The sequence below is a fragment of the Tenebrio molitor genome, chromosome X, assembly GCF_963966145.1.
Source record: "Tenebrio molitor chromosome X, icTenMoli1.1, whole genome shotgun sequence".
In the NCBI taxonomy this organism is placed as follows: Eukaryota; Metazoa; Arthropoda; class Insecta; order Coleoptera; family Tenebrionidae; genus Tenebrio; species Tenebrio molitor.
The window spans coordinates 10618416-10729385 of record NC_091055.1 but is presented as its reverse complement, the minus strand read 5'-3'; the positions used below and the strand labels follow the sequence as shown (position 1 = coordinate 10729385).

Below are 110970 nucleotides of genomic sequence, written 5' to 3'. Positions count from 1 at the left end.
CTTCGCAAACAGTTACCAAACAGTTACATAAAGTAAATTTTTTAATTATACTCCGATGAATCAATTAATAACCAGAACAACTGTTATATACAGGCTGATTCACGTAGCCCGTTCATTAGAAAATTTCTGATTTATCCAAATCATATTAATATGAAAATTGCTAGTTGACTATAATCGATTACTCCAAGTTCAAATGAAATATTTTAAAAATGGTGGCACTTCCGGAAATACCGGAAATCGACGCCATCTTTATTTTTTTAAATGGAAAGGCCTCATTTTGACTTCACATTTCGATTCTACGTTAAATTTTGAGTTTAGAACGTCTTTTTGTCAACACTTATCTTTCATCGTTTTTGACCTATGTCATCTTTTTTGCAAAAAAGCGAGGTTGCAGGGCTTCATTAACAAATTTATAACTCTTGAACCATCGAAAATAAATAATTGATTTTTTTTAGTTCAATTCCTAAAGACCTGGCCGATCTTTTAATAATAATAATAATAATAATAATAATGTTTATTTGCCCAACAGTTCTGGAAGAACCAATTACAGAGCAAAAATGATAAAAAAATGACATTAGTAATAATAATACATGAAACTAAATTAATGCTAAATGATATTCATCCTAACTTTTATCTTTTCCGCCATTAGTGATTTTTTTTTATGTTTCATACGCCTACTGAAATTTTTCAAAATTGCTAATCAAAAACTTCATTTTTTAAATGGCAAGCACCATTTGTGACACTAGATATAAATGTAAAATTTAATTCTAAGCCTACTTTTATTAACATTGTGTATGCCTATTCCCAGCCGTTTTGGCGTAATTTCCATTTTTTGAGTAAAATATTCTTTTTTATCAAATAATTGTTTTATTTGAATTTTTATTCTAAAATCACATGTAATAAACAGTAGATAACAACGAAATAATAAAAAATAAGCAATTCAACAAAAAATATTTTCAATGAAATCATTTACATTAAAATATTTTTTTGTTAATTTGCTTATTTTTTATTGTTTTGTTGTTATCGAATATTTATTGCAATGCTATTTTTGAATAAAAATTCAAATAAAAAATTGCTTATAAAAAAGAATATTTTATTCAAAAAATTGAAATTACGCCTAAACGGCTGCAAATAGGCATACATAATGTTAATAAGTGGCCTTAAAATTTAATTTTACATTTATATCTAGTATCAAAAGTGGTAGTTGAAGTTTTCGACATTTTTTGATTATCAATTTTAAAAAATTGCAGTAGGTGTATGAAACATTAAAAAAAAGTCGTTGATAGCGCAAAAAAGCGGTCAAATTTTTGGCAAGTCTGATGGTTCTGGTTCTGATGGTTCAGAAATGATAAATTTTTTAATGAAGCCCTGCAACCTCAGTTTTTTGCAAAAAAAAATGACATAGGTTAAAAACGATGACAGATAAGTATTGACAAGAAGATGTACTAAACTCAAAAATTAACGTAGAATCCAAATGTGAAGTCAAAATGGGGCCTTTCTACTTAAAAAACAAAGATGGCATCGATTTCCGGTATTTCCGGAAGTGCCGCCATTTTGAAAATATTTCATTTGAACTTGGAGTAGTCGATTATAGTCAACTACCAATTTTCATATTAATATGATTTTGGGAAATCAAAAAGTTTCTAATGAACGGGCTACGTGAATCAGCCTGTATATATAATATGATAACCAGAACAACTGTTATATTGCAATCTCTTTTCAACATAATGTAAAACAAGCTTTTAAACTATTGTGCGTATTGTATTAAGCCCGTCCCACTATGCATCTCGCTTTGGCATATGCGATTAGAGCAAGACGCGATTTGCACGTTTATTACATTCGCGACGTCAAATTTTTAGGTTAGGTTTTAACCAGATTTGTGATAATTTTGTTAAATTTTGCTTGAAATTTCCGCTGTATGATGGCAACGAAAAGCTACGCAGCAAGTGGACAGATTTATTTGCAGAATTTGTAATTCCAAAAATAATATTGCAATTGCGCAGAGTTCTGAAAAGAACTGTTTTGTGAAAAACAAAATGGAAACGGAGGAACGGATTTGCAGAAAAACCAAGAAAGCATGAAAGAACACGACTCAAAATCTCAAAAATTGAAATCTGTAATTGTATCTTCCTTAAATTTGACTTCGTGGCCACAACAGTTTTTCTTAACAAATCGAACATTTACCTTGTGGAACGGACTCTCTCCTGAAACTGTCAATGTACTCGTATCTACTGTCCACGCTTTTAAGAGAATGTTGGACAGAAATACATATGAATATAGTATTTAATACATACACATTTTCTTAGTTTCTTCTTAATGTTCTTTGTAAGTTGCAAAATAAATTACTTTTTGGACCTAAAGATGTCCCCGAATTCCAAACATTTTTTTTACTTTTCTCTTAAAAGCGGATACGTCTGCATAGCGGACAATGTTTTCCCAATTTTCCCCGTGTCCGTTGTAGGGAAGTTTCACTGTATAAAAATATTTGTGCGTAAACTATTTTCTACAGTATTTTTTATAGTTTTTGAAATAAAGATTAAAGAATACATTTTATTAAAACTAAAACTTATCGTAACATTTAGTCGTTTTAAAGATGTTTTTTAAAGATGGATTTAAAGATCAATATTTCATGAAATTGAGAAACACCACATCGCTAATAGTAGCGATTCCAAATCTAATTTGACTTTTTTTATAATTTAGTTAACCAATTTTTTGTAGACTTTTCATTAGTGGAAAATTATTACATTGTCGGAAAAATGTATTTAAGCATAGTACTTTGTGACAATATTTTTGTTAACGTTAAATTAAAAAATGTCCAAACATGTACATATAATAAAAGAAAAATAATTTATATTTCTGTTTAATTTGCAACATTTTTTCCAAATAAACTTTTGAAATTATGTATTATGCCTGCGTACATTGTTTTGCTTTAAATGTTTTTTTTTTTTAATACAGAGTTGACCTTAAAAACAGAATAATTTCTGTAAACGTTTCAACTGAATTTAGCCTGGAGTAAATTGTTAATTACATTTTTTTATATTTAAGTAAGTAGTTATTTTGATAAGTAGGTGTACCTACGTTTTTTTTTTATTTTACATTCTATTTATCACTATCGTTGGAGCTTACAAATATCAAAATGTCAGTAATGAATCATTTTAATACTTATAATGAACAATAACAATTGTGGATTAGTATTCGATTCGTGGGAAGATAAATTCGTATGGGGAGAATAGGGAGTGAGAGTAAAAAAATAGATGGTAAGTTATTATAGAGTCATATGTATTAAGTGTCGCTTAAAACAAGGTAGTGATTGCTTCGTAAGAGTTTCGTAAAAGTTTCTGATGATTTTCTTTTCCATTACATTAGCTTCAGCATGTTCAGGTGAGAAGATTGATTTTATTATGTTTTCAGGGAAAATTTGGATTTCGGTTGTCCCACTCTAATGGAAGCGGAATGGAGATTGGCAACACATTCACTAGGTGTGGTAGTTTTATATATGGGTGAGGAATTACATTTTAGGGTTTTTTCCCTCAACTGAAAATTAAATTTCACAAAGGGCTCCCTTGTCTGAACCGTCGTCCTCGAAGATGGGTCGCTCTTCCCGTTTGTGTTCCGCCGTGATGAGCGTCATATCTGTAATTCCTGTATAATGATCGAGGAGAAGAATATGATTTTATAAAACTGCAATTCGTCTCGAGAATTTGCGATTCATAAAGTGAGGAAATGCAGTCCGGGGAGAAGTTAATGATATTAAAATTTCGTCGAGCCCTTGAAATAAATGCACCATCGCGCCACCCCTAATCCCGACACGGGCACGACAAGACATTGCAAGCGAGCAGGATAACGATATAATCTTCCATTCATTTTGGTTTATGACTCGCCGAAATCATACCCCGCACCGGTGTGTTATTAATTATTTCTGAATTCATACTAAAATTAATAAATTATTGCCTCAAGAGTCCGGGGAGTAACAATATTTTTTTTTCCGACAACGGGACGACATTCTCCACTAGACATATACGTTATGGCGTTCATCGCGGAAGTAATCATACGTTAATAGACGGAAGGGTTGTTCTATTTTCGTTCAGCTGCAACCAATTGGCTCTGTTGTCACTGATTGGCGTATTCCCTTTAGTGAAAACGTTCGTAAACTACAATAAATCAGAACGGTATATATCACCATTATAATTTAGCGAGCCATTGATTTGAATAACGAAAGCTGGAGACTGTGCTCATTATGGAATAGACTATTTCTTAAATCAGATTGCTGTTCAACTCTAGATTATCTTGGCTCTTTTAAATATCAATTTCAACTGTTCACACCTCATTAAGTTTCAATTTTACAGCTATTGTCCCATCTAGGTTACAGCCTGGGGTAGCATGCATCGGAAATCCAAGCACGACACGCGTATTCCGCCGCCTGTCTACCAATTATCTTCTGCGACCTTCCCACCGTCAAAGAATCTTCTCGTTCTGCAGACCCCAGAAGATGATTAATAGTTCCTCTTGTTTCAACGTCTGTCCCAAACTTACCCTAATTGTTTTCCTGTTTAACATTTCTAAGGTGTAATTGTTCCAATAAACATTTTCCATTTGTTATCATCAAAGGATTACCTTAACCTACTCACGTTTACCCCAATATTAACACCAGTTCACTCATTACTCACACCCATCACCTCTACTTAAACCTTGTCAACCGAACACGATTACCGCACAACAAATTAAACCCAATAAATGGATCGTATTAACTAAACCACTAGCATATTAAAATAATCACATCGCTCATTTATACCCCTACATCAGTGGCGTCTCGTCTCTTAAACTATCAGTTCAGATAAAAACCATTTTCGTTAACAATAACAAAATGATAATCACAACAAAAACAACTTGACATTTCATTTACTCGTAATAGGTTCAAACCTTTAAATAATGAAAATACGAGTGACCTTCACGTCATTAATAATTTTATATTAGTAATTAATTATTAATATTTCAAAAAAAAAAAATTGTGCTAGTATAGAAATTTATTTTACGGAAAACCTTGAAATATAAAATGTTTTCAATAAAACACATATGTAATTGGAAAATTCCTATAAATGATAGAATTCACAATTTTTGGAGTAAAAAATTTAAATACATATACACATATAGCACATTCTTCAACGAACGTATAATGATGAACTAAAAATTCTGGAAATTTGAAGGTTCTCTTACAAAACCGTTTAAATGATAAAGAATATTTTTTCTCCACCACTATTGTAGAATGAATGCATTCTTGTTGGATATTCAATGAAAGCATGATATCAATTCCACACCCAGTGATAAAATATACAGAAATCCACGGTTATCCGCCAATCACATCCCTCGTATTTTCATTCTATCAGGGGCAGATCGTCAATCGGATGTGTTTCTAAAAAATAAGTCGCGCATCGTGCAGCAACCGCTAAACGAGACACATTTTAATTGTCAAATTTTCAAAGATTGTTTCTTCTTGGTATAGTCTTGGAGAAAGTATAGTCTTCAACTCGCGTATAATGGCTATTAGTCACTCGGATAATTTCACCACTCGCCTACGGCTCGTGTTGGGATTTTCATCCTCTTGAATATTCTAATACGAGCCGTAGGCGAGTGGTGGAATCATCCGAGTGACTAATAGCCATTATACGCGAGTTGAAGACTATAGGTATTTTCTCCAAGACTATACCAAGAAGAAACAATCTTTGAAAATTGCATTAATTTGATTTTTAATATTTGACAATTAATATTGTGTCTCGTTTAGCGGTTGCTGCGCGATGCGCGATTTATTTTTTAGAAACACATCCGATTGACGATCTGCCCGTGATGAAAATACGAGGGATGTGATTGTGATTGTTTTATCGAAACGTTTGTCTACTTGAAATCGTGCCAAAATTATACTTGCTACCCCGAATGACAGAAAAACTTGACATTTTAGGTTGCTCGTACCTCAAAACTGCCTGCCAAATTTGAAAATTTTCAGCGTTTCGCATATCTACTCTGGTTATTTTTTTGTGGTTTAAAATTACATAGGTATCGTGATTTCCTTTTTTTTGTGAATAAAGCCAAATATGATACCTTCGTCTTTTTGTCCTCCTCACTCTCGGATGTAACTAGAGTTTCATATGTAATAATTATTGTACTCATGATTGGTGTAAATTTCTAGACAAGAACATTCGTTGTGTAGCTGTAGATGCTCCCAAAGGAGATAACAAGTGACTTGGAAATATATTAGGAGTGCAGGATTGCATTCTCTGGTGTCTGTTATGCACTTTCTCCTCTGCTGAGATATTTGTACAAATACAAGTTTTATTAAATATATGTATTCTTGGTCTACGAAACTTGAAGTGTAACTCGAAGGCTACAATTGGAGCCAAATGACCCCAGCGTAAAACCCCCTAGTACCATCCACAAATTGCATCCTTCAAATTCGTGGCCCGAGCAATGCAGAACTGCGTTTGTCAACGTCTAGTTTTGCTTACTTTGTAATAAAAACACTCTTGTTCGATACTTCCCTAGAAAGTGAGTCTATATCCATAGTTACCAGTGGGTGAAGGTTTCTCTTTCGTTCACTTCACTTTCGCTCATCGTTTTTCCCTTTATTGACGTTTCTTTGTTTATTTTGTATTTTATTTTTTTCCATAGCAACACATTCTTCCGAACATGTGATTTATTTTTATTTAACATTTTGAATACAAAGTTACGGACTCACTTTCTAAGGAGGTATTGAATAAAACCAAGTACAGCATTCGAGAGTAAGGCCGCTTTCTTTCACTCAGCTCCGCTTCGTGGATGAACAGGGAATTCGCGTGGACGAAACGCAATTCGCGTGAACGAAACCTTTGCCTTCCTCACTCTTGCTGTAAATAACTATTGATCGAGGGCATGCACACCATTAATTACTCAAACATTAAATCAAAACCTAAATAAACAATTTTTTACACATACGGTCTAGTAAATTCTAACAGAGATCAATTATATCCCTGTCGGGCAAAAACTGAAATTGTAGTTTTCGTTTATTTTTTCCTAGTATGTACCTACGTAATTCAATCAGTTTTTTTTTTGTTCTTTCAACTGTGATCCTAAAGAAAATGTAAAATATTGCTAACAACATACCTCAATCATTCTTTTTTCATATCAAGACAGATTAAATATAATTTGAATGATGGCTTATCTACCGGCAGGATAAAATGTAGCTATATTTTATTTTCTAAAGAAAACTGCTCCTCACTTGATTATAAGCAGATATTTTACACATCATAAAAGATGGTACATGCAACCAATACTCTAAAATGTACACATCGTAGTATTTATAGATTCTCAATAGGTGATTTTGAACAAGTTCTTCAAGACTAGCCAGACATTGCAATCCACTGGAACCAGGATGGTGGCGATTCTGTCCTAGGTACAGAAGAGGTTACGAAAATGATCTTTAGACCACTCTTGTGTTGATTTATGTCCTGGGGCAGAATCTTACTGAAAACTTTATTCTCTGTTGCAAAATTTCTCGTGACTCCAAGAACACATCTCCTAAACCTTGAGACACGTAGTACAATACATTAGTGCCTTAAAATTTTGTCGATGGATAACCAGTTCTCTGACGTAAAGTGTTTCAGTCAATGAGCTTTTCATGAACAAGAATAAAATTTTGTTCTGCTTAGCTGACGAAACTCCGAGGATCAAAATGTTTTTAAGTTAACTGACTGGTAAAAAATTGCTATTTAAAATAAATACCAGAAAAAAATAAATCTAAAATTTAAATTAAATAATACATTTTTTTTAAATAAATTACTAAACAAAAATGAAACAACTAAAATTATGTATTTACAAGTCAAGAAAAAATTAATTAAGTTTTCTATAAATAAAAATATTTTCCAATCTAACACTAAGCATCAAAAAAAAAAATAATTAAATCTCTTTGAAGATACTCGTACTTCTTGGCACATTTTTCTCCGTCACTTCTTTCTGCAAGCGATCAACAAAATTTTACTTAAACTTACTCTTTTTATGAACGCAATACCTCAAATTCGCTATAGACAGTAGTCCAAGACCCCTCACTATCGTCTTCATGGACCAGTTTCAAACTAACTCTGGACGGCTTCCAGTCCAGCGACTTCTTCGGCGAAGAATTAGTTCTAGTTTCGTTCAGTTTAAATTTAGGCAAAGTAATAGTTTCTGCAACAAATACTTGATTCGATTTGAAGTACTAAAGCGCATTTACAATGGATACTTTTGTTTGCAGGCGTTTTCCTTGGTTTTGTTCTCTCAATAGGTTGAGTTCTTACCATTTTCTTGTTGCTTCGTACACCGGGAGTGGGAGTAGTGCAGGTAGATCCAGATTTAGGTGGTTTAGAGGTGGGAGTTCTGGGACTCCTTTCTGAAAAATACTAAACAAAAAATCTTGTTTTTTTTTATCTTGATGTTTATACAGACCCTCTTCTTGTATTGTTTATTCAAATATTCTACCATCGTTTGGTCGAAAATTAACAATGGTTGGCCATTTTGCTCCAAATAATCGTCTGCCATTTCCATTAAATTATCTTCGATTTTCTTGATGCGTGCTTTTAATACGTCTGTTTTTCTAGCTACTTTGAGCAATTCACCTCCACGATTTTTATAGAGCTGATCTCGATCCACGTTCACCTCCATTTCCATAAGATTGTCTTTTAATTTCGTATGTTCATTTAGTTTTTCCATTACAGCTCTAAAACGGAATGAAATACATTTGTGTAAAGAAATTATTCAAAGATTCATACTTATGCTCTTCGTAGAAATTTTTCCATTTGGTTATTTCTTCATCAAACCAACCCACTACTTCTGTGCTGTATGTAAAAGTATTAATCAGAGGAAAACCATTTTTTATTGTAGCACCGCAATAGCAGTTTTCCCATAATTTTTCCAATTCGGTCTTTTTTCTCTCTATTATTTCTTTTAAATTGTCCCTTTTCAAAATCTCTAACCTGAAGATCTGATGACATAAAAAACGTTTTCACAGCTGCTTTCACTCACTTTTCAATTTTTGATTTCAATAGTTCGGTCGTTTCGAGTAATGACAATTTTTTGGAAATTTTGGGAGATGATTCAATTCCTAATTCTGTCTCCAACTTTGATAATTTTTTTGTGTAGGTGTCGTAAATTTCGAGATATTTTTCGTACAATATTGTTATGTCGAGAATCAAATCGTCGAACTTCTCTTCGACAGTTTGAAAAAAAATTTTAATATTTGTTTTATTACCCTTTTCCGTTCCATCTATTTTTGTTGCAGTTTCCAACCACAAAAGGGCAGCGTTTTTCACCATTTTTTGTAAATTTTCAATAAATTCTTCTTTCCACCTTTGACTGCTTATGCTGTAAACAAAGATACAACGTGTAACAGAAATAAGTACATTAATTTTAACTGGTAATAGAACTCGTCAAAAGGAACAACTTTTCTATCTACCATTTTGCCGAAAAACGATGTTTAATTCCAAAAAAAAAATTGGAGAGATTTTTCACTAAAATAACCCTACGCCACTAAATACTGCAATGGCTAATTGAGATCAGCGCTAATATGAAAAAAACGTCCATTTTCACCCAGAAAACGTGTTTTAACGCAGAAATTGAAATTCAAAGAAATCTCCCCGTATAGCAAAAAATCCACTTCGTAAGAATCTGGTTGTTTCAGGTTTTTAGGTAGCTTAGTTTTGGAGATATGAACGGTTTTAGGAAAATATTTCCTATTTTTTTAAGCCACTACGCAACGTTCTTCGCCAAAATGGCAGAGAGAAAAGTAGTTCCTTTTGATGAGTTTTATTACCAGTTAAAATTAATGTACTTATTTCAGAAAAACCCTGTATATTAAAAAAAAACATTATCGTTAAAAACCAAGTGAGTTCCTCAAACAACAAAAATAAGCAAAAGTCAATCATTGTCGCTTACACAGGTTCTATTTCACTTTGACACTTAGCCATGTCTGTCAGCACTAACGTGGAAGAATTTTATTGAAAGTAAACTTCTTCACTAACCGATAATTTGGTAGGAAGAGTTTTTACAGTTCAAAAGAACACACATTAAAAACAACTGAACATCACTGATAACGCGAAATTCTCATTGTCATGATCAAAAAAAAATTTTTTGTTCTAAAACCAAAATTAATATTGGATGCGAAGACGTAATATTTTTTACATTAAGTCGTACAATCTTCGTAAATTAGTGTGATGAAAAATGATATTTGGTAATTTTATAGACTTAAATGTATGTGAACATAAACATTATATTATTTTGCACACTTGCCCCAGTTCCGCCGGTGATTCTATGCAGTTGAGAAGGTGCGAAGAAGAATATTTTTGGCAATAACACAATTAGGATTGTTTCTACGATAAAAACTGTTTATACCAATTTTATAGATTATTAAATTTTAAACAAAACCTCTTCCACAAAAATTTCTGTATGAGCAATAATTTCCGAGATATCCCCGCTAATATGTTGGTTTGTTAATGATGTAAATCAACCGAATCTGTGCGAACATGATTACCTATTTAAGGTAGATGTACTTAAGCTGAAGGCAATAAAAAATTACTTTAATTTATGTATACAAATTAAGAAATGCTACTGTTGATCTGAAAGATTTTTTTTTGGCACCCTTAATGAAAAAGTAATTTTACGTACTCCCATGCGGACGAGAAGTAATTCTTTTTCGTACGCACTTTTTCGTACGCGCTTTTTCGAACGCACTTTTTCCGCTGGACTTTTCTGACCATGGACCGTGGCGCCATCTGTTGGTCTGTTCAATAAGTTAACAACGAAACCGACAAAACCGAGTAAACCGACTGAAAACAAACGAATGACAGTTAAATTTAACCAAAGTAATTTATTTACCCGAAAAAGTGTTATGTATATCGTTTATTTCTGGTGTTTATTTGGTGCATAATAAGAAAATGAACATTCATTCATATAATCGATAGCAACAGCGTGATGAAGAAATGTCTAATACAACAGTGAAAGTGAGGAATAAATGTGTAATACGCCGCCGTACATCGCAAATGATAATCGCAATAATTGTCCTGTCACCATCAATTATGTAAATAAGTAATTGTATTGTAAATAGTAAATTTCTCATTTTATTGGAAAGCTGATAAAAATACTATTAAAAAATTGTTACTATGTATTAATAAATGTATCTATTTGAAAAAAGTAGATACAAAATAAATTTGTAGTTTTTCCAATGATGTCTTTTGTTTTGTAGTTCGTGTGGTCGCCTTGTAATGCAAAGCTCAATGTGTAAACCATTTTCATTGAGACAGTCAACAGTGTTGTTGTTATTGTTATCTACTATTTATTGCAATTCGATTTTTGAATAAATATTTAAATAAAACAATTCCTTGATAAAAAAAAAAGAATATTTTATTCAAAAAATAGAAATTACACCAAAACGGCTGGAAATAGGGATACATAATGTTAATAAAAGTAGCCTTAAAATTAAATTTTACATTTATATCTAGTGTCAGACATGGTAGTTGCCATTTAAAAAAATGAAGTTTTGGACATTTTTTATTATTAATTTTGAAAAATTGTAGTAGGCGTATGAAACAAAAAAATATCACTAATGGCCCAAAGGATCGATCAAACCTTTAGGGATTCAATTTTAAAAAAATTCATTGTTTTTTTCCAATGATTCAGGAGTTATACATTTTTAAATAAAGCCCTACAACTCCGCTTTTTGTGAAAAACAAGACATAGGTCAAAAACGATGACATATAAGTGTTGACAAGAGGACGTGGTAAACTCAAAATTTAACGTAAAATCCAAATCTGAAATCAAAATGGGGCCTTTTCATTTAATAAACAAAGATGGCGTCGATTGCCCGTCTTTTCGGAAGTGTCAGCATTTTGAAAATATTTTATTTGATTTCGAGCAGTCGATTATAGTCGGCTACCAATTTTTATATTAATACCATTTTGGGAAATCAGAAGGTTTCTAACGAATGTGCTACGTGAATCACCCTGTATTTGCAATAATTTAACGTTTAAGTGTATTTCAGTTAAATTTTAATTTTCATAAATTAGTAAGTATGCTATCATTTAAAAAAAAAAATAATAACAAAATTACATGGGGATCGGGAAAGTGATAAATGGAAACGAAACAAAAAAGTGAAGTGAAGAAATGTTAAGAAAGATGCAAATCAATTAATTTTTACTTGATTTATAAACATTTACTACTTACATTTATTACATTACATTACATTTATTCGCACTTTTTACACATTTTCCTTTGTAACATCCAAGACCCTTTCCACACTAAAGTAAAAGTAAATCATTTTCTTTGGGAATTCGATTATAACAAAAAATGATCTTCAAAATCTTTCATTTAATTTGCTTTAAATGAATCCTGAAGTAAGTATATGATTCTTCTGCATTTTTAACACTTGGGAAAACGCTTCCTCGCCAAGAAAACCATTCACTGTTGGTTCCTTGGAGCTCTCGTGGTCGGGGAGGCTCCTCCAATGTCCATTGTTCTGAATTAGGTGTGATCCGGCGCAGTGTGTGAAATGAAGCCAAGCCACCCATTAATCGGGATATGGATATGGATATAAATCTGATTACACCTTTCCTTTTGACGATTACCGATATTATTCCAGTGAACGTTTTCATCGCATCGCGTCATTTCAAAGTTGAGTATCACAGAATTGAAGTATGATTCATTGATTCTTTGGCTCAAAAGGAGCATCTCGAAAAGAGCAACCCAACGGTGTTAAATTCAATGCAATACCATGGCAATTGGCTAATAAGGGAAGGATTGTCGACTGAATTAGTATATTTGAAGAAAAATTAAAATCCATTTTTTTTAGTTTTAGTATTAGTCTAGTTAATAATACCCCCATGCTTTTGACTGATGGAGGTTTGCTTCAGTGTTCACCGGTAAGCCATACCGATGTCATCGACTTGTAACTAAATAATTACTTAAGTAGAACTCGCATAGTATCAAAATAAGTGAATCATCTCTTAAGAAAAATTAAAATTTGATGTGGATTCATAATTTTTATGAAAACAGTTTAAAGAAATATCATCTGTTTGTTTTTATTCTAAGCAGATTTCTGAGTTAGTGTATATTAGGCACATAAAGTAAAAGTGTTGCTCTTGTAAACCTTGTAAATGTAAACTACGTACAGAGAAAATCCTCTGGCTTTTGAATAATTGTTTTTATAATTCAGAACGTTTCAGCGCTTTATACACACTTCCAAGATGAGCTTTTTGAAGTTTGAGCATTCTTGGTAGTGCTTTCCTGGAAGATGATATTGTAAGAGGCAGAGCATGTATTTAATATTCCCCTCTGTAGAATTAAACAAATGTTTTAAAAATAGGAACGTGCGTGGAGACACACATGAAAGGATCCTAATTTTACAATGAATAATTTGGCGAGCCGATAAAAATATGTTTACAGTGCGTGCACGTATTATTTATAAATCACCGCGACGTGTGGTACGTATTAAATTAATTAATCGAATTAAATCCGGATAAGTATACTGGTATTTTTCAATTATACTAATTATGTCTGTGAATTTTGCGCTAGCTCGCTACTGTGAAAGCTATTGCACTTTAAAACACTTTTGTTTCCAATTTCTTTCGAGTTCTCGCCGTCTACTCATTCATTTACGCTAGATTAGTTTTCATTGTTTCTTAATTTTTCCACCACAAAACCAAATTTCATTTAATTTGCATAGTTTACGCAGCTCATCAGTGCTCACGTTTGGACAAGCCCAATAAATTAATCATCCTAAAAATAATATCATCGTCACTTTTTGTTCCCTCGTTCCTAATAACATAAATAGATAAATATTGATTAACCTTTTTTCGTCCACTGAAACACACACACACACACACACGCTTAATATTCTTGCAGTGTCTAATTCCAGGAATTATAACAGAGATAGATTTTTGTGATTGTTTTTTTTTTCTTTATTACCTGGTTCAGATTTATACAAGTTTTTTTTCACTTGTCCCATCAATATTTCTCTCTCGTTTGTTTAAATTTAAAAACATAACATAAATAGGACAAATTGTGTTTGCAATCTAACAAAAGTGCCGAACCGTAGTTACTTAGGTGTCTGAGTAGTTTGTTATCTGAAAGTCGGAAATTTGCGACAATAAAATGTCTGGGGCTTTCCGTTACTTTATTCTCCCATAAACTATATAAATAAACTCAAAGCTATTCTCTAAATTTCTTTTGAAACGGTCGGAAATTTCATAAGAACCTTTAAACATTCTCGGCTTCTACTTTGTTTGTGCAGTAAAAACTACCAAAGTGATACGGTTGAATTTTAAATATGTCTAGATTGGTGGTTTCTAAGAGGGTGAACCCACCTAAAGCTCAACTCAGGGGTGCCGATGTCTCGTATAATATGACACTAACCGTTGGAGTAGGTATGCACTGCGAGCCACCTAATTAACTACATTATAAACTCCCAAAATATCTTCCTCATAAACACAACTCCTCGCACAAATAATTAAATATTGTTGTAAATTAAAATAAGTAATTAATAGTTGTGCAAGTCTAAAAAGCAACTTTTGCTCGAAATAATTACTTTAATGGGGTTCTAAACAATAGTATTGTGGTGTAATCAGGCGATTGCGTCGCTGTTTGCAAATAGTCCTTTCAGTATTTGTACACGGTCGCACTTTGCCACCAGAAACAATACGGCCATACTTAATCAATTAAACATTTTCAGGTGGAATCGATAGTAAGTTCGTGAAAGAGTCAACTCCAAAGTCAATATTTGTCCCGGAATGTCCATCAATAGGCTCTCGATTTAAATAGTTGTTGTTTTAGTTGAAGTTTCGGCCAAAAAGTTAAGTGTGTAACGTTTCACGAGATAACTACCTCCTAAAATATGCTCCGTGTTTTGGCACAACATTATACGTTTAGAACGAGAACACGCACATGCTTTTATCTTGTTCTGTGATATTCATTTGAACATATTAATAATTCTATTTGTACAATTTACTTTAAAGAGCTCTAGTATTAGGGCTGTTTTACTCATCTTTTGAAACGAAAGTTACGGCACATCGTCGGACCTAAAACAAACAAAGTTACATTTATGCGGTATTTTTGATTTAAATATGGACAACCCAACTTTGAAGTGTCTAATTACACCGCATTTCATCTCCAGAGTAAATCATTTCATTCCCTCCAATTACAGAGACTCTATATGTTATTTCAGAAATTTTCTTTTCTTCTGGCGACTCACCAAGTAGTTACACCTTCGATTACAACATTCAGGTAGGTGGCGCTCTCCACAAGATTTACAAGAAAAATATAAAAGAAAACTTCTTCGTTTGTACATTTCAGACACAGAAATCTCGTTTCGCAGAATACTGTAACGTGTCGTGTCAGTTTGATTTGGACTCTCGCGTCGAGATGGCGCAGTGCTGCAGTGTTTTGATCGAGGTTCGCGATGCTGCCACTGTCGAGTGGCGCCATCTATGTACGAGTTTGCATTAATTTAGTTAAACTGCTGGTAATGGCATTATTTAAAGTGATACGAGTTCCAGAATTAGAGATTTGTAATGAAGCCACCGACTAATTATATAAATGATTTATTGAATTATATTATTGTCATCAATGTACAAGTTTTACTTGTATGAGGTGAGGTATATATGTATTTATTTATACATTACACCAAGTAAATACATAATAACAAATTCTCATAACAGTTCATTCTTTATATACTCTATTCTAGACAAACAATATTATGATTGTTCTTTTTATTTATTTTAATTACAAAATTACTCTGTGGTAATTCGGTTAAAAAAAATAAAAGTAACCTAGTAATAACAGCCCACGATAAATAAAATATATTTTCTAGAGAAATAAATAACACAGTAACGTACATGTTGTAAGTTTACAACAAGAATAAAATTAATTTGGTTATTTTATTATTTGTTACATTTGTATACAATATGTAAATATGACTTTATATGCCACCAAATGTGTATAAAAAATGATAAATCACAAATATGTATAGTTTCTCATTCGGAAGACATGAAGGATTTTATTACTAAACGTTAAAACGATCGTTGTATCGTCAAAAAAAAAAAAATATACAAAAGCCGGTCGTAGGTATATTTATTGTGTATATATTAAAAAGGCTATTGTCCTTCATATTGAAATATGTTGGATATTGTCATTTAAATTCCATGTGTGATGCTAAGCGAAAAGAGATAGGGTAGCCACTAGCGGATATGGTTCGAGTTTGTCTTTATTGAATTCAGTTAAATGAGTGAGGAAATCATTTCCACTAACAATCGCAAATGGGAAGACATGGTGATATGAAACTCAGAATGAGTTCAAAATGTACAAGGAAGACGTTCGCCGGATAAAATTCTTTACTAATTTGGGAGTACTGAAACTTATGCGGCGTAAAACATTGAATCAACATCGTAATAGGTCAGGTGTCCCCTTTGTTTCCTCCGAATAACGTATCTAATGATAAATAAAAATTAAACAATTTCCCTATATACAGTGTACAGTTGAAACATAACAAATCCAATAAAAGTATAACAACAAGATGTTTCGAAGGGCAAACCCACTGCCGCGTTTCGATGAAAGTGGTTCCAAGGAGGTGATCGACTAGCACTTGGTACCGACATCTGCGAAGGCGTTTGAGTTTTTAGTTCTGGTAACAACAGCGTAGTCATCTCGTGATCCTCTTCGCTCTTGCTGTCACCGCTTTCCTTCTTCTTCTGCTGTTTGTACTTCTTCGGTTTGTCTTTGTTGGGTGGTTTCCGCGGTTTTGTCTCTACGTAGCGCGGCGTACTCGCGGTACTCGTCGACTTCACGATCACTTGGCGCTCTGAAACGGAACGATAAGTCGAAAGTTGTGAGTCGACACTCTAGGTCTGTGGAGGTGGTACCTTGGAGACGTACCGTTCCTTCGGCTTTACCCAAAGCGTTGGACGAGCTGCAGGTGTACCCCCCGAAATCCCGCTTCTCTAGATTACGTATTGTCAGGTTCATAAGCAGAGAGTACTCGTTAATTGGGACTTCTTCGATAACGTATTTTTCGCTAGGAATGAGTTTTTCTCCTGGAAGAGTTACGATTGTAGTAATGTGGTGAGGACAGAGAGTTAAATTATGAGGAGGAGAACGTCGTGAATTAGGTTTAAGGTGTGATATATGAAGTGCCTAAAAGAAATGGACTGGGGAGTATAATTTGAAATGTGTAGGTATCGAGCTATGTCCGGTAATACACTATATATGACTTTGTGCCGGTTAAGCTAGACCCGAGGGAGTCGCGCTTACCGGTGCTCCGCATCCAGTGGTTCATAGCTTTGGGGGATGCTTCAACGTAGCACTGGATGAGAACGTCGCGTGCAACGGGGGCGGCGACCAACTGATTCGACACCCTGATCAGCGGATGAACTGCAAAATATGGGGTTAATGCGGACAAATCTGGTGATCCGTGGGGTCACTTACAGTGAACTTTCACAATGAATCGTTTACTGACAGTAGGGGGTACGCCGTTAGAGGCGATGCACAAGTAAGGCCCCATGTCTGTGCGCTGCACATTCGTCAGCTTCAGCGTCTCCCCTTCGAAAGATTGCAAAACTGCAAATGAGCAGATCAATTGTTATATCGAGATAAATACATAGTCAATATATTTGGCGCAGTCAAACACAGACTTATACACGTATATGAAATGTACGCCCCATACGTCGCGATATTTCAAAATGCCAAGAAATAATGTCGAGCTAGGGCAGCGTGAGCCATTGCGACTGCGAATCGTCGCGGTCACCATCCAACCAATTGGAAGAATAAAGACAAATGTTTAGTTGGGTTCTCAAGCGCTAGCGGATATAAATGCCACTCGCAATGCTTGTTCTGTTTGATGAAACGTACTCGCTCCGCACAACCATCATTCTACAAATTAATAATACCAAAGGAAAACTCCTAGAACGGACGGAGTTGATGTTTGGACACGCGCTGGATCTCAATACACCTGGATCGTTTTAGCGAGACGCGAGATAATGGATAATTTGAAATTTAAATCAGAAGAGATTTATCGGCTAAATGCACTCAGCTAAGACTTGTCCCAACTACAAATGCTACGACTCGCCTGAATTTTTTATTACGTACACTTTATTATATGACTGGATTAATTAAGCTTGCAAAATTACTTATTTTACAACTTCACATCAAGACGTACTTTAGGAGGATGTGTACTATTGATACTATCTATACACAGCAGATTTTCCAAAGCCATTCTTTATCCTTTCCGATGCACAAATATTTACTACCGGTGAAAAGTTCCTGAACATACGCAAATACGGGAAAAAAGAGGGAAATACCGTGTTGGCAGTTGTACTCTGATAATTTCCACGCACATGAATATTTTCATTCGATAATGCCAAGGTGTTTATAAGTCATAAAAACTAAATATATTAGCTGTTAATGTCAATTTATTTTCACCTCTAGTATTACTGTGGTGAAGCTAATTAATGTAGACTTTGGTGATTGTAGGATTTCGTGTTGGCAAGCGGAAAAGCAATGTGGAAAGAAAACGTGCGTAAACATGAATTCTTGTACAAGAAAGTCATCCTGCGAGCGGAGAAATTAATTATGTTACAATAAAAAAAACCTTTCTGTGGCAATGGATTGTTAAAAAAAAAATAATATGGAGCGCACAATATACAAAATTAATGACAAAGCAGTCGAAATACTATTTACAAATAAGTAAACGAGGTTTCAAAATACAGAGATCGTCCATTACTTTTCTAATGGAATTTAATCTTACAATGAGAATGTATTTTCAAGAATTCGACTTGCAGGAAAAGAAGAAAATAAGTTTGAAATTATTGTTAAATGGAAAAATCAAAACCACCAGTCTTCAGATTTGTCACCCATGGAAATTTTTTGGAGTTGACTTGATCGAAAGGTTGCTCCTAGCAATGGAATCATTTGTGGAAAATTTTTCAACACTATCAGAACTGAATTTTACAATAAACATCTAAAAGTAATATCTTTTTGGAAAGCGGATGCCAAAACTAAGGAACGATATTTTAATTAAAATAATATTTAGGTTAATATTTGCGTTTTGATTTTCTGCAGATTTTTTTCGGTTGCAAATTTTGAACAACAGAAAATATAATGTGATTAAGACAATAAATCACATGCCCCCATATTCTAATTTCTAATCTGATAATTAAATTAGTATTAATGCAACGAAGCAATTTGCCTTTAAGTATACAGGGTATTTTACGAATGATAATAAAGAGCCCGGCGGAATTGAAAATGCAACCCACAATACATTTCCAACGTTAACCTGGCTATTTTAAATATCGTATTGTTTTAAAATGAAATTATCAATCCATGATGGCTTTGCTTCCAATAATTTTATTTGTCACAACTGACATTTACGAAAAAATTAAAATACGACGATTAAAATGTATTCGAACGACGAGAAAACAGCTGCCGTTGCGCGTTTATGAAAACAATAAAGATTTTCCTAAAAACTCTTCGTTTTTTCACAATTTTATTTATCCAAGCGAATGACGTTTATGTCAAAATTTACGAAACTGCACAGCTAACTATGTTTTGTGTTTTTTTTATATAAAAAAATATACATCTACGTTAACTTTGCAAATGTATTGTGGGTTGCAATTTCAATTCCGTCGCACTCATTATCACTCGTGAAATACCCTGCATATAGTTTATAGATAATGTACAATAACAGCGGGTCGATTACAGAGCTCTGAGGGACGACCAGAAAATTCAAATTACATAATTATTTCAATTTTTCATTCATTCATGGACTACGAGCCTCGAAGCGTTGGAAAAGTCAGTTCTATGGTTGACTCAAGTTGCAAAAAACCACTTTGCCTTTGCAACAGCATTTTTATCGGCATTAGTCATTTGAAATTACTTTAAAACTGTACTTATATGGAAAATATTCAATCCAAATTATGATTTTCTGGTCTCTTTGTGCCTTTATCTGGTTCAAAAACATTGAAAAAATGCTGTTGCAAATGACAAGTGGTTTTTTGCAACTTGAGTCAACTATAGATGCTGTATTAAAACAATCCTGCTGTTGCTGATTGATTGTATTCTTGACAGTCTACACGGAAAAAAAAAACGAACCGAGTACAGAGCTATGAGGAACTCCTGTATTTAAGGTTTTCAAATTTTATTATGTCAAAGATTTGATTATGAGTTATGACATAAAATTGAAACAGTTAAAGAAATTACCACAAAATCCAAGTTGTGCTAATATTTACTGCAAATATCTCTGGTGTATTCGATGGAAAGTTTTGGGTCATAATTTGTTAACACATAGATACAGTCTGTTACCGCAATTTACACCCAAAATAGAGCTGGCAACATTGTAGATTTTTGACCTAGGGTGAAAAATCTCATCATATAATAATTGAAGCATTTTTAATAACACGTTCAAATTTTAAATACGAGTTTGCGTACTTTTAAGGACATTAAAAATGACAGGCGTTGGCTGGTATAGCCAATAGATATCATTAAATTCCCTGAATTTTAGATTTGCAAACCTAAATCAACAGGTCGTGGTTCTTTGATTAAAAAACAGACTCTGTAATAGCAGGTTTGTAAATATCTTTTATTATGTCATTTAAAAACTCATCAATTTTTGTTATAAACAATACAAAGTAATAAAAAAGAAAACAAAACAGAGCAGGCGTTGCAAATTATCGGTCATGTCGTAGCGGAACCTACAGAAATAAGCGTTCAATGCATGGGCGTAGACAATTTGCGGTCTAAAACGCTTTTTTATAATAAATAATAGTTCATGAATTTTAGACGTTGTGCATTTTATTATTATTATCTGATAACGGAGAACATTTATAAAATAAAGAAGAATAACATTTTATATTCGTAAGGATGGATAATTTACCAGCTTTATTCACAAACGCAACGCCACTGGTAAGCAGATTTTGCGGTGAACTGTCAAACAAACGATCATTTTAAAGCAACGGTGTTGTCGTTAACTTTGAAAAAAGTTTTCGATTTCGACAAAGTTTACGGACGTTTCCTGTAATTGGAAGCAACAATTATCCGAGAATAAGTGGTAAAATGTGTTTTACTATTGAAGATAAAGCATTAATTATTAAAAATTAATTAATTAATAGTAGATTTTTCCGATAGGTAGACAACCAATAAAACGACTGTGTATAGCAAATATACATGTGTGTCCGATCAAGCTAAGAAAGACGTTTCGATCAAACAAAAGATAAGGTAGTACTTTTGATTTGTTTTCTTGTTGATTACTTTGTATAAGCCATAAATATTGAAAAATATTTATTTATCACACAATAGATTTGATCTAATGATTGCTCCGCCTAATATGGAGCTTACGTAATTAATTACCATTGTCGAAAGATGGACATATTAAATTATTTTGAAAATAATCTGCAAGTATAATGATCGTCTATCTCGAACGTACAAAACAAACTTTGAAGTCTTTAGTCCTTTCACGATTTTACCTTACATGTGTTGTAGAAGAAATTTTCTTATTAAAACTTTTTGAGCAAAGTTTAGTTAATCGAACATCAACAATACGATCGTCTCCGTACACAAAGAATCAAATACCTCAAACGTAATGTTTGTAAATCTTTTACAACAATAATTGGTCTAGCAAGTCAGGAAATCAATTTATATTATGTCAAATTTTGTGGTGTGACTGACAGATGATTCCAGGATTTGGAGTATTATTTGGAGTAAGTGGAGTACGATCTTAGCTGTCCAAAATGGTCGTAATTTTTGTGGGATTCTTGTGTGTCAATATTGGTAAAAATCCCAGGCAGATCGAATATCTATTTAACCCGAGTAAAACTAAGAATAGGTTGAGTTGATGTTAGGACACGCGCTGGATCTCAATACACCTGGATCATTTCAGCGCGACTGGAAGATAATGGACAATTTGAAATTTAAATGAGACGAGATTTATCGGGAGTAAAATGCAGTCGTGCGAGACTTGTCAGAACTACCGATAGTATAAGTTAGTTGAATTTTTCATTGCACATGTTCGGGAAGCAATGCAAATTGGGATTTGGGAGAGAGCCGGATTAGGTCCGAGACGCACCATCTGCTCCTCCCAATGAGATATTATGTCTCGAATATGAACAAAGATTTTTCAATTGGGTATTGATCTCGTTCACATTACCTTGTCTCTCGCGGTCCACGTCCTCCCGCAACACTATGTTCCCTCCGTCTTCTCGCCTCCAGAGCACCTTCGGTTCTGGTACTCCCGTCGCGTAGCACCGCAACGTGATGGTACCGCTTTCGACAGCAACCCCCGAACTCTGCGTCGATTCGTTGTCGTTGAGAATATCCGGGGGAATAACAACCGCTAAGTATCCCATCTGCAAGGAGTGTTGATTAGCTTCGCTTCTGAAATGTTCTCTTGGAGTAATCGTCGCGGGAGCGTCCGGGTCCTACCTGACTCCGCATGGGATCCGTGTTGATCTGACACATGTAACTCCCCGAATCGTTCTTTTGAACGTTGTAAACACGCAACATCCACGTGTTGTGTCCGTTGTGTGTGACAGAAAGCCTCGGGTTTTGGGCTACCATGTGAGTATGAATAGCCAGGATCGCTTTGGTATCCGACTTGATCCATGCCACCTGAAAGTCGACGAACTTTTGTATTTAGGCACGGATATTTGCCTTTAAACGCGTCTGATCGGATAAATTCGTCGCGGACTTTTCTATATAATTCCATTTACGGTATTTGGCGAACGCGCTGAATGCTTGAGGCTTCGGGAAGGTATACTCACTGATTTTATTACGAAGAGAGTTGGTTTTGAAAGTAGTACGTAGCAAACTCAATAAGTGTGAGTTGCACATCTGATTGGACGTCTTTGTGTTACCTCCGGGAGTAGTAACACAATGCAATCAACGCGTATATGTCCTGGTGGTGAGCGAAATGGGAAGTTTGACGAAATCATTTTTCGAGTGATTTTCGGTCGGATCGAAATTATCGGGAGGAAAGTGGTCGAGGGTTTTTTGTCCGTAGGGTGAAAGAAGGAGAAGACAATTTGACAGTTAAATATTTAGTGTATGGGCCAGAGCGCCGTCAGTGTCAGTTCCGATCGCGCGTAATATGTTAACCGGTAGCGCACGCTGCTGTTCGTTTTGCCATCGTAAAAAGGAAGAAAGATGTGTTCGAGTCAGCAACAAACGACACGACTTTTTTACCTTGTAAGAAGACAGGTGATTAACAACGCACGTGAAATGGACGTCGCGGCCTTGCGTCACGGTGTGGTTCTCCAAGGGGGCCAAGAACTCGGGCTCGGGCTGCTCGGCCATCTGACCTGTAACAAAACGAAAGATAACTGCACAGACTTGCCAACGCGATAAGTGAACTGAAACTAAAGATATTCAAGAGAATATTCCGCTGAAAGCGAGCCGCGGACGTGTTCGGGGTGCAGAGTAGTCGCGCAACATAAGAATTCAAATACTCTAAATGTCACATTCTCTAAATGAGACTGATTTACATCGGAATGCTGCTTATTAAATATTTAACTGGAAGCGCGGTGGGATCCCGCAGGTGGAGGACCCGGACGTCTGCGGAGGAAGCGGCGCTAGTGAATGGCCGCCGCTATCGCCGGCTGTGCAACTAACTTCGCAGATGTGGTTTAAACAACAAGGTCTGATACCATTCAAGCTATGCCGCCTCCTGTATCGCTTCGCATACACCCTTGTCGTCCCGTCACTCACGGAAAACGTCACTTCTGGCACAGTAAATCGCAAAATCATTCAACTGAGTAGTCTGTGAAAAGCTCTGGTTATACAGTCTCGTTTAGCGTTTGTCATGCTCGAACGAGATGCCGAATTTGTTGCTGGCAGTGTTGCTCGATTCCGCACTTTCCATTGTTTTCGTCGAAATTGCCAAACAAATAAATTCTCTTTTCGTGAAAGAACGTCGCGCGGACCTCCAAACATTTCTATAAATAATAGCGTTGCACTCGCCACATTTCCCCAAAAGAAATGCACATTTACTTTTAAAGCTATATTGATTTCAGAATTGGACGAAGAGGCAAATCCCTATTATTTCTTTAACTCTATCATCATTCCCAGCGAATGGCGCAGCACTCAAGCCTTCCATTCTCTAGAGCCGACAAGCTGAAAATCTGCAATGAATTTGGATACAGTGTCAGCCGCGCGCGTGAGTAGAACCGAGAGGAGGCCAGGTCAGCAACCACAACCGTACGAATTTGAAAATTCTCCGTCATTTTAATATCCACCAACCAACCAGCTTCCTGTCCGACCCAAAACTAAAATTAATAGAAGCCCTCGAGAGGAACAACCCTCGCAAACCCCCACGCTCTAATCACACTCCGTTACCGTTACCTACACACGACAAATCCCCACTCGCAACACGTACAGCCACATCCACATGGAAATCCATCCCGATACTCCCATTGCTAGCTCCTCGTCACGGCGACCGACAAAATTCAAGAACTCGCCATCCGACAATAAATAATAACATGTTGGAGTTTGCAAATGACGACGCTCCGGGGGTCATACCCGATACCGGAACGTCAAGACAAACAAAAAGAGAGCGACGTAGAACAAGCAAACAAAAGTTACAAAACGATAAATTTACACATAAAGGAGACAACTACTAGGCGGTTGGAAGTTGGGCGGCAATGTTTGCCACCAAATTCGGTCAAATACGTCAATAATGTCCCTAACGTGACACATTTTCAACTAGCTGTTTTGCACAAGATGAAAGAAATCACTTTACGTGACTTTTATTCACAATTCAAAACGATACAGTTTGTTAAGTAATGGAATGTCGATGGAATAGACAGAAAATTGCACATTTTTCGGTGAATTTCATTTAAAAGTTACATTTCGTAAAAGATACTCTTTAAGAAGATATGTGTAAAGGTGTCTTTTAAATTTGTCGTCGAAGTTGGCGTTGAAGAGTCGATTGTGAATGAACCAGTCGTCTTAAAAACACTGATTTTTTAAATTCTAGATTAAAAATATAAAGAACGCAAAAGTGGGGTTACATTTAAATAGATGATCGACCACTCGTCTTGAAAAAGACTGATTTTTCAAAAAGCATATTAAAAACACGCAAAAAGTGAGATTAGATTTACACAGCTGAACATATTTGTAATCCGGTGGTGCGTTCAACGTCAAAAATCACCCCTACATGTCCAATATGTAATATGACTTTGTGATCGGATGTGTTAAGAACCGAGCTTTAAAAATTTATTAATCAAAAATATAGTCAGAAATTATTTTTGAAAACTTCATTGCATAGCACTTAGAATAATTTGAAGATAGATAGACTTGAATTTAGACCATTTATAAACAACACATAAATGGAAGTGAGTCGAAGATAACCCCCTGAGGAACTCCTAAATTCGATTTGAATTTTTTAGTTTATATTTATTTTATCGAATATTGTAATGTTGTCGACTTAACCGTTAGGAATATAAAAATATTAGCAAAAATTCGAAAATATTTGTATTTTTTCGATAATATTTTTATTATTAAACTAAAACTGTAATTAGAAGCTGTAGTAAAGTAAAACAATAAAGTGTACTTGGTGGAAGGAAATTAATTTACTTTACTGATGCTTCTAATTACACTTTTAGTTTAATAATGAAGTGTATTTGGTGTAAGGAAATTAATGAAATGTTATAACGGGTGTTCAAATAAAAAGTTCATCAAGTTGGCTATGACTTTTTGATGAAACAACATAGAGCGAAAAAATAATGATGTCTTCTTTGACAGATGTCAGTTGTGTTTTGCGTCTTTTTTGAGTTGAGTTTCATTTTTTGCCGAACTATTATAAATCAAATGCCTTCACAAGAACCTAAAAATTGTATTTTTCAAACACCTGTTGCAAATTTGGTCGACCTACAGCAAAGAATTCGATATAAAATAATGGAAATGAACAATAATCCGATAACGTTGGAAAATGTGATGAGAAATTTTCATCGTAGAGTTTTAAAATGTATTGATGAAGGTGGTTAAATTTTGAACATGTTCTACGATTTTAAAATTATCTTGGTGTGCATTTAATGCTCTCAACATAAAAAAAACACACATCTAACCCAAGATTTTACAGATTACACATCGCTGCGACTTTCGTCAAATTAAGAGGTTTTGTATTCAATGTTACCAAACATGTAGCTAGAGACATGTCCTGTTCTAATTATAAACCTTTTTGATAGCACGTACACTCGGCTCAATTGGAAATGTCACATAGTTCGAGTACAGGAAAGGAGTATATATAGAGTGTATCTGAAATACGTATGTTAATTTTAACCAGTGGAAGAACTTACCAATTTCTGAAACTTTTCTACAGTGTGTCCCCGGATAGGTGAAACGACTTTTGTAAAAAATAAAAAATTCTCGATTTAAATTTTCTGGGGTTCAACCCTGCTTGGTTAAAGCCTAATTTCTAACATAATTTTAGTTTTGAAAAATCAAGTATGCCTTAGAAATTTTCAAAAAAACCCATTTTTCAGTAGAATAAGGTGCCTTTTGTGTGACAAATACGACAAACAGTTATTAAGAAATGTTGTTTAGAATCAAGATCTAGGGGGGCCTAGATCTTGATTTCAAATTTCAAAATCATCGGCCAACTATGATTTTTGATTTTTCATTTTTTTAATGTTTTTTTCACAAATCAAAGAATTTTATTTTTAACAGTTCTTTTATTATGAGTAAAAAAAATAACACTTAGATTATTACTACAAGTTACTGGGTTAACACTAAATAAGTTATAATTAAATAAAAGTAAATTAGAACCTCAAATAAAATGGAAACAAATTAAAAACCATAGTTGGCCGATAATTTTGAAATTTTGTCTAGAGGCCTAGATGTTGATTCTAAAAAACTTTTCTTAATAACTTTTTGTCGTATTTACCACATAAAAAGCACTTTACTCTACAGAAAAATTGGTGTTTTGAAAATTTCCAAGGCACACTTGACTTTTCAAAACTGTTAAAAATTCGTCTTTAATCAAGCAACGAGTCATTTTGTGTGATTAACTAATCTCAATTTTTCTTGTAACCAGGAAAATTTTAATTTTAATTATTTAATTTTTTGACAAGGCTTTGTTTCTATCACAACAGAACATTTTTACTCTTACCCATAGGCAGGTATACACTTTGATGGCTAATTTATTCCAAATTTTAAATCAATTTCTTTTTCGTAAAAATATTATAGAGAAAAGTTTCATAAATTGGCGAGTTCTTCCACTGGTTAAAATTGACACACGTATTTAAGCTACACTCTGTATATCAAATAATAGTACACACTAATAGCTGTAGCCGACGAACACTTTATAATGCTAAATGAAAATAGCAAACATTTGCAAATCTTGCATAATTTAAAATTTCATTTGAACAATGAAAAATAATTTTGTAAATTATTTTCGTGTCAAAAATTACTTTATTTGTCACAAAGTAAAATATTCATCTGAAATGTTGTCAATTCACAATTTCACTAAAGTATAATCTTCATTGTTCCAGATGGCAACAATTTTCTAATACGTTCCTACAGTCCTATAATAGTAAGTGTATTAACGGATAGCAGCGAGTAAAAAAAATTAAGTTCATTTAAAAATAAAAGGTCAAACTTGCATAAAAGTTTATGATGAAACTATTAAAAAAAAAGTTTGATAAAAAAAAGTAGGTAATGCCTGTTAGTATAAGTAATATAGTTGTTTCTTAAGTGTATTTTAATGATTTTGAAAAGTCATCGAACTGGCTGATATTTTGTTGTTGTTAAAATAGACTATTTTGGCATTTCTGTTGCGAAAATGAAATTATCCGGACCAATCCCATACGTGTTTAGACGAGTGACAATCAAATTTATAAATTTCCGTGAATTATGATTAATCTGAACATTTAGGATGACCACAAATTTTTCTAAAAATGTTCTTATATCTGTCTAAAAATGATTTATATATAATTTGACTTGATCTTTAAACATTTTACCCGATTATGATAACATTTGAAGGTATTTTTGTACTTCAGTCATAATAACTTAGATATTTCTATTTAAACGAAAAATAATACTCAACCGACTTAACGGGAAAGCTTCCACGAAACGTTCATTTCATGAGAACGTAATATAAATAATTTTAGATATAATGTAAAATTTATGTAGAATTTAAAACGTGATAATAATATTTTTGGTGAAAGTTAGTGGACCCCAAAGCTTGTCCCGACCAAAATTTGGTTAAAATGTGTTTGAATAATCAACCCTGTTGATAATTAGCAGTTGCCAGAAAGCAAGGAGCTATTAATTTAATTCTTAAGGAAGTTGAGCGAATTAACCCCTTGTTCCAGCAATTCGCGGATCAAGTCCGGATTTTGTTATTTACATAATTTGGCAACGTCGGCCTTAATTATATTTAATAACCGTCCCTCAGATCGTGTCCTTCGTGGGATTTTTCCCAATTTATCGGTGATTTGTGTCTGGCGCTCCAGTAATTACTTCTGAAACACAAATATTGACAAGAAATTTGTATCGACGACATGTTTTGTTAGATAATATTAAATTCCTAAAATATCGTCGCCGGGCCTGCGGCAGTTTCATGGTTTTTTGTTTATTTCAGGACCTTAAGAATGCGTATAGGTGCAGTTTAGGTTTAGGACATCGGTGATCAATGGCTGTGTACGATTTTGGTGGCGTCATAAGGGCAGGGGTGAAGGTTTACGAGTTGCCGTCCACAATACATTCAGCGTTCAGCGTGGTATGCTGTCTAGTAGCACATGTGAGCGCTCCCAATAATAATTCACTGTCGCCGTAGTAGAATCAACAAATTAGTATTGCAGCTACTCCAACATTGCTAATCCGGGATTAGCCGGGACTTTAACGCAGAGCCACAGTCATGGCGGCCGATCGTATTCGGTACACTCCCCACCGTGGCCACCGATTTTTCTCTCATTTTGAGAGCACGCTTGCCTCATTACGGACAAAAACGACTAGGTACCAAAAGACACTCATTTTCGTTAAACACTCCAACCACATTTTATTCATTATTTTTCATCTTGCACTTCTACCTGGCTCATAAAGACCGTTTGAGAGTCCTTCGTCGAAACAGCAGAACACTTCATTATTTGCAAGATTGATAGAAAACTGAGTGGGTTCATGACCGGTGCAAGTGGATACAGAGTGTAACGGACTGGTTCAATATTAAATTCCATTTTTCAATTTTACTTTTATTTCTTGTCACGACAATGACACGTTCATTGTGTAGAAGTACGGTCCATTTTTTAATTCTAGTCCGATGAGGTTAGTCCGAATCAAGAAGTCGACATGACCTGCGTCTACTTTTGACATTTGACAGCAGTGTATGGTACTACGAATATTTGAAAATTTATTTAGGCAATATGAAACAGATGTCACTACAAATTTCAGTTTTTGAGATTTTGAATTGTTTTTTCGTGCTTTCTTGGTTTTTCTGCAAATTCATTCCTCCGTTTTCATTTTGTCTTTGAAAAAGCAGTTCTTTTCAGAACTCTTTTGATAACTATATATTTGTCAACTAATAGGTAATTTCAAGCAAAATTAAACAGAATGATCACATGTGGTTAAAACCTAACCTAAAAATTTTACGTCGCTAATAAACGTACAACTCGCGTCTTGCTCTAATCGCACAAGCCAAAGCGAGATGCATAGTGGGACGCGCTTAATACAATACGTACAAGAGTTCAATAGCTTGTTTTATATTATGTTGAAAAGCGGACTATAATTAAAAAATGAACTTTAGATCTAGTTTAGGTAAGCATCAATTACACTGTTAGAGGTCTTGGATTTTCTCATGGGCTATGAGTCATATCTGCACAAGCGAGGAATATCGGTCTCAAGTAGGCGCTACAAACCGATCGAAAAAAACATCGACATTCTGTAGGTTAATGTCATCTCTCTCTCGTCTATTTGCATGTAAAGTAGTCGACATTTTCAGTTTTTTTTACGGATTTTTCACTGCCTTCACGCAGATATTTCCAAGGTGACAGCCCATGAGAGAATGCAACACCTCTACATGTGTAGTATTAAATGTTTCATTCATCATTTTACTACACTCTCTTCTGTCATAAGGGAACAAATTTTCATAAAAAAAAGTTTAGAATTTGATCTACATCAAAAGAAATTGCGTTAGGGATTTGACGAAAATGCCAGCATGGAAAAATCTTCAAGCAAGACTGTCATAAAAAGGAGAAAAATATGAAAATATATTTGGATTGAGATTTTATTGACTAAATCTTAATATTTCCAGTCATTATGGCCAACGAAACAACACAGCAAATTTCAAAAATAAAATTATATAAAAACGTCAGTTCTAAAAACGGTAAAAAAATTTTGACGCAGACACAAAAACTGTCATTTGATATGATGTAGGCGTTGTAATATGTATACAGGGCGTTTCCGAAATACGTGTGTTAATTTTAACCAGTGAAAGAACTTGTCAATTCATGAAACATTTCTCTATATCATTTTGTAAAATTCGTAAAAGTATTCCAAAATTTTTTGCCCCACAATTTTTACCAAACGAGTCGTTTTGTATGATTAACTAGTTTCTATTTTTTGTAACCATAAGAATCTAAATTTTGATTATTCATTTTTTTCTATAACAATGGAACTTTTTAAAAAAGCTCTGTTTCTATCACAACAGAAAATTTTCGCCCTTACCCATTTTTCCAAATTTTAAATCAATTTGTATTGCTTTTTCGTAAAAATGTTATAGAGAAAAGTTCCATGATTTGGTGCGTTCTTCGACTGGTTAAAATTAACACACGTATTTCAGAAACACCTTGTATATTTTTAGAATTTGCGTCTCTAATAGGTCTATTATTGTCTTCAATTTGGAGTCGTTTATGGCTATCTATTAAAGCACTCGTGGTTTAATAGATCTCTAAGAAAATTTTATTAATATTTCAGTGTATTATTGTCATTTACACAAAAAAACTTCCGATATTAATGTTCAAACTTTACTTTTTAACATCTGTTGCAGATGTAGTTGCATCCGTTACCTTGAATTATCAATTAATACAAAATTCCCTAGAATTTGAAAATTTAATTTTTTTATTTAAAAATTAAAACAAGGGTGCAAATTCGAAAAAATAACAAAAAACTCGTTTTATAAGGGCATTGGCGCACTCGTCCCATAGAAAACTCACCTAACGCTCGTTTTGTACACTTGGGACCCTTGCGCCAAATCAACCCTTATAAAACTCGTTCTTTAATATACAATTTTTTAAATTAGCGATATTGTAGTCTTCAGTATATCACTGTCGTGAAACGATTGTAACTCTACTATTAGCGATTATTAGAGAAAGACACTATATAATTAATGTTTTGTAAAAATGGTGGAGGCGCCGGTATAGTATTACATTAATTGACGATATCTCTTTAGTGCTTAAACTAGGCCAAATCTAATAACTGTATGTTATAGATTCACTTATGACGAATCAATTGCAATAAACTGCATCTTTAGCACTAGTTAAATAGACAACAAATTTAATTTTGTAGAAACGATGCGAAATCATTCTTTTTCTGAAAAATACGATATTTCTGTCACTTGTTGAGCTAGATTAAATATAAGAATATGTTTTGTGGATCTAATTAAGACAAATTGAATGACAGCAACGGCACAACTTTATTTCTAGCAGTTGTTAAATAATTGTTAAATAATTTTTTTGTACAAATGATAGAGACGCAAGAATATTGTTTCAGTAAAAGTAACAATTCCTTTATGGGCAAATTAAACATGAAATATGAAATTGTGTTTTGTATATTAAACGGTGATGAAACGACTCTATCTACAGCATTACGCAATAAAACTGCATATTTATATTTTGAACATGGAGGCACTGGGATATTGTTAATTTAAAAACTAGCTGTATTTTCGTTACCAATCGAAAGAATTGTTTTATTGATTTAACTGTGACAAATCGAATGCTGTTTGACTCCATCTGCAACATTAGTTAGGGAATTAAGAAAAAACTGTTTTGAAAATGGTGGAGGCGCCGGGTATTTATTTTTTTTGAAGATACATAGGATTATTTTCTTACCAATTGAGTTATACCAAATCCTAAAACTGTATTGGATTTGTTTGTGGCGAATCGAATGCAAAGATCTGCTTAATTCTTGCATTAATTATAAATTTAGAAGTATGGCTCATTAGAGACCATTTTGGAATAATTAGTTTTAATTTGTATTATTTATATGTATGTGTATGTCTGTATAAATGCATTAAATAATATGACAAATGTACTTGATGGAAACTAATTATGCTGACACTCTGAAGACTAAAATATAAAACAATGCTTTATATATGAATCTCTGAATAAATTATTTAGAAAAATGCATAATGAATTCTTTGTTTTCTTTTCAGTCTTTGGAGAGTTAACAGTTTTGCTGATATTTTTTAGTGTGACTCCATTCTCTCGAATAATCGAATAAAATGTTGTACTTGTAGTTTGTTGTAAACAAGATGTCTCAATATTTTTTCTTTTTCAATTCACAAGAGCGTCTGACAGGTGAGCGACGGCTCTGTATGTCTCTGTAAGTAATTCCGTGTGATGTTAGAATGGTTGCATAGTGCATCATGTGGTGAACAAAGGGGCGATGTTTTGTTAGTGGTGTGCCTGCAACCTGCACCCGACACGGCCCATTTCTGAGGCGGCGCACCGAGTATGGAGGCGGCTGATAGCACCCCGCATTCTACGTTTGACTAATTTGATGTTATTCAGTAGCTCACGCTACAGAGGTCATGCAGATAAGTGGACCTGGGGTGATAACTAAGCTCCTTAACTCCCATTTTGCAGTTGGTGGCGCATATGTTGCAGAAGATTAGCAGGAAGAGTCCGCAATCAGCGCCGCTCCGACCTTCTTCGGCGGCTCTTTTTAATACGACGTAAACCTGTTCGGCGTTTATATCTGACATTTATGGGCCAGTGCGCGCTCAAATTGAGCTTCCAGACGTGTGTACAATACACTTCCATGAGCCCCACATACACTGTTCGAGTCGCTAGCCGGAACTTAACCGAGACTCAATTTACTGGCGGATTAAGACACTCGTAGCTATTCACTAACCCCCCTCGAACAAGCGGTGTTACGGTTCTTAATAAACGAAGACTATGTCATTGTCTCGCGTCATTAAACTCGAAATGCTCGATGCCGGGACTACAGAGCTTAGGTAGTCGCTGTTTTTGAATTAAATACTATTGTTCGACAAATATCTAATGTCTTGCTTACAAAAAATGTACGCGCTTTCATCACCGATAACGCCACCAAGTTTCCGATGCAAGAAGCTTCCATCTCCATCATCGCACAATTAGATTCCTGCCTAGTTCCAGACGTTTTTCCAGACGCGACTTCATCATTTTATTCCATGAGACTGACACGTTCCAACAGCTCAATAGATCACTATATATCTTCGTGTTTTAAGTAATCCCATCTAATTATTTAATAAGCTGCCCAAGCCACTGGAGCCGGTTGAAGCACTTCATAACTTACTAAATAACTTTTCCAACAACAAAAAACTTCAAAAATGGATTTAGATCGGATTATACAAAGCACACTGAGTAGATGTATTGAGCGGTAAAAGTAATGAAGCGTAAAATTTTAAATCATTGAGATATGGAAATTCCAAGGTTTTCCCCTGCAGGGTGAAATATATACAATGATAACTCCTAATGGGGGTACGAGAGGAGTATTGTTTTCACACCAAAAATGTCACGCTTCACTTTTTCACAATGAAAGACAATTTATACCAATTCTAATTCACTAAAAGGTGTCGATAATATGTTAGAATGATTTTACATAATTTTGTGATGTACTCAAAGGATTTTCATAATCATAATCCTAACATGTTAAACGTAATCTTGAAATTCATCGGCTTGGCGTTAGTGTTTCTAAACTTCTAATAGATTATCCAGCAAATACATCAAAGCATCAGTGTACGAAGTGAAATCTCAAATATGTAATTTATGACAGGAGTGTTCTAAAAATTATCTTGACATTTCCTCAATTCCTTGTTATTAAAATTATTAAAATAAACTGTATTTAAATCAAACATAATGTATGCATAATTTGACTTAATTTTTGTCCTGTCAGGACAATGATATTTACTTTATCGCTTTAATTAAATTTTGGTGTTTTAATTTTTTTGATAGGAATGAACCAACGAAACCGCAATGTGATCAAGAAGGATTGTTTGAGTTGGCAATACAATTAAGAACATTTTTTTTATTCGGCTATTGGCAACACTGCAACCAGATATGTTTTGTTGGTTTATTTGACAGATATCTAACGTAACATTAAGAGCGACAAAATGGTAGGTTAGTGGTAGAGAGGTAGAGAGTAAAAATTAACGATAGAGAGAAATTAAATTTGAAATACAGAACAATAATTTTCAGTGTCAAGCCGTTGACAACTGGAGGTTACTCCTCCAGTTGTACCATTTAAAAATTAAATTCAGTATTACCAACTTAAACAGTCCTTCTTGATCACCCCGTATAAGCGTTGCATCAAAAAAAAAAAAAAAATTAAATGCCTCATATAGGTGTTTTTCCGTGCGTCATGCGTCAAAATTTTTCTTCAAATATCTCTCCCGAAAAAAATATTGCTTATAAGCAGATGCAATTTTGAAAGAAAGCACAGCAGTGACATTTGACAGCAAAATACACGTGTTTATTCTGATCGTGACATAAAACTATTGACAACTGTCAGTGCTAAAAAGTCTACCAACTGTTAATAGACAAAATATATAAATCACAGTCAATTCTAATTCCGAATTTATTTGAAGGCACGGTAGTATCAGATGTTCATTTAAATATATCCTCAAAGTTGAAGAGTCGCTTGTGAACGCACCACTCGCAGTGTGCAGAGTAAAAACACAAACAACGCAAAAAGTGAGGTTAGATTGAACAGCTGATCCGTGATCCATAATCCGTGGTACGTTCACAATCGATTGTTCAACGCCTACTTTGACGATAAATTTAAATGAACACCCGATATAAGTATACAAATTTTCTATGAGCGTATTTGTAAAATTTGTTTTTGTAGTTCAGAAGGCATTGGAGGACTGCGGGGAACAGGGCGGTTCGGGAGGTTGATTGAGGTTTATATTTCGAATGGTTTAGAGGTTTTGTTGCTACGTTAGCTTCTTAATCATAACTTAATTATTATTATTCCCCTAAAATTATAATAATAAATACCATTGCAATCAAAGAATATCCGTTTTCAATTTCTCAAGAATAGGTTTTGTCGATTTGAGGCCCAGTTTGTGAGCAATGGAGTGAGAAACGTAAAAACACGGCAAAAGTAACTCATTTTGGCGAGCGTCGAAGAGATACGGACACTTGAAGTTTGTCTTTTCCATAAGACACATTGCTATTTCGAAAATAGTTTATTTCTTTACAGCCAAACGGCTACCAAGAATATAATAAATTTTTTATCAAAAGAATTTTTGGACAACTTTTGTTGTGATATTAAAACTAAGAAGGTCAAGATATCGTTCAAAAGAAGCGCCTTGAAGAGAGAAATCCAACAGTGTAAAAATTGTCTGCCAGACAAGAAAATGGCGTCTATGGCCCGAATTTTTCTTATATACCTGAATTCAACTAGTCCAATACACAATACACAAGTTAACTACGATTTAGTTCGAGTTTGCGACAAAAATTTCTCTAAAAAAACATATACAAACTTCCTCCTTTTCTATATTTTTCGCATAAGAAAAATTTTTAAACGGCGATAGCTCCTTCATTAAGGAACATATAGCCATGAATCATGTACCGTTGGAATTATCTCGTCAAGATGCTTCTCCTGAACCGGAAAAAATGTACCTTGTTTGTTTCGATTTCAAGCTTGCGTCAATAGGACACTCTTGGGAAGTTCTACCGTATGTTTCAAAAAATTTGTGGTCAAGTATGTTATGAAAAACAAACGCATTAAAAACGTATGGCGTAACTTGAATAATTTAGGCGTGAATGTGATTATCACTATAATTGTTTTGAACCAACTGTCATAAAATGACAATTTCAGGAAAAGCATGAGAACGGTTATTTTCCTACGATTCTACATGAATTGGAAGATTTAATACTGCCGCGGCGGAAGGATCCCGCCATTCTATGAATTCCGCCGTTCAAACGTAGCAGGTTAAAGTTAGGTTATGTATCCAGATCAACAAAAATAAATAAATCAGCGCAATATGTGTAAACAAGTAATGTAATAACAGTAAATTAAATAAACAATAATTAACAATAATGTGTTTTTTAGAATTTGCGTCTCTAATAGGTCTATTATTGTATTCAATTTGGAGTCGTTTATGGTTATCTGTTAAAGCACTCGTGGTTTAACAGATCTCTAAGAAAATTTTAATCAATATTTCAGTGTATTATTGTCATTTACACCAACAAACTCATCCGTTACCTTGAATTACAAATTAATACAAAATTCCCTAGAATTTGAAATTTTTTTTTTTTTTCAAATCATCAATTATGTGGAAAGGTTCCTTGAAAATGGTGTTTTTAAATGTGGAAACAGGTAATAATCAAGCGGCCTAAGTGTAGCACAGAGATCGCGATTGATGAGCCTATCGTCAAAAAATTGCCACAAATAATGAAGTTCCGCGTGCTGCAGCCTCGTCTTGTTGAAAATACCTCTGAGCCAATTCGTCCACGTGGAGTTGATTGATGAAAACATCAAGAACGTTGTTCCGGTACTTTTTAGCTGTTACTGAATCTTCAAGATCTTTCGAACAATTCTTTGACAAGTTGATACTGATAAATCAGTCTGCTGCGACAGTTACATGAGAGATAATTTGGGTTCGTAGTAAAGCCTCAATATTTTCCTTAGTACGAACCTTAGGTCGTACACTTCAAGGCTTTTGCTGAACGCACTGCCACTTTCTCGAAATGTGTGAACTGTGTGACCATTGCGCAAACAAGATTCAGTCATTTGTTCAGGAGTGAAAATCATTTTCATAGATAAAATTTTGCGAACAAAATTATTATGGCGATTAAATACGTTTCTGACTTACTTAACCAGAAATTTTTTGAAACATACGGTATTACGTAGACCACTTTTGGCTCGGTCTCATTCGCATTTTAGATTATTGAAAATTTTTGAATTTTGTACCGGCCAAATTAGCTTCGGTTTACACAAGATACCTCGCTTATTATACAGCGTGTAACAGAAATAAGTACATTCATTTTAACTGGTAATAAAACTCATCAAGAGCAACAACTTTTCAAAATAATTTTTTTGTAAACGTTCTCGTTAATGAGTTAAAATTGTTTAAATTTTTCACAAATTTTGCTACCCGCCACTGGAGACCACGCTACCTGGTCGACAGGGATAACCGATTACACAAAAACAGTTAAAAGCCTATTGCGAGTATTTGACAAATATCTGTGACGACCGTTTCTAAGCATTTTTACGAAAACAAAATTATACTGTCCATTATTAGAACCTGTGCTTAGAAGATTTACACAAACGACTCGTTAATTTATGGGGGGAAAATCCTAAAAAAATTTGCCGATTTAGAAAAAATGGTATATAGAAAAATTGTTTATCATGACGAGTTCTGTTACTGGTTAAAATTAATGTACTTATTTCTGTTACACGTTGTATATTACTGAAGATATTGAAGATTCCTCTCGTTCTCCTGATAAATTTTCTAAACTAATCCAGTCTAGAACCTATAGTTGCCGAGTAAAATTATATTGAAGTAAATTTTGAGGTACTTTTTTTGGCTCTCAGACAACGAAATGGCTTCTATGGACGAAATGTTCTTTATACTTGAATTCGACTCGTCCAATACATTAAGTTAACCCCGATTCGCGACGAACACTTTTTCGAAAAAACCAAAAATTGTAGGTATCTTCTTCTTTGAGAAAATCGCAAAAAAACTAAAAAAAAAATCTAGTTTTTGCATATAATTTTCGGCTTCGGTTTACACAGGATCTCGCTTATTGTACGCCAATGATTCTTACACCGTTAGATTCTTCTCGTTCTTCTAATTAATTTTCTGTGAACTAATTAATGTATTCTTTTATTTTCAAATTATAAATAGGTACTGAGTGATCAAGAAGGACGGTTGGATTTGGCAATACAGTTAACAACATTTTTTATTCGGCTATTTGCAACACTGCAACCGGACATGTTTTGTTCGTTTATTTGACAGATATCTGATGTAGTATTTAACAGTGAAAAAATGGTAGATTATGAGAGTAAAATTTAACGATAAAAAGAAATTAAATTTGAAATACAGAACAATTAACTAAGAATGAATTAAAAAAAATGCTCGAAGTGTCCTCATTTTTCTCTAAACATAAATTATAAGTCCTTTTTTAAAATTATTAATTTTAGATAAATTAATTTGAAATATTCAGCCCTATAGTTTGAAATGTGAAATGTTACTTGTTTATGATGCGGCTGTTAACCTCTACAAACGTCAAACTCTAACAGTACTTGTTAATCACCTTGTAGACATCTCGATATTCCCCAAAAATGGTGGAGGCGCCGGAATATTTTCTCATTAAAAATTAAGATATCTTTGTTATTGTTTTGTTTGCTTAGCTAGGTCAAAGCTAAACACCGTATCTTATGTACTCAACTGGGCTAAATTGAATCCACTAAACTGCATTTCTCTATCGCCAACTTTGGCCAAGAAATAAGCGAACAGATTATTCTGCAAAATGGTGGAGGCGCCAGGATAATATTTGTTTTAATTTATTATATTTATTTATTTTATTTATTATATTTTTAATTATTAGAAAATTTACATTACTGCCTCAAGTATTATATTTATTTATTTTATTTATTATATTTTTAATTATTAGAAAATTTACATTACTGCCTCAAGTATTAATTAAAATGTAATCGATTGTTATTAACTCTTTTGGACTCTTAGTACTTGTACAAGTTAAAAAAAAACACATTTCACGAATAGCATGCTGCTGACTTAAATCTTTGTTTCCTTTGGCATAAAGAGCGTTTGTTTTTGATATTTACTCATTGTTACCTTACCTAGACTGGAGTTTTCTGTTAAAAAATATATGACATAAAATAAATGAAAACAACCAGAAAAGTTGAGACCAAGCATTTTGATAAAAACGTGTAATTTATAAACGTATTACCAGTTCTAAAAGAAAATAATTCATGACTGAACAGGTTAAGAAATATATTGAAAGTGTCAGGTCATGAAAGTGCATTAAGTTATTAAATAAAAACGATATCTAAATTAAAAATACACCTAATTATGTTTATCTGAAAGAGTCTAATAACATTTTATTTGCTCAGCTCATTAATTCACTAATTCAGAAATTCCGTAAATGTGGGTATAATGTAATAAACTCACTCACGCAAGCACCGAACGGATCATTAATTAGGATTCTAGAACAAATGTTATTAAAAATATTTGCTTACATTACATGTTTCCCTTAATTTTCTTTGTTTCGAATTAGAACTGTAAAAACTCGAGTCAATTACTTTCAAGAGATGTTATATTTGTTTTGCTTTATCAAGTCAGAACAAAAGGTAAAGTTTATTGAATCAAAAGTTTGAAAAAAACATTTCAACCTCGTTATCCATTAATTACTCAAAAATATTTTTCGACAAGCTCTTAGAGATTTATTTCGTTATACGTTAAAATGTAACAGGAATTGACGTTGAAATGAATACGAGTGTAAAAAATATTTTCAGGAATTATGTAAATAAGCGTCGGGTACACGGGTACACCTAACTCAACTCCTAATGTCACAACGATTTGTGACATTCAAAGTTTTAGTTAACGCAACCTAAACAATAGACAGTAGTAGGTAACTAGAGAAATGAAAAATTTTAATTAACGATCAATATTCAACCAAGTTAACGTTTTTAACAATTTAATGACTTTAAAATGATTGGTTAAACTCGTCACGAGAACACAAAGTTTATGTTTCGTATTTGCATAGAAAATCAGATTTTGAAGTAAATTTTGAGCGAAGTGAATTCATTTAGACCTCGGATGAGTGTACCTTTGTGTGTAAACTGGTTTTTCGCAATTATGGCTTTGGATAGGGTAACAATTTTCCTGCTGAACCGAGTTGATCGCTTTCGGTATTAATTATTTCAGCAGCAAGACTTTATAGCGGGCTGAAGAAAGGCTTTTGTGTAAGGAATGTGCAAGTTAATGGCAAACTGTTGAATTTTAGTTGGATATGACAATATTTTCCTATTGTCAACATGGGAGGGGACATCATTAAAGTTAGTGTATCTGTGGTGGGAATACAAAGGCGACCCAAGCACTGATCTCATAACAAACGAGGGCTGAACGCTACTACCGATTAGTGTGATAATTGACTGTATAAGATTGCTAGTTCAACCGTTTCACTTGACATCATCAGATTTTTTCGTAGTTTATTGTGCCGATCGACGCTACACTTGCATCAATCGTATCGATTGACTGCTGTTTGTTTTTTTCTTTGACGACCGTCTGGTATCTTTTTCGAGGGTAATTGAGGGGAGCTCGCTCGTGTAGTATGACTTGGAATCTAGTAATCCATTGTGTTAATTATATTAACAGTTTCCCAGATGAAACTATACTATCTAACTGAGACAATTGACATTGTGAACATATCATGTGCGAGACCTAGAGTACCTGACTAAGAAGTGTTGTACAGGAGAAACGTGTTTGTCGAAAGATAAGCTCCAAATTAACTTCCTTTAATTTGCCATGTTTAGAAAATCATCCGACATTGGGTGTACCGCTCCCGCTGGAGCACTAATCCGATTTAACTAAAAACGCGTTCGTACTTATTTCAACACTAGACGGCGTCTCCACGGGTTAAGAAAGCGACATCGGCGACGGTAACAGATGTCTCATACTCATTTTCATGCCGTTTTACATATTCGCTCATGTAAACTAGGCGTTTAAGTCGAGCTTTTAAAAAAGTCCAAGTCGAGAAGTGTTCACCTGTGTCAAGTGTTCTGTCTAATGTGCCCAGAAAATCGAATACATTCAGACATATGTCCAGACCGCTTCAAAGTATAATCTATGTTATAAAAAGCTCCAAGTTGCCAGGTTTGCTCACAAAAAATAAATCACAGATTTTCCCATTTTGTATAAATTATATTTGCGAATGAATTTAATATTGTGATTCGCCAATTTATGACATGATTGTGTTCTAATTAATTTAAAGAGTGCAGCATAAAATGAGTATTTTTGTGTTGTATTATGTAGCCTCATGTTTTGTATTTAGTAGCAGTAAATTAGTCGATGTAATAATGGTAAACATTAACCTGAAGTTTTTGATGACCAGTTTTATTGATGTCGTCATTAAATTAATGCGCAGTCGCCTAGTCAAGCTTGCTATATTTTATTATTTAGTATAAATTACAATTTTTGATGGCAGAAAAAATCGTAACTTTTACACCTGTTCAAATATTTAACCGGTCCTTGTTTTTTGTGGTGAAGTTTGTGTGTTGAGGACGTGGTATTTACGGAATTCTTGTGACTTCACAACACCAAAATAAAATTAATTGGAGTTGGAACGTCAGCGACAATTCACAATTTTGACAAACTTCCTAGTTACATAATAATAGTTGGCCAAAATAATAAGCACTTTAATGTACATTAGTAATAAAATAAATAAATTCTTGCGATTTAATGACAAAATATTAATTACAAAGATATTGTCAGTTTTGTTAAAACAAAAGCAGGGGATGCACCAAGCAAATATTTTTTTTGCACCTGCAATACTTTGCACAGCACCAAACTGTATCATGCATTTCAAGATTAAAATAAAGTTAAAAGTAATTTTTTCGACTTTACCAAAAACAAATTTAAAATATGATAACAAGATTAGCTTGGTTGTAAATCAGCAAATATTGATTTCGCTGCTTTCTGTATCGACTTGTGTTCCGTAATATGTAATAAATTACAGAATTACAGACGAAACTAAAATATAACACAAAGGCGGAAAAATGGCGGATGCCTTGGGAAATCTTTCAAGGATCATCCACGACACTGTATAATGTAGCACAAAGTATATATTTAAAAATAAAAATATCATTGCAACGAAGAAAATTCACTGTTTTTAAAAAATAATGTTCTCAAGAAACATACGCATTATTATAAAAAAAAAAATTTCTTGTGAATTATTAGAAGCTCAGTTGGAAGTTTTATATACAGGCTGTCTTAAAAAAACGGTTCGAAAAATACTACAAACCTGAGTGTGCATTCAAATGGTAATCTATATTTTTTTTTATTGATTTTGTTAGTTTTTTTTCTGATTGTAATTATTTAAATTAACAAAATTGATAACAAAATTTTCGAGAAAAAAGGAAAATATGTTACATCAAAATTAGATTTATCCTTATTTCATAAATGAAAATGGGTAAATGGGATTAATTAGAAAAATATAGAAGGAATAAAGAAAAGGCAACGTTTTAGTGAATGGTGGATGCGCCGGGAAAACAATAAATTATTTGAATTGACAAAAGCACTTTGTAAAGTAGTATTTAGTATTAGGTGATTGAAAATGATTGTGGATAAGTATGGCAACTATGTACGAAAATTTATGTGGCAGCTGTGTGCGTAGGAAAGAGTTGACATTTCTTTGACAGTTCATAGTCGCGCAATAGTAGTGTTTTTTAACTTTTTTTTTGTATTTTTGGTATGTAAGTGTATACTTGTGATACACTGTTGTTTTCAGAATAAAAATCTCTATCAGAATTACTAAAAAAAATATGTGTTCGAATTCGAAACAAAATATTTTGACAGTTTAGCATTTAAGCCTTTGGGACTATAGGTGAGTTTATAGGCCGTTTTGTAGCCTATTTACAACCATTTAATTCGATGTATGGATAATTGAAATTATCCGATAAATAAGGGAGCTATGGACTCGTCTTTTTATTGAGGACACCTGTATATAAAAATTTGTATTGAAATTAATTTTTAATTATTTTCATTGTGAGCAATTGACTTTTCAGAAAGTGGTAATTCTGTGAAGAATTAAAGAGTAAAGTAAAGAAAATTTATTGATGATCAAAATGGAAACAGGTATCAAGCGTTCAAATGAAAACCTGGGCTGAGTAGGCGTTGAAAAAGTAAACCACTTGGAACAGTGTAAAGTTTGAATTTCTTGTCGTTTGACACGAATAACATTTATTTATGTTTGAAAAAACAGAAAGAACTTTAGCTTATAAATTTTAGGTTACCTGTCAACATGCTCTAATTACAACTGTCAATTTGCATTTTAAAAAAGCAAAACAATTGACGGTTTCCAACTCCTTCCCAGCCCAGGATTTCGTTTGAACGCCCGATATAATTAGTTGGAGAGTAAATTGATGAGTAATAATCAGGTGTTTATTGTTGTTAAATGATTTGAGGGTGACCTGCCACTTGTCATTTCGTCCCGGTAGATTTTCAATATGAAAAACAGTAAAAAGGCAATTCTGCAGTTTAGCAGAAAATAAGATTAAATTTGAATAACAAATTTATTACATTTATCTGGTACTTTTTTAATTTTCAGACGGTCTGTAGAATTTGCGTCATAAATTTCGTCTTCACAAAGCTGTCGCTTATATTTTCTGGTTAAAATTCAGAAATGTGAGCTTCGAATGGATGGGCCAGTGTTCGAAGGGACTGATTTTGATTTGCATTCGTGGCTTGTACCCTATTTTAATATAATAACAAAGTCTTGTCTGGTTTAATAAGTCCGCATGTTCGAGCCGGGCCGGGGTTATCTGTCAATAATGTTTCTCAATAACGGTAAGGGCAATATTCCGATAACGTGTGAATGTCGAAATAATGGGACATGTAGAAATCCGGTTAAATGAATTGGTATGAAGCTAATTTGTGAAAATATCAAATTGGAGGAGCGCCGAGAGAGAAACGTTAAGGTTTGAGGGTGATTGGGGAAGTTGTAATCTAGCAATTGGTGTAAAAAGTGTGGATGAAGTCGGTGCGAGGGTTGATCATAGAATCGTCTGGTTGTTAATTTAGCAAAACCAATATTGGGAAATGGAGGAAAATGAAAGAGCCAAATCGGTGTAGTTATGAGTTTTACCTTCTGTAAGAATGGCCTGCAAGAGAGTGCAAAAAAGGAAAGTTGCTTGCGTGGCTGTCATATTGTGAAGCTGACGCGCACACTGCCTATTTAAGACTCGCATCTTCGATTCCGTCCAACGTTGCACCGATCTCCACCATTCTGGGACCTGCGAACAAATCTCTGGGTGAATATAAGCATTTTTACTCGTATAATAAATTCCTTATAGTAAACGCCTTGCTTTATGACGTCTCAGGAATGGGATTTAGATTTTAAACCCCGGCCAAGAGAGCGTAGGGTGCATGGGTTAACTATAACAATAAAGGGATGGCTTCAATTGTTCGGCAGTAACCGAGTGCCGCAGGTGTTGGGGTGGTTCCAATCTACCGTCTACAGTCTCGACGTGACGTAGCGCCTTATGCTGTCAGATATACGCCATGCACATTATAAACTTTGTTGGGTACATTCTAAATAATTTACGCAATATGAATACGAATATGTGGGGTTTATTAAAATGAGCGCGTTCTGAATTGCAGTCGCAGTAAATTTGCAGAGCGTATCAGGAATTACTGGTATTTTATGGCTTTGCACTCCGTGGCAAATTTCATATGCGTATGCGTGAATGTTCACCGAGCTCGTCATAGCGGCTATTTCCCTAAGAATTATATCACTGCCGTTATATTTTACCATAATATTCCTCCGAAAATACACGCTTTCTCCACCATAACTTTATTCCTTAAGTAAAATACACTTTCACCGAACCAACACAACAAATATCAAATTCCACTCGCTGATTGATTCGTACAGTTATACACCTGTCACTCTCAAAATCACTGTTCATTTTTTTTTTCAAAATCACATCAAAATTAAAGAGAAAGTGATCAAAGAGGAAAATATTTCTGTTGACAATTGAAGTTGTCCCGTGAAAACTTTCAGCTCAAAACGGTAATAAATACAGTGAAATGGTAACTCTCAATTTTAATTTTTGTAGAAGTTGAAATTGATTGAGAAGGTAAACCTGAATTAAAAATTGCAAATTTATTTCTATTACTAAGTCACAATTTTGAAAATAAAAATAAAATTCTAGAAAATATTTGTCTATGCAAAATGGTGGATGCGCCGGGAAAATTTGGAACGACACGACATTTAGTGACGCTTTTTAAAATATTTTAATATTTGTAGGCATCACACAATTAATATTTTCATTATCTGCAAAGTATGTAGTCGAATTCTAATAATTACATTTAATTTTTCAGTGCTTGCTGGGTTCGATGTGTTGGTTCTGAACACACCAGGTTGTTTGCTGACTGGAGTTGTGTTATCCAAAAATAATTCAAAAATCTTATGAACAATATATTCGGTTGTCTTCACATTATTTTACGTATTTTATAATGTACGAGCGTTAAAGCGATTTTTAGGTTTCGCATGTTTCATAAATGCGTAGAGAGGTTTATTTTAATTGGAATTGGGGCTGGTCGCTAAACAAGGATGTCCGGAATAGGGGAGAGGCCAAATTAAAAATCTGTTGAAAGAGCGACTCCTAATTGACATATTCTTCTAATAAAGTATTTTAAAACAAAACTTTTTAATATTTTATTTTTTTATAAAACAATCCACTTCGAAGAAAAACTAAATCTTTTCCACCGACTGAGATAATTTTGTTATGATATCGTTAAAATACAAGTCAAATCTTTTTAATTTTGCAAATTCGCCACTTGCTTCATTTTTATAATAATTCGATTATGATTATGAAAAAACATCTAAAACATCATAAGCAAACATTTTGAAGACGCAGATTCTATAGTCTCGAGTGAAAAATCACACTTTTCATTCGAGACATTCTTAAAACAACTTTACTAAAAGTTTATCATACTTAGCGAATGCATAAACAGAAACGAAGCTAAGACCGCTTCGAAGGGAGAAACAGCCGAGTTCACTGCTTTGATTTCGTATTTAAATAATGCGATGAAAGTGAAACGTTTTCACAGATTTTTCTGTTACTTTATAATATCCAAATATTTAAAATTCCGCTGTGGGTGGTGTGCAAAAGGGTTGAGCAAAAGCAGAGAGTTATTCATTTAAAAATTTCAAGCACAAACTTGTTTACTTTTCGTAATTTGTTGTTCCAGGTTAGGAATTCAGAGTTTTATTTTTCCGCCAACAGATTAAACGAGGATTTGTTCATAATCCGTTATTAACACAAATAGCACCCGATAGGACTCGAGAAACAAACAAACTGTCTTGTCTTAGCACAATTTAATCAATTTACTCTAAAATATCATAGTTGCTACAAAATGATCAAAAAGAAAACAAATCAGAGTAGGCGTTGCAAATTATCGGTCATGTCGTAGCGGAATTCTATGCAATAAGTGTTCAATGCATGGGAGTAGACAATTTGTGGTTTCAAACGCTACTTTATAATAAACCATATGAATTTTAGACGTTGGAATTATAATTGTGCATTTTATTATTATTATCTGGTAATAGAGAAAATTTACAGAATAAACAAGAGTATTCGTAAGAATGGGTAATTTACCAGCTTTATTGTCAAACGCGACGCCACTGGTAAACAGATTTTGCAGTGAACTGTCAAAGAAACGTCAATTTTGAAGCAACGGTGTTATCGTTAACCTTGAAAAAAGTTTTCCATTTTGGCAAAGTTTACGGGCGTTTCCTGTAATTTTAAGCAACAATTTTCCCAGAATAAGTGGTAAAGTGAGTTTTGCCATTGAAGATAAAGCATTAATCATTAACAATCAATTAATTAATAATATATTTTTGGAGAGGTGGGCAACCAATAAAACGACTGTGTATAGCAAGTATACATATGTGTACGATCAAGCTAAGAAAGACGTTTCGATAAAACAAAAGATGAGATAACACCCTTGATTTGTTTTCTTGTTGATCACCTTGTATACGTAAGCAGGAAACGTAGAGTACTGTATTTGTTTATTACGTCTCGTACAATTTCTCTTCTTCTCTCGACTAGAATTAAACCGACTTCAAATTTCACCGAAATTGCAATTTTATTGTCAATAAAGAAATTATGTATGAGTTTGAAATTTTTTATCACGCACAAAATAAATATCATAAAAACGAAATGTTCTTTGTTACGAGTGAAATTTTATTATTTTTGGAGGTCACAGTATTTTAATTAGTATTTTTGAAGCTTTGATGTCAGATTGGTACCAATATCGACAAGCTGTACAAACAGAGTCAAACACACGATTGTGAATATTCGTTTTCGGTTTTTCGACGAACAATTAGTCAAGGAATACTGTATACAACATTTTCACCAACTTTTGTTATAACTTAATGGATAACGTGAAGAATGATGGATTAGTCGCTGAGTGAGTTTTCAATGTACGATGAGATTAACAAAATTAAAAAGAAAACCTGTTTCGTATTTCGTCCGTTTTCACTCAACTTATAGACAATTACTATTATTCGTGGTGCAAGTTAGGGAAGAGGAGATAACCTAAATCGTAATGGTTATAGGTCTTCCAGCTAAGTGTCCCCGGAAATCAGATCCGAGCAAGTCAGGCGAAGGGGTTGTATGCTAATTACCTAGACATACGAGCTAGCGTTCTCTCATATTTGTTACAAAACCAGCTTTCGTTGAGAATGTAATCAATTTATCAAATATTTGATGTTCTAAATGCATTAGTTTATTGCAAATATTCTGGTTATTTGATAAACGAATAGTTTCCTAAATAGGTTTGCATATTTAATGTAAACTGACTACTAGAGAATGTTTTGTAATTAATTACTTGCATAGAAAATTCTCTCGTATCCACTTGATAATAATTTTACCAAATTACTGATGCAACAATAGGATGTCTAGATTTCACAGAAAATTCATTTTATCCGGTGTAAGGCTGATATGTTTAGCTACAATTTGAGATAAGGGCTAGACTTTTAAGCTTTTCTTAAGATCAATCATTGTGTCATCAATCACTGAAATGTTAGATAACGAAGGAGTAACCTTTCTGCGCTCTCTTTTAACCAAGCACCAATCCGGTCTTTGTGAAGCTTATTCCCAAAATAAGTTAAAACCAACTTCGGCGAATTTTCTAAAGCATCGATGAATCTAAGTTATTTGAATAAAAAATTTGAAAAATCCTACTTATTCTATTTAATTTAATATTTCTGGAGTCCGAAGATTACAAGAATAATTTGCTACAACATAATTACCTTAGAATTAAATTTTAGCTGACTTTTCTAAATCGCTGGCATACATTTTTAAATTTGTTTATTGAAAAATAAATAGCAATGCCAATAGGCAATTCGTGAGTTCCTAGGTATTTTAAAATTTCGATCTTAATTTTTTTAAAGCTTTCAATGTTTAAAAAATCTAAATATCACAAAAATACCAAAAGTAAGTCATATAAATTTAATGTTGTAATTGAAATAATACGTTTCCTGTCAAAATATACATACTTTATGTTTTTAAATTCCCTCATTGAGCATATACACTTTATTACCAAACTAAACAAGAAACGAGCTTTGCTGTCGAAACGCGCGTCAACTTTAGTTTAGCAATAAAGTGTACAATGTGATCAAAAAGAAAACAAATCAGAGCAGGCGTTGAAAATTATCGGTCATGTCGTAGCGAAATTCTATGCAAATAAGCGGTCAAAACATGGGCGTAGACAATTTATGGTCTCAAACACTATTTTATAATAAATCATAACTCATCAATTTAGAAGTTGGAATTATAATGGTGCATTTTATTATTATTATCTGATAATCAAGAAAATTTATAAAATACACAAAAGCAACATTTTATATTTGTAATAATAGGTAATTTTTCGCTGAAATGTCAAAGAAACGTCAACGATGTGCTGTTGTTAACCTAGACAACAACTTTTCGATGTCGGCAAAGTTTGCAGACATTTACTGTAATTGTAAGCAACAATTATCCCAAAATAAGTAGCAAAATGGGTTTTACTATTGAATAAGGCATTAATTTATCAATAATTAATTAATAATAGATTATTCGAGATGTAGGACTGTGTATAGCAAGTATACATGTGCGTACGATCAAGCTAAGACAAACGTTTCGATAAAACAAAAGATGAGGCGGCACTCTTGATTTGTTTTCTTTTTAATCACTCGGTATCTGGTCTACGAGAATCAATAAAGTGTTCTAGTTGCGTACATCAGGTGGTCCATTAAATTTTACTTGAAAGTCTCGATTAAATTTAAGTGAAGTGTCCAATTGAGAAAGGAAAAATGATTTGAGTATACTCCCAATCTATTCTTCTCTCTTTTTCATCCTACTTCACATCTACAATCTTTTTAAAATAAAAGTACGCAATAGTCCAGGTCTAAGCTTGTCTCGATCTGTCGTTAAAGTCTCCAATGAGTCACACAAATTTTTAAAAAGCAATAAACTTTCTGAGTTTCTATGGCAATATAAATTACTCTAGTGTTTATACTTTTTTTTTCACACCATTTACAATTATCTGTGGCCACTCTAGTTTTCAAGATAACTTGGTTGAAATTTTTAAAGAAATCGTTCTACTTTGAAAAATGTCGCTTATAATCTCCACATCTGACTTTGAACAGTTGGGAGCAAAATCTTGTAAGCTCGACAAAATAAAGATCAGAATATTTAATCCAAAAATTCCTGAAAAACGCTTTACCGTAGCGATCTGTGCATTGGGACCAAAGTTTTGTTCCCTTGAGCGTCCACACTATAAAGCTTTCGCCGTATTCGTGAGGTATTATATGACACAAAGACAACTGCAACAAAGTACTCCAGTGCAAAATATTTTGTCAATAATTAATTCGCACGAGCGGTGTCTGCTGATTATTATCCTACGTTTCCTGAAGTTTACACATGTGAAGTAGCTATTGTATAGTTCATTCGCATGTAAACTCCTGCTTTGTATTAAAACATCACTTCATCTTAAATTATAGAAACAGGCAAATTATGCAGAAAATTGTTCGTGTCGGAGATCGTCCGTAAAATGCGAGCGCGCTGAGAACGTTTCCGTGTACATCTACCGTTCTAAATTCGAAATTGAATTTTTGACAAATCTTCCCGCTCGTATTTTTCTAATTGATAGAAGCGATTCGATCGATCGGATCGAAAAATATATTTTCGATTTGATTCGGGTGACGTGTCGAGAGCGTCAGCGCGAACTTTTGTTCCTACACGGTTATGCATCAACGTCAATTTAAGCCGAGTTTTACAATCTAGTGAGCATTTAATTTAATTTATCAATAATTTCACATCGCCACAATTTTTCACATGAAATAACAATAAATGTCCGTAGCTCGGCACAGTTGATTGGAGTTCTTCAAGTGCTCAGTTTCCTAACGAAACTACGGACTATTCCGGCGCAACTACGCCGAAGTAAAATTAGAAATAACCAATTAGGAAAATATTCTAGCCTTCTAGGTATAATACAGCACAGGACATTTAACAATTTTGTATTCAGCTTGCAATTTTAATGCTACAACTTTAGGAACACGAATTTCACGAATTTCATTTTCTCAAGCAACCATGCATCCGAACGTGCTTATTAACTTATTAATTAAATTTAATATTATTTACCACTCACACGATAACGGCTCGATCCCTTCGGTTGTTATCCTTTCACTATCGATTTCGGATCAGCGACAAATGTAATTTGTCAATTGCCACAACCACAACTCAGTGTGTATGTTTGTCGAAATTTAATTTAATCCAATTAAGCGGAATTAATAAGAGAGTCGGTTATTATACGCGATACTCGAGGTGTATTTGCTCAAGAAATTTATTGTTTTGACGAAAATACGAGACAACAAAAGTGGAAATTAAAAAAACTTTCTGGCGCAATATCTCGCTTAATAATTGCCATGTCGAAGCAACTTTTGCATTGTTTCCGTTCCCTTTAGCACATCTGTCACTGTAGTCACCAGTTCGGATTCATAGAGGCAAACTTTAAAGAATAGACCAGCGAAAAACACAAACTGCGATCGAATGTGTGTATTTTGTCGAATATTATTTTGTAAAAAAAAAAAATAATAAATACGACGGACGGATGTGGGGCGTCAATTTTGTGACGATAAAATTTGTTCGGTGTTGAAAATCGCGTCGCGACACTCTTTTGCAATGTCGATTAAAAACAGCCGAGATTTGAATTTTAACAAAACCACAAATTTTTCCAGCAGGAAATTAGTGTTTTATTAAAAATTGCCTAAACATTCGAACGATTTTAACGGTGGTGCCTTTTATAACAGCTCTAAATTAAATCGATGGGCGATCTGAAGCGGCCAAATGTTTTGTATTTAATTTGTAAAAAATTAAGTCGCAATTAATGCGTTTTCATATTACTAATTGGTTTCCATTAAAGGGGTCTCGCGATTTTATCAGTTTAAAACGCAGCGCGCAACTATATAATTCCGTCTGAAATGTATCGTAAATGTTGCAAAATTTATGGCGTTTTGATGGTTTTTGTTATTTGATCATATATAACCGCGCTTTTCCAACCACTAAATGTTCATTGTTATCCTGTTAGCCAATCGTATTTTCAGGAGGCAATTCCAGCGGCTGCAGTTAATCTTGAAGTAATACAACTTTCGGACTCAAATGAAAATCGGTAGAGAGCTTTCGACATATTTTCTTAGTTTTATACAAAAGCACACGTGCGCTGGAAATTAAAACAAATAAAAAGGAGTGCGCGGAACGTAGCCCCGAAATTGCTACGTATGCAGTGTTTCAGTTTGCTCTAAAATTTGCTTCCTGGTTTTAAGCTTTTAATGACCAATAGTCGAGTACGTGAATAAAGAATTTAATTAAGCTTCCGCCATTTTCATTAAAATTTTTACTCGTCATTACAAGATAATCGTCATTTAATAAAATCGTTATGCAAATTACCGAATTCTTGAAAGCTGCTCAAAAGTTTTTTGTAATGTTTAGTTAATTTCGTCAGTGGCGAATTCCACTTTAATACTGCAATCAATTTCCATTTATCACGGCGGTTTAAGTAAGAAGTCGGAGATTATTACACACGGGAGTGTCCGATTAAAAGCTAGTTTCAAAAATTCATTTATGGTTTGTTCGTTCGTGGTAAATTTAATTAGACGGAATTTGAACGCAGCTTTGTAGACACAAATCGACTAGTCTAACGCGTTCGAAAACATTTGTTCGGATTGTTCGGTTTTGATGTGTTATGATGTCTGTTTTATAAATAAAAATTTATTGGACATCTGATGCCCGGAAAAACGCGTCGCGATTAAAGCTTTGAAGGTAGTAATTGTGGCGGCGATAATTAATTGTCGAATCGAACAGGTCTATTTGAAAGTGATTGAACGAAAGACGCACATGTCACAGTGGGGATTCATCTTATCGAATAAAATTTCCACAATGACTGTCGGCGGTTTTGCAAAGAAAAGTGAATTATCTTTTCGATAAGTGTTGAAGTCGCGATTTTTCCGACGGGATTTGGGGCGACCTATCGACTGGCAGCCATTAATAATACAGTCATGATCATTTGGTGCTTAGTCAGAAAAATAAGAATTTTGCATGCGGAGGAGCCGATCTAGAAATACTTATTTAGAACGGCGTGTCGAATTAAGTGAGAAAGTGGAGTGTGGTGTGGCATCAGAATTGAATTATTATTTAGTAAAGGAATATTTAAGAGAGGGTGAGTGACTTATCTATCGGTTTTGATAAAAGCGGCACCGGTTACGAGTCAGTTAAAAACGGTGAAAGGCTCGAGGGTGAGACTAATGAACATCCCCGTATTGAATAACGCGCGTTTCTTGCATAATTCGAATTTTTTTACGATGGCGTTTTGGTCTAGTTTTAGGGCATGATTACGGTGAGTTCTGAGGGAAAAAAGTGTCCGGTTGATGTTTAGTTTTAAAGAAGATCTTCAATTGAATAGAACGGCAGCGTGCGATGCAAGAACATCGTTTCTAAACCTACCCCGTGACATAGATAAATTGGCGCCGCAGAACAATTTCCGTCTTTTAATCACACTACATTCCCGCAGAAGCCATGGAAGAGAATGCATCTTTTCGAGAAATCAACAGCGGTTTGTAAATAGAGATAGAACGGGGAAGGAATAAAAGAAGAGAAGTTCAAGGGGCTATTTCAATATTGCATACGATGCAATTGAACGTGTTTGTATGGTCTATAGGGTGGTATCCGACAGCGGTATAAAGGAGCACAATAAGCCGATAGGATCTTATGGTCATGACTTATAACGGAGACACAATGCACGAGCAAACACTGATAAGGGTATTGATCAATGTTGTAAATAATGAAGAGGAGAAGGGTCGATTATTCAAATGAAACCCCAGTATAAGACAGTAAACAATAAAAACGTTTAGGAACGAGTCGTAAATTGCAGTTTGGGTGTCGAGTAAGTGGTAGTAAGTGGAAAGTGGTAAGAAGCAGTGTCTGGAGAGTATAGTTCGCGTTCCGCGTTTCGTATTTCGTATTTCGTATTTCGCGTTTCGCGTTCACCGGTCAGCCAGCCGTACCGCACTCTCATCCATTTTCACTGTGTCGTGTTCTATCACAGTGCCATCTCCAGACAACAGTCAGCAGTACACCACAAAAACACCCCAATATGTAGCTTTTAAATTAATGATCCTGGCAATTGCTTCCTGCCCGTCCTGCTTTCTCTGCAGACTACTAATATTTAGCGCACCGCCGCCATTTCTATTTGTTTTCAAATTTGCTTTCGGAGTGACCGTTGCGCGATAAAATACCGCTAATATGTCAAGCGGCCGTTGGTGGTGCCATCATTTACTCGTTTGTTGACTGTTGCTTTTTCACCCGGCTGCATCGTGTTTTCGCGCCTGTTTTTATCCGATAATAATTGATATCGAACCGGGACGGTCGGTTAAAATGCGACGTGAAGAAATGAAGTGTGGTCCCTTTGATGGCGTCCACTTAGGGAGTCGGCTAGTTAGAACCAGCCGAGTAATTCCATTACGCCACTCCGTTGACTACGAATGTTTGCTATCGACGGCACTATTCGAATAAATCGCTAAGCCACCGCACTATCGCCGCTTTGAACTCGTCCTCTACTTTCCCAAAACATTGTGGCGCATTTTTCTCAATCGACAAACGCGGTGCACTGACCCCGTTGACCCAAACTTAATGCTGATTTATTGAAAGTGCTAGTTGGATCCGATGAGGTTTTCTCGATATTAGCCAGTCTTGTCACGCGGCCGTCATGCGCAGCGCACTTTGATTGATGATTAGGCTTCACCCGCCACGCTCATCAATTAGCGAATGTGTCTTAAAGGTAGAACCGACGAGGTGGCTCCCGCTGCCTCACCCGCGACGTTCGTGTCCCCACTCCGACACCCTGGACCGGTTCTCTCTCGCCGAAACCTGTCGCTCGAACCGGTTCTCGCTGCGAACCGGTTCTCGCACTCTCGCAGCTGGACCGGTTCTCCTCCGGTGGACGGGCTCTTGACGCGTTCGGCTCGCGTTTTGTCGCGTTGGCTGCATCTGACGGGGCTGTTTATGGCAGCTTTTCATACATGTTTCCGAAGTAACATGTTCATCTACGCAAGTAATTGATTATAGTGGGCAGGAAGTGACGTGGGCTTGTAGGTGATACATCACCAGCATGTGTGTGTGGCCGGCGCATGCATATTCATGCGGTGAACGCGGTACGAGGCTCAGGTGCTGAACCGCAGCGTTCGCTATCCCACAGTCAATGCAGTGACACGGCGTGCGGTGATTGATCACCTCTATTTAGCTAAATCCTATTGCCATATCAGCCTGAATCTCATTATTACGTCAAGCCAAGATGCTACTTGAGTTAATGTATGAACAATAGGCTTCCTGGCTTGCTCCGCCTGTTGCTATAATTTATTAATAGCCTAATAAAAGTACGCTTTGGCAGCCAGTTGTGCCCTATAGCGCCCGGGTAGCCCGCATTTAATACGACTACGACATTCGAAGAAAATAGCCTTCCTTATTGTCGAGCAAAAACAACACACTTTGGGAATTCTAAAATCGCGCTACTGAATAACGACACTTAAAACTTTCAAACAAATTACCACCCAGATCGAGTTTACATAAAGTAGAACCTAATTTAATAAATAAATACGGCCACTCCGTTATCTAATTATCAAAAAAGAAAATTTACGACCGGATGATACTTTGGAAAATAAACTATTATTAAATTCGTTTCTATTCGAATCAAGCACGCACACACACACACACAGTACGTTATCGTAAATAACAAAGAACCCGAATGATGGTCGCTTTGTTTTAGAAAATCACGTACAGACTTGCGAACAATTAAAAACCCGCATTAATCGCGAGTTGAAGACTTTCGTGATGATGGAATGTGCATATGGAATTTCCGGTTCGCTGAATCAAGAATGTAGAAAACGCTTAATTCGACAAATGTTTCGTGTCGGCCCTAAACGAGATTGCATTTTTGCGGTATTAAGTACGAAAGCACAAATAATAATTCTTGAATATTTATCCACGTATCGCGTTGGATCGCATCGCATCGTCGATGATTCTTCCGAATAAGAAAAAAATCAGCGTCGCGACTCAAACAATGCGGATAAACCACAAACTATGCAATACAGGATTTATTCGCGAGTTCTTTTGTTGTCGGTAATTATTCCGCTCGCTCCTTTTGTCTGCGGGAAAGTAATGTTCATGTGCGCAATTTAAAAAAATAAATTTTGTTTACGCTTTCGGCAGAGTCCCATATATCCGGCGCGTAATCCCGAAAAAAGTCTAATTTATTCGTACCGGCGGATTTAAATTGTAATTGTAAGTTGCACCGAAGAAGAAGTCGGTTGGGTCGCGTGTGCTCAAATGAAATGTACACGCTGGGAGGGTTCGGTGTGCGCGTTAAAGAATACAGCCAGCCGGTTGGAGTGAGATAAGAGCTTACCTAAAAGCACAACACAATTCACCGAAAGCTCCGCACCGAGGCACAGGTTCGCTCTTCGGGAGCTTGCCTGCAAATGTGGCCGTAACCCGCCGCACAGTCGCGTGCTGCTGGTAGCAGGCGTGCGCCAACTTGTGACCCCCTCGACCCGCGGCTCCTGTTGCTTCTTTCAGTTAGCTGTTCATCTGGATGTGCTCGATGAAAAATATTCGAAATAGTCCCACGAGGTCATTAGGATGAGTCAAACGGTGGTGTGGTGTGGCCGAGGGGCGAAAAATACGGGGACGGGACGGAACGGAATATTTTAAACGGTACTGCCTCCGAATACTGTTTGCGGTTTGGCGGTAGGTTTGCGGTATGAAGTTAAATATCAGGAGAAGTAAACGGAGACAAAGCGACCCATACAGCCTAAAGCAGTCGCGTAAACTAAATAGAAACTCTCTAGTGTGCGGTCGGGTTATGTCATAGCGGCATCAAATGAAAATATCAAGAGTAAAAAATGTTCATTAGATGGAACATTGGATCCGGGCTTCGAATGGGTCAGTCAAATTTGGCGAAGCCGCAGGCTACTTTCATATCCGCACCGACGCCGACTCGCCACAGAAAATAAAATTATTACCCCTCGATTCGTACGTTATTCTTCCCCCTTTTTTTGAGTTCAACTCTATTATATCGTGATGTTTATCGACTGCGTGATGTGCGGATTTATGGAATGGGTTCCGTTTGGCAAATGATTTATCTGGCCGTTATTATAAGTGCAAAGTACAACTAAAAAGTTAGGGTATTGAGCCCGTCCGATATTCACTTCGTTCATAATGTATGACCGCTCTTGATTGATGTATTAAACGGATCAGAGTTTCCTTCGTCCTTGTATCCACGGCAAACAAAATTTGCACAGCAAATATTGGCCGTCAAAAGTGCGAACAAGTTAATATGCATGCGTAAATCTTGTATATTACGGCCGAATCTCCAGAGGTCCTGGCATCCGACAATTCGAAGTCTACATTTACGGACTTCATCAATCACCGTTCGGGCTTCCCAGTTGTCTGTTAAGTACAGAGAGGCTCATTACTCGTGAAATAACACCGGCACGTATCCGATATAAATCCGTTTGGCTCATATACATCGAATCATCTGGTGATTTTTTCGGGGGAATCGGACCGAACTGATTCCTTTAAGAAAAATTGCTTGTCATTCTAAGTGAAAAATGCACGCAGTTTAATTAAGTTTTCGAAAGACCACCTGCAACACGATACACACTATCCTGTCGGGGTGGGGGGAGTGAACCAAAAAATTATTACTACTCGTACAAATTTAATTTTAAAATTGTACACTTTCGTCCCCATCAAGAATTCTGGTCGGTTGTTTTTGGAGCGTAAAAATCTTTGCAAGAGATTTATTGTTTTATTCGAAATATCAGTTGAAAAATGGTCGGTTTGTTATGAGTAAGCTTTTTGCAAGTTTCAATTCGATTCTGTATCACTTTACATGTGCGCGTGAAGTGTACGTGATGTATTCTGGAGTGTGAGCGTTGGTGATGGGGCGGAGATTTTGGCCGGTTACATGTATTTTATCGGAGTTTTGTTCTCCCAAGAGTGGATATATTTGTTTATCTGTTGGATCCGGTCGGAATGTACAGATTCCAGTTAGCCGATCTAATATGGAACATAACAGAATATATTTGACAGGCGAATGTATTGATTCGAGTTTAGTGGTGTTTCGTAAACGAGTGGATGGACCATTTGCGTGATAGTGGTGATGTGAATAAGGAAAACACTCATATGTAGAAAATTGAGTCCTTATAGGCGCGAACCGGGCCGATATCGAGTGTAGCGAGCACAACACCGAGATAGGAATGGTGAAGTTGGTGACGGTCGCGTGTTTCCCCTCCTCGAAAGAAGCAATAAAAGCTGAAATCGGCAGATAAATTCGAAAGGATTTCATTGCGCAAGGTTCTGATGCTACTCTATTACGGCTAATGTACAGATCCAATAACTCCTTTGTTATTAATAGCAGTTCCTGTCAGCCTATCGGCCGCCACACCACTAACTCATCAGATCAATATCGCCGAGCAATTATCCAACTTAATAGCATATTCTCATTAACCCAAACCAAAACTTTACAATGCCCTTTGCTTGCCAATTTGTGCCCTGCGTTCTGTGCCGGCAATAGCCGATGCTATCGCCATCACCATCACCCTTCATGGTTCGAGTAGTTCGTCACGGCGCGGTCGACATTCTAAACTAGTTAGTTATTCAGAATAATGGTGATCGAATTAAGAAACGAGGTACAAGTTGCGGTTATAACTACTCATTTTGCAATTAGCATTAAAAGCCGGTCATTAAAGGCAATTAGCATCTAGGCGTAACCGGACACAAACAGCGGTTGAAAGCCATCGTTACTGTTCAATGAAGTGATGTAATCATTTTATTATACGGCGCACTGGCGGACTGTGGGATTTCGCGTCTAGCGAAGGGATCAGAGAACGTCTACCAGGGGTGTCCCTCTTTCCTTTGTTGTCGCGGTCGGATTTTGCTCCGATCGTATCTCAAGAATCTTTACTTCAAAAGCATTCTGCTGTTTAGATTTCAATACGAGCACTGCAAGTCTTTTTCTATTTAAGAGAAAAAGTGTCACTCAAAAACGGAAGATAGCAAGTGTTACACCCCTGGTTACGGGCATCAAGTGAACTTGATTGAAAACTCGGCGTAGCGGACAAATACGACTAGAGTAGGATTTCCAGCTTCTGAGTCCTCTCCGCCGCATTACGGCCAACGCCTCTTTCCTTCTTCTGCCTCAACTGTAATTATTACAGACGTTCAAAAAAGTGATAGCTACAAGTAACTCGCCTCTACCTTTTAAAGCACGCTTTAAAGCATTCTTGCCCATATTAAGGCACCTCCGCCAAAGCGGATTATTCCAAAACTTTTTACTCAACCGTAAACTAAATTAAACCTCTCCCATACTGGCACCGATCCAGTCTTCTACTCTTCCTCTAATTTATTTCCAAAAATAACCCTTCTCTTACACGTATTTATAATTCTTTCCCGACAACCACCCCTCGCGCCATTACCCGACCAAAATCCCGAACACCGCCAAAAACCTGAAGCGTTTTTTCTCTTTCCCTCTGCTCAAATCTTTATCCATCAATAACCGTCAGCAAAAATTTACTTCTTTATTATTTCTTTACTTTTTTCACGACAACCACCTGCAAAACACTACCTGACACTAACACTTCATGTTTAATAACAACCTAAACTATATAAAACATTTAATTCTAATTGTTTTATACACTCGTGATTCTTATAAATATCGAAATAATATTTTGTTATACGAGTTGCACAAGACAGTCTATTGTCGAACGAGAAGGTTTAGAGCACGACAAACGTAGTGAGGAGTGCTTTAAAGGAACAAGTTTGACAACATGTCTTGTGAAACGAGTGTAACATGCTATTTTTTCTACTTCGGCTTCATTAATTTAATTTTTTTAATCATAAAATAATTATCTAGTGACTTTTTTTTATGGAATTGGGTTGGTATTGACGAAGCAATGTCATTTCATTGAAAATTAAAATTCAAGTTGTCTCCCAAATGTTGTTACAATAATAATCTACACCCTTAATAATTTATTTTGATCCAAAACAAGGGTTCAGGTTCAAATGACATCACATTTAACACTGAAATTTATTATGAATACCAACCTCACATTCAATAATTACTAAGAAACGATGCTATAAAATCGATCTTTGTGAAACTGTTTTCGGTGTCACAAAATGCTCGTTGTGACACCGAAGTAGAAAAAATACATATTGGTATTTCGTCAGAATTCGTGAATCTTCTGATAATTCCTTTTTTGAACTCACTACCTTCAAAATGACATTTCGCGACCGCGACCGCGGTCACATGCCATTTTGAAGCACTAGTGCGTGAACGTCGATTTCGCGCACTAGCGCTTCAAAATCATCAAAAAAAAAGCATTCGCTTTTTTGAGCATTCTGAAAATAATTTGACTTAATAATAATAAATAAGAGTGAAAATAAATCGTTATTAATTCGATTGACACCTTGGCATCGAATGGACAAGCGCCATCCTATTCACAAAGGGTTTACGACAAATCAGACATAATGTTCGTTTCAAAAAATATTGTACGAACTTCGATCCGAGAAGACGTCGTCGGCACATTCGCGCAAATGAAGCACTCACTTCTTCGTCGCTCGTGCCTCAAATAATGCGTTCATGCGCGAAAAATGTCTCATTTCGTAAATAACTATTTTACGCATCCAATTTTTAATTAATAATCCAGGTGAGGGAGTCACATTCAAAATATGTAAAGAAGCCAAAGAAAAGATGTAATAAAATAAGGAAATTAAAATAATATGTAGAATAAAGGGAAGGAAACGGAAGGAGAAACGTAACAATATACGAATAGAGTAGATTTCGTCTCGGTCTTCAATCTCTGGGCTTGACACAAAAAGACTCTACTCTTAATGATATAATTTACTATTAATAAAATAGAGTTATGTGACACTTTACATTACCTTCACGGTAAGATTTTTGAAAATAAATTGAGGAAGAAACATGTTTAAGATGACTGAAAGCTTAATATTTGTGACATATTATTTTGCGAAAAAATGTGTTTTACGAGAAATAACTATGAACTGAACAATAAATCTGAAAAGTTAAAACAGCTGAAATGGGAAAGCTGTAAAGCTCTGAAAGCATTATATTTTGTAATCACTTGTTTTGGTATACGCCTACTTATTACCTGACCTGACAACGGCCGATATTGCTTGGCTTCACTGATTGAATGATGATAGTGTTTTGACAGTAGTTGCGCCACCGTAAAAAAATACATCAGAAAAAAAAGGAGGTAACGGTATCGAGGCCGGATTTATTTTATCATCACGCATATTTATATCGAGTAATGATAAAATTCCTTGAAAGTTCTTTATATATTATCATTTATTTTGGTATAAGCTCTCATTTTAGACGTCCGAGTTTGTTACGACATTACGAATTACAAACAAAACCGAAAGCTAGGAATTTCACCGGCGGATGCCCATCCAAAAACTGACCACGCCCGATATTACTCAATTTCATTGATCGATTGATGAAATGTGTAATGTGATAACTGATAATAGTTAAGTGTTATTTATTTTATCATTACTAAAGTTGATCGAAATAAAGCAGTGTGGCTTTCTTTAACATACTTAATGTTAGTTGGTAGACTGCAAATGCTGTAAGAACAACACACCAATAAAGTTGCGCACTAGAAGGACCTACGTTAGTCGAATTCATTTTCAAACTTTGGGGGTAGGAAGGATTGAACCGTTGACTGGCCATGCTGCCTCAGCGGCGTACTTTAGTGAGATTTTGTTTTCTATTACATTAAAATTAGTTCTCTTGTTCTTCTCCAACGCTAAATGTATCATAATAATTCAAATAAAAGCCTACTTATTTAAAATGCCCCCATTTCAGAACGCAAATGGTACGCTACTGAACAAAACATCAGTAAGAGATTTTGATGACATGTTGTTCTTAAAGTGTTTGCACTCTACATGAGGACTAAGATTTTTTTCAATTATGTATAAGAAAAGTCTATGATTCATAAAAATAAAACTGAATCTGAAATCCGAAATATTACTCCTATTGTGAATATGTTAAAAACTAGTCGATTAATGTTGTACACTCAGTTTTAAAAAATCTAGGCCAAATACTGTAAAATATTGTTGTGTAATTATAAACTACGATAAATGAAAGCTGTTAGAGGTATTGGATTCTCTCATGGGCTGTGACCCTGCGCGAAGGCCGAGCGATAAACCAGTGAAAAATCTGTAAATAAAGACTGAAAACGTCGACTATTTTACATACAAATAGATGAGAGAGAAACCACACTAACGTAACGAATGATGATGTTTTCAGGTGGGTTTGTAGCGCTTACTTGAGACCGATATTCGTCGTTTGCGCAGATATGACTCATAGCCCATGAGAAAATCCAACACCTCTACACGTAAATCGACATGTTTTGACCAGATTTTCAAAAATCAGTTATAAACTAGAATAAAAATAGCTTCTCATGCATGGCTTAAGAAATCAAATATTCACCCTGAGACTGAGGGTTTTATATTTGCAATACAAGATCGTGTTATAAATACAAGAAATTATAAAAAACACATATGCGGTTTACAATCGATAGTTGATAAATGTAGGATTTGCGGAACTGAAGGGGAAACCATTGAACACATCATTTCTTCTTGCACCGTTTTGGCTCAAAGCGAATATAAGAAACGTCATGATATATTCGCAAAAATTATACACATGAATTTAGCTGTTAAATTCAATTTATAAAAGGATACAAAACCACATTACATTTATAAACCAGAAAGTTGTTTAGAAAATGACAATTACAAATTATATTTTGATCGCACAGTTTTAACTGGCATTCACATTCAGCATAACAGACCAGACATTATTATTTTAAATAAACAACAAAAGCAAGCATATCTTTTAGATATAGCTGTTCCAAATTCCCATAATATAACACAGACATATAACACAAAAATTAATAAATATTTAGAGCTCTCCGTTACTATGAGAAATATTTGGAGTTTAGAAAAAATTTCTATTTTACCACTTATAATTTCAGCAACGGGAATAGTACCGCAATCTCTTTTTAAAAAATTAAAAGTTCTGAATTTAGGGAACACATTGGTAGTTGAAATTCAAAAAGGTGTATTATTATACTCATGTCATATCGTGAGGAAATTCCTTAACATTGACACAGAACATAATACACAACAAAGTCAAAATGCGGAGGCGAGACGCCGGTAATTATGTTGATAAGCACTGCACTATTACTTGATAGTAATATCCGTAATAGTGCATGTACTCCGGCAAAATTGCCGTCCCGCCGGGTGGCGGAGGGATAGTATAGAAGTATTTAAAGTTGTGGGAATGGTTTCTTGAAATACAAATTACTTGACCCAGAGCTGTTATTCAAGTAAACGTATTATTATTATTTATCAGATATCAAAAAAGAAAAAGGTGATAAAACCAAGTCTGTGATTGTGAGATTGAAGAACGCCGAGGGTTTTCGCGATAAAAATATTTGAATTGTTGTACTTTAAGGAAGACGCAGTCGATTTGAAAGACACCTGATGAGCTGGCGCGTGGAGTGTGCATCCCTCATGAGTGGTTTATTGTTTTGTAAAAATAGGAACAAAATTGTCTCACGAAAAAACTTTTTGCTCGTTACTGGTCGAGTACACAAGCAATTAAGAATCAGTGAATTTGACAAGAATAGCTTGTCAGTGGCATGTTGCGCTGGCAGCGACGTTTGAAAGCGCTCCAAACAACGCCCTACACTCTTTCTGCCAGTGGACTAACAGTTTATCTCATGCGTGCCAATTCATGAAAATATAAATAAGTCCGCGACCGGTCAAATTGGCGGTTTATCGACATCCCCATATTGACGACCGGAGACATTATGACACTAAGCCAGCTCGTATATGTTTTAGCGAGTGGTGAAAGGCAGCAGAAGAACAGGATTACCGGTATATAGACCGAGGATCTTTTCTTGATGTTTATAACGAAAGGCCGTCAGCAGTTGGTGGATGACGGGTTGCGATTTCTCACTGTCAGCCCACCTTATCCAAATTGCGCTAGTCCACTACAATTCACGGCAACTCTAAATGATGCCGCGTGACCGGAATGCGTTTCCCCATTTCTGCTCCCTCTAAATAACATTCATTACAATAATACGACACAAACGAACAATTTGCTCCGAATCTCTTTGAAGACGCGCATTTTCTACATATCTCACTTCATAATCCTCCCCCGAACTGCATACCTGCAAGCTCACACGCGAAACTTCCCCCTTCGCAAAAAATCCCACAGTAGATCGATCCTGAGCGATGCCTCTAACGTGACGTGCATTATGGGCTGCATAATCGCCTAATAAAAAAAGAAAAACAAACCCTTTGACGTTATGCAGATCTAAACTGATTGTCCTCAAAGCGCACACCCAACTATTTCACTTGGAATTGCGTGGAACAGAAAATTCTTTGGGGCGAGAATGATTAAAAGAATAATTAAGTGGAGTATATTGTCCCTTTTAAAAGTGTCATTGTCCCAAAGGTTTGTTGTGCTTTTCAGCTTTGCTCTTCAGATTATCTTGGTTCTTTTTCCACCCTTAGTGAATTTGTGACACTGAATAAATCTCAACTCGCGCGCTACAAAAATACTGATTGCGTTTCAATAAAACTAAGTTAATTAGAGGGACAATGTTGATTGCTCGTTTATCCAAAGTAAAATTTGAATTTGTATTTTTTACGCGTCGTTATTAATATGCGTCACAAATTAGCGTCACCTGTTACATTGCCTTCGATTGATCAAAGCACGTTACTATTGTAAACGGAGCCAATAATTGACGACAGATTATTCCTATATTGAGCGTTTACAAATTGCAATTTATCGCTAGTTTAGACACAAGTTGAATAATAATTAAATTAATGCGGGTCATTGTAGATAATTCGATTCAGTCCGAACTAACGGCTTTCGTTATTGACAATCTCCACTTTGCGATATTTTTCTAGTTTTAATAAAGTTTCTATATCCAGTTAATTACAAAGTTTTATATGAGTTAATCGATAAAGGATGGGAAAATTAGGTTTTGAAAGAGCTGCTTAAAATAACCGAGAAGTGACAACCCTTTTATCGTATTAAAAAAGATAGGGTTGATCACGAAACTTATCGAAGATATCTTATCTAAATACCAGGTGTTACATTTCCCGTTGGTGAATCCTTCGATCAACTTATTAATAATTGTTAGGTATTCTACAAGTTATTCAAATATATCACACAAAACTCCGGTGCTTAAGCAGACAAAGGCTAGCACGCATGATTTATTGTATTCATTTCGTCTTACAACAGTTATTTCACTTAATTTATTAGAGGTGAAACTCAACAGCGATCAATATTTATTGAGTTAATATCGTTACTTTGAAGCCGAATTAAAATACAAAAAGCCGACGTCAAGACGTAGTTACAAATTGAATAACCGCTGTTAGGGGAATATTTTAACGCCGTAAGCCTTCTTAAAAAAGTTTAGGTGCTAAATATTGACGCCAATAAAGACACTTTAAGTACTTCTGGTGTAAAATCTGAGACATACACTATCGGGGGGAAGAACAACAGTAATAAAAGAGAAGATTAAAAAATTGAGAGGAAGAGATCTACAAAATGAGATTAAGTATTATATTTTGTTCAAGTGTCTCATAGTCGTCGGATTCGTGAGGAATCTTTATTACTCTAGTGGGAAGATGGAGAAGTTTGTACAGCTGCTTTAATTTTTCTTTGCTTAAATTTTAATTTTTCATTTCTTGTCCAAATTTAATAAAGTCTACCTGGTCGTCTTGGTGCAAATTCAGCCGGAATTAGTGTACTGCCCTGATGCAGCCCCAACCTAAATTTCATCAACATTAAAGCTGGCCGGCGCCTCCACTATAAATCGTAAACTCAAATGAAATTGTTATATTTTATGAAGCCTTAAAGTTTATTGTAGAACAGCTTGTTAAAAACACTATTTTATGACCATTACGAACTTTTCATACCGTCCTCAACTACGTATACGCAATAGTATAACAATGTCCTGCTAATACCGAATGAAATTTCTATAAATTTCTTTTTAAGCACTTTCCGCACTTTACGACGATGGCGGTGTTTCGGCGACACTTTTTATACGTATTTTGATTATACAACAGCTTTACAAAAAGAAAGATGGGTGTAAGATACGTTTTTTATGGCCGAAGCTGATCTATGTGGCGACATTGTTTTTATTCAGGAGCTCGATCTGGGGATAAAGTTTGATTCGTCTTTATGCAACCGGAAATAGATGCGATAAAACGCTCCGAATTGATGTGTTTGACCAACAAGATCGCTAACTCATCGATGGTTTCTTGCTCGTGTCTCGATATCGCGTAAGGTGAATTGTTGTTCGACGAGACGCGAATCGAGGGTTCGAAGTTTCGTTGAATTCTCAGTTGATGTGTGTCTATAAGACGTTCTTTACTAAAATTGAATCATTCCCGAGGCGACGATTGTATTGTTTTGATAGATGGCTTGATTGTCTGTTAAAGAAAAATCTATCAGCAAAGTTATTTCTTTTCTTTTTTAAATAAACGTACTCATAAATTCGCCTGATTCAACTTGCACGACCAATTCAATCTTCAACCCGAAGTAATATCTCCAAATAACTCTTTTACAGCTTTTCCTTTTCAAAACTTAAAATTAATAATTTACTATTTTATAGAATTGCGAAGCTATATTGATCAATTATTTCCTTCTTCTATTAAACTCGAAGTCGAATTCAATATAAATGTACTTTTAAATCTCACAATGCGTTCTGCAGTTATTACTTGAGAGTTTAATTAGTGAACATTCCGTATTTTTAAGCGAATATACTGAATTTTGTTAACACTGAAAAATCAAAGCGAGTCTTAGACTCACTCGGAGGTATCTGTGCAATTGTTAAAATTAAACTACTCTACAATGCGATCAAAAAGAAAACAAATCAGAGCAGGCGCTGCAAATTATTGGTCATATCGCAGCGGATTCTATGCAAATAAAGTCCATTTTTTTTATTATAGTCCGATGAGCTTAGTCCGAATCAAGAAGTCGACATGACCTGCGTCTGCTTTCGACATTTGACAGCAGTGCATGGTTCTACTAATATTTGAAAATTTCTTTAGGCAACATGAGACAGATATCATTACAAATTTCAATTTTTAAGATTTTGAGTTGTGTTCTTTCGTGCTTTGTTGGTTTTTCTGCAAATTCATTCGTCCGTTTTAATTTTGTCTTTCAAAAAACCGCTCCCTTCAGAACTCTTTTGATAACTATTTACATACTTATCAACTAATAGATCAGATATATTAAAAATTGTTGAAAACAGCACTAAACAACCACGTTTAGACTGTCTTTCTTTCTTCCTAGATTTTGTTTCGGCAACGCCATGAATTTTACCCACTTACCTGTTAACTTCCAGTCTTGCAAGTTTCCGCGTAATTCCAATATTATTTTTGCAATTTACAAATTCTGTAAATGAATCTGTCCACATGCTTTTCGTTGGCATCATACGGAGGACATTTCAAGCAAAATTAAACAAAACTAGCACAAATAATTTGGTTAAAACGTAACCTAAAATTTTGACGTCGCTAATGTGATAAACGTACAACTCGTGTCTTGCTCGAATCACACATGCTAAAGCGAGATGCATAGTGCGACACGCTTAATACAATACGTACAAGAATTCAATAGTTTGTTTACATTATGTTGAAAAGAGATAGCAATATGACAGTTGTTCTGCTTTTTAATTGATACATCGGACTATAATTAAAAAATGGACTATAAGCGTTCAATGCATGAGCGTAGACAATTTGTGGTCTCAAAGGCTACTTTATAATACATCATACTTCATGAATTTTGGACGTTGGAGTGCATTTTATTATTATTTGCTAATGGAGAGAATTTATAAAATAATCAAGAGCAACATTTTACATTCTTAAGAATGGGTGATTTAGCAGCTTTATTGCCAAACGGGACGCCACTGGTAAGGAGATTTTTCGCTGAAAGGTCAAAGAAACGTCAACGGTGTGCTATTGTTAACCTAGAAAACAACTTTTCCATTTTGGAAAAGTTACGGACTTTTACTGTAATTGTAAGCAAAAATTATCCCAGAATAAGTAGAAAAATGCGTTTTATCACTGAAGAAAGAGCATTTTTAACTATTAATAATCAATTTATTAATAAATAATAAATTTTTGGACAGGTAGGTAACCAATAAAACGACTGTGTATAGCAAGTATACATTTGTGTACGATCAAGCTAAGATAAACACAAAAAATGAGGTGTCACTCTTGATTTGTTTTCTTTTGGAACACTAACTTGATATACAACTGTCACCAATAGTTAATTAAAATCAGCAACTTAGTATTTTACAAACAGCCATAATAACTCGCGAATTTTCCTTGCGCATCCACCATTTTTGCAGCAACAAATTTCTGCCTGTATTTTATAAATAAATCAATAGTTGACTTTGTTACTTAATGAGACACATTTTTACTAAAGCTATTTATAATTCCAATTAATTAAGTAATAAGATCATAGGTATCACAAAATTATAATTATTATTTATATGATACAGACTGATTCACATAACTTTCCGACCCTAACGAAATTTAAATGCAGCCAGTAATCCGTTATTCAGTTATAACTTGATACCTTTATTTACTATGAAATCTGGACACTCCTGGCATTATTGACAATCACTTGACAATTCCTTTTTCTATAATTCTGAAATATTTTTTGTTAATTAAAATGTGTTTCAATGTCGAAAGGGTCGACATGATATTGGTCTATGATGAGTCAGTTTCTTAAATTAAAAAAATATTGTCGATTGGTGCCATTTTAAATTTTTTATAATTGAGACTTTTATAAGGGATGTCCAAACCATACAGAACTTAAAAATAATAATTCATGTTTTTGGATTAAGTTATGAATGAAAAACCTATTGCTGGCTGCATTTAAATTTCGTCGGAATCGGAAAGTTATGTAAAACAGTCTGTAAAACCATGTAAAATTTTTAGTAAAATGTATCTTTTCTTCTCATTAAAAATTCAACTTATTGCTTAAAAAATATTTAATTAGTTGAAAACCATACAAACAAATAATATTAGCGTAAGAGCTTCTCATTTTGAAGTCTGATGAGTTCAAATTACCTTCCTTTGTGACCGTTAAACAGATTTTTTATTATGCACTATTCCAAACAAAACAAATTTATCTGTCGCATGATATCAAAGCACTGCAGCATCAAACACATTATTCCAATTATTTTAAAAGGCAAAAGGAGTTGAGGATTAATGTTTTCCTGGCAGAACTTTTTTAAATCATTTTTACTTTGTAATGTTAGACGAATGGTTGAAATTTCGAAATTCAATTCAAAATACATATACCGGATGACTGACGAAAAACCTTTGACGATATCTTACTTATTTTTTATCCAATTTGAATAAATGACACATCAAATTAAATAATTTTCAAAACTCTTCAATGCTAAGTAAATTAAACTTTTTTCTTGCGTCCAGTTTTTGACAGATGAACATAAACTTGTTATTTTCAAATGGCACTGTACATTTTTTTTATTCAGTGTTACAGATATTTTTTTCCTGAATATAAAAATTCAAAAAACTATACCCATACATTAAACAAAAGTCAAAAAATTAAGGAGTTAATGTTAAACATTTAAAAATCAAGTTAATAAAGTAAAAAGGAGAAAAGTGTATTCTAAATCCTCAAAATGACTAAGTGAGCTCTTGATCAGTTGTCGAAGAAAATTTCCAAAGACGATTTAGTATTGAAATATGGTGTGACATTTTTGGAGATAGATTGGACTAGTAGGTCCTTTTTTATTAATGGCAGTCTTAATCAAGCAAAATATCATGGTCTATTATCAAGGGACACAAGCAACTTTCTGGGTGAAATGTCATTGTACCGTGCGATAAAAAAAATCTGGAAGACCGTGATTAATACGCTTCAGTTGGCAACAAGTAAAAATTTAATTCAAATGTCATCAGATGTCATTATAATAGTAACTGTCATTATTTATTATTGACTATTAAAATTTGCTATTACAATAATGTTCACTTTAGAGCAAAACATTTTCATTGTGCAGTGTTACTTCAGAAATGGAGAATAACTTGAGAACGGCGAATGGTTCTATTCGACACCTCGAGTTTTTGAGGAATTTCAACAAAATTTAGAGCATAATTTCAGGGCAAAAATGTTACTGCTTGAATATATTTCAAATTTTACGTGCGATGGGTACTACTTTCTTCTACGTAGTGATTTTTATGTCAACCAATCTCTCGCTGGACAAACTATACCTGCAATTTAATTGTTGTCCCAACTTTGCAAAGGTCATTTGAAAACATGAAGCGAAGAGTAACATTATGTTTGGAAGCTGAAGGCAGACATTTCGAACATTTACTCTAGTTTTTGTGAAGAAAACGATTGGAGCTCCTCATGAAAGACCCTTTCCTTTTCCACAATGTTTGAGTTAGTAATAAAGATAATCTTCCTCCTGGAAACAATATTTGTTCTATGATGTCATTGATCAATTTTATATTTACCAAAATTCGATCGTATTGAAGTCATTTACGGCGTAGCGTTTTGTCTTTTTGACTTCAGAAAGGGACAGTAGAAAGTCCCAAAAACATAACCTCGTTAGATTTGTAAACAAGCGATGTGCTCACCGTTGAATAAAGGCGCGGAAGTTTTAAAACTCATTGTTTCATTCTGTGGTTTGCACTAGGTGAGGAAATTCTTTTACAACCGACAGGTCACACATAATTCACTGCTTTATGAAAATCAAGATTTCAATGTTCTCAAAATTATTAACCTAACTTTTAAGACTGACATCTGATAATTAAAATCTTGCCAACTGAAATTTTTGGTCACAGCTAACTCTAATTTTTTTTTCGATCTCACGGTATTAGCAATATTGAACAGAGTCGTGTTTCATCAGGACGACGCCACACTACATAATCCACGCATTTTATTTTTTAAATACCTAATCATTTTGGTGATCGATGGATGGGTACTTATGGACCTATTCTATGACCCCCTAGATCCCCAAATTTGAATCCATTGGATTTCGTTCTATGGGGTTACATTCGAGACAATGTTTATTTGACCCCAGGTATTCGTAACTTTTCTCACCCGATAAGAGTTAAGAAGAAGGATAGTGTAAGTCTGTGAGGAAATATGTGCCCCCAAATTTTTTACTGAATACAATGATGGGTGTTTGTAGAAGATGTCGACAGTGTCTGGAACAGTATGGAGGCAATTTTGAGCAACTAGAATAAATTTTGTTTTGTTTATAAATTTGGTTAGTTGATTTTTGATTTTTTTTTTCAATTAATATAAATTTGTTGTTTGTTCTTTTAATGTACGGATATTCAGAAGAAAGTTCTCTATAAGAACGAATAGAAAAATATATAAAAAAAGTTGACTAGCGTCTGTCAAAAAATAAATACTGAAAAAACAATCGAATTAGATAATGTTGAAGTATTTTTTGAACTATTTAATTTGATGTATCATTTGTTCAAATCGGATAAAAAATAAGCTAGTTACAGCAGTTACAAAGATTTTTCGTCAGTCACCCGGTATAAATCCATAGTTTGGGGATATTTACACTTCGTACAGTGAATTGGGAGATTTTAAATTGTGTTTAATTAACCCAACACTAAAAAATGCAGTAGAATACATTAATTAGAGCATAATTTCAGGGCAAAAATGTTACTGCTTGAAGGATATATTTCAAATTTTACGTGCGCTAGGTACTACTTACTCTACGTAGAATTTAGTGATTTTTATGTCAACCAATCTCTCGCCGGACAAACTATATTAGAATTTAGAACGATTTTCTTATTGGTCTAAGTTATGTTTGAAAAGCTTCGAACCAACTTTAGCTGTTTTACCTTTAATGAAATTTGCATTTCTCCTAAGATTGTAAATTCGGTAAACTTGTTAAGCAATAACCGCCTATTGTAAAATATATTTGACCGAGTTAAAATTAAAACAAATATAATTTATGTAAAAAAAAAATATTTTTTGAACGTTCAGCTCAACTTTTTTGACATTAAAAATCGAGTTAGCTGTGCATAAAGTCACGTGCGACCAAATTCAACTCTGAAATATTTTAGGAATGAATCATGATGTTGTAGAATGACACAACACTTTGGAGAAATCAAATCTGGTTCAATATTACTCGCGATTAATTTAAATGGAGTGAGCGTTACTAACGGATATAACCCAACTTTTATCTGCTAAGTGATAACAAATGACAATTAAAAGAATTGTAAGAATAAATTTACGACTTTTATTCTTTACGACACAGTAATATCTCAATTCAATATATTTGAATATACAGGTCGTTATAAATGATTGTAGCCCAAGAGGCGTAAAAACCGAATGTAAAATTTATGGTTGCCGCTCCATACGAAAATGATCAATATTATGTGAATAAGTGAATACACACCGTTCTCACAATTGACACTATTGACAGTTGACGCCATATTAGAGTTGTGTTTGTGTAGAGCGGCAAAAATTTCTTAACATAGGCATGGCTGTATATTATTTTGTATAACGTATTGATTAAAAAAAATCCTCTCTTACTCTTTATTCACAAATATTATCTTTAAAATACATTTTTATTAAATAGAATAAAGTACATTAGGTACCTAATGAAGTTATTTCTTATAACCAGACTGTAGTTCACTCGTAGTTAAATAATCTAAAAACTGTATTATTACAAAACGGCCAATTGATATATTTTTGAAATTAACTCTGTACTAGATGGTGTTTTAATTTGCCGAAGTAGAGTACGAGCACTAATTCGGTGCGGTTTAAATTAGCAAGTTAAACAATGACAGAAATTAAGACTAGCTAATCATTCTACAACATAATTGAAATAATTGTTTATCTGCGTGTTCGGAATAACGTGAGGTGCGATATTAAAATAGTTGAACTTACCCAACTGTAGTTCGAGAACGTTCTAAAATGTCGCATAAAGAAACCGTCTTCCTGGTGTAAAAAACTGTTTGTTTTGAATGAAAATCGAACAGATTATTTGAAATACCTTGTGATTTCCGAGCGAAACTTCAATTTTGAAAATTTCGGTATTGCCGATTTGAAATGAACGCTTGAACGAGTCGGTTTGGGCAAAAATCGACATTGTAGAGACGCAAATGTTGAACAAAATGAACCATCTAGTCATTGTGGTCTCGCATAAAATACTAATTTATCGTGAAGAAATGCCGTCGATATTGTCATTGATGCGTGACGGCGTATTTATCGGTAATTGCTGTTTAAAATCACGGCTTTTGCTAGAGAGGGTTTCGTAGCTTTCTCGTAAAAAGCAATGTATTAAGTGGGTCAAGTCAAGATACTGAGAATTAGATTCCACTTTGGAAAATTAAACTGTGACTCTTTATTTCTAATCGGATTTCGTGTAAAGAAGACAATTTCTTTGATGTGTTAAATGTATATAAGAAATCGTCCCAGAGGTGTCGAACTTCCGCCTGCACCACTCAACTCCGGCGATCTCCTAATTTTGCTTAATCTCTGAATAAACCATGCACGTTTACAACAATTGAAATACTATTGTAATCTGAGCTCAGCGGTCAGCATCAATGTTTCCACGCAATGTACTTCGGCTCGGAATTGTTGGTTCGGAGATTGCACTCTGAGAAGTCCCTAGTTCGTGTATCTTTGAGGTAGAACCCGAAAACTTTCCACTACTCCAAGATAACTTCACCAACTTATCTTTGTATTTAATAAGGTATGTTAATTCATTCCTTCCATATTAATACTTTAACAAATCTCGAATCTCGCCGTCTCCGTTCACCCGTCAAATTGCGTTATCGCCGAAACTCAGCCCTCATCAACACACCCAAATAAATCAAAATCATTAGTTTTCCTTCCACTTCGACGGTCGAACCTTGCTGACTGGGTGTCAATAGTCCTTGTTTGTTAGCGCGATTGGCCACTGTATTTGTATCACGCCACAAAATCATTTTTTCTCAAATTTAGTTTACTCTCTCTCCCAACAATCCCATTGTTGTTACGTAGGCAAAAATCACAACAACCGCACCCCGATCAAATCCTCCACATTAATATTCTATTATTTTTGTCCCGTAAGAACGCAACTCGACAAGAATTCAAATTCCAATCGATGCTAATACTTCGCATCGGTGCACCGTACACAGAATTTATTATGATTATTTCAAATCTTTGACTAGTGAATTCAGAAAGAACGAGTCTCGTAAAATTTTTAATTAAATAAAAAGTGGATGTTTGTGTTTGTATGCACGCATATACTTTTATTCTTGAATAAATAAACAGGGTTTTTTATTTTTACCGACTTCTTAAGAATTTGGGAAGTTGGAAGAGTTTGAAAGTTTGTCAATAATTTCCAGAGAATTTTAAAGACTTCGCTCGTTCAGAAATATCGGTACGCAGTTTTATTCGGCACTTAACTCGTCCAAAATCTCTATCTGTTCTTATTAACGAATACACCTTGAACAGTTTCGGTTGCAACTTTATGAGTGATAACCTGTTGCGTTTTTTCCACGCGTCGGTAGACATTTAATTATGAGATGGGAAGGAACAAACTCGGATGAATCTCGAACTTTTCCTTTTTACTCTAGTCGAGATCGTCTTAATTTGGTGTTTGGTAAGCGATTTCTTAACGACACACACAGCGATTAAGGCTTCAGGGTAAACAGAAGCAAGCTATCACAGCATATTTCCGTGCTAGCAAATAGAGTTATCTCATGTCATCAACTACCTGCAAACAAAGATGATAAACAAAGCAGATCCGGATAATATACTCGTCATGATTTACGTGCAAAGTGCTTTCAACAGTCGGTTGCCATACATCATATTATTTAACGGAGGACTTAATTTTATCAATGCTTCTGCAGATCGACTTGTGGTTGATGCCGGAGACGGGGAAGATGCTGTTGCAAAGTGGTGGATGCACTGCTGCAGCGATGTATCTGATTTTAACGCTGCTCACCCACTTCGACACGTTTTAAAGCCGCATCACGTAAATTTTGCATAATTTTAATATTATCACTGATCCTTGGTACACATTTCCCTATAGTGGCCTCACTTTTATGGAGACATTGACAGAATATCATCCACCTCCTTTAAACATGACATCACAAAACTCAAACATTTTTCCATCTTCCCTTGATAATAATTTAACTCTACAGCGAACATTTTTAAAGATGTGGTATGCGGCGGTGGCGTATTGGAATATGTTTTATCTTCCGGAATGCTCCCATTTTGATTGCTGTTGTCTCTAACTTCATTACTGAAGGATAAAGTGGAAACACTAAAGTTCATAAAGATCTAACTTCTACGGTGCGTTTCACTTATGAACTTTAACTATACACCAAGTTTACTTTGGATATTAGGAGCGTTAGCATATTATTCTGAAACGTGTAAATATTTGATAATATTTTATCAAGGCGTATAAAAACAATTCACTAATTGAAAAGTTGTAAAATAGATATGACGGATAAATAAAGATCAAGTAATGATTTGTGATTTACCATCCCTTATTAAGCGAGGCCGTGTAAAAGTTCTGAGTGTTCCATTATATTCATCATCGATAAGCCTTTACTAGGGTCGTCAAGAAGCTATAGAATGTTAAAGCTGAAATTTAGCAAATGGCACTTCGGTTTCCTCTTATTCATATTTGAACCCGATAGCGGACATTTTAGACTTACTTTCGCATATTTACACAAGAGTAATTCCATTATATTTTGTTTAAAAAAAATAACATTGGACCATATCACGACACCCTTATTAAATTTAATCATGACTTTAATTACCATGGTGACGAATTCATCTCTTTCTGGCAGGTTATAATTGCATAAATCAATATCGTTTCATGTTTACTTTAATCACGCCTTTAGTTAACGGCAACTTTAATAACGGTGTCGTGATACGGCTCATCATGTGTCTTACACACATCAACAACATTTATACATTCATCGTATACATATATTCCAAGCTACATAACTTTTTAACAATCATATTACATTGTTTACGTAGAATTCATTGTTCTGCATGTTTTGTTAAGACTGGAATTTTCTTCTATAATACAGGGTGTTTCTGAAATAGGTGCATTAATTTTAACTGGTAATAGAACTCATCAAAAGGAACAAATTTTCTATCTACCATTTTGCCGAAAAAAGTTGCGTAATGGTTTCAAAAACTAAAACCGTTCATATCTCCAAAACTAAGCTACATAAAAACGTGAAACAACCAGATTCTTACGAAGTGGATTTTTTGCTATACGGGTAGATTTATTTGAATTTCGATTTCGGGGTTAAAACACGTTTTCTGGATGAAAATGGATGTTTTTTTTCATACTAGCGCTGATCACAATTAGCCATTGCAGCATTTAGTGGCGTAGGGCTATTTGAGTGAAAAATCTCTCCAATTTTTTTTTGGAATTAAACATCGTTCTTCGGCAAAATGGTAGATAGAAAAGTTGTTTCTTTTGACGAGTTCTGTTACCAGTTAAAATTAATGCACCTATTTCAGAAACACCCTGTATACAGGGTGTCTCAAAATTCGCGAATTCTGAATTCAGAGCATGTTAGGGAAGGACCCAGTGGAGCTCGAAAAATACTTAGAAAAAAGAAATTTGCTCTTCTTGAAGAAGATATAAGCACTTTAATTTTGTTCAATACATAGCAGCCTTCATATCCACAGTGACAAAATACTATTCTAGCTACGTTGCCGTTCAATTTTTAAGAAAAATTACAAAAGTTTAAGATTTTTTTACTCCAAAGTAAAGCTTTTCTTCAAAAAATTGTTTTACGTTATTATTTTCTACAATTATCTACACCATAATAAAAAATAAACACTGAACTTTTCAGCCTGTATTTGAAGAAAACGCAGTTCAAAGAGTGCACCTTCAGACCAATGTTTCTTTGTGGGGGGAGTCCCAATCTGAAATCGGAATTGGCGAATTTTGAGACACTCTGTATACAGTGCGTCACACTTAAGATGAAAATACAGCCCGATGTTTTCGTTACCTGTGGGAATGAACATTTAAATCTTTTGTTCAGTCGTAGAGTTCCACGAGATGCATTTTTTACACATTCAACTCAACTGTAAGTAGTTGTAAGCCCAGCCAACTACGACCTCGCGAATGAGGCCAATTCTATAGATTTTACGTCGCGTTGAAGATATCGAATGAAGTTGTCTTCATATACTTATCAAGTTTGAATGCAAAATTGGCATAGTAATTTAAAAAAATAAGTCTTATTCTTGATTGGCAATTTTGAATAAAGTGTCATAAAAAAATCAATAAACTATACATATTTGGTTTTGTGCGACACGCTGTATATACCGAAGCCCTAAAATTCGCAATGGGGCAATGTCAACTCATGTTAGAAAATAATGAGAAAAATAATTAAACAATTCTATATGGGGACTCAAAACGGATCTCGTTTATTTTAAATATTAAAAAATATTTTGACTATTTGTCTTTTACTAGCCAGTGGCATAATAATTCTGAATCATTGTAGGTTAGCAATTATTTTCTTCATTATTTCCAGAATTTCCAAGAAGTGTTTTTATGTCGATTTTGCCTCAAATAACGTATGGCAACCTGGCTTTAATTTTTCTTTCTTATTTCCATGGATACAACAAAAATTAAATATTTGCAGACTATTGGGATACATAGAATGTTGCCACATTTGGTGTAACAAATAGGTCCATATCTTCTACAAAAAAGAAGATTGACTTTTTTTTACCTAATATTTTAATGACTACTTAACAACGTAGGTACTGCTAAGCTGTTTCGCCAATTTTGGGGCGCCCGGTATAACATTTAAATATTCTTCCAAGAAATGAAACTCTATATTCTTCAGGATAATGTTAGAATCTGATAGACAGAATTTATTATTATTTTTGTTATTTATTTATTATTGTATAAGGGGAGCATCATTACGAATATTTCTACCAAATAATAAAACTATGAAGTATTAGAACGCGGTTTCCCATGGGGCCACCCCACCATACAGGGTGTTATGAAAGTTGTACAGATATTTTAATCACGAGCTACTGGCTTCATGTAAAACTCGGAAAAAATATCTAAAAAATTCTATGTCAAAAAATAAACTGACATTTATTTTTTGAGCTACAATTTTTTTAATTGCTTTTAGTCTTCTACGTTGCCAAACAACCTCGTAGGTAAAATTTCGGCACATTTTAAAAATACACCCTGTATATCATATTTTATAAAACATACACCAACGCGGTTTCCTTTTTTTTTGAAGCATATTTCCTATAGGTTACTTCGCATTGACGTACATTTTATAAAACATGATATACAGGGTGTATTTTTAAAATGTGCCGAAATTTTACCTACGAAGTTGTAGGACAACGTAGAAAACTAAAATCAATTTAAAAAAATTGTAGCTCAAAAAATAAATGTCATTTTATTTTTTGACATAGAATTTTTTAAATATTTTTTCCGAGTTCTACATGAGGCCAGTAGCTCGTGGTTAAAATATCTGTACAACTTTCGATAACACCCTGTATACTGACCACGACCGCTGTTCTTTAACTTCATTGATCGAATTATGATATAGTAGCGGCCGAGGAAAATGGGAATCTGGCTTCTTGACTTAAATAACTTTGGGCTGTATTTAAATAAAACTATAAGGGTTATCAAGCACGACTGTTTGTTTACAACAGAAAAGTGCCCACCGACCTCTCGAGGTCGTAAATCTTAATAATGATAACCATTACAGTTTTATTTAAATACAACCCAAAATTATTTAAATCTAAAAGCCAGATTCCCATTTTCCCCGGCCGCTACTGTAGCGGTTTCAACATAACTGGACCCGCTGTATTACTGTCATTATTAATTATCATGTTACTATTTCTTTAAGTTTAAGAAAACAGAATCAGAAATTGGTTGTGTTATGTTATGGACAGGTTTAAACAGTACAGAGGTACTATTATTATACAGGGTGTATTAAAAATGGCGCATAATATTTTCATCACATGATTCTATGCTGAAATATTAGCAAAAAATTCTAGTACTAATTTACTGTTAACCCTCTGCTCATGGAGGTATTAACAGTAAAACTTGGAAATTTGCTTGGATTGTAATGGAGAAATACATTTAAATAGTATCAATAACACATAACTCAACAAGTAAAATAAATATTCCAGCACTAATTTTACCATTTTGATTTATTGGTTTATTTGTAATTTGATTTTTTAAAATGCTTTTCATAAATTTTGAAGCTATTGCAACATTGCAAATAAGCTAGAGTGGTTTTTCGAACTTAAGTAATGTCAGAAAGTAACAAGGATTGTCATTAATGTCATTTTTGATAATAATATAATAATAATTTAAACATTATTCGTCTAAGACCAAATTCAAATTAGAGTTGTTTGGTCCGTATACAACGTAGATTTGCGTGATATAAATAGTATGCACCATTTTTAATACACCCTGTATATAATTTGTAACTTTGGATGTTAAGGTGGCAACGATATTGGTCGAAAATTTGTTGACATGTAGTGGAAGTGAGCAAATCAGGACAAACACTGTCAGATAGAATCGGATCAGTTAAGTTAACAGGATTTGTGTTCGACTGATTTTCAGTTAATTATATTGATTTTGTGATTTTTGAGTGGTAAAAGTAGAAAATGCGTCATTAAAGTTTTATTATATTTCTTTGCAATATTGTATAATCAAGATGTCGCTTTTACGGCTTGGCCTGGCATTCACATCGGTCATTTTCATTTTGATTGTAATTTTTATAGTTCCGTATCTGAAATGACAATTTTTATTGCGTATAAATTCATTTTTATTCGCGAAAAAATTAAACAATTTATGGGTGGGGCGTTAATATTTTGATTTGAGAAGTTTCGCAATAATAAAATGCCGGAGTGAAGAAAAGAGGGAAACAAGAGTGATCTGTTCGGCGAGCTTTCGGGGCTTATAACAGGTGAACAAAAGTCTTAATTCTGTTCGTTTACTCAGATTGCGGACAAGAACACAGACAATATATAAAGCTGACGATAACATGTAATTCATTTAAGACTTAAAACTTAGTTGGAATCATATAATAACCGCTGTAACGAGTTTCTAAAATTGTACGAGTGCTAATTTCGGCGGAGTTGTAATTTTTGCAGACCATCTTCCAATCTCGTTCAAAAGTGCGTAATTTATTTCTCTCTCAAATAAACAAACTTTAGATCTGCGTATTTATACTAAACGGCAAGGAAACAGAATTTTGTAATTTATCACGGGATTTATCTCAAAATGACATCTACACCGTTTAATGCAGAATCAAATTAATTGCCTAAAATACTTTAATACTGGCTCCTCTTGTTTGTCGCCTTGTTCACTCTGGAATAAACTTATTAAATATTTCGCCGATTCGCCTCCGGTCCAGACGTCGGTCGAAGCAATATTTTTAATTAAAGGTCCGCACTTTTACAATCGGATCTAGGTGGTATTGAATTGAGTTCGCAATGGACTCGATGAGATAGTCTACTTTTGAGTAAGTGGAAAGTTTAGTACGGACGCAAACAGGACACAGGAGGGAGTTCAGCTTCGAACAGTATATGACATTCCGCGCTGAGCGCGGCATTTGGGAACTATGCCTTAAGTTCAGATGAAAAGCATTCCACGGAGACCACATGATAGTGAATAAACATATGGCTAAAGGCAAAACATTGTGGTTGCAGCTTATCTAACGGTCGCCACATACATACACGCTCATTATTTAATTCTATGGCATACTCGTTAATATCGATCATAACCACGTATTAAACTGTTGATGCAATGGAATTCCAATCACGCGTACGCACCCTTCACCCCAAAATAATTACTCGCCCTGACCCACGTACCTACTCAAAACTGATCATTTTACTGCCTCTTCAGACACCACCGCTCTCCACGATTCGACCCAAAAGAACAAACAACCGACCGCTCACTCTAAAGTGAATTTTCGCACTGTCACTATTAAAATAATAAAAATAAAACCGACAATTGCAGCTGCACGGAGTCTGGATCGATGCCGTGGAGACTTCACATTAGGGACTCCGACCGCGACAAACACTCCACCAAAACCTACAACAAATTCGACCTTTATTAAAAATTTTACTCTCTTTGAAGAACACGACGACTAAAATCAAAACGAGACGAGCAAACTTCATTTCAAATTCTGACTACTCGAGCGAAACTACACCGTTTTATTTGACATCCAAGAAACAATAACAATATTTTCAGGATTTTTTTTAGTTCCTCCACCTCGTAACATCTCAAAATTGCAATTTCTTTGTTGCTAATAAACAATCTCGTCTACTACGAATACTTACAATTTTAGGATTTCGAACATGAAAACTTTGTCTATTGTATATTGTGCAATATATATCTATTATCTTTACATATTTGTTACAATATCTTCTTAAATGATGTGAATGTCTCTATGAGAGTCGAATTCGTAGAATCACATGAGATGCGTTTTCTAAGATGCCTAACTCAACTGTAAGTTAGTACAGGATCAATTCCAGATATTTCCATTCGTCTTGGAGATATCGAATGAAGTTATCAAAAAAAATTGTTCAGAATCTAATTTTAATCCCTTGAACCCAGTTTCAATGCAAAATTTCCATTTTAATTTTTTAGTAATTTTCAACAATACAGAGTTTCAAAATCAGTTTGTGTTGCAACATCCGTTTCTAAACAATAGATGGTTTGTTTTTGATAAGTTCTATCGTTGTGACGTTACTTTCTTAAAAATTAAAGATCAAAAATACTTTTATTTAAAACATCAAATTCCGAAATTGAAACTTGACTCAAAATGATACACTAATCAAAACGAAGAAAGAGCCACTTCTTTGTTGTGTTAAATTTTATTTCTGATACAAAAGACACCAAGAAAAGTTTGTATCCACTTAGTAAACAGTGTCGAGAATAGAGATTGGAGCAAAAAAAGTGCAAATTTTTACAAAGAGATAAATGCATTTATCCATTCTCTTCTTTTATTTCATTGCAACTGTGAAAGTAGCAACATGAATGTTGATGTGCTTGGTAGACCACGAAGGCGTAGAGTGTACCTACCAGAGATTCAGATTGCTAGACCCGTCAGTCTAATTGAAGAAGGCCACTCAAGACGACAAGTAGCCCGAATCCTAAATGTTATTCGCGCTGCCATAAATAGGGCTTGGATAAGGTATCAAATCTATGGCATTGTTAGAAGACAACCTTGCCTCTTGCAAGGGCAACTTCCGGGAGAGAAGAGCGTTTGATAAGGTTTTGGGCTACCAGAGTACGTAGAAGTACTGCTGCAACGCTCCAGAATGAGCTGGTAAAGACGACAAAAACCAGAATAAGTACCCAAACAACACGGAACAAGCTTCATGAACGTTAGTTTAACGCGGGAAGACCAGCTAACGTACTCGCTTTAAGTTCTGAGCACCCTAGAGCAAGAAGGTTATTTGCTCAAGAACATGTTGATTGGAATTTGGAGCAGTGGAGCATCATGTTTTTCACTGACGAATCCAGATTCTGTTTGCGTCACATTGATGGACGAGTTCGAGCGTTGAGACGCCCAGGGGCACGGTATTTAGACGGTACTCTAGAAAAAAGGTTCCATTTGGAGGAGGGTCCATAATGGTTTGGGGTGGAATAACTTTGAATGGACGGACGGAGCTGGTGGTAATTTGCGAGCGGTCTATGACTGCTCTGAGGTATCTAGGCGATGTTTTAGAACTACATATGGTACCGTTTGCAGAGAATATAGGACCAGAATTCATTATGCAGAAGGACAATGTCCATCCACACGAAGCTAGAGTAGTGCAAAGTTTCCTCAATTTCTACAATATTCAGGTAATGAATTGACCCCCCTCAGTCCAGACCTCAATGCAATCGAACACGTCTGGGATACACTTGGGCAGCAATTGAAGGAACGTCAGCCACTCCGGAACCTTCAACACGTTGAGGAAATCCTTTTGGAAGAATGGGAAGAGATGGCTCTTCAACTTATTACTTATTAGTAATTTAATTGAAAGTATACCTCGTCGTTGTTCGGAACTTTTGCGGGTTAAAAGAGACCATACCCATTATTAATTTTGCACTTTTGCTTCTTTTTCAGCATGTTTTCATTTGAACAATAGAGAATTTTAATACACATTTTTGCATTTATTTTTTTTCCTGGAAGCAGCACAAACAGATTACAATAGATTGTTGGTAATTTTTAGAAAACAGTCTCCTGTATTGCAAAAAAAAATTAAAAAATATTTGCCTTCATAAAAGTGGCTCCTTTTTCGTTTTGATTAGTGTATTATGAACAACTTTTTCTGATAACTCTCCTAATCCTAATCGCGAGATCGCAGTTGGCTGCCATATTTATTTCACTTTAATTACAGTCTAAATACTAATCTGACGTAAGATTTAACAATTTGACATTTGACTGTTGACATCTGATTTAAGGGCTTCAACGAATCGACATAGTTCGATATAATAAAATTATAGAGCCGCACAATTCTACAGAACTTTTGATATATGTATGTACATTCTTTTATAGACACTTTGTACAAGGTACACTCAGCTCAACTTCTGCAGTGACAGTATACAGGGTGATTCACGAATAGTGTCTGGTTTATTTACAAAAATATAATTATTTTGACACATTTGATTGACACTATTGTTTCATTTTTCTGAAATCGGATTATTACGATCACAAAATTTAATTCAAATTGAAAAACAACGAAATATTCCATGGTTTTTGGTTGCTGGAATAAAAGCGTTAAATCAGACACTATTCGTAATTCACCTTGTATAAATTGAAAATATAAATGGCGATAACGCAGAGTTGGCCATCTATTAGCGGCCTTCACTCTGTTCCAAATAATCCACAACAGCTTCAAGAACAGAGAATGTCATAATGCAAATTTTACAAATATTTTATGATTTATTTACTTCTTAGTTATTGTTTATTGTACTTGTTTCAGTTTTCCAAGATTCTTATAATTTACGCTCTAAAAAACAAATGTTCAGATTCTCTGCTACAAACAAAATTTGATAAACAATGTAGTAAACTTCAGAGACGTCCTGTGACGAAAAATGTTCCAATTTTGATCCTACGACTTACAAAAGTTTTTGGGGTGACGTTAAAGTCTCGGTCATGACGTAGTCATCATTTCATTTTTAAAAGTGAAATTATCCAAAGAAATATCATGTGTGCATAAAATACAAACAATTCAAATTTATTGTTGGAATAAGTACATAATTGAATACTACAAATTAATATAGTTTAAGAAAATTATATTTATCAGTGGAATTATCAGATGTGAATTCAGACAATTTATAGTGTACAAATTTTCTAAGAAACCGAAAATACTAGAATTTTTAAATTAAAAAACAGCGTATAGCTTTTTTTGATAAGATGACATTAGAGGTTGAGCTGAGTGTACATAGCTGCCCAAAGAATTTCATCATTCTCCTGTGCGAATTTGATTTAATTACAACTTAAAAAATAGTAGACTTTTGGATAGCATCATTATTTATTTATGTTTATTTTAATTTTACTAAGATATCTATAATGACTTGCGCAGAAATTTTCAAGTGGTTGAATAGAACAAAAAACTGATACAATACAGAACACCAAGACCAAGTGAATTTAATACGTGTCTGCACATGTTTCGAGTTAACATTCCGAGTCCAAACGTTAGAAAATGTTCCACTTGTCAAATGTAAAACAGCAATTGCTAGTTGAAAAATTGTTATCACTTGTAATTACCAACTGTCGAGAATCGTCCCATTCTTGGATGATTCTTTACATTAAGCGTCAGGTAATAAGTTTGTAAAAGTTCCGAGGGAATATCTGAAAATCAGCTGAAACAAATTGAACGGAATCAGTTCGCCACGTCGATTCGAGTATTCGATATTGATATACAGTACATAGTTGCCAGAAATGTAAATGTAAAGAGTCAGCTTCTTCGTATTTTCCGTTTGTCTTAAAATTGTGGATTTTTATTGACTGGAAATCAGAAGAAACTATAAAATCTCGAGTACTCGGAGTTTCTCTCTACAGTGACAATTTATTTTGTCAATTGATTTTTTACCTATTCCGTCCATATCTGCTCTGGTCTACTAATTTCAGTTTTACTCCGCTACCCAATTTTGTCACCTGTTTCGTAATTGACATTTCAAGAAATCGATCTGCTCTCTATTGTTTCGTAACACCGAATTTACGAGTAACGTGTTTTATTGCCAACATGTTATGTTCCACGGGATTCGAAGGTTAATCCCGGATTAAGCGAATTGTTTTTATTCAAATAGCCGTTACAGCAAAATTTTCATTTTGACAGCACCTGTTCTGCGGTTAATACTGATATCACGGCGAGGTACATGCGATAACGTGTAAAATTATGTGTAAGCCGGGATCACACTTGCAAACCTCATTACACCAGATTGACAAAAATGTGGCCGACCAAAATGCAGTTCATTTTATCTGGGATCACCGATAAAGGGATAATTGTTGGAAAAATAGTGTTATTTGAATGGTAACGAAAACACGGGATGTAAATTCCCAAATCTGTTTAGAGTGTTTACTAGGCAAACAAGTATTTATTGAATAGCTCCGTCCGGAATGATCAATTTTACGGTGTCGTAGTTTGTTGATTGCAATTTAGCTTGGAACTTAATAGTTAATGCGACAATACTCCAAACGAATTGATATAGATCAAGTACTATAAGTTCAAACTAGTAACTTAATAGAATCACGGATTTCATGGATGACAGTTTGGCATTAAATACGGAAATTCAAATGTGATTCCCTCGCCAAATAAATGATCGGGAATTACTGAATATCGGGATTATATTATAATTTACATCATGCCGGCTCCCACTCGTAGTGAATTTTAATCAGCAAGAAGCTCGATTAAATAATAATTAACTGGGAAAGAAGTTGCCAAACGACATACTAATAATAAATTACCAGAATTTTCGACGTTCACATTTTACATAAAACAATATAAAATCGTTTGTAGCTTAATACAAAGCGAATAATGTATGCAGAATTGGAAGTGATTGTTTGTAGATTTTTATGGATATGCAACCAACAAAACAGTTAGTTTAGGGTAGCCGGTCATGTCGGTACGGCTCGCCGGTAGCATCTGAAGAAAATCTTTGCATCTTTGTCTGTGGTAAATTGTGTGTAATCCAGTGTAGTACGGCCGGCCATACTGAGCTTTGAATCTGGGATAACTGGCGAGGCGAGATTTTTCACCCACGAGCTGCCACTGACAGATATTAAACATCAGTGATGTGGTTCGGGAGTTGATACGTATCGATTTGGTCTCATTTTTCATTAAACCTGTTTCGTTTATTCGAATTAAATTGGTAAGAGTGCATAAAAATGTTAGAGCTTTTGTCAAATGAGATTGAATTCACAGTGAAGTTTTATGGAAATCATAAAAGTTTTATGAAAAATATTAGATCCGTTATGTAGCGAACACAAAAGTTAGGTAAAAGACTAATAATCGGTGGCGGATATGCAGTGTCATTCTGTTCGCGCTTTGAATCTGATTACGTCGACAATTGAATCGAACATCGGCAATTTCCATTAAAGACGAAGACGTACGGCTTAGCAGAAACAAAATTTCAGAAAACAATGACACTTGCGAACAGACGTGTGTCATCAGAGTGTGATAAAATTAATTCGACTTTTGGACTAGGCAACCAAAAGGCACTTTCTGTTAGAGACACTTTGGAATAATTATAGGAGCAAAATTAAGGACGAAATTTGCCAAAGGAGATCTTCTCCGTGCGGTAACTTCTAATAGAAAGTTAAAAATAGAGCGGCGAAGTTAATTGGTGACTAACTAGATTATCAATTTCTGAAATGGATTTGATGCAAATTTTTAAATAAACCCGCGCCACATTGTTAAGAGCGGAGAGAAATACGGCGTTCCCGGAAAATTCAACTTTACATCATAATAAACAGGATTTCCCTTGAAACTGGCCAATAAATTTTGCTCTTCCGAATGTAATCAATCTTAATGCGCTTTTATATTGTGCCATCCAACATTAAAGGAGGCTTTATATTTACGTACAGTAACATAACCCCAATAATAGACACACCAGTTTCGGTGAATTATGGTTGGTTGAAATGATCGCGAAAAATTCCCAAATTTGGGGGATTTGCGAACCAATGAGAAATTAGTTTAGCGGAAAGCGCTCCACCTCAGAAAACAATTAACAGAAATAGGCTAATAATTACTTTCATAGATAACTTAATCGCGTTCCTAAAACAATTCTCATTAATGCAAAGTCCTTGAGTTAACTCAGTGTGGTATTGTTTTTCCCTTACATTTAAACCGTAATAACGTTTGTGTGTTGTAGTTGCTCCGAAAGCTATGAGTTCATTATTCCAAAAATGCTAAACTGTTCCGGCTATAAATTTAATTATGATTCATTTACGCGACAGTTTTTCACGTGAGCGGTCTTCCTTTATTGTTTGTCTTGAAAATCGAAGTTAATGACGGGAAACAAAGAAAGTAAACACATTAATGAATGTCCTGTGAAATTTCGCTTTCTGCAAAGAAACTAATGTATCAATTAGGTGCGGCGATGTTTCAACCCATTAAGTAAACATGTGTTACCGACAGGAAAAACTCACAATTATAAATAAAAGAGAATTCGACCAAAATTATTTAAATTGGGCGATCATCATTCGAGCGGCTGCTTGCAACAGATGCTATTACTCGAGAAGGAAATCTCCAATATTGGCGCTACTATTATGGCCGCCATAAATTATATGATTGGATTAATAAATAAAATGTCTTGTTCTCACACGTGTCTTACAACTTCGCCTCATGAAACCAAATCGCACACCTACGACCTATTCCACTCTATATTATATTTTTCCATGAGCCAGTTTCGTTTGCAAATATGTATAGTAAAGACGTTTTAGACGTGGATTGTCAAATTCAAGGTCGCTTAAAACTGATGATTGAACTGTACGTTAGTGAGAAATCTGTCATAAATTAGAAATACTTTATAAGCGCGCCTAGTTACTTTTCCTGGTAGTGCCAACTTAACGACAAGTCCCCAATCCACATCTATAACGTTCCGGCAATAACATGGTTTTTTGCAATATCAAAAATATCATTTTTTCAAAATTTGAAACATTTTGAAACATTAAAAAACAGTATTTTCAAAAATTTGAAAAAACATTTAAGACCTGTTTAAATATTTCTTTCATTTTGTCAATGTGTAATAACATTTCAGATACGAAAACTTATGTCACACTTGCCAATGTAGCAATATGTGTGTTTATTGACTAAGCTGAAATCAGATTTTTAAAATTTTAAAAAAATCGAATAAAATTTTATTTTTATTTTTCCATGCTTGTAAGTTCTACTAATAAAGTTTTAAAAAATGCATTTAAGAGAAACATAAATTAAAAAAAATAAAATACAGGGTTATTCATCGTAGAGTTCCAGCGAAAATTTAATGTAATGCAACAAAAAATACCAAAAGCTCATATTGCTAGATTCCATGTTTAACGGCGTTTTTGTTCTATATGTAAGGTTATAAGAAGAATATTTTTCTAGTCTGACATAATAAAAAATTCTTACGTTTCAAACGATGAAGAAACAGACATGATTCTCATTTTTGGATATTTCTAACGTTTTTGTCTAACGTTGATTTCATCCAATATTTCTTCGTATAACCTTACATAGAGAAAAAAATGTCATTTTGACTTTTAAATGAGCTTTGATTCCTTATTTGTAAAACGTTAAACATGGTATCTAGCAATCTGAGCTTTTAGTATGTTGTGTTGCATAACATTCAATTTTCGCGGGAACTACGGTGAATAACCCTGTATAGTTTCTACAATTTTAACAGTTTAACTATTTTTCTTTTGTAGACAGATTGTCACATTGTCATGCTATGATTATATTTTTAATGGACCTTTTTCCTAAAAAAATGTGATTTTGGGAAAAGACTCAAATATCTTTATTTTATTTTATTTGATTTTATTTTATTTTGTTATTTCTTTTTTTTTTTTTTTTGAAATGCGAAAAACTCAGGAAATTGAGATATGGAATTTCAATGATTCTCTGTGATTATGTAACACAACGAGGACCAATTATTACCTATATACACCGAAACTATAATTCATTCTGTTGCTTCATTTTGGTATTAAAAACTTTACTTCTACCAAAGTTAAAAACAGATATTTTTCAAAATTCAGTAAACAAAATTGGGATTTTTGTAAATATGTGACAGGTTCTCTCATGAAACAAAATCGTTCCATTCCCAACACAAATTTTTTCAACGTCATGAATTCCCAAACCAACTCTTAACAACAAGTTGCCGTTGACGAGTCGATTGTGAACGCACCACCCGTCAGTCTGCACAGTCAAAATACAAACAACGCAAAAAGTGAAGTTAACTTTAAACAGGTGATCCGTGATCTATAATCCGTGCTGTGTTCACAATCGACTCTTCAACGCCTACTTTGAGGTGAAATTAAACAAAAATCGTCATACTACACCTCATTGCATTGACATTTCATTGCGCAATTATCTTAAATTGAGATTTGTTCAACTTTTATTTTACAGGATGTACCCATTCGGACCTCACCGGCCGCGACCTTGACCTGACTTGACACAATCTTCACTTGGCCTTGAACCCTCTGTCAACCTTACTTCGAAACAATCGACTATGACGGCGGTACTGTTTTTTTTATCTTTCTTCATTTTCAACTATACCTTTGCACCCAGTTCTTTTCCAAAAGCAAACATTTTATGAAGATGAACCCCACAACTACAAGTACAACTATTTTATGAGCTTTTAACTGTAGACTGTACAATTTTTTTCCACTTTTAGAAACACGTCTAGAGCCAAATATTTACATATAACGTTTTGTCTCTCGCTCTAATTTTTCTATTCGACACAATTAAGAATATTCTTGCGGGATTTGTGGCACGGTAACATTTCTTACCACAAACCTCTTGACCTCAGGGACCTTTGGTCTACGTGGTCGTCTTCGACACATAGGAGGATGTTTGGAGTATTCCATTCGGTGTCGTAGCACATGCCTCCGGTATGCTTTTGCGGCTTGCGGTCTGTCCTGTTACACACCTACATATCACACATTACGCAAACTATACGCAGAAGTTAGCATCGCCTACAGCAATGCTTAATCGTCTTGTGATTTCCACAATTCAAGCGTTTCTCCAATAAAAACTAAATTACAAACATCCAATTCCATTTTTGTTTCAAACGAAGAATCGTCTAATTTCTAAACCGAAACAATATTTAGTGCAATTCGAACAACACAACTTGTAATCTTTGTTCCTTGTTGCAAACTGCGAGATCAATTTTGATACCGTACTTAAGCAGAATTAGTGGTTTTAATTTGATCATCCCTGACGTCGATTATTTTGCATATTATTAGCTGTTTGGCGGAGGTAATAAACCCAAACTGGGAAACAGTATGGTAAGTACACCTTTTCAGGAATGCGAACTATCTAGAGATGCGTAAATTCTTCAAGATATTAAAGCGGAAGTGAATCTCGAATGTGCGAGTTTGCATGGTATTTATTACATGTTTCTATCACACAGTTTATCGTACCTAACTTACTTCATATATGCGAATACAGATTATTTGAATAAATTTTCATTCAAACTTGCCCAAAAAGAAAGTCATAAAGATGTGTAATATTTTCCACAGTATGAATTTATGCGTGTTCACTCTTTATTAAAAGCTGTGTGAAAACTGTAAAAGAAAATGTTTTGCACCCTAGAATAAATCTGAAATTTAATTACTTTGGGCGTCGTGTTGTGATTTATCAAATTAGAGTTATCTGTTGTGTTACTGACACGCCGATTATTAGAGAAAATCCGAGATCCGAGATCTTGATCTGAAAGATTGTTTCGCTGTATTTTGACTTGCGAATCGTATAGGTGGTGCATTATTTAATGTCGGTTTCAATAAAATAAATTCAAATATTTAGCTGAATGAATTTATTTTTGTTTTATATGACAGTTGAGGGTCAGAGCTTTCCAACAGTTTTTAAAATTATTAATTGATTTCATATGTCATTTTCAGTAAATATATATATTTTCCTGTCGCGCTGTGACATAAGGCTCTTTAGAAAAGAGGATATTTCCGGCCGGTTCGAAAGTATGGTATTTGTGGGGACAGTTAAAGTCTTCATAAGAGAGTGAAATACGACGTGGAGCACGCGAAAATTATGCAACTATATATGTAAGTGAAAATGTGGAAAAATTGAAATTTGGGTCGGCGATATTTTATGTGTTTCCTTGAGAGCGGCAACGGAACTTGTACGAGATCAGCCATTTTTATGTAGGCGTGTGACAAGTTAGTGGTCAATGAAATTTATACCTCAACTGCTGAAAGTAAATTTATGCAAAATCAATTTGAAAACTCTCAGCTTTCACAGCTCTGTTTTATTTCATTTAAAGAATACCCCGACGTTGTCGTAATCAAGTGCGGGACACGCTGCTGTAAAAAATTGTTACTTTTAAAATTTGAATATCGAACAAAGGGAAACATTCCCTCCGTGTTTTGTCATAAAAATTTTGACTTTTAACGTCAGGCTTAACCACTCCAATTTTTCCTGAATAACGCTGTCACTGTCCTGTCATATCTTTTCAACGCTTATTCGACAAATGGGGACTTTCATTAAAATGCCATGTATCTGTTTATCCCTTTCCGTGTAATTTCACCGTCGCGGATTGAATCAGCCGATAACTATCGAAAACCAAATTTAATCCTCTGAATCGCACAAATAGCAATTACGCGATTCGTCTAGGAGATCCTACGACTACCGGCACACATTTAATAAACCCAAATCGTCTGCAGATGAACAAATATTTATTACGTTTTAATAGCTAGAGAGAGTGGCTACGAATTTATTTATTTTGCACGAGAATGCCATTTTAGAATACTGTATTATGCCCCGCTGCAAGTTCTGCTCTTTCTGTTTATTCTCGAGTCGTATTGTGTATTCGGGGCACAAATAAAAGCGATTTATGAAATTGACATTATCTACATTACGAAAAATCTTAATATTTTATTATGAAGCAGCTTAATAAATTATTTCATTAAAGACGGACGTCTCGATTTTTGAATCGTCAACTCACACCGATCGTCGTAAATATTCCGTCATCCTCCCGATATTGCGTCATTTGTCTAACAAATTCAATTCTATATCACAATTTTAAATTCCCACCACATGCATCACGTTATGCATAAAATATCTCTGTCGCTGCGTCAACGTTAATTTTTGCAACACCTTGATAAAAATCGGTGTGTTAAATAATATATTACAACGGTTTCGAGAGTGAACAGTTTTTGTTGGGCACGTTTATGATTTTAATAAATCGAGTACATTTGCTTCGTTGTGTTTAACTTCTGAGGATTACAAATATTGTAAGCAGTTTTTATCCCAAGGGTGCTATTTAGACAACGATCGTACCAATTATGATTACAATCTAAAGTTCACAGTCGACTTGCGCTTCGTTCTGGCACATCCCTAAACGGGTCTCCGCAGCCTGATCTGAATAAACAGGATTTTCATAAGATTTTTGGAACACTTGATAACACCCTCCGACAATACCGCCACCCTCTAAACTACAACACAAGTAAAACAATCAAAACAATGTGTAATTTTTCAACCCTTATTAATTAGAACCAAATCACATGTTTCTTCTTTGTCACATTCGACTCACTCCCAAATTAACATAAATCGACCACATTTTAAGCCACTGCAATTCTCATCATCTCGACCGCAAAAATATCTAAATACATAGTATTTTTCATTTGTAGTGATTTGTTTTAAGCGCTTAAAATTATTGATTGCACTCGTAACACGCTCCAGACCGAAGAAATCTCTACTCTGACACATCAGCAACCTGTAAAACATGTTTTTACGTGTCTCCAGTTTACAGCTACTCGACTGTATTTTTTGCGTTTTACAGTTTGAAAAATCACCGATTACAGGGACCTGTTGTTAGCGTCCGCAACGATCGCGACATCTAGCGCCAGAGCAAGAAAGCTGTAACCGGCGAGTCATATTTCTGTAGCTACCATTCTGCGTGGTTGAGTGACTCTTCTCTAGGTGATACAGTTCAAGGGTTGGAAAGTTTGTGAGGCATTGACATTCCCGTTCAGTTTAGCCCACACTGCAAGGATTAGCACACCTACTCGTTTATTGTGTGCACGTACTTTACAGTTTTCAAGAATTATCGCTGCTTAATGATGATAAATGAAAAAATTCGAGGATACAGAAAATACAATTAGAAATATTTTGAAATATTGGTTCCGCTGATAAAATACTAAAGAAAATCATAAAACATTCGCTGGAATTGAATTTGAATTTAAATGAAAATAAATCTCGCGTAAGACAGAAGCTTACGGAGTTTAGTGAAATGAAGTGTGAAATATTATCGCTAAATTTTAGATTAATTTAAAACAGTTATGTTTAACACATATTTTCATTAAGCATTTTTCAGCATTCTAGATATCTGTACGTAGAGGAACGGTATGCAACAAACAAAAAATATTGTATAGCTATCAATATTGACAGACTCGTCATTATTAAAAGTGTAATATCATACTGCACAATTTGCAATTTGCTGTAGCATGGTTTTGTGATCCGATAGTTACACAAGTATCCACTTTTGTAGCAGAATATTTTATGTCCGGGATGATGCTTTAATATGAATATTTTTGAATGTTGCCTTACTTTTTCTATATCAATGTCATGAGTTATTTCGTCTGAGGATTAATCAAATTAGTTTGGTCGCACTGCAGTATACGTCGATGCTTCTAGTTTAGTCTATATTAGGGAACAGATAAATTGGCTGATCGTAACAAAAATACGAGCTTTCGGGAAATTTTCCGGGCATCAGGTGTATGCCTTGGAACAAGCGCATCACTCCGCCTCAACTAATGAGCTAACAATAAATTTATATTTCGTATTGGTGATTTTTGGTTTGTCACCAGCAAGTAGAACTCCTTTGAGTCATATTTTCAACTTTTAACAATCTTAAATTATCTCAAACTTTGTACATTCTCTGACATTTAAGCAGTTCGTGCTGTTTCCTCAACGATGAACAAGAATATGACTTGACATGTTCTTTTAACTTAATTCGTCTTTTTATGATTATTTGTGAAAGTTGCCGGATACGAATTAATTCTGTTTGATATTTGTGAGATGTGGGGAAATAAATGGCGATGTAATAATTTATTGTCTTGTGTCGTTAATGAAATGGAGTCGCGGCACGTTATTAAAACTATGATAATAGTTGTGATGAAATATTTATGTATCCAAAAATTTGTGGCCACTTTAAAGATTGTAATTTAATAAGAGACCCTCCTTCGTTCTCGCCATACCGTATTTAAATTAGATTTTCAGATGAAATTACAGTGGATAAATCAAAAAGCCTCCACTAAATCAAACTGATTAAAAACAATTATATAATGTGCTGTCGGATAAGAAAATCTATATGTTTGTATTAGGAAATTGGGTTATTATACTGTGTTGTGTTGTACTTATTACGGCAAACGCCTATGCACTTTATCACAGAAAATTATAGTTTGCGCAGATATGCGGCACTCTCGAGATGATTTACCGTCGAAGACAACTAAATTAACGACTTGATCTAAAGTCTTTGAATTTGATCAACTGATACGAAGTCGCCCTGTCAAATGCATAATAAGTCTATTAAGCAAAAATTAACTGAAGGATTGTTTCAAGTGTCAACTACGCAATTTACAAGCGAACTAAATAGATCCTCAGTACTCTCAGTACTAGTTACCTGAGTCAAGTCTCCAGGAAAGAGCCTCCAAGTCCTGAGACAAACATTTCGTTTAACAAAATCTCTTATCGGTTGTTAAAGTCTAGACTCGTACTTAAATCAGACTCTGCTAAGTAAGGTTCAAACACTATGACTTAATTACGCTCTGGGTCAGAATCTGTACATTTTTTTTTATTATGTGATAATGTGTGTTGTGTCTGTGACGTAGAATGTGCATGGATAGGGTTAGTTTATCCCTACGATTTTAGATTAAAAAAATATGATTTTCTGATTGTACTCATAAGCGGACGAAAAGTAACTGTTTTTCGGACGCTGATTGTGGCGCCATCTGTTCTTCTGTTCCGTAAGTTAGCAGCGAAACCGACAAAACCGATAATTGTCCTGTCACCATATATTATGCAAATAAGTAATTGTATTGCAAATAGTAAATTTCTAGTTTTGTTGGCAAGCTCATAACAAATACTATAAAACAAAATGTTAATATGTATTAATAAATTTATCTATTTGAAAGAAGTAGTTACAAAATAAATTTGTAATTTCTCCAATGATGTTTTTGTTTTGTAGTTCGTGCGATCGCCTAAAAAATTTAATGTGCACCTCTGCCAAAAAGTACCTTTTGTCCTCGCCTATTTTCAAGCCTCGGCTGCGTCTCGGCCAGAAAACTCAGACTCGGACGAAAAAGATGGATTTTTTGACCTTGATACACAAATAACTATTTTTTAAATAACAGCAAAACAGAGAAATTTGTGATAGTGGTAAGTGATATTTGTTCAAATCCAACAGAAGAAGCTGTTTTTAAAAAGATATTTAAAAAATCTCCTTCGAATATTTGCAATAGAAGTGATGTAGGAGTTATAAATAGAAAATTATATAACAAAAGGGTGCTCTAATTTTGACAGTACAAAGGACGTGAATAAAAGTTTAATACAGTTAACCTTGGTAAACAGTTACTATTACAAATAACAAATCTCAATGTGGACGAAATAATGTGGTCAACAAGGAATAAAGAAATACACCGTTGGACTAAAGTCATACCAAAATATGTATGCTAGATAACTTTTGTAATTAAAATAAATTAGGGACTTTTTGCAACTAGAAGACATTAAATATATTGCTCTTGAAATAATTTCTTTTGCTTTAGTGTGGTGAAGTTCCGTCGACTACCTCAAGACTACAATTATAAAACTTTATTTCATGTTTCGAAGAAAATTTGGCCTAGATGCACATTAAATTTTTTAGGCGACTACACGAACTACAAAGCAAAATACATCATTGGAAAAATTACAAATTTATTTTGAATCTCCTTTTTTCAAATATGTAGATACATTTATTAATACATATTAACAATTTTTTATAGTATTTTTCATCAGCTTGCCAACAAAACGAGAAATCTACTATTTGCAATACAATAATTATTTACAATTATTTACAAAATTTATGGTGACAGGACAATATTGCGTTTATCATCTGCGATGGCCGGCGGTGTATTAGACATTTATTCATCACTTTTGCTGTTGTATTACACAATTCTTCATCACGCTGTTGCTATCGATTATATGAACGTTCATTTTCTTATTATTAGGGCCCGGATTTTAGGCAAATAAAAAGTCGGAAATAGGTGCCTAAAATAGTCCCTTAAACTACTGCAAATAGTCCCTTAAAAACTGAAAATAAGCCATACTAGGTCCTTAAAGTTGTGGTTAATTAAATTAAAAAATGTGTTTTTAAAGTTTTAAGTAGGTACACACAACAAGATATTTACTAATTATTTTTTATTAATTAATATACAATACTACAAGTTTGTTAGTTATTTACATTGTTACGTATTTACATTGCATACAAGATATTGCTCTAAATTTTCTACTTTAAAACATTGTCGGTTATCCACCAAAATGGACTTATATTTTGAAAAACTTCTTTCTACCTCGCAAGAGGTAATGGGCGCAAATTTGTAATAAATTTCTTCCATTTTGGTGTCATGTTCCGGCACATCTTCACCTCTAAAAATTCTTGCCAATTCTAGAAGAAATTTGTATCCAGGATTTTTTTCAGTAACATCTTCAAGTTTTTTTAATGCTACTGCTGCTACAGGGCCTGGAGATTTTTTTAGGGAGGTAAATACGTTTTCAACAATTTTGATTGAATCGGTTAAAGGTAACCCATTTTTTTCCAATTGAGTAATACTTTCGCAGATTATTTTAAAATTACTGCGAACATAAATTAATTGGTTTTTTATTCCGGGTTTCTTCATTATAGACTGTGCTTTTTGAATAGCAACAGCAGAACTTCCATCAAAGGACATGACAACCTGTGAGTAGTTAAAAACAGTTTAACAATCAATTAATTTGCTTATCTTTTATATACTTACTTCTTTAATGGAATCAAAGTGTTCGCTGTAAAACATAGCAGCCTGAAGCCATGTTCCCCATCGTGTTAAAATTGGCTGTGGAGGCAGTGGCATTTCTTTTAGTTTTTCTTTGTACATTTCAACTCTCAAAGGTGCCTTAACGAAAATTTTTTTCACGTTCGAAATTAAATTATCCACATCTTCATATTGATAGCGAATTTTTTCAGCCACTAGATTTAAAGCATGCGCTAAGCATGTGACATGCACAATTTTTGGATAAAACACCTTAAGGTGTCTACCAGATTTTATCATATATGGTGCTCCATCCGTTACAAACAAAAGAAACTTTTCAGCAACAACTCTGGTACTCCACAAGATTTCTACGCATAGAAATTTTAAATCAAAATAAATTTAAAAAAGTGAAAAACCCTTACCTAAAGATTGATTTACGAATCTAGCTATTGTCTCATGATTTGTTCTTTCTAATTGTTTAGACGCCAAAAGATAAGATTTTCCAGGTTCATCTTCTGAAAGTTTCCCAACCAGACAATTCGCCACATATCGCCCAAGTGCATCTGTTGTTTCGTCAACTGAAACCCATATGTTAAAAGGATCCAGCTCATTCCGAATGCGGTCAATAGTCTAAAAGTGAAAATAATTTTAAATTAAATATTAAAAGATAGTATGTTCATACATCTTTGTAGCATTTTGGTAAATAATTTTTCCGTAAAGTAGACTCATCCGGAATTTTTCTACCACAATATTTTGTCAGAAAATTCTGAAACGCAGGATTTTGTAGTTTGTGCCATGGTATATTGGCAGCTAAAAAGACGTTACAAAGTTCCATATTGAATGTACTATTTGCCGATTCCTCCAAGTTCTGTGTCAGCAACGTTTGCCGAAGCGGTGTCATAATGTTCTCTTTATGGATGGCCGTTTGCTCATGCTGTTGCAAGTGACATTTTTTTTCGCATATAAACTACAAAAAATAAAATTTTCAAATAAGTAAAAAATATAAAATGACATATTTTTAATTATGCTTAACTTACCAGTTTACCACAAGCTTTACAAAACATTTCTCGGGTTGATTTTATTTCATATAAATCTTTCTTGCTTGTCCACTGTAATATTTTTTCGCGTAAACTAATTTTTTGTTTCGGCATTATGTTCACTTTAAACAGGTTCACAAGAAACACGACCACTGCACGGAGATAAAGTAAACGAGAAATGACAAATTTGTAATGCTTATATTTACGTCTCCCACCAAATTTCAGAGGAGATGGTTAATTTTATATTTCTTAAATTTTTAGAAAATGACACCCTTAAGGTTTCTCTTATTGTTTCACTTCGGGATTTTAATTTTCGTTTTTATGGCAAGGACCATTTTATAAACGTTAAAGCTTCTAACAATACCTAAGTATCAGAAAACATTAGACCGCGTATACCTGCACCCCTTCGAACAGAGGCAAACAGATAAACTCTGTAATTTATGCCAGTCCAGTCTAATGGTTTGTGGTACTTAGGTATTGTCGGAGTATTTACCGCTGACATCATGGTCCCAACCGTAAAAGCGAAAAAGTAATTCCTGTATTGTACTGCACTTTGTACATTTCAGTAATTACATCTCCTTAAATTTTAAAATCATAAAGCATTGTAAATTTTATTGAGGTACCACTTTTACATTTTCAATACCGTAAACTTCCCAGAATTCGAAAATTGGGAAAAAACCGCAAAAATGAAATTGATTTTTAGTCATTTTAGGCATGTTCAGGCAGTTAAAAGGTAAAATAGGTATTTAAAGGGCATTTTAGGCCGAATAGGCAGAATCAAATATGGCTCTAATTACTCTAAATAAGCCAGAAATCATTTATAGACAAGTTTCATACATGTGCCTTAAAAAATAAAAATAGTCCATTTTGCCTAAAATCCGGGCCCTACTTATTATGCACCAAATAAGTACCAGAAATAAACGATACAACACTTTTTCGGCCAAATAAAATACTTTGGTTAAATTTAACTATCAAATATTCATCTGTTTTCAGTCGGTTTATTCAGTTTGGTCGGTTTCGTTGTTAACTTACTAAACAGACCAACAGATGGCGCCACGGTCTATGGCCAAAGTGCGTCCGAAAAAGTGCCTACGAAAAAGTGCATCCGAAAAAGAGTTACTTCTCGTCCGCGTGGGACTACGTAAAATTGCCTTTTTAATTAAGGGTGCATAAAAACATATTTTTCATTAATTTCTCAATCATTATTCACTTTTTATAAAAATATTTTTTAGTTCGATATATTTTATTATAAATTAAAAATCAAAAAATATTAAAAAATCCGGCTCTGTTAAATGGGTTCCAAAAGTTCAGGTTTATTTTCCAAAACTAGAGATTTGGAAAACTAATTTCTTTGTAAATGTGCGCGAAGTGCGGAAATTGTACCACATAAAATGGTGGCCTTCAGCGCATTACCTGAAGGCTCCCTATACATTGACAAATTCGGTATTCGTGAACATTTTCACAAAAAACACAATAAACAATTATACTTATAAAATTATAAATAAAAACTCATTGTTTGTTGTAAGTTGCATTGATGGTAAAAATTTGGACTTCCATAATACCCTGTATTGTGAAAAATAAATGTAACTTCTTTCGTTAAACAATTTTTGAAAAATGAAAGCGTCTTGAGGGTTGACATGCCGTTTACATTTTCGGAGAAAATTTGATTTTCACATTTTTTTTATTAAGTGGTTTATGAAAGAGACAAGGGAGGTCAGTCAAAATAAGAATTAGGTGAGAATTTTTGATTTTCTATGATACTCTTTCAATACACATTAGGTACCAAAATATAGTTCTACTAGTACAAATTTAGAACGAATGATTGGCGTTTTTTGAAGTTAACAAGTAAAGCTTGGTGATCGGTTTCAAGTGGTTCCAGTCAGAATTTTGTGTGTTGATAAGCTCGGCTATGAGTACGTCCTTGTGCCTAATTTTAGAATAAGACTCAGCCCGACAATAGACAATTAGGTATCCAATTGTTTAGAACGTGGTTTAGGTCCGGAGGTTACACGACACTGTCCGTGCTTATTTGGCAATATGCAAGTGCAGCAGGATACTTTTTGTTTTTATATTTTTAATTAAAATCTGTTTGCATCGGTGTTTATTTAGACAGAGGATTCGCACCATTCGCAAATTCTTGTAGGAAGAGCGGTGGTTACGTCGTCGGTGTCCGTATTTTATGATTGATTTGGAAGTGGAAGTATTTTACGGTGAGGTGGGAGATGATTTGGCGGTAATAAAGAGGTGGAGAAGTGTCAGGTTTATGCGATATTGATGGTAACGTTTCCTTGGTGGCAATAGAGAAAATGGGGAATGTGTTTCCTAATAGCGGCAAGCTATTACAACATGATCGGTCCTTTGCAGACGCGTATGTGGCCACGCTTCGAACAATATAACACCGAATCCGCAGTCCATCAGAGCTATTGCCCACTGGGGAAATTCGGCATTCATGATGTGATTCGCGCTAGTTGCAGGCATCAATAACTGCGGGTGTTGGGTGCGCTGTCCGCCACCACCGCCGATGCAATCACTCCGTGCCACCGATATGTACTAATGCCCCAAGGAGCGGCAATATTCATGCCTCGGAATCGTTGCCGATACCGACTGCACCAAGCTGACCGCTACTGTCGCTGCTACATGTCACCCGTTCAATTCAAAATTAACATACGACCACTTTTTAGACGACCTCCCTCAAAAAATACCCCATGTGGCTCACCAATAAAACGGCAATTATAAAGCCGAACTGAACTTTAAGCCTCGGAGTCAAGCTCAACGAGACCGCACTTTAACTTCCACCGACGAGATTGATAACGTATATTCCCATATATGTCAATTTCTGAAAGCCACTTGTTAAATTTTTAAATCGATCGTTGCCTTGTTTTCGCTTCGTACAGATCTCCTCTTTTGAAATTCACCTGAACATTCATTTAACTAGCTGGCTCTAGTGCAGGTTTCCTCACAGTGTAAATTTTTGTCTGCATAAACTTATAATTGGCCGTCTGCTTTCAGACTATATAAATACTTCGAAATGATAACGTACAAAAACAACAAAACTGCAATGGACAAATTCGTATATTTTTATTGGCAAATTAACTGATGGACTCGTACGGAAAACAAATTTCAGTATTGAATATTGAGTATACAGGGTGTATCTGAAATACGTGTGTCAATTTTAATCAGTGAAAGAACTCGCCAATTTATGAAAATTTTCTCTATAACATTTTACAAAATTCGCAAAAATTGTCCAAGATTTTTGCCCCCCAATTTTTACCCAACGAGTAGTTCTGTGTGATTAACTAGTTTCAATTTTTTTGTAACCATGAGAATTTCAATTTTAAGTATTTAATTTTTTCTATAACAATGTAACTTTTTTGACAAGGCTCCGTTTCTATCATCACAGAAAATTTTCCCTCTTACTCATAAGCGGGTATACATTTTGACCGCTAATTTATTCCAAATTTTGAATCAATTTGCAACGCTTTTTCGTAAAAAATTCAAATAGAAAAAACGTTTCATTTAACGAGCTCTGCTACGTGTTAAAATTACACACCCATTTTAGATTCACGCTGTATATACAAAGTTGGGCATTGTTTACGCGCACACGAGAAATTGCGAGTTACCTAACTAATTATTGATAAGGTATATTGAGATTAAAAAAAAAAATTGTTAATAAATAAGTCCGTAACAGTTTTCTGATATTAACTGTTAATTTACCTATAAAGTTTTTACACTAAATGAATCTGTACCTGCTAGCGCATCAAACCCGGCTGGCACAATTACAAATTTTGACTTGGTTGGCTAAATAATTCGCTTTTTTATTTAAACGCAAACCAGACGAGTGCTTTATGGCAAAATGGTATAATTTGCCAACAAAAGGATCATTCACTAGTTACTGACAGTGTTAAACCTTTTTGCCATAAAATTGACAGTTTCCGTTGTCACCTAAATTTACGACAGCACAAGTAGCAGGTCATAAATAAAAATCATTTTCAAAGTTAAAATGTAATATTGCCTTTAATTTAAAATCTATTTGGTGTTTTTTTTTTCGCTGATTTCACAAATAATAATTATAGGAAGTGAATCTGGGTAGGTCAGTATAAAAATCAGAATTTGACTTTTTGTTTGAAATGTTGTTTTTGAAAGATCAATTTAAGGTCTGTGATTTTTCTATAGAGAAATCCATATTAAAATATCCGCTCAAAATCATAGGTAATTGATGTTCCCACTGAGCAGAGCAGATCCTGCTGTTGCATAAATGAGCAAATTTTCATGAATGAATTCGATGGTTTTATTTACACTTTGATTAGGTGAGATATAAATAGCAACTATGTATTATGATAATTTGTCTATTTTCCGCTTCACATTTTGCTTCACAAATTTCTCCAATACATGATTTGTTGAAGCCATTTGATTGAGAATTATTAATAAATACAGCGTGATCAACAATGACTGAGTCTGTTGGCAATGAAACAATTGAAAATACTGGTGATTTTTGTCTAGTAATTGGCACTGACCACGCACTGACCGGATTTTTTAACTTGAGATGACATTAAAAACATTCTTGGTTATGCAGGTTATGTTTATACTATTACAAAAATGAACCTTCGTTGGTAAATTTTAAATTTGCCAAATTTCATTGTTACCAACAGACTCAGTCATTCTTGATCACCCCGTACCTGCTCGCTCGCTCGGCTAAACTCGACTCTCCGAAACACATTCGAATGAGCGTGCGTGACAGCCTGAGCCTGACGCGTGACGGTCTGAGCCTGACGGATATGAAACTAATTCACTGCCCGGGTGATGCCCCTAAAGAAGTTTTCATGCCGTGGGCCGTTATCGACGGTTTTGCATGATTCAAAATCCGCTGGGAACGTTAAATTCCCGGCCTAGTACTTACAAAAGTGACCTTGGTTAAAAATTCACTAGAGAATGGGCTGCCAGCATTGATTCTTAAATGTCAACAAAGTTTGACATGGAAGTTACTTTGTTTGAATTAATTAATAATAATTTTTTACTTTTTAAAAATGATTTAAATTTGTCGGCATGAAAAATTTTGTGGGTTACACGTGCAGAAAATATTTTGCGAGTGCTCATGTTGCCGCCTCAGCTAGGCGCCTTGGCTATGCAATACCACTCACACTCGCAAAATATCATTTTCTGGACTAGTGATCCAAATGACTATTTCATTTCAATAACATTGATAATCATAATAATACATGACACGTTATTTAATTGTATGAATGAAAATGTAACAATTTTCCACTTATTTTTACTTTACTTGTGTGATCCGGTGTTGGTAGAATAACAGTAATTCAAATTGCTCTTTTGACCCGTTGTTCTGCTCCGGTCCGGCTTCCCCTGTACTGGATATTTCGTTAAATAGTTATGGAAATTCAAACTTAATTCATATAAGTATGTAATAAGAAAGATTTGAGAAAAAAATGTCTGCTCTGTACTGCACTTAAATTTAGAACATTCACACATCAAAGGAAATGTGTTTACAAGGACATTAAATTATCTAATTCCGGTCTATTCTTCAGTAATCTTTTCTTAAATAATGCCAAATAATCTAATAATGCGTCTAACAGGAATGACATGGACATTCACCTAAATATTTTTTAAAACTGTCTCTTCTAACAGTTTTCAGTCTCCACTAGCAAGACTAACGTATTGAATTTTTATTTACTAAATTATTTTCTTTAACACAATAAATATCGCTAGTTTCTGTATAAATGTATGCATTGACATATTTTTTCAACTTAAGAAGAACCTATCTAGTTAAATTTTATTTTAGATATTTACGTCACAACTGTAAAAAAAATATTAAAAAAAACTGTCTAATTTTTAAGGCGTCGGTTTTGAAGTAAATTTTTAATTTCATTTATTATTATACACAAATGCTGTTGTATACGAGCACAACCTATGTTCCGCAGAAAGCTACCGTAATGCGACTAATAGAGGACTAATTGGTGTGTACCTCGTATATCTAATTACGCTTATTCCTCTACCTTAAAGTTTCAGCCGGGAGATAATTTTATTTAAATCAAAGAAGTACAAAATCGAGTTGTCTACATTACGCAAAACAATTTATTGGTGAATTTAACCAATAAAAATGCTTTGACAAGATACTGCGACCCCATTTTACATGTTTCATTAGCACATCCCATTTATACCGCTTTTTGAAGTTTAATTCGAACACTGTACAAACAAATATTTGGCAAGTGTCACAAAGGTATATCGCGAAACGCTAGCAAAAGATTTAATTTTTTTTTCATCTCGTATGTTTTTGACCGATTAATTGAGCATTGTTTTAACAAAAAGCAAAAACTTGCAATGACGTTTGAACCGGACAATCGAGTGTGATATCAATTTCGGCAAACATGAAACTGATACCACAAAGAGTGCTGAAAGGTGTTTTTTAATTAAGGCCGCATTGCCCAAGGACTAATGTTTTTGTCAAAGTAATGTCCACTGTACTGTGGTGACTTTCGTTGAGCGCTTTGTTTTATTTCATTGTGTTGAAGTAGATAAACAAAAACGGATATTTTCATTTTCTTTATTAATTGCATCAGATTTAAACAACCCTTGTCGTTCTGTGAATCTAAATGAAGTCTTAATTTGTATTACTATAAACTTAATCATTTATTTAATTTATTCATAATTTAATCCAGTGCTGTGAGAGGAGCAAGTTGTTCATTTCCATTATTACGGCAAAAAGTTTGGGGAAAAGCGATCCTAAATCTTAATTTAAAGCAACTGAAACCTGTGAAAAGTGTTATAGGCTCGGCGAAGGCTGTAATGATGTGTAACCTGGAGCAAACAAGGCGATATAATTTCTTTTATATTCGCACACGGCATTCAAAAATTTTCGCAAACTTGCAAACACTGTGCTTGTGCATTCTGAAGCATACAAGTATTGAATGTAGAGGCAGTGTACTTCAATAAAGGGCGGCTGCTCCCTCAGGAAATTACTTAGGACCCAGGTTCATAGGAACTTTTCCCCTTCTTAAAGCCTAGATAAATTTATCGGTAAATTTTTGTTCAAAGTTAAGTAAATATTTAGTGGTGAAGTTTTTTTTTAATTTTCCCATTCAACAGGATCAGGACGAAACGCATTCCCAAAATGAAAATTCAACTAATGTCTTGATCCTGAGTTATGCTTCGGATCGTAAGACGTGATAATGCCCAGTCACAACTCCGGAACTCCACATTTGAGTCTCTCAACATTTACTAAACTAAGTGTTGTGGTCGGTTACCATTTCACGGAATCGAGCTCATTCCCGATTGCAATATAGTTCGTCGAAAGCTGCGTTTAAGCTCGGAACGTGTAAAAATCCTAAAACTAAATTGTGCGATGGTTATTTTTCAACTGTGTCGACACCAAAACAAAATAAACAGAATTTTGCAAAAAATATAATCTCTCGGATCCCGATCATGGTCGATGCCGAAAGGCGATAATACAAGCTTTAGATAATTGGCTTAATCATTGGTCCCGAGTGCAAATTAGAGAGCGCACATGATTGACCATATGAAATATTAGTGGTGTACACAAAGTTCTAAACAACAGCTAATTAACTTTATAGTTCGTAGTTGTACCATGGCGTCAGTGTCGTAGTGTTCGGCTGACTCTAATTACCTGTGTTTTCAATTATTGTTTGTTAAAACCCACTTGGAACTGTGTATCTAGTTATTTTCACTTGCACCCTGACACACACTTTTTCCACGTAAATATACATAATCCATTTGTGTTATCGGATTTGAGGAATACGCTCCCGGTATTTGATGAATAAACTTTAGACGATCCTGGAGCGAGGATATGGTGAAACATTTGAATATAGAGCGATGACTACGTAATTAGACCATCTTTGGTTCAACCGTTAAAAAGAAAAAAATTTCAACAATATCTTTCACGATGGTACACTCGGCTCAACTTCTAATGTCACCGCATAATAACATAAATGTGAACGTTCGTTTTCACAGTGGAGAATGAAAAGCGTTTCAAGTGATTAAAAAATGTCAATAAAAATATCGTCAATAATAATTGTTTGGTATTTGCGTTAATTTTTTTATGAGAATATTAAGTAAAAACGTATACTGTGAGGTGTGCATGTGGTGATTGAAATGTTTCGTGTGGTTTCTTTTTTGTTTCGTTGGAAGTGGAGCGGAGTGTAGGATTGTCAATGGTGTGCCGTTAATGGGTCAGGAGGAGTTTTAAGCAGGTCATGTTTTTTGGGAGTCCCGGGATTTATAGTTGCGGTTTGGAAGGCATCGGCGAGATGGTGCGAAGCTGACCGACGTGTGCAGTTGGCAGATTTATAACAGCGCGTCCAACCGGACGAGGTGGTCGCGGCTCGTGATTTACAAACGTGTGGTGGGGATAGTGCCACCTAACCCTACCTAGTGGTATAGTGCGGACGTTGCAAGTGCGGACGATCGGTACAGTGTGCGCCCACTTTAAGCATTGCGTCGGGGTTTAGAAACGTTGATCCTTCGATATTAAATCGCGAACAATCGAGGCTCTACAAACAAGCTTCGTCTGACGCAACAGCCGCGGGCAACACCTTAGGTGCACTAGTGAGGCAATCTCTGCACATTATATAGCGGCCAGCCACATAAAACTACGTCGAAGCATGGAAACTCCATTACAGAAAAGCCATACTCGTAAATCTCTGGGTCGTCTGTGGCTCGGCTCCTTTCGCTAGCCGTGAGCTTTCTTCGAGGTACCGGCCTTTAACCGCTCGGACGTCCTGAATCGGACATGGGCGCGATTTCAGGACGAACCCTACATCTCCACTTCGTAGCTTCAACACTCGCACTGAGATTACCCGCAGGCCATCTTAATATTATCAACGCCTCTTCAACTAAATCAACCTTTATCACCGGCCCCACTGCCATAACCACCTTAATTGTCGCCTCACAGCTTCGTTCGGCCCATATCGTTATTGGTTATCATTTCTAATTCATCGATGAATTTTAACGCCCTCCTTTAACAACTTATTTCCTATTTTTTACAACAAACCACTTCAATTCCTTTCACTTCTTCGCATTAAAAAAATCTTATACCACAACATAACAACAATCATAATTGTATCTGGTCCCGTTATTTGTCCAGAAGTTTTAAAACACTTTACCCTTCATTTTTCAATTTCTAATAAAATATAAAACTTCTGTGTTTCCATCATGTTGTGCAAGATGCATTCTTGGCCCAGCATGTGGGTCAGCACTTTCTACACTTCGGTTCTTTTACTTGTTGTATGAGCTTGATAATACAATGTGGCTTGTAATAAATTGTTTACTCAAAAGAGAGAGAAAGAAATAGTCAGCTTTGTAATCATAGTTTCAAGTTTCAATACGATTTTACTTCGTGATTTTTGCAAAGAAAAATTGATGAAATATTTCTATAAACAATAAATGCAACGTCTCGTTTTAGTACACTCAAATATTCTTAGTGTTAGTTTGTACAAACACCATTACAATGAGTGACGTTACTGACGTTTGATATTTTTTTAACGATTCTGAAAATTACCACAACTTCATCCATGTATCGTGCGTTCATTTAAACTTATCCTCAAAGTTTGCGTTGAAAATTCGATTGTGAACTCACTATACAGGTTACGGATCACGGATCAGCTGTTTAAATCTTACGCTTTTAGCGAGTGGTGCGTTCTCAATCGATTCTCCAACGTCAACTTTGAAGATAAATTTAAATGAAACGCACGATATTACTTTTTAGAGTCGTTTTATAAGACATATGCAACGAGTCTAAAATATTTCTGCAGCTCTAACTGAAATCGAAATCTTTTGTGAACTGAAATTCATTTGATAAGGTCCAAATTTTGAAAATTTCTGACGGTATCAATGCTGAGCAGGGATGTTTCACGTGACGTGGTTGTCGAGAGCAATCTACATAATTAAGATTGTTTCTTACCCTAAATCGTTTTAAAAACAATTAGGTGAAAGAAAGAACGAAGAAAAAGAAAATAATCGTTTTGCCATTTTTTTGGAAAGCAATTAGAACCAATATACAATGTGATCAGAAAGAAAACAACAATGTTCCTAACATACTTCAAAAACACATTATCTTCTAAAGGAACAGTCGGATCAATCGGAAACAAAGGAGAGCACTGAAAAACGCCGTCACAATTCAAACACAATAACCTCAAGTGAGAAGATCTTCTATGAATGCGAAGCAGAAGTTGAGCCTCTTCAGATGCAACATCCATACAGTTGATGTGTGAATGAGACTTACAAAGATCACTTCTAATGCCTGTACTTTCTTCCACCTCCGTTTTACACCCAGGACACACAGATTTCAAAACATCCTTAGGATTATCCGTAACTAAAGGAGGGCCTTTCTTACGAACAATGATACTGAATAGTCTGGCAACCTAAAAGGCTAGCGAGGTGCCTAAAATAGCAACACTCTTCCAACCGGAACAGACTATTTGTATAAGATTGTTATATCAAGTAATAATAGCGCCAGCAAGAATTAACACACAGCCAACCGCTTATCGCGCACTGTACAAAAGTACAAAAACTATTGTTATTATTGAAAAAATTAAAGCGAAAACTTCTATTTAAACACAATAAATAGTAAAAGCCTACCTTCAATTCACTTATCAAGCACAACTCAACAATTAAATCGCACTTAAATAGCTTAAATTATAAAATTTATAAAGCGGAAATTCCACGCGACTCTTGCACAGAGCACGGCAGACATTTAATAAGTTGACCTTCGTTTAGAGAAATAATGCATATTCTGCCGGAACGTTGTAGATGTAGATTGGGGACTTGTCGTTAAGTTGGCACTACCAGGAAAAGTAACTAGGCGCGCTTATAAGGTATGTGGTATTTAAGATATATGGGTATTTATGACAGATTTCTAATAACGTACGTTCAATCATAAGTTTTAAGCGACCTTGAGTTTGATATACCCCAGCGTTTCCCAAATGGTGGGTCGCGACCCGGCACCGGGCCACGAAAATAAAATAACGGGTCGCAGCATTATCTCCTTGTTGATTGATTTTTTCAATAGATTTCTTCTAGTACAAGTCGTTTAGTTCAACAGGAAGTTCTTTTTTTGTTCTGAATATTTCTGTACCGTATTTCATCCCACATTTACTCTCGCGTCAAAAATAAATTACTCCCTAGGATTTAGGGATATTCGTTACTAGGTTGCCATAAATTTGGTCAGGTTAGAGGCTATGTGGTTTCTGGTGACAAACAAAAGATATTCCATTTACTAAACTCCCGCACTGTCAAAGTTTTTGCAAGTTGCCGCACTGCCGTTCTGAGACTAGTAATTTTTACTTTAACGTTGGAGCAAAAATTTGAAATTTCAAATTTGAAGTTAAGTTTAATAAATTCGCTTTCTTTCATTCAAAGTATGTATGTATTACTTACACAAAATGGCTGAACAAGAAGAAGATATGAAATGTAAAAGAAAACTGTTAATATCCAGAGAGAAGCAGGGTATTGTTAATTATTGTTTGGAAAAAAGAGAATTAACTCCTTAACATAACCAAACTTTTCTTGGTGACGTTTTTATAACTAGATTTTCTGTACAGGCAACTGAAAAGGATTGTCACCAATTCGAGACACGGAATTTCGGGCATCACTGTCAATATACCGTCAAAAAATGTAAAGTAGGCTTTACGTTATTAACCTGTATTTTACCGTTTGCCACGATTTTGCTTGACATGCGATTGACGTGAACAGAAAATAAATTTCAAAATTTGACTTTTGAATGTCACATTGACAATAAGGAGTGATTTACATCCAATTTTTTGAAGTGACAGAAAAATTATGCCTGAAATTCCGTGCGTCTATCTGTACAATCCAAAAAAAAAAAAAATCACAACAGTGCGGGAGTTTAATAAACGGATAGTAAAATTGAGGTTCATAATGTAAAGCCTATTTTAAATATTTTGACAGTATATTGACAGTGATGCCCGAAATTTACCACAAAAAAAATCAAATTTTTCATTAGTTTCTGTTTTATACGATTGACTCATGTTGTATATAAGTACTTCTAGGTAGACGTTCAAATGTGTTTTTTGTTCGACACTGTCAGAATTTGAGAACGGATTTTGATAAATGTCACAACTTGTCAAAACGTCAAGCTAATTTTAAAGATGTTATGCGATTTGGAGCCTTTAAGAGGCTCGTCGAACAAAAAAAAAAACGTTTTATTTGGCTATTTATACACCAGGACTTAAAAAAAATTTGGTGGGTCACGAAGGGAAAGCATAAAAATAACCGGGCCCGGGCAAAAAAAGTTTGGGAAACGCTGATATACCCCATCGCTCTTCCCGATTAGGTGCACATAAAAATTTCCAAATTTGACTTTTTGAGAAATATTTGCCAAGGATGGGTAATACTGATGGTTCCATATCAAAATATCGTTCAGTTGTTGATCATTTCGAATATGAAAATATTTATATAAAAGGGAGCAGAAGATTCTCTTGAATATTTTTTGGTTTGTTTTTATTTATTCTGGGAGTCAAATAAATATATCAACTTTGATATTTTAAAAAATATGAGGCTCTGTCTAGATTAATAGACTTTTTACCATCCCTTGGCCCTTCTCGGCTATCATATCTATTTCCACTTGACGTCCAATGAATGGGTTAATTATTAATGATGTCTGGCAATCTGTAGGCCACTAACTCTCCTATTACAATTATCTAAACCAAAGATTGTAATAAGATTTGACTTAAACAATACCCTCCTGGCGTATCGAAGTGTTTATTAGCTTCGTAGTTACGCTTAGTACAGCGCTTCTAGCGAAAATTGTAATTAACTATAATCAATTTTTGACTTTGGGACTTGACATTTTCAGTTTTAGAAGTTCCGCCTTGTTACAGAGTTTCTTTTGGTATAATTAAATATATTTAAAGTCTTGCAAACAATTATCTCTGGAATATTTGCAAATAAGCTTGTAATTAGCAAGACCCTAAAAGATCTAATCTCTCGGTATTGAATGTACCCAGTCGTTTGGGTGCCCTTTGGACTAACTCTAAAGTGGAATCTAACTTTGTGCATAACAAAATAATGAAGTATTTATAGATGTAAATTGAAGTAAGACGCGCCTTTTGGGGGAATTATAAGGCGAAAAAAAATTCAGCGAAGAAAAATCGTTTCATAGTCGAGTGGATTGGGAGTGGCGTGTGTGTGTGATGAAATT

The 110970-nt window shown here is 34.6% G+C and overlaps 3 protein-coding genes across 3 annotated transcripts; all 3 read right to left on the bottom strand.

The window, feature by feature from the left end:
- Nucleotides 1-7801: 7801 nt before the first annotated feature.
- On the bottom strand, nt 7802-10021 carry LOC138140316 (protein regulator of cytokinesis 1-like). Its single transcript, XM_069061259.1, has 7 exons — nt 9934-10021; nt 9025-9363; nt 8772-8975; nt 8449-8719; nt 8246-8402; nt 8036-8190; nt 7802-7980 (listed from the first exon to the last, which is right to left on the bottom strand). Exons 1-7 carry the CDS (start codon nt 9963-9965, stop codon nt 7924-7926), a joined length of 1215 nt encoding a protein of 404 aa, XP_068917360.1. The 5' UTR covers nt 9966-10021; the 3' UTR covers nt 7802-7923.
- Nucleotides 10022-15571: 5550 nt separating this feature from the next.
- On the bottom strand, nt 15572-89636 carry LOC138140105 (lachesin-like). Its single transcript, XM_069060850.1, has 10 exons — nt 89549-89636; nt 80569-80651; nt 44055-44202; nt 23212-23327; nt 22453-22638; nt 22178-22376; nt 17467-17598; nt 17293-17412; nt 16905-17075; nt 15572-16843 (listed from the first exon to the last, which is right to left on the bottom strand). The coding sequence occupies exons 1-10, from the start codon at nt 89634-89636 to the stop codon at nt 16491-16493; spliced, it is 1596 nt and encodes a 531-aa protein (XP_068916951.1). The 3' UTR covers nt 15572-16490.
- A 6507-nt stretch (nt 89637-96143) lies between these two features.
- LOC138140264 (uncharacterized) lies at nt 96144-97918 on the bottom strand. Its single transcript, XM_069061147.1, has 5 exons — nt 97785-97918; nt 97430-97714; nt 97170-97377; nt 96757-97115; nt 96144-96696 (listed from the first exon to the last, which is right to left on the bottom strand). Exons 1-5 carry the CDS (start codon nt 97896-97898, stop codon nt 96208-96210), a joined length of 1455 nt encoding a protein of 484 aa, XP_068917248.1. The 5' UTR covers nt 97899-97918; the 3' UTR covers nt 96144-96207.
- Between the last annotated feature and the right edge of the window lie 13052 nt (nt 97919-110970).

What these genes read in the sequence shown, in the direction of transcription:
- LOC138140105 (XM_069060850.1), bottom strand. Translation starts at nt 89,636, where the DNA reads ATGTGCTACGACACCGAATGGAATACTCCAAACATCCTCCTATGTGTC. An exon ending in CCACTGGATGCGGAGCACCG is followed by an intron (nt 17,076 to 17,292) that starts GTAAGCGCGACT and finishes TAACTCTTCCAG; the next exon opens with GAGAAAAACTCATTCCTAGC. An exon ending in AGGAACGGTACGTCTCCAAG is followed by an intron (nt 16,844 to 16,904) that starts GTACCACCTCCA and finishes GTTCCGTTTCAG; the next exon opens with AGCGCCAAGTGATCGTGAAG.
- LOC138140316 (XM_069061259.1), bottom strand. Translation starts at nt 9,965, where the DNA reads ATGGCTAAGTGTCAAAGTGAAATAGAACCTGT. An exon ending in AATTTCTACGAAGAGCATAA is followed by an intron (nt 8,720 to 8,771) that starts GTATGAATCTTT and finishes ATTCCGTTTTAG; the next exon opens with AGCTGTAATGGAAAAACTAA. An exon ending in ATAAACAATACAAGAAGAGG is followed by an intron (nt 8,403 to 8,448) that starts GTCTGTATAAAC and finishes TTTTTTGTTTAG; the next exon opens with TATTTTTCAGAAAGGAGTCC.
- LOC138140264 (XM_069061147.1), bottom strand. Translation starts at nt 97,898, where the DNA reads ATGCCGAAACAAAAAATTAGTTTACGCGAAAAAATATTACAGTGGACA. An exon ending in TACCAAAATGCTACAAAGAT is followed by an intron (nt 97,378 to 97,429) that starts GTATGAACATAC and finishes TTTCACTTTTAG; the next exon opens with ACTATTGACCGCATTCGGAA. An exon ending in ACTTTGATTCCATTAAAGAA is followed by an intron (nt 96,697 to 96,756) that starts GTAAGTATATAA and finishes AACTACTCACAG; the next exon opens with GTTGTCATGTCCTTTGATGG.